Here is a 144,179-nt window from a genome sequence, read left to right as displayed (position 1 = left end):
TTAGAAAACATAAGAAAATAATCAGAAAGCCACTTCTAGAAGTAGTTCTTTTTTAATTTTTTAATTATTATGGATACATAATAGATGCATATATTTATGGGGTACATGTAATATTTTGATATAAGTATACAATGTGTGATGATCAATCATGGTAAGTGGAGTATCCCTCACCTCAAGAATTTATTATTACTTTGTGTTAGGAGCATTCTAATTCCACTCTTTCAGTTATTTTGAGATGTACAATAAATTAGCCTCAATATCTGGGTCGGCCCTTAGCAGCTCTGACAGCACACATCCCTCCTGGCTGTCACTTTGTGGCAAAGGCAATTTCAATCCTCACCGCTCAGCCTGAACTGGAGATCTCCATCCTAGAAAAATGAAACTCTATATGCCTTTTGCCTCAGAAGATAGAATTTCCTTCTCAACCCAAATCCTGTTAACACTAACAAATTCCACCTGTCTGAATTTTTTTTTTTTGTAGAATAACTTCAAATGGGATTAATCTCATCTTCAGGAAGATCCCACATTATTATGTCCTTGCAGAATTTCCTGGACTGGAGGAAGTTAAAAGGTATCAGAATACAATATAATACTTTGTTGTTAGTATGTCCTGAGCTAGTCATTCTAAAATAGCCCTATGTTTAGGTCAGTATTCAAAATAATATACTTTAAAAAAATCTTTAGCATGAAGTAATTTTTTTTCTTGCTTTCTTTACTTGCTTTTAGTACTGAATTTCAAACTTGTGATTCATATAAACATAGTTTCATCAGTACAATCAGGTGCTCAAGAAATAGCACTAATTTAATTATGCATGCTTCAAATTGCTGAAAGTTTTACGCCAGACTTGCATAGGTCAGGAGAAATATAGTTCCATTATTTGCTGATGCAGGAACATGTGTTTCAGTGGGATTTTAAGTCAGGTAACTTTAGGAATAATTTTCTACCAGAAGCTAGATAAATTTTTTATTAGATATTATTTCAAGGGCCTGAGGAATGGACTGATACTGGTCAGAACATAAAATGCATACACTACAAGCAGAAATTTTCATATCTGAATGAGATTTTACAAGAATTAACATTCTATAGGGATTATGCTTGGGATTGGAATTTACGCATCCCATGAAAGATTCAGAGTCCAAATCACTGAATGTCAAGGTAAGCAGTAACTTGTACTGTATTGACATGTATTGATGTCATCATATCTAAGCAATACTTGTATTATATTGACATGTATTGATATCATTACATCTAAGCAAGAGAAAGGGGGAAAATATGCTACTATTTGCACAACAGATAAACTACTCTTCTCCTGGGAGTGGTAGAACACGGCCTAGAAAATCAGAAATAACTAATTCCATACAGTAGTGACACAAAGTCAATGCTGATTTATAATCGGTATTGTTTGTTAAGAAGTGGTTGACTTGGCCGGGCACAGTGGCTCTCGCTTGTATTCCCAGCACTTTTGGAGGCTGAGGCAGGTGGACCACGAGGTCAGGAGATTGAGGCCATCTTGGCCAATATGGTGAAACCCCATCTCTACTAAAATACAAAAAATTATACAGGTGTTGTGGCGTGTGCCTGTAATCCCAGCTCCTTGGGAGGCTGAGTCAGGGGAATTGCTTGAACCCGGGAGGCAGAAGTTGCAGTGAGCCGAGATTGCACCACTGCACTCCAGCCTGGTGACAGAGCAAGACTCCACCTCAAAAAAAAAAAAAAAAAAAAAAAAGAAGTAGTTGACTTAACTACAACTCAGAAAAAGGCTTGTGGATGTTATAATGTTGATCAAGCAGACTATGTATTAGTCTGTTTTCACGCTGCTGATAAAAGACATACCTGAGACTGGGCAATTTATAAAATTTATTTATTAGACTTACAGTTCCATGTGGTTGAGAAGGCCTCACCATCATGGCAGAAGGTGAAAGGCATGTCTCACATGGTGGCAGACAAGAGAAGAGAGTTGTGCAGGGAAACTTCCCTTTTTAAAACCGTCAGACCTCATGAAACTTATTCACGACCATGAGAACAGCATGGGAAAAACCTGCCCCTATGATTCAATTACCTCTCACTGGATCACTCTCGGAACACATGGGAATTCAAGATGAGATCTGGTTGGGGACGCAGCCAAACAATATTATTCTGCCCCTGGCCCCTCCAAAATCTCATGTCCTCACATTTCAAAACCAATCATGCCTTCCCAACAGTCCCCTAAAGTCTTCACTAGCTTCAGCATTGACTCAAAAGTCCAAAATCCTAAGTCTCATCTGAGACAAGGCAAGTCCCTTCTGCCTATGAGCCTGTAAAATCAAAAGCAAGTTAGTTTTTTCCTAGATACAATGGGGTTACAGGCATCAGGTAAATATAGCCACTTCAAATGGAAGACATGAGCTAAAATGAAGGGACTACAGGCCCAATGCAAGTCCAAAATCCGGCAGGGCAGTCAAATCTTAAAGCTCCAAAATGCTCTCCTTGGACTTAATGTCTCACATCCAGGTCACACTGATGCAAGAGGTGCCTTCCTGAGGCCTTGGACAGCTCTTTCCCTGTGGCTTTGCAGGGTAAAGCTGCCCTCCTGGCAGCTTTCATGGGGTGGCATTGAGTAACTGTGGTTTTTCCAGGCACACAGTGCAAGCTGTTGGTGGATCTACCATTCTTGGGTGTGGAGGATAGTGGCCCTCTTCTTACAGCTCCACTAGGCAGTGTCCCAGTAGGGACTCTGTGTAGGGGCTCGAACCCTACATTTCCCTTTTGTACTGCCCTAGCAGAGGTTCTCTATGAGGGCCCACCCCTGCAGCAAACTTCTGCCTGGCCATTCAGGCATTTCCATACATCCTCTGAAATCTACATGGAGGTTCCAAATCTCAATATTTGACTTCTGTGCATCTGCAGGCTAAGGCTAAACACCACATGAGAGCTGCCAAGGCTTGGGACTTCCACCCTCTGAAGCAACAGTCTGAGCTGTACTTTGGCCCCTTTTAGCCATGACTGGAGTGGCTGGCACATAGAATAACCAGTCCCTAGGCAGCACAGAGCAGGCAGGCCCTGTGCCCAGCTCATGAAACCATCTTTTCCTACTAAGCTTCTGGGCGTGTGATGGGCAGGGCTACTATGAAGACCTCTGACATGCCCTGGAGACATTTTCCCCAATGTCTTGGGGATTAACATTTGGCTCCTCATTATTCATGCAAATTTTTGCAGCTGACTTGAATTTCTTATCAGAAAATGGAATTTTCTTTTCTATTGCATTGTCAGGCTGCAAATTTTCCAAACTTTTATGCTCTGTTTCCCTTTTATAACTGAATACCTTTATGGCACCCAAGTCACCTGTTGAATGCTTTGCTGTTTAGAAATGTTTTCCACCAGATACTCTAAATCATCTCTGTCAAGTTCAAAGTTTGCAAATCTCTATGGCAGGGGCAAAATGCCACCAGTCTCTTCGCTAAAACATAACAAATGTCACCTTTGCCCCAGTTCCCAAGAAGTTCTTCATCTCCATCTGAGACCACCTCTGCCCGGACCTTATTGTTCATATCACTGTCAGCATTTTTGTCAAAGCCATTCCATAAGTCTCTAGGAAGTTCCAAACTTTCCCACATTTTCCTGTTGTCTTCTGAGCCCTCCAAAACCTCTTCCTGTTACCCAGTTCCAAAGTCACTTCCAATTTTTCACATATCTTTTCAGCAAAGCACTACTTCTGGTGCCAATTTACTGTATTAGTATGTTTGCACACTGCTGAAAAAGACATACCTGAGACTGGGCAATTTACAAAAGAAGAGGTTTACTATACTTACAGTTCCATATGGCTGGGAAGGCCTCAAAATCATGGCAGAAGGTAAAAGGCACATCTTACATGGAGGCAGACAACAGAAGAGAGCTTGTGCTGGGAAACTCCCCTTTTAAAAACCATCAGATCTTATGAGACTCATTTGCTATTATGAGAACAGCATGGGAAAGACCTGTCCCCATGATTCAATTACCTCCCACCGGGTCCCTCCCACAACACATGGGAATTCAATATGAGATTTAGGTGTGGAAACAGCCAAACCATATTAGACTACTATGGCAGTTCACTAAAAATCAGATCAATTAATGAAATGCCAGATCTGAAAGACTAATCGTGTTCATATGCTAAAAATAAGAAATTCAGTTGTTGCATAGTAATAACCAGCTTCTTCATTTCTTGACAAATATTTCTAAAACAAATGCTCTTTTTCAGTTTGGTAGTTGTAATTGTTCCTTAATTTCAAGTGTGTTAAAATTGATTACCAATATTATCCAAATATTATCTGCAATATTTTGGCTACATATCCCAAAGTATTATTTTAAACCTAGGAAATTAAAAAGAATCTCACACTTTTTAAAGTTAAGATAGTGAGAAATATCTTGTAGCCAATTAGCATAGCACCAAAAATAAAGCAAAAACTAAAATATTGAGAAGGAAGGACTTGTCGTAGTTCTTACATTACCAAAGAAACTTAGTCTAATGTTGGATACCAACTTTTACCTCTCCTCAATGGCTCAAGATGGGATGAAATGCCTTTTTCAGACTGTAAGTATCCTAAAAGGGAATGAGGCTGGAAAATTCTCCATCATCTGCTGAGGAAATACTGCATTTTCTCTACTATACTTATAAGCAGTGTGTGGGGGTGGAAGAGGTGCTATGTACATTTTTAACAGTACTAAAATATATCAAAAGTATGTGTTCATGTGTAAGAGCTCCAAGCCTTCTTCACTAGGTTTGTTGTTAATACATATTTGTGCTTGAAAACCAGATAAATTGGTGTAATAAAATAAAAAAATATATTTTTCAGGATCTTCTCTGTTGGAATCCAGATAATAGAATAAGAATAGAAAAAAATGAAAAGAAAATCAACGAGTATAGTAAACTGACTTGTATGATGAGTGTAAAGGTAAAGAGACTAGGAAGAGTGAAGAAAATGCCTGTTCTTTCATAAGCAAAGACTCGAATGGGCAGGTGTTATTAACTGGACTCCCTATAACATTCATTGCTCCACAAGCAAACACACTTGATGATGAGGAAATTATTGGCCCAGTTTAAGGATAAAGGCAAGTTCTGTATGTACTTAAGCATTTCTAGTGAATCATGTGAATGTTCTGAACTGGGAAACTTCAAAAGCAATTTGCCTTAAAAATATTAGGTAATAAATTATAGTCTATATTATAATAAAGGTCCATTTTTGTCAGGTCTATATTAGAATTCTCTAGTGTCTATATGGTAATTTGTCCAATATAGTCCTTTTTAACAACATTTGAGCTTAAAAAGCTTACCATCGTCTTCATTGGAATATAATTATTAATTTTATGACTATGTTGTAAGTTAAATGCTTAGCATGGGAAATTTCCCATGTTTCAGACTCATTTCTTTATGAGAGCTATGAATTTTTATGTTGTCAGAAAGCAGTAACTTTCTTGCAGTACGCCATATTAAATTGCTGACAATAACAGATTCATTTCTCAAAACAAATGCAAGTGTGAATTTTTTTGTCATAATTAGACATTAAAATGTGTTTTCAATGACTTTTGAATGATGGACTTACTTTCAAAATGTCTTTTTGCAAAAATTGGTACACATGATACCATGAATTTTATTAGTTATGTAATAATTGAGCATATATTTAAAATCTGCACCTCCAGAGTGGGGAAGGACTAAATGGTGCTGATACAATTGATCGAATATGAGAGTCTCAATAGCAAGGGTAATGTGGGAGAAAAAAATCATATATAACTACAAGTCATAGATAACAGAAAATACTCAAATCTAAATTAAAATTGATTTTATATAAATGTTTTGATTTAAAATACATCATACCCTAGGAGCATATGTACCATTCTAGACATGTCATACAGAAACATAGAGATAAAACAACAGTTGAAATAACATAAAGTCATGAAAAGTGTACTACTTCCATGATGACCAGGCAAGCTTCTGGTCATTGAAATGATAGAGCTGTGGCATGACCAGCATTAATGACAGTCTCTTTCAGGGTATTGTACATGTACATGGTACATGTGAATTTGAAATAATGGTAATTTACATGATGTAAACTACCTTACATGTATATATAGAAATATATATGATAAATAAGATTAGTTTTCTAGATTTTTGTTGCTTATATAAGTTATCTGTACACATTTTTCTATTTTTCTGCTACATATGTCTACATTGAGAAAAATACTTTTTAGTAATCTTAGTGGTTTTGACAATATATGAATTTTTCTTTGCATGGAAGACTATATGGAGCGAGGGCACTTTATGAAGTGGGCCCTATTTCTCTTGTCCTTTCATACTAAGATAAATGTTATATAGATAGAAACTGACCTGGATTACTCAGGTCTGAACTCAGATCACATAGAACTTTAACCGTTAAACAAACGAACCCTTAATAGCGGCTACACCATTAGGATGTCCTCATCCAACATCGAGGTTGTAAACCCTATTGTCAATACTTTTATCCGTAGGGTAATTTATTCCGTTGATCGAATTATTTGGTCAATGTGTACTAACTCGCTTAGACTACTGCAGTCTTAGTTTAGGTTGTTCGGAGGTTGAACTATGCTCCGAGGTCACCCCAACCAAAATTTTTAATGCAGGGATAGTAGGCCAGGGCCTCTAGGCATGTTTGGGTTTTTATTTGCATTAATGAATTAAAGCTCCATAGGGTCTTCTAGTCTCATTTGTTTATATCCGCCTCTTCACAGATAGGTCAATTTCACTGATTAAAAGTAAGAGACAGCTGAACCCTTGTGTGTCCATTCATACAAGTCCCTATTTAGGGAACAAGTGATTATGCTACCTTTGCACGGTCAGGATACCATGGCCGTTGAACATATGTCACTGGGCAGGCAGTGACTCTAATACTGGTAATGCTAGAGGTGATGTTTTTGGTAAACAGGTGGGGTAAGATTTGTCATGTTCCTCTTACTTTTTGCAATCTTTCCTTAGAGCATACCTTAGTTGGGTTAACAGTGTAAATAATAGGGTGCTTATTATATCATTTATTAATATTAGGTTGTTAACTGTCAGTGGGTTATTCCAGTCTGATGTAAACTTATGCAATGGAGAATGTTTATATTAACATTATTGGTTCTATTAAGTAATTGATTAGTCCAGTATGATGTTAGGAGTTCAGTAGAGTGATTAGAATTGAAGATAGTTAGATGTTGAGCTTTAAATGCTTTCTTAATTGGTGGCTGCTTTTGGGCCAACTATGGTGGTAGTATTTTTTACTCTCTGTAGGAACGTCGTTTCGTAGGGTCTACAGAGCTGTCCCTCTTAGACTAACAGCTAAATTTACAGGGAGAGTAAATAATTCTGTGGGTAAGTTTAAAGTTGAACTAAGATTCCACGTTGGACAACCAACTATCACCAGGCTTGGTAGGCTTGTCACCGCTAGTCATGAATCTCCCAACTATTTTGCCACATAGATGGGTGTACTCTTCAGTTGTTCTTGGGTAGCTCATCTGGTTTTGGGGGACTTGGCTATAATCCTCTGTGTAAAGTTACTTCTAGTTAATACATTATGCGGAAGGTATAAGAGCTTGTCTTTGCTTTTTAGTGCTTTATATAGTTCTTTCACCTTTCTTTTACGGTACTATTACACCACGGTAAAAATTTCTATCACCTATACTTTTGTTTAATGTAAATGGTTTGATTAAGATAGTTTGATAATATTTTTAGTGAGGTTTGGGGCTAGCGTTGGCTCAAAGTGAACAGATCATGATGAAATCTTCCAGGTGTAAGCCGGATGCTTTGGGTTAAGCTACACTTTGGTTTGTCCAAGCGCACTTTCCAGTACACTTACCATGTTACAACTTATCTCCTCTATATGTGCATAGAAAGTTTTTAGTAATAGTGATTTCTAGAGTAATATTTGAGGAGGGTGATGAGCGGTGTGTGCATGCTTCATGGCCTTATTCAACCAAGCACTCTGCTCTTGGTTTACTACTAAATCCTCCCTGAGCCCTTAGATTTCATAAAGGTTGTTGTGAGATTTTCCGGATATAGAAAATGTAGCCCATTTCTTGCCACCTCATAGGCTATACCTTGACCTAATGTTTTTATGTGTGTACTTGTGCTTACTCTGTAACTTTTTTAGGGTTTGCTGAAGATGGCAGTATATAGGCTGCGGGCAAGAGGTGGCAAGGTGGTTGTATCGGAGTTTATCAATTATAGAACAGGCTCCTCTAGAGGGATATAAAGCACCGCCAAGTCCTTTGAGTTTTAAGCTGTTGCTTGTAGTACTCTGGCGAATGGTTTTCTCAATGTAACTATTAGAGTTTAGGGCTAAGCATAGTGGGGTATCTAATCCCAGTTTGGGTTTTAGCTATTGTGTCTTCAGGGTATTAAAGCCACTTTCGTAGTATATTTTATTTCAGCTGTAGTTTTTTACAACTCAATTGGAGTTTAGCTTTATTGAGGGTAGACCTTAAACACTCTTTACGCTGAGTTCTGTCAGCTCGGGTTAATCATATGGTCGCAGTGGCTGGCACGAAATTGACCTACCCTAAATATTAGTATAGCTTAGTTAAACTTTCGTTTATTACTAAAGATTTATCACTGCCGTTTCCCATGGGGGTGTGGTTGAGCGAAGTTGTTTTGAGCTGTATTCATGCTTGCTTGATACCTGCTCCTTTTGATCTGGGTGACCTAGAGGGCATTTTCACTGGGGCAGGGATGCTTACATGTGTAATCTTACTGAGAGCTAGTAAAAAGGCCAGGACCAAACCTGTCTGTTTATAGGGTTGTGCGGATCCATCTAGACATTTTCAGTGTCTTGCTTTGAATAATTAAGCTACATTAACTGCATAAATTCTTAAGTGTAAATATTAAAATATGAGAAATAAATAAATAAATAAAAATAGTCGTTTACAGTTCTGGAAATTCAGGGTCTTTAAAGTTGAATTGGCAGAGGTTTGGCTGAGAAGATCACTCATAATCAGAATATGATTGATTTAGGAGATGATATATGGGGCAACGCTTTCGGGGGATATGCTCAAGGTATTATATTAGTATTAGGGCAGAAATTTAGTTATTATATTTATTATACAAAGTGGAGGATTAATTTAGTAGGAGGGTGTTAAGATTTTTCAGAAAAATTACATCAATCGAGGGGTAGCTGTTGAGGCGTTCACAGTTAAAATATGATTTCTGGGCTCTGACTGGGCTGCATTTTAGTCTTTTGTTTTTGGGGTTTGGCAAGGATACATTTACCTAGGTTGATAGTAAAGTCAGAGATGCGGGGAGGGGGTATTGCAGATTTAATCGGAAATAGTCCTTGAAATTCAGAGTGCATGCGTGAGCGTCGGTACGGGCGTGAGCGTCGGTACGGGCGTGAGCGTCGGTACGGGCGTGAGCGTCGGTACGGGCGTGAGCGTCGGTACGGGCGTGAGCGTCGGTACGGGCGTGAGCGTCGGTACGGGCGTGAGCGTCGGTACGGGCGTGAGCGTCGGTACGGGCGTGAGCGTCGGTACGGGCGTGAGCGTCGGTACGGGCGTGAGCGTCGGTAGGGGCTTGCGTGTCTATTAATTGTTATGTCCTTCAAGCATGAATTAAGTAACACCTTCTGGTTATAATGTCAGCCCGGAATATGAATATAAGGTTAGCTTCTACAATTGATTTGGCAGGAATCAAATCCGAGTTCCTCTACTGCGGATTCGGCAGGGACCAGGCCTTCAGCGATGGTGAGTGATAGCATCCCCCAAAGTTAAAAGTACCAAATGCATGACATGACAGTGCTCCTGTGACTGGTTAATAGGGTGGTAGTCATTAGTCCATGGAAATGTCTTATTTAAGGGGAACGTGTGGGCGATCTTAATTCTATGGCCCTGAAGTAAGAACCAGATGCCAGGTATAGTTTCAGTATAGTCACCCGCAAGTGTCATGGGCCTGGAACCAGGAGGGTGCCACTCCTGAGAGGGATGATGATTTCTCAGAGGTTGGTAGATTAAGAGAGCAAAATTTGGTAGGGCATATACATGTTGACGAGGGATTTCTTGACTGAAATGTGCTATGTCCGATGAACGAATGTATGCACTGTGATTTACAGTATGGGTCAATATCCATGTGGGTTAGATTTTATTGTACAGTCAGTAGTAGATGTGTGATAGTTGATTAAGAGGTTATTAATATGTGCTTCTATGCATGTGGACTATGCATGTGGAAGATCATAATTTAGGAGGTGTTAATATTAAAAAAAACCCTAAGAATTATGTAAATATCAGTAGATAGAGGAAACAACATACACAGGAATAAACGTAACATGATGTGCAATGAAATTGTCTTCTCACTGTAGAAGAAATTAGCATTTTAAACATCAGTATACATAATAGGAAAAGATAGGTTTATATATTTTATGATTTTACTTAGTTTAGTTCGCATAGTAAAATACAGTATATCTGAATTCTCATTAAACTTTTCCAGTTAACTATTAAAAATAGACGCTAGTACATTACCAAGTGTATGTTTTTTCAAGTTGTCCAAATTCATTAAAAAGAAACCTCCAAGACTGGACTGTGTTTATACTGTAATGACTATTCTCCAAAATTCTTTCCTGATTTTGTTTCATATAAGTGTTCCTATTCCTAAACCTTTATTTTTCATCTCCCTATGCCTTTGATACTCTGAGAGTGAAATAATCCATTAATTACAGCATCACCTAAAAGCTGTATCATTAGGTCCAATCATTTCTAGAGCTTCATTTCCATTTTATATATACTTATAAAATATTAGACTGCTTAATATGTACTGTCTCAAATCTGAAGTTATCATTCTCTTTCAAAATTGCCAAGGAATATGAATTTCCTGTTATTATGACTAGCATGATAGTTTATAAATGGTTTCAGACAAGACAAATAATCTAAGGCCTTCTGCTCTAGTAGAAAGCACAATAAACTTTCAGCAAAACATTTCATGTTTCATTTATGGATCTTCTGCTAGTAGGATATGTACTGTACAATTATGTGCTTAAACAGTATAAACTTGAGTCTCCATATCTCTGTAATATTAATGATAGCACCTATAGATTATGTTATGTGATAATAAAACACTATGTATTACAGTAAACTCCTCCAAAAAATGTTAAGAGCTATGAAGATGTTTATTATTAGTAGTAAAGTTTCTATAATACAAATCAATGTAAGTTGCCAGAAACTACTGTACTAATGCATGCTATTATGATTTGAGATAATATAGCACACTTAAAGGAAAAAAAAGTATGATTTGTATTGACCAGACTCAATCAGAACTTTTAAAAGTCATCTATACCAATTCTGTGTACTTCCTCCACTTCTCCCCAAGCATAAATGAAGTATTTGATTTTATAAAGTGCTAATATGTAAGGAGATTATTTGGAGATTTTGCAAGTTATGTTATAATCAGATCAGATCAATTTTCATCTTTCTCCTGGAAAGTCATGAATCAATAATAAGCTCACTTCTATGGAAAACAAAAAATCATCGTTTAAAGGCTACTTATTCACACAGCCCATGAATTATAAAGCATCATAATAAAAGCAGTAAAAATGATAGCATTAAACCATTTTTTATAAAATTATTACACAATGTAGTTAAAAAACAGGTATGGGCTTTGTGAGGTATGCTCTGGAAACTTAACTCAGGGAATGTAAAACTAGTAATTTCAAGCTTAAGAAACATTACATGCTGCCCATCACATCCCTGTAAGCTCCTACTGAATAGAATTTGAAAGCTGCACAACCAAGCTAGAGGCACCAGGACTGCCTCAGAATTGATGATAGCAAGTTGGAAAAGTAATCAATGGACTTCGTTACATAATACTTGACATGCATGTGTTTGAAAACCAAAAAAAAAAAAAATTGAAAATAGAAGATATACTAAAATTGATAACAGATAGAATAAGGGAAGAAAAATACAGTAAGAGATAAGAAAATCAAAATAGACAAGAGAAATATTGAATGAGAAGTTTTATGTGATGATAATCAAACTATCAGAAATTTCCAAGGAAGGAAGAGAGAAAATCTGTGTAATAAAATGATAGCGCAGGAAATTGGAGAGGTAGTTATTACAATGTTCTCAGCAAAAGAACTAAACTTCAGGAATGTTACTGGAGATAGAAAGGGGCCATGTTAACTAGTGCAACTGTGTGTAGTTAAGTAGGCTGTAGGCTGTAGTCTTCACAGGGTCACCTTGTTGGTGTGCCATGTCAAGCAATGAGCCGTGACATGAGGCTACATCAGTCCTGAGGAAGGGGCTTCATTTTCTAATTAGTCCTCCCCAAAGAGGAGCTTTTTATTATTATTATTTTTTCATCATCAATCCACCTAAAAAATAATGCTTTCTCCTGCTCCTGTTCCTCCTCCTGCTCTTCCTTTTCCTCTTCCTCTTTCTTCACACAAAGTTACAGTATAAACTCGGTGCAGTCTTTCCCCCCACAAAATGGAACAAGGTTACAGAGGAGAGTGAAAAAATGTTTAAAGCCGGAAAGTGATCAGAACTTTGAGAAAATGCATTTTGTGGTATGGGTCACAGGTGGGTAGATGATTTAAATTTTCCAGTGGATAATAATTAAGCCAGGATAGAAATTGATAGAAAATACAAGGAACATGTTGCACATATCATTCAAGCTGGATTTGGTAATTACTTTTATGTGGAGATTATAGAAAAGAGGAGTCATTTAAAAATAAGGCTCCTAGCCAGGAAGATATAGTACCTAATCAAACAATGGTATAGTATAAAAATAAGTACAAATGTTAAATATAAGTATAAAAGTATAAAATATTATTTTAGTATAAAAATAAGAGGAGAGAATAATTTTGTAGGAAATGTCATGTGAATTAAGTCTCTTATTAGACTTAATAAGGACACATGAAAACACTCCATAAAAATTAAAGGATGTATTTTGAAGCCAACTGTATAAATTTGGGGGTAAACCACCTAACATAAATCTGATAAAAAATTTGTTAAATACTAAATTGTTTTATTTAATTATTTTATCTCTTCAAACAATTTTGAGGTCTTTTATATGCACATCATCGAACAATGCTCTAGATATTTACAAATAAGCACCCAACAGTGCCATTGGGTAGATATAGATCCATCTTGTCACTCACATAATAAGCTTATGAAGTCCCTAGTTGAGAATCTACCAAGGTTATATAATGTACTGTGCCATTCTAAGATTTCACTCAAAGTGTATTTGACTTTCATCTGCATTCATTAAAAATTGATATGATAAATAATAAGCTTTATTGTTAAATTATGAAAATTTGTAGCTAAATGATCTTAAGAGTATAATGTGTCACGTTCATTAAAAGCTCAAAAAATAATGTGTTTTGAAATGTCCTAGCATCTTCTCAAAATTTTCAACCTAGTTTCTGTGGGTAAATGCAATTTTAAATTTAAAATCATTACTATGAATTACTGTTGAATTTTAACTGACATGTCATAAGTGAGAGACTTTCTACAATGACTTTAGGACATCCAGGAGTATGAAATTTTATTTAAAATAATTGAATAATTACTGTCTACATGAAACCTCCCATATTTCTTCTAATGATAATTTATATTTTGTCTGTTATATTTACACATTGATTTAAAACAAATATCTTGTAAGATATAATTTCATTCAGTTATGGTGAGTACCGAGTGATGGTTTTCCGTCATGCTAACAGAATAGAAACAGGAAAAAAAGAAGACTCATTCAATTGTGCAGAAGTACCTCAATGGTACCACCACCTTTATAGTCGATGACAACATTTTTGCTTTTCTAAATGACCATCGTACTATGCGTTAAAATTACAGATATGAATGAGTGGATAGAGATACTGTCTGGAAATGATTTGATGACCTAGTATCATCTTTTTAATAGCAATTAGCCTCTGGAAATGGCACTGGTGAGACTTCCCTGAGTCAATGGATGATAAACAGTCTTTACTCAGCTTGTAAATGTATTCTAAATCATACACCCCAGGAATGTCTAGAAATTCTTATTAAATATTAGTACTATATTTTTCCATGTGTTTAAAGTGGAACATGTGCATGAGCAATAAATCTGAACTTATGTTTTTTAATGATTAAGGTAAAATAGTCCATCCTTGGGAAAAAATGAATTTATTGACTATTTGGAGTTCCTTCTGCATTTTATGTCTTTGATAATAATAATGACACTCTTAAGTGATTATTATACTGCGTCTTCAAAATCAAACTATATCAAAGAGAGAAGAAAGTAAATGGTCCAAGTCTATTCTTTGAATGTTGTACCAGAATGATATAAAAGTCTATTTGCATTTTATTTGCTGCGCGATTACTTTTTGTTTTAACAAGTTACGTATTATACTGATTCAAAATTCGGGTCTATTTCAATTGAGATATTGTAATTTTGGTTTACAGATCGGTTGGCTTATCTAAATTTTACGTCAATCTCACTGGTACTTTACTTACCTCCTGTAGATTTTAACAACAAAAAATAATTTGAAGTAAGAAAATTATACTTCTTCAAATCATTTGTAAGCACTGACATTTACAAATTTTTCACAAAATGTTAACTGAATCTCATTTTATAACATAAATTCTCCGAACACAATAGGTTTTCTTGGAAATTATTGCACATTGATTTTAAATTGCTAACAATGTGGTTTCATATTAAGAATGCTTGATGGAATTACAAGTAAGATTCAAAATCCAAGGTGTTTTATTTTGCCTATTTAATGGCAGTCAACTAGAAAATTTTACTGTAATGATGGTGAATAGACAAGGACTCAACTATAAATTATAAATAAATATCTTGTATTCTACCCAAAATACAATCCAGTGTTTAGGTTAAAGTTGAGAGTGCCCACTGATGGATAAGATAATGAAATTCTTTTATATAATATAAAACTAATCTGTCAAAATTTAAATAAACTATGTTAAGCCTTTGAGGAGTAAAAATATTGATCAGTGTGTCGTAAAACTGAGTAATAGATATATATCTATTTTAGAAGGAATTTTGTTTTTTTCTGATATTTCATTAATATTTGATTTCTTGCCTATACTACTGCTTAAGACAAAACCTCTAGATAATAAGCAATTCTATTCAAAATACATAAGCATAAAATATTCTATATTGTGTTCACTTTTAAAATTTACCCATTACTGTTATTTTCAAAACTAGATGTTAAATGTATTTCTAAATAAGGTGATAAAATGATGGTATTTCTACAATAAATTCATTTTTTCCCAAGGATGGACTATTTTACCTTAATCATTAAAAAACCTAAGTTCAGATTTATTGTTCATGCACATGTTCCACTTTAAACACATGGAAAAAATCAACTGAAAATAAAAATATATATATAATTAAGCCCTATGGCATACATTTCTTTCGAGCCAAATAAGGTTAGATCCTGATGGGGTACATATTTCTACATAATTCTAATCTCCTAGGCAAAATTATGGACACATGATTTTACAACCACTGGTTTCTTACTTGGAATAGCATGTCAGATTGTTGTTTTTTAAGGCATCTCAGAAGTAAATTATACACTGATGTTTAGGAAGAAAGACTAATCAAAAAGAGAAACCAGGCAAATCCTCCATGTTTACAGGGGTAGACTGGATCAATAGTGTATGATTAGGAAAGCAGAAACTACTCAAGATATCTCTCAAAACTATTGGAAGGGCTGGGGAAATAAGGTGATGAGAAGCAAATAAATAAATGAATACATAAATAAATAAAAGTAAAGAAAATCTTCAGTTAACCTTTAGTTGACTAGAATGAAGAATTATTTAAAATAAATATTTTACTGAATTGAGTGTTTATTGCCTTAGAACAATATAAATACCATGATAAGTTCAGTAACTAAGGTTAGCATAATTTCCTCTAATAATACTAATGGTTCAATCACAAGCACAGATCATTAAATTATTAGTTCAATTTACAAAGTAGAGAATACAGAATTTTATGAGCACCAGAGATCTTTTCTAGCTGAGTAAAAATATTCATTCTCGTGATCCTTCTGGTATCTGATTTGAAATAGTGGGTGAGATGTTGGTCCCACCAGATTGCATGAGTGAAATTGGTTCAATGATTGGAAGAGTGTGGCTCCAAGAATATATTATGTGGGAGGATCTGGGTAACTAAGTGCTCCCTGAACCTCCATGCCATCAAGCTTGCTTTGCCAGAAGAAGCAGTAGTGCTTCCCTTGAATGATGAAACTCATATCTTGCTTTAATAACAATTATCTTGCCTAAGGTAAGTTCCCTACAGTGGGGAGCTGATGCTTCCCATGCCCCAAACCCCATTTCCCCTAAGACTATCAGTAGAATTAAATATTAGCCTGTCTCTGTGAGAGGTATAAACACAGGATTAAAAACACAAACCTCAGGAAATTGCTAAATGTATAAATAAACTCTGAGGATAATGAAAACAAAAAAGAGAGAATATTACAATTTTACGCTAGAGTCAGTTTTAAAAAAATGAGTACTTTCCTCCACAATCCGGATTCAGTGGACCAACTGGGACATCAGTATGTGGTTCCAATTATCCCAGTCTTTACTTGCTTCGTTAACAGGAACATGGCCTCAAAGAAGATTGAGGTGAATAGGGTGGCTGAATATACATATTTAATAATCCATAAGTGGAGTCATAATTATAAAAGGAGAAATGTGCACCTGTGCAATTGAGCTTTGTGCCTCTTCATGAGTCGAATGATTTAAAAATGGCAGCGTGAGCATGATCTAAGAGTGGAGTTTTCAACACACTGACATCAAAAGGTGAAGCCAAGGATGCAAAAACCATCTCTGTGCATCCTTTCCAAACTAGTCTGGTGATCATGGTCAGTTTTTAGGAAGAGATGCACTGTAAATCTGGTGAGCTGTCACATCTGCTGTTGGCTTCAGATGACTGGCATAAGGAGTCAAAGGAATGTGCTTTATATTTTTTGTTTTTCAGAGCTGGTTTGTTTACTCCTTAGGAAAGCGCTCTGGTTAAAGATTAATAAAGAGGGGTCATACTGAGGTGTATCCAACCTCCCATTCTGTCATGGCCAGGAACTCAGTTTGTAAAGTTTCTCTGGGTTCCCCTTGGCCAAGATGGAGATTAGGATTCATTCAGTTGATTGGGAGGTTTAAGATTTTATTTTTATGTCTCAAGTGAAAAAAGCCACACCAAAAGAGTAGATATTTTGGGATTTTGTTTATGTAAAATTCCATAAAATGCAAACTAATCTAAACTGACAGAAGCAGGTTACTCATTGCCTGGGGAAGAGGATTAGCAGTGGGGAAGGGGATGTGCAGAGATCTGACAATATGCAGAAGAAAACTTTTGGCTGTGATGGATTTGTCCATTATCTACATGTAATAGTGGTTTTATAGGTGTATACATGTACCAAAACTTATCGAATTGTTTACATATTTTTACTTTATTTTATGACAATTTTATTTCAATAAAGACATTATAAATGTAAAAACAACAAAAAATATATAGTCTTCAGCAAAATTTAAAACTTCCTTTACAAATCCCAATTTTAAAAATGAAAAGTCACCCTATTCACAATAAATTCCGGTCTTATTCTTCCCTCACTCAAAGTGCTTGTTTCCAGATTCTGTCAGAGACTGTGCTTCCTAGCCTGTCCGAATGGCCACTTTGCAGGATGCAACCCTTTAGAAGAAACAAAGTTCTCCTTTGCAAATTTTTTAACCTTGTGATTCTTCAGTCGACATACTTAATATAATTATTTTGAGAGATCCAAACTATAATTATATATATCAATAATTTATTCTTTTTATTGAAGAATAGTATTCCATTATATGGAAATGCAATTTGTTTACTCACTTACATGTTGGTAGACTGCATTGCTTCCAGTTTTTGACTATCGAAAATAAAAATAAAGCCACTACAAGTATTTATGCAGAAGGCTTTGTTTGAAAAAAACACTTTCAGTTTTGAAATACCTAGGAATGCAATATCTGTGTCCTATGGCAGGTGTATTTTTAGCTTTTAGTTAAATGGCGACTGTTTACAAAGGTAGTTGTGCTACTTTATATTCCTATCAGCAATTTCATGAGCATTTCATTTGAATCACATGTTCACCAAAATTTGGTATGGTTGGATTTTTTTTAATTTTAGGCATATATATATATATATATATATATATATAAACAATTATATTATTGTGGGTTTAATTTGGGTTTCCTTAATAACTAATTATATTAGGTATCTGTTTATGTGCCTATTTTCTGTATGTGTATATTATTTGGAAAAATGTCTATTTAGACATTTGTCCATTTGTTTTTTAGTTTCTTTGATTTCTTATTGACCTTTCAGATTTATTTGTATATTCTGAACTCAAATTATTTTTCAAATATGTGATTTGCTGGCCATTTATATTAGCCTGTGACATGTCTTTTTATTCTTTTAAATCATTTATATTAGTAAAAAAAAGAAGATTAAGGTGACAAATTAGAGAAAAATTATTAGAGAAAGCAACAAGAGATTTTGGATATATCCACTCTTGCCCAAACTATATTTGAGGAGACAGCCCAGAGATAATCATCTTGAGAAACATTTAACCAAGGGGGACACTAGTTTCCGTATATATCACTGTATTGATTATTTTCAGTGGGTTGTGATCCTGTTGGGAGATGGTGTTATTAAAATTTACTCCTAGGTTTTTAGTAGAAAGAGATCATCTGGTGCACCAGAGACTACATATTTGTATTACAGTGCCGAAGTAGTGGATCCAAAAAGAGATAAAGCCAGTTAATAACAAGAATTTACATCAGAAGGAATCTTTAATTTTGCTCAAATGTGCACAGCATTCCCGGACCAAAATAAATGGATACTAATGTGGTATGCTACTAATTGGTATGACTATAACTATTTCAGTCATGTTAACAGAAGTCTGACCTGGAATTAGATATTGAAGTCATGGTTTCTTACACAGTTTTCAGAATTAAGTCAGTTCACATACTCAGGATCCACCGAAATAAGTAAATGTTCAATATACTTGAAATTGTATCTTACAATAACATCACCAGTATATTTTTAAAAGTTTTTTCCTACATCCCAGATTTATATGAATAAAGAGTTCACAGTTTGGACACTCATCTAGGAGAAATTATTCCCCCAAACACAGACTACTGTGATAAAGTTAGTTTCAGAGTTCCTCCCTCATTCTCCTGGGCTATCTAATCCAAGTTTAACCTAGGATAGGGAAAGCACCACCTGTAAACTTTATAGGAGTGTCAGAATGCTGTCAAGATTGAAGTGACTAAAATGTGTTTCTGCCTTATTTTGTGGTCTAGTGATAGAATAACAGAGGAGATTTAAAACATTGTGGTGTTTTTTGCAAAGCAAAATGAGAGTCAAGTACAAGTGTTAAGTAGCCTCACTGGAAAAGAAAAATAGCATTAGCAAAAGAAGCTCTTTAATCACATGGTGAACAATTGTCCTTCTTACTGTCAGAGCCAGAGAGGAGTAGAGAAAACCATTTTTGGGAGGCAGGTTCTGAATCTACATAGTATACATAAAGAAAATTATCTTGCCAATAGAGAGCAAGACAGCCAATAGTGATCATAAACTGTGTTGTTTAGATGATGTTTTTCATACTGAGGGTGGTGAATTATTAGTGTGTTATAAAAACAGATTATGTGAGCCATCAAATATTTTTGCATGGAATAACTAGAGTGGATTAAAATTGAATAGAATAAATTGAAATAGAATCAATCTAGTACATATAATATTTTAAATCTTCATTGGGATATTAGAAATATACTATATTAATAATTGTGATTACAAAAAAACACAAGAACTTATTCCCCTAGGCAATGAAAACAATTCATATATTACAAAAGAGTTTTAAATTTTTGAATTTAATATATTGTCTCAAACATGCTAATTTGGTTACAGAATTAAATAGCAATAACTAGCCAATAAAAAATGGATGTTGATATTGTAAGACTTTTTCAGTACTTTACTTGTAGTACCCTTAAAGCGAGCTAGACATTGCATTTAAGGAATCAATATGTTGATTTGGAAATTGTAAGGCTAATACTTTGAACTTTAAATTTGTAGTTTGATGAATAGTTGTTAAATATTTATTCTTTGATGATTTACTCCCTTGATTAGTTTGTAAAACTTATTCTACTTAAAGAGCAATCTGGAAGTATTGATTTCCTTTACATTGGATTATACAAACATTCTTTAATGCTGGGCAAGCAAAAAAAAAGAAAGAAAAAAGAATCATTTGGAAAAAATATATAAGGGAGCTTAATGTTTATTTTATTCTGTCATAAATTTTGAGGTGGTAAAAGATAAAAGGGCAAGAATGAAAAATGCTTGTAGCCTGTGTTTTAAACACTTTTTGTTTGACATTTAACATGTATACCATGCTCTTTGGAATAATGATGAATTTGTAAATATATAACTGTCTCATTCTTTCTTCACTTGGTCAACTTTTATCCTTTTTTACATTGTGTTCTATTAAATATGCAATGATTGCTTTCTTTAAAATACTTGCAATTATAGAAAAAGATTAAAATGAGATATTTCGTGAACTAATATATGTTACACAAGGAAATAATTAGTAAAACATCCCTGAGTCATTCTATTTTAAAATAGCAAAAGCATCATTTCCTGAATTATATAAAACAAAAGGATAACAATGAACAGGTAAAATTTTGTTAGGGAGTAACTGGGAATCTATACTCAATCCCTGAGAAGAGAACAGGTGTATGGCCTAGGTAAATTTTAGTCTTCACCGAATGCTCTTTTGCCTTTGGTCCTTGAGGCAATATGGAAACAGTCTGAAATTTTTAACAAATAAGTTAAATTCTCAGTTTGAGAAAGGATCAAACTGATTTGAAAAGGGAGAAAAACTGTCTGGCATTTCCTACCCAAGTTAACCTGTTAACTGAAGTTTCAGATGGCCCACATTTTTTTTTCATAATGGTATGAAGACTTGATGCACCTAAATTCTTCAAAAAAAAAATCTCAGGATATTGAGAAAGAAGGAAAAATGTTTTCATTTTTTTAACACAAGATTTCCCAAATGAATCTTAAAATGAATCTTTTTTTTGCCTTCTTGTTATTTTGTAAGAAATTCATTTTTTCCTGAAAATTTATCCACATAGAACTTATTTTATATTTCCAATTTTTATTTTTACATTTCAATATTCTCGGTTTAGGCTTCCTAATATAGCTACAATACTGAAAATAATTCTTACACCAGCCACCTGGAGTTAGTTGCAAATCCATAAGTTAAAGACTGCCCACACTTCAGATGACAGCTACAAATTTGGGGTCCCCAGGCCACCTGAACTTCTAATCAACTGGTCACGCATCCAAGGAGTTCTCATGACCCCCTGAAGCTTGATAGTTTCTAGAAAGACACACAAATCAGGAATCTGCTATACTTATGATTACAGTTTTATTATAAAGAATACAAATTAGGAGACATATGAAATGAAGAGACACATGAGGCATGGTCTGGGAGAATTCCCAATGAAGAGCTTCTGTGCCCTCTTCTCATGGAATTGCAATGTATTCTGAATTTAAGACATTAAATATGAGCCGAGATTGAGTATACCTTACCTTTGAGATAAAGATAAACTACTGGTTCTGTGGGAAATTGATTTTAAGGTGGCTGTTCTTGATGAGAAAGGGACTTCATTCTTCAGGATGAAAATTTCCAAATAAAACAAAGAAGTCCTCTGTGAAATTTACTCTATAATCTTTTTTTTGCAGCTACACTTAACATAGTAAACATTTATTTTTCAAATAAATCGAACCAGCACCACAGAGGTATGTTGTTTTGTAAAGCCATTCAGCAACTGAGGGTGATGGAAGATTTGACCTCTTCAGTATGTGGCTTCCAAAGTAACTCAGAGTATTGAAACCAAGCTGGCAAATGGGATTTATGAGATAGAATGAATGATTAAGAGCCTAGAAGTTTTATACATTTTATAACGTATTATATGCCAACTTTTCATTGGATAGAACCAAATAAATTGGCTAAAACAGACATTCCTAATTCCCTTTCCAGAAATGCATTTTAGCTTTTAATTCTGAAATACTACAGAGGGTTTTTAAAAATAAGAAGCTACACAGAGATATTTTTGTTAATATTGTGGAACACAAACATTTGGCTTCAAATAAAAAAGCATAACACTAATAAATCAAGCAACATGTTTATCTTAAATCCCATTCTTTTTGTAGTGACTAACAAAAATAAGTATAATTTGAATCTCCATACCCTACATATATTTGTTTTTAATGTTTCTTGATTATCAATAAATTGTTCCTAAAATTATAGCTCTGAGAAACATACTTTTGATAATGTTAGGAAGATTTAAAGATGACAAGAAGAGACTATATCTATATTTAATATAAAAGACATAACCACGATGTGCTGCTATTGACACAGTACAGAATAAAATCACACTAAATATTAAATGATACCTATGATTCAAAACTCATTGGTAAGCTGACCAGACCTCAGTTAACCAGGTTGTCAATCCCTCTTACTGTTAATAAAGACCAATGTATTTCACCTGAGATCCAAATAAATGAAATACTTTTAAATTCAAGTGATTTGCTTTACTTATTTTTTACATAAAGATGAGTATGTATCTAAAAGGAGACATATTTGTAATTCTGTTTTTGCATTTTCTGAGAGAGATCTCAAATATATTTGTTTGCCACAACTCAAAAAAGTGAACATATTTTAATGAATGCAATAGGCATTCATTAACGTACTTTTCCTGTGACTTCAGCACAACATTGCAAGAAGAAAAGATAAGAAGATCTAGGAGACATGAGGCAACAATCTGATTAGACAGTAAGTTTGGCTGAAAAGAAAGTGTGGGAAAATCTTCTCTTCTGAAAGAACAACTTTGTCTGTAATCCCAGCCAGCACTATAGGAGGCTGAGGCAGGCGGATCACGAGGTCAGGAGTTCAAGACCAGCCTGACCAACATGGTGAAACCCCGTCTCTACTAAAAATACAAAAATTAGTTGGGCATGGTGGTGTCTGCCTGTAATCCCAGCTACTCAGGAGACTGGGGCAGGAAAATCGCTTCAACCCAGGAGGCGGAGGTTGCAGTGAGCTGAGGTCACGCCACTGCACTCCAGCCTAGGCAACAGAGCAAGACTTTGTCAAAACAAACAAACAAACAAACAAAACTATCAAAAAGTACAATGCAGACAATTCTACTTCCAATTATGTGTGTGTTTATAAATTTAATTTTAAAATGCAAAGATGCTATGTAAGCATAATCTCACAACTCTTAAATTTACTCTACCTGTAATTAGGGGCATGCTGGTAAATGCATACCAATTGTTTTTCAACAACAACAACAAAAATAGCTCTGATTTTCAGTTGTAACATTTGCTCATTTCTGGAGTGTAAACATTTTTACTATGGGTGATTTCAGCATAATAACATAAAGTCATTGAATGCAGAATTAGGAGGAAAGGTGAAGTAGCACACCATTATAGAGTAGTTCCAAAAAAAAAAAAAAATGTAAATATCCTCAAGAACATAGAAAATAGTACAGTATAGTAGAGTAATTGTAAGGTGATTCTTTTTAAGTATTTATTAATTTTATTTTAATGTAAATTGCTTAATTGTAATTTTTATAATTTAATTTTCAATAATGGCCATCTTCAACACCTTCAACAATCGATCAGCTTGCAAAGTTTTGCAAAGATTTTCTCCTTATCTTTACTTTCTAGCAGTTTGTCTATGGAGTATGTGGCAGACAGACACTAAGGTTACCCCTCAATAATTTCTGGCCTCCTGATGTTCAAACTGCTGAGTATTATTGTCTCCTTATGTCTGGACAGGATCTGTGGTTTGCTCTCACCAGTAGAATATGGAAAAAGTGATAAAATGATACTGTCCTGATGAGTTTTTATTATATCATGCTATATAGCAAAGGTAATGAGATGTTATGCCTATAGTGTGTTAAGTTAAAAAAGATTCCAGCAGATTAGAGCTAGAGTTTTCTTGCAGGTTCAATGCATTAAGGAACCACATTGAAGAATTTCACAGAAGGATCTGGAGGCCAGTTGCCTCTAGGAGTTGAAGGCAGCTTCCAGCTTACAGTCAGCAAATAACTGGGGACCTTGTTCTTACAACCACAGGAAATGAATTATATCCACAACCTGAATGAGCTTGGAAGCAGGTAATTCCATAGATAATCCTTTGGAAGAGGAGGCAGTATGGCTGACACCTTAACTGTAGCTTTGTGAGATCTGTAACAGAAGACTCAGTAGCTATGCCTGGATTCTTGATCTGCAGGTACTCTGGATATATGTGTGAACATCTTTATCCAGAACTGAATTAGTGCTTTATTTTGATTATGATCTACTTTGCTGATACTTGAAGAAGAAACAGGACCCAAAGCTAACCACACAATCCCTAAATACACTTAGAACTCATATAGTTAATATATTATGTTTTATTTCTCCTATTCCCATTTTGTTCATTATATACCCTCCTGAAGCCACATGGCAGAGAATACACTTTAATTGAAATACACATTTATATATGCTTGTGTCCATCCTTTTACTATGATAAGTAGAATTAATTATGTTGTGAACGTTGCTAAAGTCATAAAAAAAAAGCAATATGTTTGGTTTTTCCTAGATCACATACAGAAGCAGATGAAGAACATACATGTATGATAATACACATATATTGGGCTTCTGGTATTCTGAACTTTCTTGAATTTGCACAAAAGCTCCATTTCATTATTTTAAAAAATTCAAAAGTAAAATAATTTTGCAACTGTATGAGAAGCTGATGAGTTGTTTTAAGTAATTTGAATTCCTAAGCCTCATTTTCTAAATGTTCAAGAGTAATACATACATGCAGAAAAATGAAATTATGTTTTGTGCCATGTCAAAAGTTTCCTATTTCATCTATATCTATCCACACATTATATTTTGTTAGTTGCTTCTCAAATTTCTCACCTTTCAGAAAATGACTGGACATTCATGCCTTTGCTGAAAAAAATAACTATGTTGAAATAGAGAATCATCCAATTTCAAGAAAGACAGCATCATTACTGCAGTTCTTATAAATATGTAGTTCAGGCCGGGCACAGTGGCTCACGCTTGTAATCCTAGCATTTTGGGAGGCCGAGGCGGGCATATCACGAGGTCAGGGGATCAAGACCATCCTGGCTAACACGGTGAAACCCCGTCTCTACTAACAATACAAAAAAATTAGCCGGGCGTGGTGGCAGGAGCCTGTAGTCCCAGCAACTCGGGAGGCCGAGACAGGAATGGTGTGAACCTACGAGGTGGAGCTTGCAGTGAGCTGAGATCACGCCACTGCACTCCAGCCTGGGCAACAGAACGAGACTCCGTCTCAGAAATAAAATAAAATAAATGTAGTTCATTACTTCAGAAAACAATAGATGTACTGTCTATTTTAGTAATCTTCTATAATAAACTTCAGTGAGTTATGCCAAGTATACTATTTCCCATTACCACATATGGTGTAATAAAGGATTAAATATTGGAAACTCCATTTTTTTTTGTTTTGTTTTCTGACCCCAGTGTAAAAAGGGACACTAAAAGGAGCTAAACATCCTACTGCAATTACATTTTTGCTTAAATGAATCTTTAAAAAATGTAGCTTCAATGTCACATAGGATAAATATCAATATGAGCAAAATTCTCCTACTTTACTACATTGCCACACTAAAAATTATTACAAAGAGACTAAGACTTATCTTTCATAAGTTATCATTTTATGGACACTTGACATTAAAGGCAGTTAATATAATAAGCTATTTCACAGTTAACAGTATTCATAGCAGAAATTTTGAGTAAGCACTAAGCCCTTTGTTTCATTTGTTTGTTGCTTTAGATTCAGAGGTACATGTGTCTTTGTTTACATAGGTAAACTTGTGTCACAGGAGTTTGATGTATAGATTATTTTGTCACCCAGGTACTAAGCTTAGTATCCAATAGTAATGTTTTCTGAGCCTCTCCCTAATTTCACCCTCTGATAGGCCCCACTGTTTGTCGTTCCCCTCTCTGTGTCCATACATCATTTATCTCCCACTTACATGTGAGAATATTTGGTATTTGGTTTTCTTTTCCTGCATTAGTTTGCTAAAGATAATGGCCTCCAGCTGCACTCATGTTCCTACAAAGGACATGATCTCATTCTTTTTTATGGCTGCATTGTATTCCATGATGTATATGTACCATATTTTCTTTATCCAGTCTATCATTGATGGGCATTTAGGTTGATTCCATAACTTTTCTGTTGTGAATAATGCTACAATGAACATGCACATGCATGTGTCTTTCTGATACAATGGTTTATAATCCTTTGGTCATATGCCCAATAAGGGGATTGTTGTGTTGAATGGTAGTTATGTTTTAAACTATTTGAGGAATTGTCAAACTGCTTTCCACAATCATTGAATTAATTTACACTCCCACCAACAGTGTGTAAGTGTCCTTTTTCTCTGCCACCTTGACAGCATCTGTTATTTTTCTGACTTTTTAATAGTAACCATTCTGACTGGTGTGAGGTGATATTTCATTGTGGTTTTGATTTGCATTTCTCTAATGATCAGTGATATTGAGCTTTTTTCATTTGCTTTTTTGGCCACATGTATGTCTTCTGAAAGTGTTCATATCTTTTGCCCACTTTTTAATGAAGTTCTTCAGTATTTCTTGTACATTTGCTTAAGTTCCTTGTAGTTGCTGGATATTAGACCTTTGTCAGATGCAAAATTTGCAGAACTTTTCTCCCATTAGGTAGTTTGTCTGCTTACTTTGTTGATAGTTTCCTTTTCTTTGCAGAAGTTCTTTAGGTTAATTAGATCCCATTTGTCTACTTTGCTTTTGTTGCAGTTGATTTTGGTGTATTCATCATGACATCTTTGCCCATGTCTATGTCAAGAATGCTATTACCTAGGTTGTCTTCCAGGGTTTTTATAGTTGTGGATTTTACATTTCAGTCTCCATCTTGAGTTGATTTTAGCATATGGTGTAAGGAAGGGGTCCAGTTTCAATCTTCCGCATAGGGCTAGCCAGTCATCCCAGCATCATTTATTGAATAGAGAATATTTCCCAATTGCTTGTTTTTGTCAACTTTATTAAAAATAAGATGGTTGCAGGCATGAACCTTTATTTCTGGACTGTCCATTCTGTTCTATTGGTCTATGTGTCTGTTTTTGTACCAGTAGCATGCTATTTTGTTTACTGTAGCCCTGTAATATAGTTTGAAGTTGGGAAGCATGATGCCTCCAGCTTTGTTGTTTTTGCTTAGAATTGCTTTGGCTATTTGGGCTGCTTTTTGGTTCCATATAAATAGTTTTTTCTAGTTCTGTGAAGAATGTTGTTGGTAGTTTTGTAGGGATAGCGTTGAATCTGTAAATTGCTGTGTGCAGTATGGCTATTTTAATGATATTGATTCCTCTGATCAATGAACATGGAATGTTTTTTCCAATTGTTTGTGTCATCTCTGATTTCTCTCAGTAGTGTTTCATAATTCTCTTTGTAGAGATCTTTCACCTCCATTGTTAGCTATATTCCTAGGTATTTTATTCTTTTTGTGGCAGTTGTGAATAAGATTGCATTTCTAATTTGGCTCTTGGCTTGGCTGTTGTTGATGTATAAGAATGCTGGTGATTTCTGTACGTTGATTTTGTATCCTAAATTTGCTGAAGTTGTCTATCAGCTTAAGGAGTTTTAAGGCCAAGACTCTGGGGCTTTCTAGATATAGAATCATGCTATCTGGAAACAGGGATAGTTTGACTTCCTCTCTTCCTATTTGGATGCCCTTCACTTTTTCCTTTTGCCTGACTGCTCTGGCCAGGACTTCCAATACTATGTTGAATAAAAGTGATGATAAAAGGCGTTCTTGTCTTGTATAAATTTTCAAGGGGAATGCTTTGATCCATTCCATATGATGTTGGCAGGGAGTTTCTCATAGATGGCTCTTATTACTTTGAGGTATATTTCTTCACTACCTAGTTTGTTAAGAGTTTTCAACATGAAGGAATGTTGAATTTTATCAAAGGCCTTTTCTGTATCTATTGCGATGATCATGTGGTTTTTGTCTTTTCTTCTGTTTACATGATGAGTCACATTTATTGATTTGCCTATGTTAAACTAACCTTGCATCCCAGAAATAAAGCCTACCTGATTGTGGGGATTAGCTTTTTGATGTGCTGCTGGATTTCATTTGCTACTATTTTGTTAAGGATTTTTGTATCAATGTTCATCAAGGATATTGGCCTAAAGTTTCTGTTGTTGTTGTGTCTCTACCAGGTTTTGGTATCAGGATGATGTTGGGCTCATAGAATGCGATGGCAAGGATTCCTTCCTCCTCAATTTTTTTAGAGTAGTTTCAGTAGGAATGTTACCAGCTCATCTTTATATATATGGTAGAATTTGGCTGTGATTCCATCTGCTCCAGGGCTTTTTTGGTTGGTAGGCTGTTTATTACTGATTCAGTTTTCGAATTCATTATTGGTCTGTTTGGGGATTCACATTTCATCCTGGTTCCATCTTGGGAAGGTGTATGTATCCAGGAATTTATTAATCTTTTCTAGATTTTCTAGTTTGTGTGCATAGAGGTGTTCATAAGTGTCTCTGGTCATTATTGGTGTTTCTGTGGGGTCAGTGGTAGTGTCTTCTTTGTTGTTTCTGATTGTGTTTATTTGGGTCTTTTTTTCTTCTGTGTTAGTCTAGCTAGCAGTTTATCTATCCATATTTTTTTTTTCAAAGAAACCAGCTCCTGGATTTGTTGATCTTTTGAATGGATTTTTGTGTATCTCCTTCAGTTCAGTTGTGATTTTGGTTCTTACTTTCTGCTAGCTCTGGGATTGGTTTGATTTTGCTTCCTTAGTTCTTTTAGTTGTGATGTTAGGTTGTTAAACATCTTTTTAACTTTTTGATGTGGGTGTGTAGTGCTAAAAATTTCCCTGTTAATACTGCCTTAGCTATGACCCAAAGATTCTGGCAGGTTTTATCTTTGTTTTCAGTAGTTTCAGTCCTTTTGATTTATGCCTTAATTTCATTATTTATCCAAAAGTCATTCAGAAGCAGGTTGTTTAATTTCTATGTAATTGCATGGTTTTGAGTGATATTCTTAGTCTTGAATTCTATTTTTATTGTGCTGTCGTCTGAGAGAGTGGTTGGTATGATTTTTGTTCTTTTGCATTTGCTGAGGATTGTCTCATGTCCCACTGTGTGGTCAGTTTTAGAATGTGTGCTATATGCAGATGAGAAGGATGTATATACTGCTGTTTTGGGTGAACAGTTCTGTAGATGTCTGTCAGATTCATTTGGTCCAGTGTTGAATTCAGGTCCTGAATATCTTTGTTAATTTTCTTCCTTGATGATCTGGCTAGTAATGTTAATGGGGTGTTAAAGTTTCCCACTATTATTGTGTGGGAGTCTAAGTCTCTTTCAGGTCTCTAGGAACCTGCTTCATAAATCTGAGTGCTCCTGTGTTGGGTGAACATATATTTAGGATATTTAGGTTTTCTTGCTGAATTGAACCCTTTACCAGTATGCAATGCCCTTCTTTGTCTTTTTTGATCTTTTTTGGTTTAACGTCTCTTTTGTATGAAATTAGGATTGCAACCTGTGCTTTTTTTCAGTTTTCCATTTTCTTGGTGGTGTTTTCTTCATCCCTTTGTTTTGAGCCTATGGGTGTCATTGCATGGGAGATGGGTCTCTTGAAGACAGCATACCATTGGGCCTTGCTTCTTTATCCAGCTTTTCACTCTGTGCCTTTTAATTGGGAGCATTTAGCCTATTTACATTCAAGTTTAGTGTTGATATGTGTGAATTTTATCCTGTCATTATGTTGTTAGCTGTTTATTATAATGACATATTTATGTGGTTGCTTTATAGTCTCACTGGTCTGAGTATTTAATTATGTTTTTGTAGTGGCTGATAATAGTCTTTCCATTTTTAGTGCTTCTTTCAGGAGTTCTTGTTAGGTTGGTCTGGTGGTAACAGACTCCATCAGCATTTGCTTGACTGAAAATAATTTTATTTCTCCTTTGCTTATGAAGCTTGCTTTGGCCAGATAGAGAATTTTTAGGTGGAATTGCTTTTTTTAAGAATGTTGAATGTTTATTTCTTCTGGTTTGTATGGTTTCTGCTGAGAAGTCCACTGTTAGTCTAATGGACTTCCCTTTGTAGATGACTGGTCCTTTCTCTAGTTGCTTTAACATTTTTCTTTCATTTTGCCCTTGGAGAATCTGATGATTTTTTGTCTTGGGTATGATCTTGTGGAGTATTTTGTGGGGGTTCTCAACATTTCCTGAATTTGAACGTTGGCCTCTCTAGCTAGGTTGGGAAATTTCTCATGGATGATATATTGAAATATATTTTGCAACTTGCTTCCATTTTCTCCATCTCTTTTAGGGACACCAATGAGTCATAGATTTGGTATTTTTATATAATCCTGTATTTCTTGGAGGCTTCATTTGTCCTTTTTATTTTTTTTATTTGACTGTCTTATTTCAGAAAGCCAGTCTTCAGGCTCTGAGATTATTTCCTCAACTTCTTCTATTCTGCTGTTAATACTTGTGATTGCATTATGAAATTCTTGTAGAGTGTTTTTCAGTTCTATCAGGTCAGTTACATTCTTTTCTATATTGCCTATATTGTCTGCCAGCTTCTGTGTCATTTTATTGTTATTCTTAGCTTTCTTTGGATTGGGTTTCAATATTTTCTTGAATCACGATGATGTTTCCTATCCATATTCTGAATTATATTTCTGTCATCACAGCCATCTCAGTCCAGTTCATCTCATCTCTCCTTGCTGGATAAGTAGCACAGTAATTTGGGGGAAAGAAGACACTTTGGCTTTTTGAGTTGTCATAGTTCTTGTGCTTGTCCTTTTTTTGTCTTTGTGTGCTGTTATTCCTTCAATCTTTGAACTTTCTGTCCTTTGGATTTTTTTTATCCTATTTGATTATCTTGGGGGTTTGATTGAGGTATAAGGTGGGTTCATGCAACTGTCTTCATTACTGGATGATTTTAGGGGGGCAGCGTTCAGCTTAGGACTCCTGTACTGTGTGGTCTAATTCTGGCGGAGTGATATCAGGCCTTGGCTTTGATCTCTGGCTCCTACAGTTTAGGAACCTGCTATGCTGGAGAGGTCAAGTTTCTCCTGGGCTGCTGATCACAACATTCCAATGAGTGTTGCCAGCCAAAGCACTTCCTGGGGCAGTGGCAAAGGGATCCATCTTGGTTTGCATGTGCCAGCAGCAGCAGAAGCAGCAGCACTGTGGCAGGCTTCACATTTGTTAGCTGTGGTGGGGTGCTAGCCTGTAGGCATGCATTCAGAGCAGTGGTGGTGGCAGTATGGCTCGAGGGAGGGGGCCCATGCCGACAACTGTGCATGGGTTCACACCCAAGGTGGTGTTAGCTTGGGGGTGGGGCACTGGTGGGAATGGGGCACTGTGGCCAGTGGGGCTGGTAGACTTTGTGCCTCCTAATATTCAGAGGGAAACAGTGGTGTGGTGCTGAGGGTAGAGTGCACTCCGGCTGGCAGCAGTGGCTGGGAAGGGAAGGATGGTCTGCCCATGCAAATGCACTGGCAGAGCAGTATGGGGGGTGGCTGTGGGTGAATGCTTGCAGACAAAGTGGCATGGGGGAGACTCTGGGTAAGGGGAGGGCATGAAGAAGCTGGTGCATGTCTTTGTGGTGCTCTGTTGGAGCACTCTGCTGGTCAGACATGGTCCAGCAGTGCAGGAGCTATGGTGCAGACTCCCAGGAGGTACCTGGGAGCTGCACTGCTGACAGGCACAACCAGGCTGGGGCTCAGGAGGGGCCAGCAGACCAAGAAGTGCTCAGGTTGGACTGGCCGCATGTCATGGGCAAGACTGCCATGCAAAGTTCAGGTCCAACAGTTCCCTAGGACTAAAGTCTTTTCTGGGAGCAAGTTGAGCCTAGGGGTTGGACATCCCTGGCTATGCTCCACTACAGACACTCCTGTACCAAACCTTCTGGGTTCTGCCCAGGCTGGAATTCTGCCTCTACCTCTTCTCTAAGCAGCTTTCCTTACCAACTCAAGTATCTGTGGTAGTCGAGGGGTCTCTTCCTGCCAGGAATCCAAAGGCCTATGATGACAACAGGTTGCTCCTTGCCTGTTCGATTCACCACCTCCGCAGTAGTAATTGGGTGCTAGGAACAAATCCCAGTGTATGGTAGCCCCATGTCAGGTTCCCAACTTTCTCCCTCTTCAGCCAAGCCTCTGTGTCTTTCCTCTGTGTGCTCTCAGTGCCATGCCTCTGAAGATCTGCTAGAATTGCACCAGTCTGCACAATGTTTCTGTCCCTCAGTGTGAGATGTGCCACTTGGCTGTGGCTAGTCAGCAATCTTGGAGAAGAAGGAGTTTTGTTTTTTAAATTTAGTTTTGCCGTTAGAAAGATGTATAGAAAATAAAATATTTAGTCATAAAAGTTGGCATTTATTTATATTTTCAAGACTGTCATTTCATATGTAAAATTTAAGACTAATACAAAGTATTTTTACGTCAGTTACTTAAGAATGAATAACTTCAGCAAACTGAAAAAGTTTAAAGTAACAAATAAGAAATGTTTTGTTATGTTTGTCTCTGGATCCAACTGTATTACTCCTAAAATCTCAGTGCTATTTTAACAGTCTGCAAATACAATAACTAGGACTAAAAACTAGAATTAGTAAAGCTTTTACGTAAATGATGCATGGATAATATGGAGGGCTGAAAACCAGTGGATTTTTCATAGTCTACTATTTTGAAAGTAAGTTATAAATGAATATGAGCAGACTGGGGTGAGGTATGATACCAAATATTTGATTCTTGAATATCATGATGCGATATACAATTTTCTATAAAACTGTAAGACATAAAATTGCAAGTGAGAGTTAAAGCAAACATTTATATACTCTACTCGTATACGTTTTTCACAATGTAAAAGGAGAGATATGCAAATTTATACTTAAATTACATATAATAAGAAACAATTTTATTGAAGTCTATAAAACACTTTTAAAAAGTATTACCTGAGAATAGGGCTTTTTTTTTTTTTTTTTTTTTTTTTTTTTGTGCTAGACCAGTGAAGTTACTCAGGGCTCTTGCTTAGAAGGTCCCATTAATATGCATTATACACAGTCATGTATACAACTGCTGCTTCTGTTTAACATTTTTTGTTTCTTAGAGGTAATCTTTCTATAATACTTTAAATATCCAACTTTTATACATTTAAAAAACTGAAAAGAATAATTCATATCAGTAAAACAATGTTATTCTCAATTTCAAACAATGGGACTAGTTGGCATATTACCCTTGCTATAATAAAACATATAGTTTTAAACTGCACACACTAAACAAAATATTAATAGCAATAAATATAGCTGGAGGCCGCAAATTTAGTTGCTATTAAAGTTTTCAGGTAGTGACATACATAATGTTTAGCTAGAGTTAACTCTACGTACAAATCTCTTGATTGCATTCCTAAGACCTTACCTCCCAAACCTAGCTACAAAATGCTATAAAATAGCAAATAAAAAGATTAAATGAGTTATTAAAAGGAATATTAAACTATTTTATGAGACAGGGTCTTCCTCTGTCACCTAGGCTGGAGTTCAGTTGTGCAATCTCAGCTCACTGCAACCTTGACCTCCCAGTAGCTTGGACCTCAGTCTCCCAAGGAGTTTAAACTACAGGTACACACTATCACACCTGGCTAATTTTTTTTTGTATTTTTATAGAGATGGGGTTTTGTCATGTTGCCCAGGTTGGTCTCAAACTCCTGGGCTCCAGTGATTCACCTCAGTCTCCCAAAGAGCTAGGATTGCAGGCATGAGCCACAATGCTTGGACTAAACATGTTTTATAGCATGTTTGTTAGTATAATAGTTAACACATTTATATTTTTCAAAAGATACAAATTCCAAGTGTCTAAACACTTTTTCATATCTCTTTCTTCTGAAAAATTTATTCTTATATTAGTCATCTTTATGTTAAAAATAAAATTCCAGTTTGAAACATTACTCATGTATACAGAGTAGCACACTTCTATGAAGTATGAGTCAAAGAGCCACTAGTGAAAGACTAATCAAAATCAGTTACAAATTCCTAGACACATACAATCTACCAGAATTGAATCAAGAAAAAAAAAAGAAAGAAAATCTGGACTGACCAATAATGAGTTACCAAATTGAAGAAATAATAGAAAGTCTCCCGTAAAAAAAGTCCAGGACTGTTAGTTTAACTGCTGAATTCTACAGAACATTTAAGAAAAAATGAATATCAATTCTTCAAAAAATATTCTGATAAATTGAAAATAGGAGAATCCTTCAAAATTCATTGTGTAAGGCCAGTATTACCCTCATGCCAAAGCCAGACAAGGGCACAACAACAACAAAAGAAAATTATAGGTCAAAAAAAAAAAGAAAATTATAGGCCAAAAAAGAAAATTATAGGCCAATATTCCCAACGAACATACATGCAATGCATCAATAATACCCCAAACAATCTACAGATTCAATGCAATCTCTATCAACTTTCCAATGTTGTTCTTCACAGAAATAGAAAAAAGCAATTTTAAAATTTGTATGGAACCACAAAAGACTGAATAGCCAAAGCAATCTTAAACAAAAAGAACAAAGTTGAAGTCATTACACTATCAAATTTTAATCTAAACTATAAGTCTGTAGTAACCAAACAATATAGTATTGACATACGAACAGACAGGTAGACCAATGGAACAAAACAGAGAGCCCAGAAATGAATTTGCATATATAAAGGCAATATTTTTTAAGCTAACAGCCAACTCTATTTGACAAAGATGCCAAGAATACAAAATGAATAAAGAACTGTCTCTTGAGTAAAGAGTTATGGAAAAACTTGATACCTACATGCAAAAGAAAACAAAACAAAACTGGACCCTTATCACCCTCCACATAAAAAGTCAACTCAAAATGTATTATAGGCTTAAATGTAAGATCTGAAATTGTGAAACTATTAGAAGGAAACACAGGGGACATGCTAAATGATATAAATTGGAGCAAGGATTTTTTAGACAAGACTTCAAAAGCATGAGCAACAAAAGCAAAAATAAACAAATGGGAATACAGTAAACCAAAAAGCTTGTGTATAGCAAAAGAAACAGTCAATGAAGTGAAAAGACAGAATGGGAAAAAGTATTTGCAAGCTGTACATCTGACAAGGGGTTAATATCGAGAATTTAAAATAAACAACTCAATAGCAAAAATATAAATAACCTAATTAAAAAATGGGCAAGTAACCTAAATAGACATCTCTTCTAAGAAGACCTACAAATATCCAGTAGATACAGGAAAAAAATGCTCAACATCACTAATCATCAGGGAAATGCAAATTGAAACCATAATGAGTTATCACCTCACACTTGTTAGGATGGCTTTTATCAAAAAGACACAACATAACACATGCTCCTGAGGATGTGGAGAAGGTTGAACTCTTATATACTCTTGGTGGGAATGTAAATTAATATATCCATTATGAACACAGAATGGAGGTTCCCAGAAAAAGTAAAAATAAATGCCTGTACACATTATGAAATAATCAAATCATGATTAAAAAAAAAGACTACGTGATCCGGCAATTTCTCACCACTGGATATATAGCCAAAGGAAATGACTATGTTAAAAAGACATCTGCAATAGCCAAGATATGGAATCAACCTAAGTGCCCATCAAGGGATGAACGGATAAAGAAAATGCTATATACGTGGGGAATGCAATGGAATACTGTTCAACCATACAAAGGATGAAATCTTATCACTTGTGACAAAATGGGTAAGTCTGGAGGATATTATGTTAAGTGAAATAAGCCAGACACATAAAGACAAATACTGCATAATCTCACTTATATGTGGAAAAAAAATTAGACGAATGGATAACTAGAATAACCAATGCAGAGAAGTCCTTAAAGGACCTGATGGAGCTGAAAACCAAGGCACGAGAACTACGTGACGAATGCACAAGCCTCAGTAGCCGATTCGATCAAGTGGAAGAAAGGGTATCAGTGATGGAAGATCAAATGAATGAAATGAAGTGAGAAGAGAAGATTGGAGAAAAAAGAATAAAAAGAAACAAACAAAGCCTCCAAGAAATATGGGACTATGTGAAAAGACCAAATCTACATCTGATTGGTGTACCAGAAAGTGATGGGGAGAATGGAACCAAGTTGGAAAACCCTCTGCAGGATATTATCCAGGAGAACTTCCCCAATCTAGCAAGGCAGGCCAACATTCAAATTCAGGAAATACAGAGAATGCCACAAAGATATTCCTTGAGAAGAGCAACTCCAAGACACATAATTGTCAGATTCACCAAAATTGAAATGAAGGAAAAAATGTTAAGGGCAGCCAGAGAGAAAGGTCGGGTTACCCACAAAGGGAAGCCCATCAGACTAACAGCTGATCTCTCAGCAGAAACTCTACAAGCCAGAAGAGAGTGGGGGCCAATATTCAACATACTTAAAGGATTTTCAACCCAGAATTTCATATCAAGCCAAACTAAGCTTCATAAGTGAAGGAGAAATAAAATACTTTACAGACAAGCAAATCCTGAGAGATTTTGTCACCACCAGGCGTGCTCTACAAGAGCTCCTGAAAGAAGCACTAAACATGGAAAGGAACAACTGGTACCAGCCACTACAAAAACATGCCAAATTGTAAAGACCATCAAGTCTAGGAAGAAACTGCATCAACTAACGAGCAAAATAACCAGCTAACATCATAATGACAGTATCAAATTTACACATAACAATATTAACCTTAAATGTAAATGGGCCAAATGCTCCAATTAAAAGACACAGACTGAGAAATTGGATAAAGAGTCAAGACCCATCAGTGTGGTGTATTCAGGAAACGCATCTCACATGCAGAGACACACATAGGTTCAAAATAAAGGGATGAAGGAAGATCTACCAAGCAAATGGAAAACAAAAAAGGCAGGGGTTGCAATCCTAGTCTCGGATAAAACAGACTTTAAACCAACACAAATCAACAGAGACTAAGAAGGCCATTACATAATGGTAAAGGGATCAATTCAACAAGAAGAGCTAACTATCCTAAATATATATGCACCCAATACAGGAGCACCCAGATTCATAAAGCAAGTCCTTAGAGACCTACAAAGAGACTTAGACTCCCACACAATAATATTGGGAGACTTTAACACCCCGCTGTCAACATTAGACAGATCAACGAGACAGAAAGTTAACAAAGATATCCAGGAATTGAACTCAGCTCTGCACCAAGTGGACCTAATAGACATCTACAGAACTCTCCACCCCAAATCAACAGAATATACATTCTTTTCAGCACCACACCACACCTATTCCAAAATTGACCACATACTTGGAAGTAAAGCACTCCTCAGCAAATGTAAAGGAACAGAAATGATAACAAACTGTCTCTCAGACCACAGTGTAATCAAACTAGAACTCAGGATTAAGAAACTCACTCAAAAGCACTCAACTACATGGAAACTGAACAACCTGTTCCTGAATGACTACTGGGTACATAACGAAATGAAGGCAGAAATAAAGATGTTCTTTGAAAGAAATGAGAACAAAGACACAACATACCAGAATCTCTGGGACACTTTCAAAGCAGTGTGTAGAGGGAAATTTATAGCACTAAACGCCCACAAGAGAAAGCAGGAAAGATCTAAAATTGACACCCTAACATCACAATTAAAAGAACTAGAAAAGCAAGAGCAAACACATTCAAAAGCTAGCAGAAGGCAAGAAATAACTAAGAAGATCAGAGCAGAACTGAAGGAAACAGAGACACAAAAAACCCTTCAAAAAATCAATGAATCCAGGAGCTGGTTTTTTGAGAAGATCAACAAAATTGATAGACCACTAGCAAGACTAATAAAGAAGAAAAGAGAGAAGAATCAAATCGATGCAATAGAAAACGATAAAGGAGATATCATCACCAATCCCACAGAAATACAAACTACCATCAGAGAATACTATAAACACCTCTATGCAAATAAACTAGAAAATCTAGAAGAAATGGATAAATTCCTGGACACATACACCCTTCCAAGGCTAAACCAGGAAGAAGCTGAATCTCTGAATAGACCAATAACAGGAGCTGAAATTGAGGCAATAATTAATAGCTTACCAACCAAAAAAGTCCAGGACTAGATGGATTCACAGCCGAATTCTACCAGAGGTACCAGGAGGAGCCGGTACCATTCCTTCTGAAACTATTCCAATCAACAGAAAAAGAGGGAATCCTCCCTAACTCATTTTGTGAGGCCGGCATCATCCTGATACCAAAGCCAGGCAGAGACAGAAAAAAAAAAAGAGAATTTTAGACCAATATCCATGATGAACATCGATGCAAAACTCCTCAATAAAATACTGGCAAACTGAATACAGCAGCACATCAAAAAGCTTATCCACCATGATCAAGTGGGCTTCATCCCTGGAATACAAGGCTGGTTCAACATACACAAATCAGTAAATGTAATCCAGCATATAAACAGAACCAACAACAAAAACCATACGATTATCTCAATAGATGCAGAAAAGGCCTTTGACAAAATTTAGCAACCCTTCATGCTAAAAACTCACAATAAATTAGGTATTGATGAGACGTATCTCAAAATAATAAGGGCTATCTATGACAAACCCACAGCCAATATCATACTGAATGGGCAAAAACTGGAAGCATTCCCTTTGAAAACTGGCACAAGACAGGGATGCCCTCTCTCACCATTCCTATTCAACATAGTGTTGGAAGTTCTGGCCAGGGCAATCAGGCAGGAGAAGGAAATAAAGGGTATTCAATCAGGAAAAGAGGAAGTCAAGTTGTCCCTGTTTGCAGATGGCATGATTGTATATCTAGAAAACCCCATTGTCTCAGCCCAAAATCTCCTTAAGCTGATAAGCAACTTCAGCAAAGTCTCAGGATACAAAATCAATGTGCAAAAATCACAAGCATTCTTATACACCAATAAAAGACAAACAGAGAGCCAAATCATGAGTGAACTCCCATTCACAATTGCTTCAAAGAGAATAAAATACCTAGGAATCCAACTTACAAGGGACGCAAAGGACCTCTTCAAGGAGAACTACAAACCACTGCTCAATGAAATAAAAGAGGATACAAACAAATGGAAGAACATTCCATGCTCATGGGTAGGAAGAATCAATATCGTGAAAATGGCCGTACTGCCCAAGGTAATTTGTAGATTCAATGCCATCCCCATCAAGCTACCAATGACTTTCTTCACAGAATTGGAAAAAACTACTTTAAAGTTCATATGGAACCAAAAAAGAGCCTGCATTGCCAAGTCAATCCTAAGCCAAAAGAACAAAGCTGGAGACATCATGCTACCTGACTTCAAACAATATTACAAGGCTACAGTAACCAAAACAGCATGGTACTGGTACCAAAACAGAGATATAGACCAATGGAACAGAACAGAGCCCTCAGAAATAATGTTGCATACCTACAACCATCTGATCTTTGACAAACTTGACAAAAACAAGAAATGGAGAAAGGATTCCTTATTTAATAAATGGTGCTGGGAAAACTGGCTAGCCATGTGTAGAAAGCTGAAGCTGGATCCCTTCCTTACACCTTATACAAAAATTAATTCAAGATGGATTAAAGACTTACATGTCAGACCTAAAACCATAAAAACCCTAGAAGAAAACCTAGGCAATACCATTCAGGACATAGGGGTGGGCAAGGACTTCATGTCTAAAACACCAAAAGCAATGGCAACAAAAGCCAAAATTGACAAATGGGATCTAATTAAACTAAAGAGCTTCTGCACAGCAAAAGAAACTACCATCAGAGTGAACAGGCAACCTACAGAATGGGAGAAAATTTTTGCAATCTACTCATCTGACAAATGGCTAATATCCAGAATCAACAATGAACTCAAACAAATTTACAAGAAAAAAACAAACAACCCCATCGAAAAGTGGGCGAGGGATATGAACAGACACTTCTCAAAAGAAGACATTTATGCAGCCAACAGACACATGAAAAAATGCTTATCATCACTGGCCATCAGAGAAATGCAAATCAAAACCACAATGAGATACCATCTCACACCAGTTAGAATGTCGATCATTAAAAAGTCAGGAAACAACAGGTGCTGGAGAGGATGTGGAGAAATAGGAACACTTTTACATTGTTGGGGGGACTGTAAACTAGTTCAACCATTGTGCAAGTCAGTGTGGCAATTCCTCAGGGATCTAGAACTAGAAATACCATTTGACCCAGCAATCCTGTTACTGGGTATATACCCAAAGGATTATAAATCATGCTGCTATAAAGACACATGCACACATATGTTTATTGTGGCACTATTCACAATAGCAAAGACTTGGAACCAACCCAAATGTCCAACAAGGATAGACTGGATTAAGAAAATGTGGCATATATGCACCATGGAATACTATGCAGCCATAAAAAATGATGAGTTCATGTCCTTTGTAGGAACATGGATGAAGGTGGAAACCATCATTCTCAGCAAACTATCGCTAGGACAAAAAACCAAACACCACATATTCTCACTCATAGGTGGGAATTGAACAATGAGAACACATGGACACAGGAAGGGGAACAACACACAACGGGGCCTGTTGTGGGGTGGGGGGAGGGGGGAGGGATAGCATTAGGAGATATACCTAATGTTAAATGACGAGTTAACGGGTGCAGCACACCAACATGGCACATGTATACATATGTAACTAACCTACACGTTGTGCACATGTACCCTAAAAGTTAAAGTATAATTAAAAAAACGTTAAAATTTAAGTATATTAAATCCTAATATGTTTTAGTAATAATACTTGGATGAATTAAGAATCTTTCTTCCTAAAATACAATTTATAACAGATTATATTGAAGATTATTTAATTTAATATGGTGAAATATTTTGGAGACAAAACACTGGAAACATTAAAATGCACTAAATACATTTAAGAATTATATCTGTATTAAATGATTTATTCTGATTTAAAATTTTTACTTGCTTTACATGCTTGTTTTTTCATTTTGTTTATGTGTATCGTATACCTGAAATTAACCTTAAGAAAATAATGCTGTAAATCAATTGATTTTATCATCAGTATAAGTTCTTTAGAAATAATTTTCTAATTTTTTCATGTGCTGTTGTTCTCCTGGGAAGCAAAAGGTGAAAATTAATATTCTCACATTGTCAGAGAATTATATAATGTTTAAGCTGCAATGATTTCTAGAAATAATTTGGCCCTATCCCTAACTCTTGAGATTAAAAATAGTCAGACACAAAAATCACTTCAATTATTTATCAATATCATTAGCATTATTCACTAAATCGTCAGATAAATTTAATAATTAAATTCCAAAGTCAAATGAAGAACAGTAAAAATGAGAGTTTGTGAATTCCTTGATTATCCTAATATCTTAACTTTAAAGATTAGAACCAAACCTTCACCAAGAAGTTAATTAAAATGATTTCTAATTTCATCCGAGTTCTGCCTAACTGTATTTTTACCTACCAATCATGAGCTGGAAGGTGACGGAAGTTGAGCAATTTTATTATGTCAGGTTTACTTTCTAGGCAATCTTCTTGATAGGTTTTCTCTGGTCATTGCTAATCAGATAATCCATTATTTAAATGAGAATCTGAATAGTTTGTATGTAATATATTTCAAGGTTTTTTCCATGCTGAAATCCATTAACTCATTTCATTAGAAGTAAGAGGCATTGATTTTGTAACAACAATTTACATTAAAAGCAGTGTGGCTTTTAATCAGGGATTTTTTACTAATCAAGGATACTAAGTTACTGTGATGGCTGGCTAATTATTCAAGTACTGTAAAGGAGCAGAAAATGGGATAATAATTATCACTTTAAATAACATTTTTTCTAGATTCATACTGAATATAAAAGATTACATTTTAATAAAACAGTGACAACTCTATTTTGAAATATTTAATGTGCAATAGTATAATTTTAAAAATTTATAAAATTCATTTATAAGTACGTGTAATTGTACCTCTTACTATAGATTATTATTATTATTTTTCAAAAGAAAGTCTAATGTCACAAGCCTAAATTTTCATATATGCTTTCTGTATTTTCCCAGAAATATGTTAAACTGAACACCTTTCTTATCTAACTAGGCTTCAGAGTTACATTATATATTATAGTATTCAAGAGTAGTCATAAAACAAATACGTCTAGTTAATGATGACAACTTTACAGAGTTAGGCATAATACTTCAACTTGATTGGAAAATTTTACTAGCTTGATTTTTTATACCTTGGTTTTTACAGCACATTCTTGAAGTATTTGTAGATACAGCTTCTAGGAATGCTACTCTTGAGTCCAATAGTGTATATTTAATAACTTGAAAATGCATGTCTTCTTCCATAAATTAAAAAAAAAATTCTGACTAAAAAACTATATAAAGTATATATACACCATGGAATACTATGTAGCCATGAAAATACATGACGTCAAGTCCTTTTGAGCAATGCAGAGGAAGCTGGAGGCTTTTATCCTAAGTGAGCTAACTCAGAAGCAGAAAATCAAATATTGCGTGTTTTCATTTATCAGTGGGATCTAAACAAATGAACATAAAGATGGAAATAATAGTAGACCCTAGGGATTTCAAAACAGGGGAGGGAGAAAGGAAAAGAGGGGAGTAAGGTTTGAAAGATTAGCTATTGTACACAGTGTTCAATATTTGGGTGGCAGGTATACTAGAAACCCAATCCTTATCATTTTGCAATATACCCATGCAGCAAACACACACATGTACTCTCTGAATCTGAATTTTAATTAAAAAAAAACACATAAGAAAAATAATTGTGATGAAAATATCTTTGATTTCTATATCCCCCTTTTGAAAATATCTGGCTGGTTTTTGTTATGCACTGTGTACACTGTTCCACCAGGACAACGTTATGCTACCATCCAAGCATGGAGCTTCTTTGTCACTGCAAGGTGGGATGGCACAGTCAACACACAAGCAACTTGATATTTGCCCAATAGCCACTGGTAAGTGTCCATATTCTTGCCTACCATTTTCCAAAAATTTAAATATTTAGTTTATTCAAAAACAACAACTATGTTCTTTGTTTTATAAAAAGCAAATCAGAAATATTCCATTTTTAACAGTCCCTCTCAATGGCTATTTGGTTGATATATTATCAAGTGGTTCTTCTTATGAAGAATATTTTGTCTACTAAAAAAACTTTCAAGAATATTGACTGATACCGCTTGTCTTTTATTTATTAGTTATTTAATACTTAAATGATTAAGTGTAACTTTAGGTCAAATAAATATTCAATATTGGATAATAACAGATAATGTTCTATGCCATTCAAATCAGTGTAAAATATTTTATATTCTTAAACAATATGTTTTCCTTCTGCAACAGTCATAATTTTGTATTTGTTTGCATGAATATTCTGTCAGTAATCTCTGCTCCTCAGTACTGTAAGTTTATAGTTGTGGAAACTTCATTTACTATTTGATCATTTATCACTTCTCTGTCACCTAACATAGTGACTGGCACATGGTAAGGCCATATCAAAAAATATATGAGTTGTAGATATCTGAATGGCCCAAATCTCTCAATTCTAATAGAAATTTCAAGAGGGCAAATTTGTTGGTGTTTCTATAAGAACTTGCAGGGCTATATAAGTCACTTATTCATTAAAAATGACTTTTTATTTTGTTTAGGATACCAAAGTTGCATTTAGTTAAGTGAACAGGGTCATCTTTTCATCATGCCACCTTTACTGTAAATAGACTAGATCAAGGTTGTGCATTGTACTGCTATGTTTACACTTAAATTTGTTAAGGTAGATCAAACCTCTCATGGTAAGAACATGAGAGAAAAAAAAGAAAAGTAAAGAAAAAAAATAATCGGCTTTAAGAGTCATTCGCTTATCTAATTTCATTGGTTCTGCTACAAATGAAAAATAAAGATGAATGGAAAGATTCAGTATAAAGAGATGAAACAGTGCTGAAATTAAGAATCAAATAAGCTGAAACTAAATGATAAACTATCAAAACTACTAAGATTTAATAAATGTAGCTATACTGAAAACATATAGAAAAAGACTAAAATGCCTTTGCAACAATAAGGAAATATAAAAAATTAATATACTGTTCATGATAGCAATAAAAATTTTAGTCTAAAAATCAATTATTTCTAACAAATATATCCATTGCATCTTAAATGAAAAAAATAAATAACAAAATGCTTATCTAAATAAACATTCTAAGGTCTTGAATAGGATGACAAAATTCTATTAAGGCACTTCCCCACAAATTAATTTATGAGTAATTTCAATCCATAAATATTTGACTTCAACTTTTTTAAAAATTTCATTTATTTCTTTTAAATTGACAGCTAAAATTGTATGTAGTTATTGTGTACAGCATATTTTGAAGTATAAATGCATTTTGTAAATGAGCTAATTTGCACATATATTACCTCACATAGTTATCATTTTTGTGGCAAGAACACTTAACATCAATTCTCTTAGCATTTTTCAAGAAAACAATGTATTATCACTAACTATAATCACCATATACTGTACAAGATATTTGTTGAACTTTTGAGGAACTTGAATAGGTTATGATAAAATTTATATGGAGAAGAGATGTCATCTCTTCTTGAGCCAAGTAAACTTTAAGAAAAGTTACAGAGGGTCTTCCCTACCATGTATTAAGATATACGACAAAGCCACATTCATAAACAATGTGGTATTGGATTAAAAATAGAGGAAGAGACCATTGGAAGAGGGTAGTGAGGGTAGGACCAGATTGCATATACTATGCTAATTAGAAGCGGCAGGGCTTTTATTATGCTTCAAAGCTGAATTTGAATCAAAGGCTGTTAATGCATCTGTTATGACCTTATTTTTATTTCATTCACTTAAATGAAAAATGATATTCATAGATTTTTTTCTAATGTTGCAATATGATTGTAATTTTGAGACATAGTCATGCTGATTATGGTATATTTTTATATTTTGTGAATATTTTGTTGAGAAATTTACATTTCTGTTTGCAAGTGGGATTCATCTTTTCTTGTTCTATCTTTGTCTGAATTTATTTTCTAGATTATACTAGCTTCATAGATTCAATTGGCTAAATTTTTCCCCAGTTCTTTCTCTGGAAGAGTTTCTATAAGATTTGAATCATCGATTACTATTTGAAAGAATTCCAGTTTCAATATCATTTTAGTGAGAAGATTGTTGCTAGTAAATAAATATTGTTAGAATGTATCAGGATTTTGTTATGCTATATTCAGTAGCGGTAAATTTGATATTTTGTTTTAAGTATTTTTATATCTCTATTTTACATCACAAACAATGATTTTCACTCTGGTAAGTGTGTTTCTTTTTTGTCTAAAGTTATCCATTAATTTTCAGTAATTATTGTTTTCAAATGCATTCTTTAGATTTACCAGATAAATTTTAAGATGATTGCATTGTCTTCTTGTTTTATTTCGATATATTTTACATAACAATTTATTTACATTATCCCCAAATATACAGAGTATATGGAACATCTTTTTTACATATAATTGTTTTTCCTCATTTGCACTCCTCCCTGTAGCATAGAGAAAAGAATAAAACATACAACAAATACATTTGAACAATCAAATTAGACAAACATACTATTATTCTGAAGTGTGAATATAAGCAACGCCTCTTATCCTCTGCAATCTTATCTTTCTTACTAAAAAATAAACAAAATAAATCTCTTTTCAGGCTTCTATCTCTAGAGAGATGATCAGAACATACAAGTTTTACTCTTGGTTTCTTATTTTTCTGCCTTCTTTCCCAATAATATACAGAAACTAGCTGTAGATTCTCATTATTTCTACATAATTTTCCTATAGGAAATATCCTAAAACTAAAATGACAAATGGCATCAAAAAGGTAGCATAAATCAATGGACATTGAAAATGTATTAGCCTTTTAACACCTTGTGAGCAGAGTCATATTCTCTAATTTCGTTGACATAGTAAAGCATTTGTAGTCTAAGTACTTTCTCTTAAGGGAGATAAAAATAAGTTTTCTTTTTAACTTGCTCGTTTTCCTTTTTATTGTCTTAATTTTTTATTTAAGCCTATTTTTATTTGATGGAAACTCATTTAGGATATCTGTTTTACTCCAAAATATTGGCATCATTTTTATTTTATTATTTTCCACGTTTACAAAACTATTTTTATCCTTTTTTCAAATCATTTCAGTGAGCACTGGTGTTGTTATTTTCCTGTTGTTAAAAAATACTTTATACTCTCTTATCCTAGTGAGAAGGACTGGTGGGCAGAAGCAGTTAGTACATCTGTGTTTCTCTTCATTCTTTGTAGGCTCTGTAATACCTCTGTATTATTTTCCTTTTCATCCAGGGCATGGCTAAAGTCATAGAATGCTCCTTTAGATTTTGGATTAGTCTCCATGAGAGAGTAAACTGGCAGAAGAGACTCCATTGTGTAACCTAGAATTTGTATTATTTTCTTCCCCATTTCCTTATATGTAAGCTTTTATTCCATTTATTCTACTACAACAATCTTTACTCCCTTTTTTTCTCCTTTTGGGGAAGAAAAAGTCCTAATTCTAAAAATTTACGTGAGCATTAAATTATATTCATCTGCCCAAAAGCTGTACTCTACTAGGGTACCTAGTTTATATCCTAAAACCTTGACCCCTTAACTTTCTTACTAAAATGGGTTGGTGATAGAGAATTATGTATGAATTCCAGAGTTTAATTTGATTTGAAATAAACAATTTGGATTTTGCATAATACTTCTCATTTTTTAGTTTGAAGTTATCTTTCATTAATTTCAGAAATGCTACCATACTGTTCGCTTTATCAAATGATTATTTTTAGTAAAGATTTGGAAAAATAAGTTCTACAAGATTGTGTGTGTTTAGTGAAATGTAAGATTGGACATTCCAAGTTGTTTGGCAGAAAGTGTTAATCCAGAATAGTCCAACTCCAGCTACAAACATAATAAATGATGGAAGTAATTAAACCCCAATTATTTTCAAGTGTATGTGCTATCAGAAGAAAGAAAAATAATAAAATATGCATATACAAAAAAGCACCTAAAGGTATTACCAAAATCTTGTGTGAGAAGCAGTAGTGGTGAATGTGGTGACTTACAAGGTGTTGGATTAGGTAATTGGTTGACGTTTTTGTATCCATAAGGTTAAGTTAGCCTAAGGCAAGAAGCAGAAACTGAGTTCACAGGATAGGGTCAGGAATTCCAAAGGAATCTTATCCATTATTTTTTAAAATGAACCAGAAAAACCTGAACCCACCCAAGAAAGGGTAATGAGATATGACATTTATCTGGAGTCTAGAGTGGAGTGAGAAAGTTATGCAGAGCATCTCATTCATACCCTGATATGCATGGGAAGGGGAACTCAAACCTCATTTATGTGGTGAATTGAGGAAATCTGAGACAAGAAGTGAGTTCCAGTGAAATAAAATCCCAAGGACCCCAGCAGAAGCAAATGGAAAAATCTCACAACCCACAGGACAAGGGATTCCAAAAGGGAAAAACTCATGGTGGAGAAAACACAATGGAATAAAATCTAATGTAGAAGAATCAGCCTATTCAATAAAAAACAGAGACGGTAACCAAAGAAGACGACATAATAGAGCCATGTAAAGGAGATCAGAAAAAATGTATTTAAAATCATTAAAGAGAACAAAGAAAGAATAGAAACCAACACGGTCATAATGAAAAATCATTGCATTCGTCCATTCTCACACTGCTAATAAAGACATACCTGAGACTGGGTAGTTTATCAAAGAAGGAGGTTTAATTGACTCACAGTTCAGCATGGCTAGGGAGGCCTCAAGAAACTTACAATCATTGTGGAAGGGGAAGCAACATGTCCTTCAACACATGGTGGCAGCCAAGAGAAGTACCCAGAAAAGGAAGAAAAGCCCCTTATAAAACCATCAGATCTTGTGAGAACTCACTCACTATCATGAGAACAGCAGCATGGGGGTAACTACCCCATGTGTGTGGGAACACAGCCCAAATCATATCAATCAAAATAGTACAAAATTAAATATTAAAAACAGAGACAAAATTGAAAGATGAATAGAGAGGTTAAAATACAGATTATTTTGATCAAAGTTAAAATAAATAATAAATGGTTAGTTTTATATTTCTATTTTATCCCCTTATTCTCACTTGTTCACCTAGTTTTTTTTTCTTTTTATCCCACCTAAAAGCAGAAATAAAAGTCCAAAGAATTTCTTCACCCATATGTCAGAAGAAAGTTTAATTGCATTTGTTCTCAGGATAAGGCTTCTCTTCTCTTTGGTACTAGATAACCCTGAATCTGGGAAATAGGATCATAATTGTTCATGATATTAAATATCACATAAGTCATTCTCACTTCACAATTTCATGGAAAATGAAACAAAAGTTTCAATTCAACACTTAAACATTTATTAATCATTTGCCACATTCCTAATTAAGTGATAAAACCAGATTACAGAATGCGAAAGTACAATATTTAGGATGGTGTTCTGGCATCACTCTCCTTATGCCTCCATGATGAATGACCTCTCTGTGTTGAAATATTCCTCAAACTCTAAAATATAGAGGCTGGCCAAATTTTAAGTACGATCACTTCATTCTAGTCAGCCTTCCATGAAATGTCTAATGTGACCCATCTTTGCCAACCTGCAGATCTCAGTAGATATTATTCACATTTGTCCTTTTTTCAAAAGCAAGCATGTTAGACATGAATAATCTCATGACATTTCACATTAGAAACAAGATTATTGCATCTTGCACAACTACTGATTAGCCTTGCTGTCTTTGGCTCTAGGTTTTATATCATGCCTGGATAGAATTTTTGAGTGAAAATATAATGCTGTTAAGGGATCATTCATAAACAAAATCAGCACTTTAAAAAAAGATAAAAATACTGAAACATGATGTTGTAAAGAAAAAGTCAAATTCAGACATACTGAATGGTAGTACTAGGGCTTCCATGTGAGTTATCTAAAAACATACTTTGGTCTTCTAATCTTTAAGCCTGACCAGACACAAATATCTGTTGCTGTCCAAGGTTCTGAGACAGGGGAGGCATCTTGGAATATCTAATTCCTCTGACTTATTTTCTTTTATTTTGCTTTCTTCTCCCTTCTTATCGTTTTTTAAGGTTAAACAAGGGAAATTTATGATGTATCCTTAATTATGATAAAATAGTAACATATAATATATAACAGGAAACTATATATGTTACCCTAGGGATGAGGACAGTATCCAAGGAAGAACAAACTTGGAAGGAGTTCAGAAGTCATGGGAGATGTGTTTGGTTTTGCTTGCCAAATAGCATAAGGTCACTGGTTTAGCCAGGCCAGAGCTGTTTTAAGAACTGTGAACACAAATTTTCGTGGCCAATTAAAATGAATGCAGATGTCCACAGTAAGAGCCAGTTCTCAATAAGTTGTACTGAAATTACTCTAATAAAGTTGTTGTTCAAACCTGAACTGACCAGATCAGTACCCTTAAAACCTGGATCCATAATTGCATCAGATATGCAATGCATTTGTCATCATAGACTGGGCACAAAATAAATAACTATATGTTTCTGATGCAGAAGACACCAATGCATTGCACACTTGTGATTCCTGCCAAAATGTGACCTTCTTGGGCCCATGGTAGAAAAAGTCACATTTTATGGGACTTTTATCCTGCCTGTTCTTTGAAGATAGATTGCACTCTTGACATCTGAAACACTCCCAGAACTTTCAATACTAATTTCTGTTGGCATTCTTTTACTTTAAGGTGTTTGTATACCAAAATAATCAGCCAACTTACACCACACAATTGTGACCATTGAACTTAATGTGTGGTATGTTTCTGGCTTTCCAGACCGTCCACAGTCCCACAAGTCTGTGCCTTTTGTTGCAAATGCTGTGCAACAATGGGCCAGTATTCAAGAAATTTTACTGGTAATTTCAAGCCCTCTACCATCTCCAGGTATATGATATTGTTGAGCTATGTTATGAATTCCTAAAAAATCAACTTAAAACATTGCCTGACTCTACCTCCCATACTTTACTTGTTCATACAACTTAGTTAAACAATTTAATTACTAAGTGTTGGTATACCCAGAACAGGTCAGCTTGTTTTGGCTAGGTTTTGGCTAATGATTAGAATACAAAAGTGTTACAGTGGTAAAATTTGAGATTTTGCCATTACCATTGTTGGGCATGATGATTTTCCATATATATGTAGATATAGATATATATACTCTAATGTCATTTGTATATTGGAGTCTAATACTGTGCTTTGCATGTAATGGATGTTTATTAATAATTTATTGAATTACACGTGACCAGATATAATTGAAATTAAATTCAAACAGCAACTTATCAAATACATACCATAATAGAGTAAAAAGCAAAGTTTTTAGGAAAATATATGTAGTACACAGATAATTAATTCATATATGTTTAATAATTTTATTATTTTAATGTCTTATGGTACAATGTAAAATGTGAAATATTTTAAAATAAATTAGTTTTTTTCAAATGGAGTATATAGACTAGTTGAAAAGCAGATAATTAAAGAGTTTATTGCAATATAATATAAAAAATATTTTGTGGAGGCACAAAATAGCAAATAACATTGCATCATTGAAGGAAAAGCTTGACAACTGTCTGACAAGTTTATTTAAATTAGTTCTATGCAATAATTCATGTGTGGTGTCCCCGAAAAACTCAACATATTAGGGGAAGAATAGAGAAAAAGAGGTCAGAAAATCAATTGGGAAGAAGATGATTTCGTAAAAATTGAAAGAGGAGCAATCATACACAGACAGGAGGGGCAGAGCAAGGTGGCCAAATACAAGGCCCCAACAACAGTCCTTTCTGCAGGGACACCAGTTTAACAACTATCTACTCAAAAAAAGCACAGTCATCAGAACCAAAAATCAGGTGAGCACTCACAGTACCTGGTTTTAACTTCATTCTGCAGAAACAGGCACTGAAGAGGGTAGGAGACAGTTTTGAATTCCCAGGGCCACTCTTGCCCCATTCCCTAGCAGTGTCCACATGGTACAGAGATCCGTGCCCTTGGGGAAGAAAGAGTACAGCAATTGCAAGACATTGCATTGAACTCAGGAGTTGCCCTGTCCCAATAGAAAGCAAAACCAGTCTGAACTTGGCTAGTGCCTGCCCATGGAGGGAGAATTTAAACAAGCCCTAGCCACAAGAAAACTACCCATCCCAGTGGTCGAAACTTGAGTTCTGGCAAGCCTCACCACCATTGGCAAAAGTGCTGTGGGTCCCTCAATAAAATGGACGTACATGTGGTGGGTCTTGGGGCAACTAGTCTGCAATTCCTAGGCGAATCCTAGGCAAGTCCTAGTGCTGAACTCGGCTCAGAGCTAGTGAACTGAGGTGACACAGAACCTACTGAGACTCCAATTGTGGAGGCTAAGGGAGTACTTGTGCCACACTTATCCCAGCTCTAGGCTGTACAGCTTGCGGTTCCAAAAGAGATTCCTTCCTTGTGCTTGAGGAGAGAAAAAAGGAGACTAAAGAAGACTTTGCTTTGCATGTTGGATTCCAGATCACACACAGTAGGATAAGGCACTAGTCAGAGTTGTGAGGCCCCATATCCAGGTCCTATCTCCCAGATGAAACTTTTAGACACACGCTGGGCCAGAAGGTAACTCTTCTGCCTTGAAGGGAAGGATCCAGTCCTGGCAGGGCACATCATCTGCTGACTAAAAAGCCCTTGGGACCTGAATAACAAGCAGTGATACCCAGGAAATATACCATGGGCCTTGGGTGAGACTCTGAGACTTGCTGACTTCAGGTGAGACTCACCATACATATTCCATGTTCTGGTGGCTAGGGGAGAGACTCCTCCTACTTGAGAAAAGCAGAGGGAAAAACAAAGGGAACTTTGTTTTGCACTTTTAGTACCAGCTCAACCACGGGGAGCAGAGCACCAAGTGGATTCTTAGGATCCCCAATTCCAGGCCTAGGATCTTGGACAGCATTTTGAGACCTACCCTGAGCCAGAGGCGGAGCCCAATGCCCTAAAGGGTATGTCCCAGGCCAAGCAGCATTCACCACAGCTGACTGAGAAGCCCTTGAACCTTAAGGAAACATCAATGGTAGCCTGTCAGTATTCCTTCATAGGCCTGTGGTGGTGGCCACAATGGGAGCCTCTTTTGTCTGGAAAGGGGAGGAAAGAGAGGAAAAACTACTTCTCGAAGTTTGAATGCCAGCTCAGCCGCAATACAATAGACCACCAGATAGACTTCCGAGGTTTTGGACTCTAGTCCCTTGTTCCAAGAGGACATCTCTGGACCCTCCCAGGGCCTAGGGGAACTCACCTCCCTGAAGGGAAGGACACAAGACTGGCTGGCTTCACCATATGCTGCTGGAGAGCTCCAGGGACTTGAGTACATACAGGCCATACCCAGGTAGTGGTTACAGCAGGCATTGGGTGAGACACAGTCCTTTGCTGGCTCTAGGTCCGACCTAGCACAGTTCCAGTGGTGGTAGCCACAGGGGTGCTTGTGCCACCCCAGCCTAACCCCAGGTTCAGGCAGCTCAGACCAGAGAGCGCGAGAGAGACACTCTGTTTTGGAGAAAGAAAGGGAAAAGAACAAGAATCTGCCTAGTAATCCAGGAAATTCTTATGGATCTTATTCAAGACCATCAAAGCAGTATCTCCATGATGCTGCAAAAACCACAGCATTACTGGGCTTGGAGTGCCCCTAATGCGGATACAGCTTAGATCAAAACACCCAAGTCCTATTGAATACTTAGAAAACCCTCTCAAGAAAGACAATTACAGACAAGCTCAGACTGCAAAGACTACAATAAATACCTACCTCTTCAATGCCTAGACACTGAAGAACATCCAGAAGCATCAAGACCATTGAGGAAAACATGACCTTACCAAATGAATGCAATAAGGCACCAGGGACCAATCCTAGAGAAATAGAGATATGTGACCTTTCAGACACAGTATTCAAAATAGCTGTGTTGAAGAAACTCAAAGAAATTCAAAATAACACAGAGAAGGAACTCAGAATTCTATTGGTAAAATTTAACAAAGAGACTAAAATAATTTGAAAGAATCAAGCAGAAGTTCTGGAGGTGAAAAATGCATCAGAGTCTTAAAATAGCTTAATAGATCAAGCAGAAGAAAGACTTGGTGAGCTTGAAGACAGATTAGCTCACGCCTGTAATCCCAGCACTTTGTGAGTCCGAGGTGGGCGGATCATGAGGTCAGGAGTTCGAGACCAGCCTGACCAACATGGTGAAACTCCATCTCTACTAAAAATACAAAAATTAGCCAGGCGTGGTGGTGCATGCCTGTAATCCCAGCTACTCAGGGGGCTGAGGCAGGAGAATCGCTTAAACCCAGGAAACAGCGGTTGCAGTGAGCCAAAATAACGCCACTGCACTCTAGCCTGGGCGACAGAGTGAGACTCAATCTCAAAAAAAAAAAAAAAAAAAAAAAGAAAATAGACAGTAGGAGGAGAAAAAAGAAAAAAAAAGAATGAAAAACAATGAAACACACCTACAGGATCTAGAAAATAGCCTCAAAAGAGCAAATCTAAGTTTTTGGCCTTAAAGAGGAGGTAGAGAAAGAGACAGACAAAAAGTTTATTCAAAAGAATAATAAAAGAGAACTTCCCAAACTTACAGATCCAAATACGAGAAGGTTATAGAACACCCAGCAGATTTAACCCAAAGAAGACTACCTCCCAAAGGTCAAAGTAATAGTCCTAAAAGCAGCAAGATAAACAAAACAAATAACATACAAAGGAGCTCCAATATGTCTGACTGCAGACCTCATAGGCTAAGAAAGAGTAGCATGATATATTTAAATTGTTGTAGAAAAAAAAAAAAAACCTTTACCTTAAAATAGTATATCCAGCAATAGTATCCTTCAAATATGAGGGAGAAATAAAGACTTTCCCAGACAAACAAAAGCTGAGGGATTTCCTCACCAGGCCTGTCCTACAAGAAATGCTAAAGGGAGTACTTCCATAAGAAAGCAAAGGATGATAATGAACAATAAGAAATCATTTGAAGGTACAAAATTCTCTGGTAGTAGTAAGTACACAGAAAAACACAGAATATTTTAACACAGTAACTGGTGTGTAAACTATTCATCTTTTTAAAAATCTTTTAATTTTAAAAAAGAATGAGATTCTGTCATTTGTAACAACATGGATGGAACTGGAAGTCATTATGTTAAGTGAAATAAGCCAGGCACAGAAAGACAAACTTCACAAGTTCTTACTTATTTTTGGAAACTAAAAATTAAAATAATTGAGCCCATGGAGAAACAGAGAAGAAGGATGGTTACTAGAGGCTATGAATGATGCAGGGGGGTGAGAGAAAGTGGAAGTGATAAATGGGTACAAAAATATTTAGGTAGAATAAATAAGACCTAGTATTTGCTAGCACAACAGGTGACTATAGTTAAAAAAATTTAATTATATATTTTAAAATAACTAATAGAGTGTAATTGGATTATATGTAACACAAAGAATAAATGTTTGAGGTGGTGGATACCCTATTTTACATGATATGATTGTTAAACATATATACCTGGATTAAAATATCTCATATAATCCGTAAATATATAAACCTACTATGCTCCCACAAAAATTAAAAATTAAAATTAAAAATAAAAAAAGTACATATAGAAAGCTGCACAAAGTCTGTTTGTATGTAAGCATCTCAAATATTTTCCTGTAATTTTAATGTATAAAATGGGAGCTTTATAGGAGGAATTTCAGATTCTTCATTAATATGAGTAAAAATATGCATAATCTATGTGGCTGCCTAGAATCCCAGTATGAAAAGTCATGCCCAAATAAACTTAATGTCAGTAATTAGGCTTTGGTGAGTTATATTTTTCTATAATTTTTAATTTTGTATTTACAAGTTATGTAGTTTGTATAATTTCAAAAATAATCTGTCTCAATTTACTTTATTGTATTTTAAATGGAAATAAATAGAAATGTTATTTATATGTGGTTCTCGAAAATGGAGCAATGAACTATATTACAGTTTTCACAGCTTTACTGATTTAATATTCGTTACTGGCAGTGACGAAAGATCTGCTAGATAGATAAGTGAACTCTTATTGCCAGACACTTAGAATAAACTTCTTAGCTCTGTCTGGGTGTACCAGACTGCTCTCATACTTCTACAGCACAGGAATTTTAGCTTTTATTTCCTTTTTAAATTAGTTCTGCTTTACACTTTATAGTTCAGTATTGTTCTTTATGCATACTTGTTTCTTTGTTTCCACTTCCTGTCCCTGAGCTGATCTCTGCGTGTTTTTTCTTATTTGTTTGTTTTTAGTTTTTTTGTATAGATGCATTGTCCTTTGACAATAGAAAATATGGAAGTTGGGATTGAATAGAGAAATCACGCTGCTTTATGGTTTGCACCTGATGGTTTCTAGCCTTTCAACTAATTTTTCAGTTAATAAATAATATGTACTGTGCTATAGAAATAGAGAAGTTAAGGCCTTTAGAAATTTGTAATCCGTTTTTAAAAAAACAGACTTAAAACAACAATAAAAATAATACATAACCATATGAAATACATATGCACATAAGAAGTAACTGGATTGAGGCAGTCTTGGCATCAAGAAGGGACTTCAGATGAAATTTAGCAATGTTTATTCTTGAGGAATATATTTTAGTTATTTCAGAAAAAGTACATACCAGGTGAGGGAATGGAAAACATAGACATAAATGCCAGTATTATATATGTATGAGGAACTACAAATGGTTTAGTGAGGCATAAAGTAAAAATTGGTTAATGGATTACAAACATGACATGAAGATTTAGGTGCAGCCAAAGTGGCATATATACCCTCTAAATATATTTGTACTTTATTCTGCACAAAAAGAGAAATTTAAATAGAAGCAGTGTAGGTCTGTAAACATATTATAGAAAGATATCCTTGCAAGTAATTTAGATGAAGAAATTGGAAACATGACATTATGGAGGACTGAAGACAAATCTAGTAGTAATTTACAAAATATACCTGAGAAATATGGAATTCCTGAATTAAGGTAAGAATCTGTATGAAGAGAGAGAAGTTATTTATTTCAATAGAAGATATTTGGGAAAATGGTTTGATTGGGAAAAAATGTTTGGACTTTGAAATCAGACTGCTTGATTTGAATTCAAATTCACTATTTATACCAGTAGGGTTCTGGGAAGCTGACTAAGCATTTAACTGTCATTTTCTCACGTGTATAATGTGTCTAACAATATTGTAGACACTTATGGTTGTTCCTAATAGTCATTCACATCCTTTCTATTTGTACGTCTTTCTATATTTCTCAATATGAAAAAAACAGTTATGAGAAGAGGTAATTGAAGCATCAATACTAGGCAAATTTGTTTCTATAATTTTTTAAAAAATTAAATCAAATTAATATATATATGCATATACACGCACACATACATACAGCCCAAAAGTGGTTAAACAGAATTTAGAGCATAAGGAAAAATATTTTGCCTACTAAGATAATACTACAGTGTTCTCATACAAAACGGATGTTTTTTTTTTTTTTTTCATTTCTTTCTAGACACCACAGTCTGTAAATTTTCTGCCCATCTTTGTGGTACCTCAGCTGATTTTTTCCTATTCTTCTTCTGGTTTTCCTGGTATAACAAATAATTATTGAATTAATAAAAATGTGGGAGGGCTTTCAGTACTTGATCCTCTTCTCTTCTCTTTCTATACTCAATCCTTAATGGTAGAATTTAGTCTCATGACTTTTATAAAATATCTTAATACCAACTCTGAATTATTATTTTTAAAATTTCTGTATTTATCTCTATCTAACAACTGAGTGAAATATTCTAATGTCTACTCAACATTTCCAACTTGGCTATCTAATCAAGTTTTCAAATGAAACTTCTGGACCTATGAAATGGATCTACGTCTATACATCTATAATTTATCCCATTCCATTTATAATAATAACAACTCTTCTCAGATCTAAAATTTGTATAAATCTTTATTCTGCTTTTCTGTTGTGTTTTATCCAGTAGAAACAGGAAATCCTTCAGAGTCAGAGTATGCTCTCAAAATACATCCAGAAATTGAGCGTATTTCACTGCCTTTGCTGCTATAACCATTGTCTAAGCTATATTTCTTACTGGAATTATGTTGTATTCCTGGACTCCTATCTGGTCTCCTGAATTCATATTTTGTGCACACCCTGCCTTGTTTATTATCAATAGGATTGTGAGAGCACTCCGGCATTCATTCAAGGAATATTCACAGGAAGTCTACTTCTATTAATAGACATTTTAAAGACTTGCGTTAGACCATATAATCCATCTGCTCAAAACTCTGCAATTACTCTTCTTTCCTCAATGTAAATTGTAAAATTCTCATTATGGTATATAAGTGGGTGATTATACATTATAGTTTGCTTTGGGGAATCACTGTTTATACCTGATTCTCTGCATAATTATTAGTAACTCAGTTCTTAAAACATGTACTATTTGACATTCTATGTTCTACCTCCATAGCCCTGGCCCACTTTGCTCCAGATTTTGTTGTTATTGTAACACATCTGGTATTCTTCCACCTTAGATATTTTGTTCTGGCTATTAACTTTTGCCTAGAAACTCGTCCTTCGGATTCACAACCTCTTTATATCTATTAAGTTTTTGTTCAAATATTACCTTTACCTTATAGCCTATCCTGACCACTCTAGTTAAAATGGTAAACCTACACTCCTGAACTCCTTTAACCTGTTTGAACATTTTAACAAGAACACTCAAAATCTTCCACTATACTGCATACTTTCTGTGTTATATTTCTATTTATTTTTGTGTCATTCTTGCTGGAATATAATCTATTGGAGAGTCAATATCTTTAAAAATCTGTTGATGTTATTCTACTATCTAGGAAAGGGTTTAACAAGCAAATAATTATTTTACAAAATGAATACATAATGCCATAATATTACCTACTCAGATTTCAGGATGATGAAGTGTTCATTCATTGGGCATTGCCCTCATCAGTCTATAATAAGATAAAAATGAAAGATTCTTGTACATTAATGTAGAAGTCATTAAAAGGAAAGATGAGGTGAAGGGAATGACTTGCCTGAATAGAGAAAAGCAAAATGAAAATGAAGGTAAGGTTAGAAAGCTGGAAAGACTTCCTGTTTGTTTTCCCTAACATGCAGGAGAGTAATGGAAAGAATATAGATGCTTCATAGCATCATTGAGAAGCTAAGCCCTTTAATGGAACTAAGGCTGATCTGCTATCTGCAGATTCATTGCTGTACTTGTTACTGAAGAATAAGTAATAAAAATGTGTCCCTTACTCAATAGTGATTTGTCAAAGTTTAAATAAAACACATAAATTGCATGGGAAAATGTTTATCACAGAGTGTTAAATAATTGCTAGTTATTTTTATATGAATACAGTAAAAACATGGTTGTTTGTAGGATTGAGGGACTGAAGGGATTCTAAAATGACATGATGGTTTCTGGCTTTTCCATTGGAATTTTATAACTTTTATGTTGTCATGTAGCTATTTTGTTTCTTTATCATACATACATGTTTCAGGGTTTATATCTAAAAGTTAACTATTAAAATCACAAGTCACACATATATGTGCTGCTATATTACATCACTCAAAAAAGTAATTTTTTTAATGGCCAAGCCAAATGGTCTAGGCAAACATTGCCTCAGCATATTGGAAAGGACTATGGATAGCATGCTAAGAATGTGTTGAAGCTCTTATTGCTAGGGAGAAAAAACTCAAATGAATGACTCAAGAATTTAGTGATCACCATTGAGTAATGGAATAGTTGTTGCAAATTAGGTGTTGCAAATAGTTGTAGTCAGAATCAGGAACACCTAATCAAGGCATGCTTCAGCTTTCTTACCTTTTTAAGTCTATCAGAATTAGGTTGGGATATATTAACATGCAAGTAAAAGAAATAAGGGAACCTGACCAGAGGAGCCTTTAGGCAAAGGAAATGAAGTAAGAGTAATTAGCAACACATACCATTAAAATGTCGTTAGCATTTATCTTTAGATTTGCTTGAATTCAGTGTCTTCACTCCTTTCAACATAAGCTGACAAATAATGCAATTTTCTTTACATTCCTACTGACAAAATTTGATAAATAGGGTACTCACTATTGTAAATGTCACACAGAATTACAAAAGTGTCTTCTAAAACATTTCATTAGCAAGATAAATTTAATCAGAAATAACATCTATTTACTTTGAGCCCCTGTTCCATGAGTCTGAGCACCATAGAGTTTGGGTGGATTGTCACAAGTAATATCTAGTAAATTCCACGTCTAGATGGTATCATGACTAAATAAACTTGAAATTAAATGCACTAGCTTCAATCTGTTAACAAAAATCTAGGTTAACATGGGTCATAATAATAGTAAGTTTAACTGAGTTTAACACCAGAAGAATTGGTATTAAAGTACATGGATTCATCATAGAAAAAAAATAGAAGTTTAAGCTGAGTCACACAGCTCTAATTTAGCTCTCTTAGTATTAATAACTGGCTGGAAGATACTAGTGTAAATCCAAGTTGACAGCTTGAAGAATAGAATTGGCATCTAAAACTATCTAGATTAACTAGCACTTTACTGGTTCCAAAGAAATGTAGGCAACATCATCAAAAAATAATTCTTATGTAGTCACTCCTGTAGAAAGTCTTTGAAAACCAATTTAAAGCTTAACTACTACAGTTAAATAATTAAAGACAAAATCCTCAGAAACTCTGCATTAATGACACATTAAAAATATATATTCTTAAGTTTAAATGATCCATAAGTAGATCATCACAAGTAAGAAATCCATTAATATGAGTATCAGTAATAAGGCCACTAACAGAGGTGAAATAATTAAAATTGCACAACTAAAGTGCTCATTAATACACTAAATACTATAGTATTAAAGAGATTGAGAAACATTTTTGAAAGGTATACTTAATTTAAAAAAATATTGTATGAAGAAAACTAGTAACTTCAGGCAATTCTCTAAAAATAGTTAGATAGCAACATTTTTAACCATGAAGTTTAAGTAGCACATTTTTTTCCACACAAAGAATAATTTACACACAACTTCTCATTTGGAGTTAATCTGAGAGAAAATGTGGTAATGTAGACAGAGCAGTGACCTTGAAGTCAGGGATTATAGAGTACAATTTTAAATATCAAAATCTAACTTTATGACCTTGGTCAAAGACTCCAAATTTTCATTGCCTCTTTATCTGTCCATATTGTAATATATTAGGAATAAATTGCAAATAGTACATTGAAGCTTTAAAAGTGATATAAAAATCCATCTTAAATAAAGGCTTGGAGTTTTTTAATAGCAGTAACAAGAATTGTGATTTTACTTTTTACTGAAATTACTAGATGTATCAATCAAAACAATTACTAATATTTAGAAAAAACTGTGGTGTATAAATAATAGATGGCATTTAAATATAAATTGTATTAGGATCCACCAGAGAAATAAAATTAATAGGATCTGGATATTAGTATAAAGAAATTTATTTTAAGGCATTGGCTTACAGAATTATGAAGTCTGACAAGCCCAAAATCTACAGTTCAAGTCCCAGAGCCTTCAGGCTGGATTCCAGGAAAGAGACAATACAGTCTGAAGTCTGAGGTGTGATAATTTAGGGAAGAGACAAGGTTGCAGTTCAAGTCTGAAAGCCATCTGCTGGCAGAATTCTTATCCACAGGAGGTCGGTCCTTTGGTCTATTCAGCCCTTCTGCTGATTGGATAAAGCCGACTCATCATTGTCAGCAAACTATCACAAGGACAAAAAACCAAACACCGCATGTTCTCACTCATAGGTGGGAATTGAACAATGAGAACTACATGGACACAGGAAGGGGAACATGACACACTGGGGCCTGTTGTGGGGTGGAGGGAGGGGGGAGGGATAGCATTAGGAGATATACCTAATGCTAAATGACGAGTTAATGGGTGCAGCACACCAACATGGCACATGTATACATATGTAACAAACCTGCACATTGTGCACATGTACCCTAAAACTTAAAGTATAATAATAATAAAATAAAATTAAAAAAAGATTTAAAAAAACACCTACTCATATTAGGGAAAGTAATCCGCTTTTCTCAAAAAGTCCCTTGATTTAAGTGTTAATCTCGTAAAAAAAATACCCTCACAGAAACATCCAGAATAATGTTTGACCATATATCTAGGCACTGTGGACACGCAAAGTAGAGACATATAGTTAACCATTATATAAACTAAATGTGATTATAAATTATGAATCCAATATATTAATTATTCCTTGTTTAACTTTACAAAATGGTCTTGGAATTTATATAAGGCAAAGTAGTTACCAAATAAATGTCAGAAGAATCCCAAAGTTTCCACAATCCTTTGTCCTTATCAGATGTATATTCCATGTACTTATTCTTTTGCCCTTTAAAGTTCATATAAAGAATTGTACATAGATAAAACATTGTAGCTTCCCCTGAGTTTTCATTTGAAATACTCCCTTGCTTCTTTCTTGCATTTCCCCACATCTTTTGTTTTTCATGTATGAAGAACTTACATCCAAGTCTACTACTGTGGCCTAATAAATATATATATTTAAATTTAATATTTAATATATAATAAATATATAAATAATAAATGTTGAGTTAAATTTCTTCTTTACCAAGTTTATTGAATATTTTTATCATAAAAGAGTATTGAATTTTATCAAATGCTTTTTCTGAATGTATTAAGATGATTATGCTCATCTGATTAGTATACTTTGTTTTTGATAATGTGGTGTATCATATTTGCATATATTGAAATATCCTTGCCGCTCAAAGATAAATCTCACTTGAACATACTGTATGATGTTTTCAATGTTCTGTTGAGTTCAACAGCTATTCAGTTTGCTATTATTCTGTTAATAATTTTGGAACTATGTTTTATCAAGTATATTTCTAGCTTGAAGTTTATTCTTCTTGCAGTACTTTTGCCTAGCTTTGCTGGGCAATGTCGCCATCATAAAATAAGTTTGTAATGCTGACATCATAAAATAAGTTTGTAAATGTGTCCTTCTCTTCAGTTCTTGAGAAGCTTCTCTTCAATTCTTGAGAAGAGAAGGAATGGCATAATTCATTTCAAATATTTGGTAGAATTCACCTGTGGAGCAAATTGGCCCCGGGCTTTTCTTAATTGGGACATTATTGTTTACTTATTCAATCTCCTTACGTGTTGTAGGTCTGTTCAGGTTTTCTGTTTCTTCATAATTCATTCATAGCAGGTGTATGTTTTTAGAAATTTATCTATTCCACCTAGATTATCCATTGTTTTGATGTACCGTTGCTCATATGTTCACAGTAGTTTTTATGTATGCAACATCAGTTATCATATCTCCTTTTAATTTCTGATTTTGTTTGTTGAGTTTTCTGTCTTCTTTCTTATTTTAAGAAAGTTTTGTCGTCTTATAAAACCCCAATACCTAGTTTTGTTGGATTTTCTATTCTCCATTTTGTTTATTTCTGCTTTAGTCCTTCTTCTTCTAATTTTGGGCTTAGTTTGTTCTTTTCCTGGTTTCTCTAGGTATATACGTAAGTTGTTTATTGATGCTCTTTCTTCCTTGTTAATGTAGGCCATTTATTGATATAAAATTCCCTCTTAGTACTGCTTTTGCTTCATTCATTAAGCTTTGGTGTGTTTTGTTTTCATTATCATTTTTTACGAAGTATTTTAGAATTTCTCTTTTCTTTTTTCACCCATTGGTTGTTCAGGTGTGCATTGTTTAATTTCTACATACACCCTGATGTTGAGTGCATATGTTTTGGATTGTTGTAATTCCCTGATGACTTGGATCTTTTATTATTATAGATTAACTTGTCTTTTGGTCTTTTGAGATAATTTTTGATTTAAGTCTATTTTGTTTGATATAATTGTAACCTTGACTCCTTTTTTTTTCTACTGTTTGCATGGAATACCTTTTTTCATCTTTTTATGTTCACCGTTTCTATGTTCTTAAATTTAAGTTGAGTCCTGATATGGTTTGGCTCTGTTTCCTCTCCCAAATCTCATCTCGAATTGTAATCCCCACACATCAAGGAAGGGACCTGTAATCCCACATGTAGAGGGAGGGAGGTGATTCGATCATGATGTTCTCATAGTAGTGAGTGAGTTCTCATGAGATCTGAAGGTTTTATAAGTGTTTGTAAGTTCCTCTTTCACTTCTCTCTTTCCTACTGCCTTGTCAAAAAGGTACTCGCTGCTTCTTCGCCTTTCACCATAATTGTAAATTTTCTTAGGCCTTCCCAGCCATGCAGAACTGTGAGTCAATTAAACCTCTGTCCTCTATAAATTATCCAGTCTTGGGCAGTATCTTTATAACAGTGTGAAAAGAGACTAATACAAGTCCCTTATAGATATTTTCTTTGTGGTTATCATGAAGATCTCATATAAGTTCTTATTCTTATAATAGTCATTTTAAGTTGAAATAATTTATCATAAATTGCAAATATGTAAAGCTACACTTTTACTTCTCCTGCAAACACACTTTATGCCACTGATGTCACAGTTTACATCTTGTATATTGTGTATCCATTAAAATTTTATGTAATTGTAGTTATTCTTAATATTTTTGTCTTTTAACTTATGTACTAAAAATTACAATGTATTTACATGCCCCCATTACTGTATTCTGTATTTGCCTATATGTTTGCTTTGCCAGTGAGTTATACTTTCATATACCTTCATGTTTCTATTTAATGCCCTTTTGTCTCAAACTGGAGGACTTCCTTTAGCATTTATTATAAGAAAGGTTAGTGGTGATAAACTGCCTCAGCTTTTGTTTATATGGGAAAGTTTTTATTTCTTCGTGTTTGAATGGCACTTTTACCAAATACATATTCTTAGTTGGCGGATTTTTTTCTTTCAGCGCTTTGAATCTATCATCCCACTTCTTTCTGCCCTGAAATGTTTCTGTTTAGCAAAGTGCTGATATGGAAGCTCTCTTGCATATGATGAGTCTCGTTTCTCTTGCTGCTTTCAAATTCTCTGTTTGTCTTGATTGTTTGATGATGTGATTGTGATGTGTCTCAGAATAGATTTCTTTGAGTTCCTCTACTTAGAGATCTTTTGGTCTTCAAGATCTGAATATAAATTTTTCTCCTTAGGTTTAGGGAGTTTTCTTTAAATAATATATCTGACCCTCTCTCTATCTCTTCTCCCTCTGTGACTTCCATAAGGCATTCATTGGTCACTTAATGATGTTTTGTATGTTTCTAATTTTTTTGCCTGATTTTTCTTTCTTTTTTTGTTCCTCTGAGTTTACTGATTCTTTTCTCTGCTTGATCAAGTCTGCTTTTGGTACTCTGTATTGATTTCTTTTTGTTTCAGTTGTTGTATCTCTAGCTCTATAATTTCTGTTTGGTTATTTTTATGGCTTCTATATTTTTATTGATATTCTCATTTGTTCATGCATTATTTTCCTGATTCCATTTAGTTGTGTAGTGGGTTCTCTTATAATTTACCAAGCTTCTTTAAGACCTTCATTTTGAATTCCCTGTCAGACAATTCACAGATCTTCATTTCTTGAAGGTCAGTTAGTGGAGATTTATTTTGTTCATTTGTCATGTTTCCATGATTATTCATGTTTCTTGTTGCTTTATGTTAGTATTTGTGCATTGAAAGGAGCAGCCAATTTTTCCAGTTTTTACAAATTAATTTCAATAAAAAAAGACCTATAGCAATAAACCTACTTAGATATTCTGGAAGCCTCTAAAATCTTTTCTGTGACATGTATGCTCTACTACTCTTCCTTCCTCCTTTTGGTGATGTCTCAGTGTTCTGTGCCTTCTCTAGATCTCACATAGCCATATTAGCTGCAATAAGCCAGGTTCTCTCTTTCCCTATAGAAGTGCTCTAAAAGCCTGGGGTGTTGGATACAAGCTTCCCTCTTCTCCTTTCCTCCTGGACCAGAAGTCTTAGGGTTGTCCACCTTGTCCCAATCTCACATAGCTGATCTGACAACAGTAAGCCATCTGCTACTTGTCTTTATTCTTAGATCCCCCGAAGGCAACCAAACTAACTTGTTCCATCCATTATGTTCAAAGGAGAATAATATGTAGTACTTATAAACTTGAAGTTGCAACTGATGTGGCAGTATTAGTACTTACCATTCATCACTGAAGTACATGTTCTATGTAAGTAACCCTGCTTTCTTTTTCTCAATATGAATAAAATTTACATATTTGATATGATCCAATAATATAGTTCAAAAATGTCTTTTAAAAAATTAACTGTCTGGAAACATAAGCTGAAAAATATGTATTTGGGACATATAGGTGCAGAACAATGAATTCCTTAGATATGCAGTCTATTTATACAATTCAAAGAAATAAATTACAGACCCTATAATGCAGAGTCGTAATAATTATACTTTTAGTCATAATGTGGAAATTAAAATACATTAACATCTTTTATTTTGCCTAATTATTTGATGTTAAATGTGTGTGTGTGTGTGTGTGTGTGCATGTGTGTGCATACATGCATGTTTGTACAAATAGCTAATAACATAACCTTAGTCAGACTCTTTCTACTGGTCCTCTTTGATTAACCTGCCATGTTATTTCTTTTTATTCAAACATTAGGAGTAAACCATAAAATGTGAGTGAAATAAACAGATTTTTCAAAAATGACAACAGTTTTACCAAAAGATCCAATCCAATCAGAGTAGACTCTTCCTTAACACACATTCTTAATGTATATTTTTAATTATTTAAAAATATTTCTACAATTTTTTCTTATTATAACTTTATACCCATAAATATTTTGTACTTTAATGCCAGTTTGGCCTTTGGCTATTTGAATATTCAGATGCAGTGACCTATATGCTATTTGCAGTCTTGGCTCTACTCACTAGCTGGAGCTAACTTTCGTGATGGAAGAATAGTGGTATCCTTTGAGATTATAAATCATTGCATCTAGCATATTTTCCAATAAACATGTCTATTGATAGAATAAATTTTAGAGCAGAAGTTTATAGATTTTGTTTAATGTAATTCTCTAACTATGTAAATAACTAAATAGAAGCACAGAGAGTCAAGTGTCTTTTCCATGATAACAAAAGTTTATTTTGAAAAATCTAGGTAACTTCAAGCTTTCTGACTTTTAATTCAATATTTGTTTTTTAAATGTATCATACTACATAAGACTAAATTTTCTCTCACTTAATTTTTTCTCCATCATTTTAACTAGCTTATAGAAATAAAGAAGCAAAAGTAGTAATTCAACACTTTATTATAAAACAGGCTAATGTAAATATTCTGTGCACATTTAAGGTAGGCTAGGGTAAAGTTACAATGCTCAGTAGGTTAGGTATAGTTTTAAATGCATTATCTTTTGCTTTTTTTTTTTGGCCAAAGAAAGCTTTTTTCTGTTTTTATTTCTTTTTGGCCCCCAAAAGCTTTTAATTGGCCTCTCTTATGTTTCTTTCTTTCTTTTTTTTCCAACTTTTATTTCACTGTCATGTGGTACATGTGCAGGTTTGTTACATGGGTAAATTGCATGTCACTTGTTTGGTGTACAAGTGATTTCATCACCCAAGTAGTAAGCATACTACTCAATAGATAGTTTTTCAATCCTCATCCTCCTTTCACCCTCCACCCTCAGGTAAGTTGCAGTGCCTATTGTTCCCCTCTTTGTGTCTATGTGTACTCAGAATTTAGACCCACGTATAAAGGAGAACATGTGGTATTTGTTTTTCTGTTCCTGCATTACTTCACTTAGGATGACAACCTCCAGTTGCATCCATTTTACTTCAAAAGAAAGGGTTTCATTCCTTTTACGGCTGTGCAGTATTCCACTGTGTATATGTACTATATTTTCTTTATCCAGTCAAATATTGATGAGCATCTAGATTGATTTTATGTCCTTGCTATTGTGAAAAGTGGTACAATGCAAATTTGCATGCATGTGTCTTTATGATATAAATACATATATACTCGTTTGGATATATACTCAGTAATGGGATTACTGGGTCAAAAGGTACTTCTGTTTTAAATTTTTTTGAGAAATCTTCAAACTGCTGTTCACAGTGACTGAACTAATTTACATTCCCTTCTGCAGTGTATAAGGGCTCCCTTTTGTCCACAACCTAACCAGCATTTGTTATTTTTTGACGTTTTAATAATAGACATTCTGACTGGTGTGAGATGATAATTCATTGTAGTTTTTATTTGCATTAAATGTATTTTCAACTTGGCAGCATTTTCAATTTAAAGATGGGTTTATTGGGACATAACCCCATCGTAAGCTGAGGAACATTTTATGTTACAAAATGTAAACTTACTCTTTCAAATCAAAAGATTTTACAGTTTTCCTTCTTTTTAAAAAAATATAAAACCTTGTTATAGCAATATCTTTTTTCACATCACACTTAGATTTTGAAAAAATATTATGAGTAGCTCTTTGTCTAACAAATCAAGTTAAAGGAATTATTTGGACCTCAGTATATTCAGTCATTGAATATCAAATTATTTTATATTTCTCAGTCATGTGAACTTCTCAAAGATTATAGAGACCTATAATAAACTTTCTTTTTTGCATCTTATCCCTCTCATAAATATTCACATTTTAGAACCAAACTTTGTGAAAGAGAAATTAAAGCAAAAATACCACTTGATTATTAACATTCTATAATATTGCATATTTGTAAAGAAATGCCAGAGAAAATAATTATACTTGATTTTATAGTAGTAAGTAAAAAGAAAATTTCTCCACTGTCACTGCATATTTTAACTATTTAAAATCTGTATATGACTTCAAAATATTTAAATTTCCCACACCTGCTTGCATATTCACATGCATATATTCATTTGATTTAGAAAACATTTGGAACAAATGGTAAGACTTTAATTTAATCATAGAGAAGCATATCATCTAAGCACTTAGAGCCATGGCTTTAAGTCTAGGTTGATAAAACTCATCAGAAATCCTAGCTTAGTATTTCTGTTACTCTTTCCTAAGTGAAGTCTAATATAAGAATAGACACTTCAAAACATTTGTCAACTAAGAAATAACAATGACTGTAGAATTTTAAAAAGGACTAAATTTGGCCAGGTGTGGTGGCTCATGCCTGTAATCCCAGCACTTTGGGAGGCTGAGGCAGGTGGATCATCTGAAGTCAGGAGTTTGAGACCAGCCTGAACAACATGGTGAAACTCTATCTCTGCCAAAAAATACAAAACTTAGCCAGGCGTGGTGGTGTGTGCCTGTAGTTCCAGGTACTGGGGAGCCTGAAGTGGGAGGATTGCTTGCACCAGGGATGGGGAGGTTTCAGTGAGCCGAGATCACACCACTGCACTCCAGTCTGGGTGACAGTGTGAGAACCTGTCTCAAAAAACAAAAGACCTAAATTTTTATAAATTTATCAAAAAACCTTCAATAAATATTAATAAATGAATACATGGTCTTATGGTATGTTAAAAAAAGAACTCTCAGAAAAATGTAAAAGCATTTTTTCCTATGTGTAAGTATTTTCATGGTCATAGGAGGCTCATTTGGCATAAATTATTGAGTTTGATCCTTCTACTGAACTTAATTCTTTCCTTTCACCTATTTATTCTAATTTTCAAATAAATAGTGATGTTAACAGAATTTAACATTGAACAAGTATATAGTACCTACATAGATTCAACCATTACAGTTGTTTTATCACACATTATTCCTCATTTATTCCTCTATTTATCTTGGATTTTAAAATTTTTTAAGCAAACTTTTTATGGGTATATACCCAAATGACTATAAATCATGCTGCTATAAAGACACATGCACACCTATGTTTATTGCGGCATTATTCACAATAGCAAAGACTTGGAACCAACCCAAATGTCCAACAATGATAGACTGGATTAAGAAAATGTGGCACATATACACCATGGAATACTATGCAGCCATAAAAAATGATGAGTTCATATCCTTTGTAGGGACATGGATGAAATTGGAAACCATCATTCTCAGTAAACTATCGCAAGAACAAAAAACCAAACACCGCATATTCTCACTCATAGGTGGGAATTGAACAATGAGATCACATGGACACAGGAAGGGGAATATCATACTCTGGGGAATGTGGTGGGGAGGGGGGAGGGGGGAGGGGGGAGGGATAGCATTGGGAGATATACCTAATGCTAGATGACGAGTTAGTGGGTGCAGCGCACCAGCATGGCACATGTATACATATGTAACTAACCTGCACAATGTGCACATGTACCCTAAAACTTAAAGTATAATAAAAAAAATAAAAAATAAAAAAAAAATAAATATGTAAATACAAAAAAAAAAAGGAATTGTTTTAAATTTGCAGATAAATTAAAAATATAGTACCGTGCTCCAATTACCCCACAGCCAGTTTTGTTTTGTGTAATTAACATCTTATTACATTATTATGGTATATTTGTCCTATTGATGAATGTAATGATACATTACTATTTACTGAAGTTCATACTTTATTCATATTTTCCTTGTTTTTACACAATGTTCATTGTTCTGTTCCAGAAATCCATCCATGATACCACATTGTACTTACTTGTTATGTCTTTTTAGGTTCCTAATAGACAGTGGATTTTTTCAATACTTTGTTTTGGCTTATGCCAACAGTATTTTTAGAATATCTGTAATATGAATTTGTTTAACACTTTCCCCATGATTATAAGACTGAGGATTTAGGGTTTGGGGAGGAAGACCACAAGGATTAAGTGTCATTCTTTTCATAGCATATCAATATCAATACTAACATGACTTGCCCCTGCTGTGAACCTCTATTGCCTGGCTGAGGAAGTCTGTGACAGGTTTGTCACTGTCAGTTTACTAAAGACATCATTCTAGGCAGCTCACACTTAAGAGATAGGGAATTATGCTCCATTTCCCTGGGGGCAGAGTATCTACATAAATGACTTAAAATTATTTTGCATAGGATATCAATTTTTCTCATTTATTTAGTAATATACTATTTGTAGGGGCTTGATATATATTTTATACTCTGAGCTATAATACTAATTTCTTTATGTTGTTGCTCAAATTGTTCCAGCTTTAGCTGTAGATGTTACTGTAGGTAGCTCGTCAGGCATGAACCGGGCAGGAGAGGGCTTTCCAACACAAACACACCAGGAATTGTCAGATGTCCATAAGGTGATGGGCAGGCAGTCATTAACTGTGTCACTAAAATAATAATTGGTCACAGCTGGTGCCAGGGAAAGGCTGTCTCTTAATAGATAGAAACACGTGATACTGGTGATCGGCAGCTTCAGGATAAGATCTCAGGAGGGGGGTGGTGAGTGGGCTCAGGCATGCGCACTAAGAGGAAAAAATGGAGGCGTTTAACTGGCGTATGACCTTCTTCCAGGAATGCTAGACTAGTAAGGGAAGAACACTTCAAATGAGCAGACATACAACTCCAGTAAACACACGCACATACTCAATTCCCAAGTGCTATCATGCCACTGCACATGCAGACAGCCTACCCCACGGGAAGAATCAGGGGAGAAAATGGCAAGACCACAGAAGTACGCCAACATATAAACCCGAAAGTCAAAAGGTCAAACCACTCACTTGATCTTTCAGGTAGCTGCTTGGCCCTCTTCCATGCATACTGTACTTCCTGTCATTCCTGTCTTAAAGGTTTTTAATAAACTTTCACTTCTGCGTTGGTCTCTCCTTCTGTCTTATGCCCCTCAGTCCAATTCTTTCTTATAGGAAGGAAAGAATTGAGGTTGCTGCAGACCGTATGGATTCGCTGCTGGTAACGTAGGCAGATCTTTCAGTTGGCTCTTATTTCCTTTTGAGATACCCCTATCAGTGTGTGTGTGTGTGTGTGTGTGTGTGTGTGTGTGTGTGTGTGTGTATGTGTTTATGTACCTCCTTACTTTCTGCTACTAAAAGATTCTCCATGTTCTTCCTATGTATTTCTTGTCCCAGTGTAAAAACAGCCACAGTATTAGAAACCATAGCTATGTGCTAGATATGCTCATTGTTACTGAATCCATAGCTTAACTTTTAAAAACAGTGATTCTAAAGGAAAAGCATAGTAAGTGATTTTGCATTATGGACAGTTAAATCGACTTCAGTTTTTAAAACATATAAATGGTTTGTCATGAAACTTGCAAAGAAATCCCGCTGGAAAAACATGTAAAAAGCCTTAAACAGCCAGGCGCGGTGGCTCTCGCCTGTACTCATCTCTTTGGGAGGCCAAGGTGGGTGGATCACCTGAGGTTGGAAGTTGGAGACCAGCCTGACCAACATGGAGAAACCCTGTCTCTACTAAAAATTCAAAATTAGCCAGGCATTGTGGCACGTGCCTGTAATCTCAGCTACTCAGGAGGCTGAAGCAGGAGAATCCCTTGAACCGGTGAGGTGGAGGTTGCAGTGAGCCGAGATCACGCCATTGCACTCCAGCCTGGGCAACAAGAGCAAAACTCCATCTCAAAAAAAAAAAGCCTTAAACAACAGCACAATAGTTACTTTAAAACAATAGCTTGATTTAAATGCCTAAAAAATTGTTTCTTTTAAATATTTTACTTATATTTATACTAAGCAGTTTGCAAACCTTAAGCATACAACTTGATGTACTGTCACAAGCTGAACCCATCTACACAACTACCAGACAAGTGAGTGCCCAGAATTATGGACACCTTTCTTGCTCCCCCAAGCATAATTACACATTTGTCCTAAATCTTGTTTCCTCAGCTACTCTTGTGCCTAGCACTGTATTCCCATTTCCAGCAAAAGCAAGCTGTGGCACTGGTCAAGTACACAACTGCAGGTCGCTCTGTATGTCAACATATAAAGCCCCAAGTCAAAAGATCAAACCATGCACTTCATCTCTCAAGTCACCCACAAGATTAATTCACTTTCTGAGCAACTGACCACACAAAATTTTATTGTTTTTATTGACTGAAATTCATATACCCAATAGCAAGTTCCCCTTTCCTGACACCATTTAAGTGGTATAGTGAGTGGAATAGCGCCCCCCCCCACACCAAAATAAAGACAACCTATGAATATGACCTCATTTGGAAAAAAGATCATTGTAGCTATAATTAAAAATATTGAGATCATCCTGGATTACTCTGGTGGACCCTAACTCCAATGACAATTATGCTTCTAAAAAAGCAGAAAAGGAGAAGACACAAGAAGAGGACAAGGCCATGCAATGAGAGAATCAGAGATTGGAATTACCCAGCCACAAGTCAATGAGTGCCTGAAGCCACTAGAAGCTAGAGAGGCAAGGAGGAAATATTCCTGACAGAGCGACCCTGTTAACACACTGATTTCAGACTTCTCGTCTCCAGAGCTGTGAGAGAATGAATTGCTGCTATTATATGCCATCAGGTTTATGGTAAATTACTATGGCAGGCCTACAACACTAATACATGAGAAAAGACCTGAGGATTTGCACAGATGTTACAATCTGGGCAATAAAGAAAAATGGCTAAAGTAATGTGCAAAAAAAAAAAGGGGAAAATTAATTTTATAATTCTTTCTAGGAAAATGAAGGAAATATAGGAAAACAGAAAAGTAAAGAGGAAGAAGACGACGTATAAGTGTACATAAATGAAGGGCCAATGATGTTTGCCCTGTGGTGAAGCAAAAGGTCTTTATTAGGCACATGTTTAAAAAGAAGTCAGGTGTCTTCCTTAATCTTTATATTTCTTCTGAATTTTAATAAATGTTGGTATATTCAATATAAAGTATGTAAGGTCTTATGCATGTGTGGATTTAGGGTGGATTGTCTCAAAAGAGTTTAAAATGTGGATCAAAAAGATGTGGGGCAGTGATAGACTAATGAAAACAGGCTTCCAGAGTTTTAGGGAAATTTATGGATACGAAATAATAATTCACAGAAATATTAGGGCATTTTTTGGACTTTTCTATGGTTTGTAATTACTTCAACTTAACAATCACAATATTACATTCTCCTCCTAGTGGTTTTTATATTACAGCTTTACGATTGGCTAACCACTCTCCCTAAATTAGATCTGTGGTTATCTGTTTCAGCACTTGTTTACCAACTTATTCTGCTAGAATGATGAAATTTAACAAGGAGAAGACATGGCAAATGGTTTATATCTGTCACCTGCAATAATATTCTATTCAATAGAAAGTAACCAAGAACAGGAAAAAAAAATTCTAGTAATCTTTACACCTGTTTAAATCCGTAACTACCCATGTGGCACTTCTTTTTCTAAGTGAGTAAAACATTTATCTGTTATAGTAAGACTTCAGTAACTAGTATCACAAGGAACCACTTAATATCATTCAAACTGATTACTACTGACAGCAACTCTTTTAATATTACCACACAAAACAAGTTTAGCACTAATGAAAAAAATTAGTGAAGGGCACTTTCTGGAATGTTAAATATATATTTAGATTTAACAACTAAGTGGAAGAGTAACCACACTTTGAAAAATTGTTTTGGCTAATGTATTTTGAAATGATATTTGGAAAACGTTTGTGTGGAGGCTGCTATAACAAGATACCATAAACTGGATGAATTAAACAACAGAAATTTATTTCTCATAAATTTGAAGGTTGGGATGTCCAAGATCAAGGTGCCAGCAGGTTCTGAGTTTGGTGAGGGCCTGTTTTCTGGTTATGTTCTCCTATGCTGGTGAGAGACAGAGGGAGAGAAAGCAAGGTCTATGGTATGTCTCTTGGAAGGGTACTAATCTAATTATGAGTTACACCCTCATGACCTAACTACCTCCCAAACCCCCATGTTACTATCCCACTGGGGGTTAGTGTTTTAACATATGAATTGTGGTACATTCAAGCAATTCATTATGGTCCTACTCAGTTTGGGATGCTATAACAAGGTACCATAAACTGGGTTGCTTATACATAACATCATTTTATTTCTCAGAGTTCTGGTGACTGGAAATCTAAGATCAGGGTGCTAGCCTGCTTGATATTTGGTGACAACCCCCTTCCAGGTTGCAGACTGCCTCCTTCTTGTTGTATCTTCACATACCAGAAAACGGGCAAGAGAGCTCTGTAGGGTTTCTTTTAAAAGGACACTAATCCCATGCATGAGGGCTCCACTCTCATGACTTATTTTTTTCCCAAAAGCTCCACCTTCTAATACTATCATATTAAGAGTTGGGATTTCAACATATGAATTTGGGGGACAGGGAGACAAAAATATTCACTCCATTGCAAGGACAAAGGTATAATAAAAATATTTGAAATGTGAAAATTTTGTGATATACTTTACTCAAATTCAGCAAAGGTAACAAATCAGTGTCAGTGTTATATACTAGATATAAAACATGACCAAAATTCTACAGTAAACATAGTACAACTTAATTTATATCTGAAAGTGCACTTTAAATTTGGAGATAAATGGGGAAAGTTTTAATTGTTAAATAATGATGTAAATTTTTCATTACTCAATGCAAAACCAGGTGTGATGATGAATAATTTAACAATGTAAGCTTAACTTAGACTATTATTTAATAAAAGTATCCCAAAATATGTTGTAAATTGAGATACCTTTTCCAATTATTTATATTAGAGGTTTTTCTTTTCACATTCTTTTAAGTATTAAATATCTCCTTTATTACTTTTAAACTGGGTCGTGCCACACTGGCCAAGAATTAAGAGCTGAACAGTGTTACGTATTAAATACAGAACTGCATTTGCACATATTAAGAGTTAAATGTAAATATTCTGGAGACTTAAGAATAAGTTTTATTGATATAGTTCAGATAATCACTTTATGTGATCATTAAACTAAAATTACAAATTAAGATGCTCAGTATGGTTGCTTTTGAATGGTTGGGAACAATTTTTATAACTATAAGAGTATGCTTTGTGTTTTTCATTTTTGAAAACATGATAATTATTTTATTCATAGAGAAGTTTTATACACTTCAGTATATAATTTATAAATATATTTATTTGCTTATTCTTCACAATTTAAATCAATTTTAATTTATTCTAATTTGTTTTCGTTTCCTACTTAATCTTTTGATCCCTTCTCCTTATCTCTCCTTCAGCTCCTCTGGAGAAAACCAACACTCTGAACACCTTTGGATTGTTTATTGTCCAAATTTTAATATGCAAAATATTTAAATTGCAGCTTCTCATGTGAAATCACAGACATTTTTCTTTCTATCTCAGCTACTCAAATCCATTAACCACCATTTTTTGTCTTTTTTAACTCTCTCAGTCCTTTGAATTCTCAGGTTTCTATTTGTATCTTCTAGTATTTATTTTCCAATTAGATAGAGTCATTGACCATAAGGAAAATCAGTCCTTTGGAAATACTTTAAACTTTGCTCATTTCCTCCGTTTCTTTACCTGGCAACATCTGATGGATAGAAACTGGGGTATAATAATTTCTGCTCCTTGAGCTAACTCTGAGTCATGTCCTGTATTATCTGCCAGAGATCCCTAACAAAACAGATAGCCCGTTTCTCCTAGTGCTAACATGCTCATTAAAATACATTGAATTTCTCTTAATTTCCCTTTTTCATTTCTCCATCCCCTCTCTGGTGATTCTTGTACTTAACTCTCAAATAGATTACTTGCATTTGAATCTTTTGCCTTAGAGTATGTGTTTGGGGAAACCAAGAATAATGCACTTGGTACTTAAAATGCTCCTAAGAAGAGACCCTTAGAATGGGAACAGGCAATGGGTCACTTGCAGGCCAGATGTCAGCAACTTTATTGAGACTATGTGGAGAATATTACTGCCTAGCCTGGCATATTGTAGCACCAAGATTATTAAATGATGGATTGGTATCGGCTAGAGATGGAAGGGGTTATACTGTCTGTCCTAAGTAGTAGCTCATGTGCTTGAAAAATATGAAAGCAATGATGATTTTCATGTTTGTGGATTTAGTTGACTGTTATTAATTGCCAGAGAAGTGCCAAAGTATGAAAATACCAGACTCAATTCAGTTGGCTAAGAATTTAGTATGCGAAGTGAATGCCACAAATATTTTAAAGCAGTATTTAAAATAACTTATCTCATGCAGTGAGAGAGCTGACTCTATTGTAAATTAAATGGACCAAGAAATGATTACGAGTATGACAAAGTTATAATTGAAACCAAGTCCACAGTCCCTACAAGTTTCCTACGCTGAAGTAAAGGAAATAGAAGTAGGTCCTGAAGCAATGCATTGAGACATTTTTCTGTATGTATATGAGAACTTTCATTTCCCAGATGCCCTTGAACCTTTGGGTTGAAAGGAGCTGACCCCTGATAACCTCCAGAAGAGAACATCCTCCCAATATCTAGAGAACATTCAATATTTTACTTGAGAAAGTTACTTTGCAGGATAATAACTTTCTACTGGTTCCCTTCCATTTCCACACTTATTGCCTCTAGAACAATAACTAGCTCAGATTTCAGAATGATTTCAGTGGCCATAATCCAGAAGAAAAAACATGACATTATCCAAAAATTTATAAGATCTAGCTAACATTCCAGGAAGAACCATGAGGACACGCTTGTGAATAAACTTTGAAAATACTACATTACAGAATGTGGACAATAAGCCTGGGTAAGTGAAATTTTGTTGATACCAGGACATTTTTGATTCAGGGAATATGATTTTATATAATTTTTATTTGCCATTATCATGACTGTTTAAAACTTGGAAATAATAATGGCCTTTATTAAAAGAAATGAAGAGAGAACTGTTAGCAGAATGTAACTATCAGAAACAAGGCAAACAGAATTACTGCGAGGATCAGTAAACTGACATTGCAATTAGAGATTCTTGACTCGCAAGGATTTATAGTGATGGCTGATAGACTATGGTGTTCCTAGGGATGAGAGAGATGCACAACCAACTGTTGTTTTGTGTGTGTGTGTGTGTGTGTGTGTCTGTGTGTTTTCACTTATATAGCCATAAAATACCAAGAGTGGGTGAGTCAATGTCTAATATTTATTGCTACAATGGAAAAATCATAATATCTAACTCAGTCTCCTCACCTGAGCCAAATCTCAGATCCAGAGTCAGTTGATTGAATAAAAGACTTATCCACATATCTTTTTGAACAAAGACCCTGAAATTCTGCAGAGTGTATTTGGTGGCTATTCCCCCAAAAGAGTAATGTATATTGAGGACAGCAGATGAAACAGAAACGTTTATGAGCAGCCAAGCTGAATGTAATACCAGGTGAACCAAAATGAAATCAGTGTCTCCCATTAGAATAGGAGTATATGGATACAAGGTGGTAAATGCACACCAGGCCCAGGTCTATCTCAAATGTCCAAAGATTCTGGAAACCCATCTTGCAGTTATTTCTCCAGTTTCTATGTGAATAATTGGCATGGATTTACTTAACAGATGGTCGATTATTGCATTGGTTCTCTTTCATGTGCAGCAATGAAAGATTATGTTAGGAGAAGTCAAGTGGAAGCCTTTGAAACTTATTTTACAGCCAACATTGTAAATCAGAAACAGTGCCGCATCCCAAGTAGAATGGCATAGATTAATGCCACACCTAAAGGCTTAAGGAATGCAGAGAACCACACTTAATTCAATGGCTTTCATCATATAAATGAGAGGAGATCATGAGAGATGATTGTATAGTCACTACTGCAGCTGCTTCTCATTTTTCTACTTATCTCCACTACAGGATCTTGCAAGTTGGGGATTTCTATTTGCTTTTTCAACTTTGCTGATAATCCCAGAATTCTGCCTGCCTTATTTCTGGTGGATAGGTGTTGCCAACAGTTCTTTCTTCTTTTATTGCAGGCCATCATTGTTTTACGGTTTCAAGCATATAATGTAGAATCTTTTATACATATTCTGACACTGTATTCTTTGATCTAGTCAATATGTTTCTTTTGATTTTCATCAAAATTGAAGACAAAGTAGTTTGCAGTCACCCAAGGCCTTTCCCCAGGACAAAGTAAACTCTTTTGTTCTCTATCAACATAAAAGAAAGGGGATTTAACCATCTTGACATAATAATGAAAAATGCACTGGTCTATTATAATGATGGAATTTGGTTAATTTGGCTTGAGAGTAAGAAGTAAATACTTTGGATGTCCTCTCCTGATAAGATGTATGTAAACAAGACAGTGAGAGATCATCTGTACAGATTTTCATAGATCTGCCACATCAAAAGTTTTAAGGGATCAATTTTTCTTGCATATGCTTGGGCATGTCTGTCCTCCAGTTTGAATTAAAAGTTAATACACGCTGTACTTCTTATCAAAACAAAGGAGCATAGAACTTGATAGGCTGCTTTAGAATGTGGAAACAGCAAATGTCACATTTAAAGTACTGCCTGGATTTTGGAAGGCTGGCAGTTTTAAGTGGAACCTATAGAAAGAGAGGATAATGCTCTAGGTTTAGCCTGAAGTTCAGTTAGCTCTAACTTGTGGGTCATGTGACCTGGTCAAAGCCATATAGTGTTATCTGTGTCACAAGGATGATGCATGGAGTCTCTGACAATCCTCAATAAAGAAATCATAGCATAAAACCCTAGGTTATGCTATCTTCAAAAGAAAACTTTTTATAATTTAAAAAGCAGCTTCCAGAATACTGCTGATACCTCATGGAGATTGAATGCCTGACTGTAGGATGTCAGGTGACTATGATTCTGTTGAAGCTGCTTGACATGAGTTGAGTGTTGTCAGATCCATCAAACCCAAATGTTGGATGAGGATAGTTCAAATACTTTACGTGATGGAGATGGCATATTCAGGATTGGTTCTGAGCAGGCCCAGAAAGAGCAGGTAAAAGAAGTAGCAGGAAATGGTGGTGTGGAAATGGCACCCCTAGTGTCAAGAGGAACAGTCAGTATTGTTGAGTTAATTGTCATTTACCTTCCTTGCTTCAGTTCCTCTCTTCCTGTTTGTATCAGTAGAATCTGAGTGATTTTCTATGAAGAACTGATAGTGAAGGATGTGCTAGGTATATTGGTGCCTGTGATGATTAATATTTTGTCAACTTGACAATACAGTAGTGCCCAGATATCTCATCAAACATTATTCTGATGCTTCTATGAAGATGTTTTCTGAATGAGATTAACACTTAAATTGGTGGACTTTGAGTAAAGTTGATCATCCTCTATAATGAGGGTGAGCCCCATCTGATCAGTTGAAAGTCTTAATAGAACAGGCTGACCTCCCCTGAGAAAGAGAAGATGCTGCCAGAAGATTATTTTCAGACTTTGAACTGCAACTCTTCCCACGATCTCCAGTCTGCCAGCCTACCTTGAAAATTTTGGATTTACCAAGCCTCCACAATCGTGTTACTAGTTTCTGAAATAATAATCTCTCTCTCTCTTTCTCTCTTTCTCCTTTCTCCCTCTCTCTCTGTTCTATTGCTCTGGAGAACTCTGATCAATATAGTACCTTGCTACAGCTCCTCTTAGGGTAGTTCTAAAAGGCATTGATGAAGAGATATATTACCAGGAACTGAACTCCATAAATTTAGATATAGGAAGAGTTTTTTCTCATAGTAGCACATAATTTGGACTGATGATAAGGGGTCTGGAAAATGTGAGACTGGAAAACTGGAAACAAAAAAAATCTGGAGGAAAGGCAGGTAGATGGACTCTGAGGAACACTATTCATTCCCAGCTCACGCTCTCTCTATTTTTTGTTGTTGTTGTTGTTGTTAAGACAGAGTCTTGCTCTGTCACCCAGGCTGGAGTGCAGTGGCGTGATCTCGGCTCACTGTAACCTCTGCCTCCCAGGCACAAGCGATTCTCTTGCTTCAGCCACCTAGTAGCTGGGATTACAGGTGCCTGCCACCACGTGGGCTAATTGTTGTATTTTTAGTAGAGATGGAGTTTCACCATTTTGGCCGGCAAACTCTGCCTCCTTGAGTCAAGAAATTCTACTGACTCAGCCTCCCAAGTAGCTGGGATTACAGGTGCGCACCACAATGCCAAGCACATTTTTGTATTTTTAGTAGAGACGGGGTTTCACCATGTCTGCCAGGCTGGTCTTGAACTCCTGACCTCAAGTGATCTGCCTCGGCCTCCCAACGTGGTGAGAATACAGGCATGAGCCACCAGGCCCACAGCTTTATTTCTTACATCACTGCCCACCGAGCAGCATCTGTTGCAGAGGAAGCACTGAACCAATAATCACGGACAGAGCCTGGCCGAGTAATCAGTTGTTTAAACATCTTAATTGTATACATGTAGCTTGAGACACCAGACAAGCAAACTTGATGATCAGAAATCCTGGCCAAATGTAAAGCCAATCTAGAATGATTGTTGAGGAGGGTGATGATAAATACCAATTTTGGTTTAGAGGTGAGCTATGGCAGTGAGAACTGTAGCTTATCTAACTACTCTTCATTTTTTTTCCTTTTATAAGGTTATTTTAGAAATTATAACCAGCCATCACCTGAAAGAATCAGTGTCCTTAATGTCAACATGAAGTATCACCAGTAGATCTTAGTGGTTCAAGGGGTAGATTGTAGCAGACACTATCAGTGCCTTATCTACACTACTTTGTACCTCTTTTTTTCAACCATATTATGGGCTTCTTATTGCAAACACCAGTGACTATTAGCTGGTGGGCTTTGCTCAGCCCATGCATGAGATAGGTCTGGAGTATCAGAGTATTAATATCCTCAGAAGAAGTCCTCAATGGTGAACCCCAGCCTCTTCATGCTTAAGGTGGGGAAACTCCTTAAGGAGTTTGTCTAATCAGTCCCAGATGTCCTTGGCATGAGTAAGCCTTACTTGACATAATGATAACTTGCTTTTCCATGCAACCTGTCTTAGCGTTCTTCGCTGCCCTGCCTCACTTCTAGACTCTACTTTTAGATCTTTCAAATATCACTTTCAAAGTAAATTACTTTTATTTAAATTTTATTTTAGGGCATGTTTCTGGGAGATCTCCTCTCATAATGGAAATTTTTGATCATATCTATCTGAGAGAATGGGGTAAATTTTGAAAGATAGCTTACATTTTCAGTACTCCATATGTTAATATAAAATTTAAATTTTAAAATTTATCTGTATTTAAATAACAAAATTTCCATGGATTACATTGCAATCAGTACAGATCCTTTATACAATTAATTATATTCAGTGTAAGAAAATGCACTTTGAAAAATATAACCAGCAGATTCATGTCATTTTCTGTCTAAAGATTATAATTTTTTTTCCAATTTAGTTGGAATCCCACTACCTGGTATTTTCTTATAAATCTACAACATTTTCTGTGTATTCTATAGGGTATGCATCACCATCTCAATTGTAGCTATGAATATCATAAAAAATCATAAGTAAAACATAATACTAAAAGTATAACTGTTGATCAATGAAATTGATAAGCCTCGAGCCCTGCTAATGAAGAAAAAGAGTAAAGACCCAAATTATTAATATCAGAATTGAAGAAAGGGCTAACGAAACTGATCCTCACAGACATTAAAAGGATAATAAAGAAATATTATGAGCAACTCTCTGCCTTACAATTTGATAGCTTAGATGAAATAAATTTTTGAAAGACAAAATCTACCAAAACTCACACGATGACATAGAGATCCTCTGAATAAATGAACCTATATATATTTTAAAGAAACTGAATCATTAATTAATAACCTTTTCAAACAGAAAGTACCAGTCCCAGAATTGTTCACTTGGGAATTCTATCAATCATTAATGAAAGAAATGATAATAATTTTCTACAATCTTCTCCATAGAATAGAAGCAGAGACAACACTTCGTAATTATTTCTGTAAGGCCAGTATTACTATAATTCCAAACCCAGACAAAGACATTACAAGAATAGAAAACTACAGACCATATTTCTCATGAACATAAGTGCAAAAATCTTCAAAAATTTATTAGCAAATCAAAGTTATCAGTGCATTAAAGATTATACACTAAGACCAAATGAGATTTGTTCCAGAGATGCAAAACTTGTTCAACATTTGAAAATCAATTAATGTGTAATCCATCATATCAACAGGCTAAGGGGAAAAATCATATGATTGTACCAATAGATGCAGAAAAATTATTTCACTCATCCATGATAAATGCTGTCAGTAAATTAGGACTAGAGGAAGTATCCCTCAAATCGATAAATAATATCATCTACCAAAAAAGTAGAGCTAACAGCATACATCTATTCAACATTGTACTGAAGTTCTGCCTAATGCAATAAGAAAAGAGTAAATAAAAGTTAAGTATTATATACAGTTTAGGAAAGAAAAATACAGCTGGCTTTGCTTGCAGATGACATGACAGTCTATATAAAAAATCCTGAAGAATGCACAACAACAAAACTGCTTGAACTAATAAGAAATTATAGCAAGGTTGTAGGATGCAATGTTAGTATACAAAGTCAATTGCTTTCTTACATTTTAGTAATGAGCAATTAAAATTTTCTTAAGACATTTTTTTCCAAGTGGTGTTAGACTCGCAGAAAAAAAAATCAGAAGGAAATACAGAGATTTCCCATATAGCCCTGTCCCCACACATGCATAGCTTACTCTATTGTCATTATCCCCACTAGGATGGTACATCTTCTACAATTGATATACCTACATTAACACATCACAATCACCCCATGTCCATAGTTGAATTTAGAGTTTACTCTTGGTTTTATACATTCTATAGGTGTGGATACCAGCATTTGGTGGTGTTAGTGTTCTAGGTTTTGGTACCTACCATTCTAATGGATGTGTAGTGTTATCTCAAAGTGGTTTAAATTTTCATTTTCTGATGACATAGGGTATAAAGCATGTTTTTATGAGCTTACTAATCATCTGTATGTCTTTTTGAGTCAGGTGTCTCTTAAGATCTTTGGCCCAGTTTTAATCAGGTAGCTTGTTTTCTTATTTTGAGTTAAGAGTTCATCGTATATGAATATCTTATCAGATGTGTGTTTTGCAAATGCTTTCTTCCAGTCTGTAGCTTGTCTTCTTATTCTCATGACATGGTCATTCACAGAGCATAAATTTCAGATGTTTATAATAAAGTGCAGTTTATCAATTTTTTTTCATAGATTGTGCTTCTGGTGTTGTAGCTAGAAAATTACCACCATGCCAAGGGTCATCTAAGTTTTCTCTTATGTTAGCTTCTAGGAGTTTTATAGTTTTGCATTTTACATTTAGTTTGTAATCCATTTTGAGTTAGTTTTATAATGAGTGTAATGTCTATGTCTAGATTAATTTTGTTTAGCATATGGATATCCAGTTGCTCCAGCATTACTTGTTGAAAATACTATATTTTTATTGTACTGCCTTTGCTCTTTTGTTAAAGATCAGTTGGTCTATTTCTGTGCTTTCTATTCTGTTTTGAGATCTATTTATCTATTAATTTGTCAATATCACACTATCTTCATGACTGCAGATTTATAATAAGTTTAACGTTGAGTAATGTCAATCCTCCAACTTTGTTCTTCTCCTTCAATGTTGTGTTGGCTATTCTGGGTATTTTGCCTTTCAATAAACTTCAGAATTAATTTATTGACATCCACAAAATAACTCTTTGGGGTTTTGATTGAGATTACATTTAATCTGTAGATCAAGATGGGAAGAACTGATGTCTTGACAATTTGAGTCTTTTTGTCCAAGAACATATAATATATTTTTAAATATTTAGTTTGTCTTTGATTACACTCATCAGAGTTAACGGTTATCTTCATATGTGTGTTATACATATTTTGTTAGATTTATACCTAAGTATTTTATTTTGGGGGCTGCTAATTTTAAATAGTATTGGGTGTGTAATTCAAATTCCACTTACATATTGCCAGTATATATAAAAGTGGTTGACTTTTTAATGTTAACCTTTTATCCTGAAATCTTATTATAATTATTATTATTTCTAGGAGAATTTTTTGTTGATTCTTTAGGATTTTCTACATAGACAAATATGTTAACTGTGGACAAAGATGTTTTATTCATCCTTTCTATTCTGTATACCTTATGTTTTTCTTTTCTTGTCTTATTGTATTAGTTTTAAATTTCAATGATCTTTTAAAAAAGTGACCGGGGGGGACGTTTTTTTTTCGTACCTGATCTTAATGAGAAATCATTTAGTTTCTTACTATCTTGGTCCATTCAGGCTTCTAGAACAAAATGCCATAAAATTCTATAGCAAAATGCCAAAGCACATAGCTAATGAACAACAGAAATTTATTTCCCACACTTCTGGAAGTGGTAAGCCTAAGATGAAAACATCAGCAGATTTTGTGTTTGGTGATGGGCCACTTTCTGATTCATAGATGGTACCTTCTCACTGTGTTCTCACATGGTAGAAGGGGTGAGAGGACTCCCTTGGGCTTCTTTTATAAAAGAACTAATCCTATTTATGAAGACTCAGCCCTCATGACCTAATAACTTTCCAAAGGCCCTGCCTCCCAATATCGTTACTTCAGGAATTAGGATTTCAACGTACAAATTTTTGGAGGTCATGAGTATTTGGTCCATTGTACTCAGCTTTAAGTATGATGTTAGCTGTAGAATTATTTTTGGAGATACTCTTTGTCAAGTTTTCAAACTTCCCCTCCATTTCTAGTTTCCTGAGTGTTTTCACCATAAACGATTGTCAGATTTTGTGAAATACTTTTTCTGCATCTATTGACATGATCAGAATAATGAAAATTTGAAATTTAAACATAACACCATTTACATTAGCACCAACAAATAATATAATAGGTATAAGTCTAACAAAATGTGTACCAGTTTTCAATGAGGAAAACTACAAAACTCTGATGAAAGAATCACAGAATACATAAATTAATAAAAAGATATTGCATGCACATAGATAGTAAGATTCAATATTGTTAATAAGTTAGTTATTTCCATCCTGACCCACGAATTCCAGGAATCCCTACTCATAATTCCAGCACATTAGTTTGTAGACATTGATAAACTGATCCTACAATTTATATGGAAGCAAAAGTCTAAAAATAGCCAAGATGATAGTGAAGAAGAGCAAAGTTTGAGGACTAAAGCTACTGTACTTCAGTTTTGTTATAAAACTATTGTAATTAAGACTGTGTTGCATTGGCAAAAAAAATAAATAAATAAGTAAACAAATACATCAATGGAATAGAACAGATAGCCACAAAATAAACTCAAATAAATATAGTCAACCAATCTTTGACAAAGAAGCAAAGGTGATCAATAACGAAAAACTAATCTTTTTATCAAGTGATGCTGAAACAACTGGACATCCACATGCAAAAGAAAAAAAAAAGAATCTAAACATGGACCTTAAAACTTTCATTACAATTAACTCAAAGTAGCCTGGGCACGGTGGCTCACACCTGTAATCCCAGCACTTTGGGAGGCCGAGGTGGGAGGATCGCCTGAGGTCAGGAGTTCGAGACCAGCCTGGCCAACATGGTGAAACCCCGTCTCTACTAAAAATACAAAAATTTGCTGGGCATTGTGGTGCACACCTGTAATCCCAGCTACTCGGGAGGCTGAGGCAGTAGAATTGCTTGAATCCGAGAGGCAGAGGTTGCAGTGAACTGAGATTGTGACATTGCACTCCAGCCTGAGCGACAAGAGCAAAACTCCATCTCACATAATAATAATAATAAAAGTAATGTATCTAATTTGGCTCAATAATTGTAACAAATACACAACACTAAAACTTCTCAAAAATAGTATATTAATTTTAAAATGTGACAAAAAAACTTTTGGGACTGATGACTATGCCAATTTTCATGATTGTGTTAATGGCTTCGCAGGTGTATACCTCTATCAAAATTTAGTGACAAAAAGAAATGAGCCATCAAGCCACAAAAATACACAAAGTAAGCTTAAATTCATATTAATAAGTGAAAGAAGCCAATCTGAGAAGTACTTAGTGTACCATTCCAAGGCTACATAATGTATGACATTCTGGGAAAGGTGAAGTTATAGACAATAAAAATATCCATAGTTGCCAGGGGTTGAGAGGTTGAGAGAGAGGGATGAATAGATTAAGTCAGGGAGTTTTAAGAGCAATAACACTCTATGTACTGTGTATAACCCTGTAATAAAAATTTGAATTTTTAATGATACTGTTATGGCGGCTATGTGATATTATGTATTTGGCAAAACCCATAGATGTGTTACAACACAAAGAGTGAACCGTAATAGAAGCTATAGATATTAGTTATAACATCTATAGTGTCAGTACTTTTTTTTTTTTTTTTGCCAGAGTCTTGCTCTGTCGCCCAGGCTGGAGTGCAGTGACATGATCTTGGCTCACTGCAACTTCCGCCTCCCAGTTCAAGCAATTCTCCTGCCTCAGCCTCCCAAGTAGTTGGGACTACAGGTCTGCACCACCACACCTGGCTAATTTTTGTATTTTTAGTAGAGACAGGGTTTCACCATGTTGATCAGTCTGGTCTCGAACTCCTGACCTCAGGTGATCCGCCCACCTCGGCTTCCCAAAGTGCTGAGATTACAGGCGTGAGCTACCGGGCCTGCCCGTCCACTATTGTTTCAATTGTAACAAATGTGTCACACCAATGCAAGGTATCAATGATAGGGAAAACTAAGGGCAGTAGGACAGAAAGTATACGGAACTCTTTCTACTTTCTGCCCAATTTTTCTTTAACCCTGAAACTGATCTGAAAAAAAAAAGTTTATTGATTTTTTAAAGAAAAGTAGATATGAAAGAGTAATCAAAACTAATCTTAGTTTTGTTTTTTTTTTCTTGTTGTTCTTTTTTGAAGGAGTCAAAAACAGGCATTTTGTTTTTTCATTATAAACCACAAAATTTATTATTTCCATAACTTATTTTGTCAAGTTAGTCATAGAACACTTCATTTCAAACATTGCAGAAAATAATAAACTTTGTTCATGAATACTGTTTATTATTTCATTTTTAAGTTAGTAAAATGAAATAATATGTTAGGCTGTGCTCTTGGCAAATTACTGCAATGGACAGATGGTTTTTTATTATCTATTACACAGAACTAGGACAGTGACAGTGTGTTTGGTAGGGATGCTTATTCATCTGTGATAGAGTAATTTTTGAGCTGCTTGGCCAGAGCACATCCTAAATCTTCCTCTCTTCCCTTGCCTCTGCAAAAACATCTGCCTAAAACAACGTGTGTGTGTGTGTGTGTGTGTGTGTGTGTGTGTGTGTGTGTGTGTATTTAGGAAGATACTTTCCATCTTGTGTCTTCCCAAAGGCAAAATCGTATGAGTGTAAAGTGGGCTATTTAAAATAACTTTGAGGGTTATTTTTAAAGTGTATTCCTCTTTTTGCTTAAAATGTAAAATCTTATTTGGCACTTATTTTGCTTTGCTAGCATATGTTTCTAATGACTAACTTAGAAAAAGTAATTTCTCTTTGAAACAGCTTGTAATGGTAACAGTTGGTATACTAGCATGGTTATTTATCTAAATAGTGTATTTTATAGACAGAAAAAACCTTCAGTAAATAATACAATTTCATACTATATACTTTAAAAAGATAAACTTATCTTGTGCTTAAAGTAAAACATAATTTTTTATGTTTAATAAATGCTGTTTTCAAGAAATATTAATTTGCACAAATTTAACAACTCAGTAAATTAATTTCATTTAAAAATATACTGAGAATCTTATTTTGTTATGCAAAAGTGTGCTCCTTTAAGTTGAATATTATTTGTACCTTCAATTTGTTCTGTTTGACTTTTCTTTCTGCATTAATCTTTCTTAAGTAGTAATTACTGAAGCAGTAGACGTATACATATAATCTAGTATTTGGAATACATATAGTAGCTTGATAAGTGATAACTACAAGAGTTATTTACAGTGTTTTTTCTCTTTTCCTCATGAATCTAAGTTTATTTTTCTTTTATCTGGTGCTTTCCCTGACAGATTTTCAAGGTTACAAAATTGGCTGCTTGAAGTCAGATGTATAGCAAAGGCCATTTGTCATGTTCACTTTCACATTAATAGGCCTTATCAAAGAAGAAAATCTGCTCAAACCTCTTAGAAAATTTCAAATGAATTCATTATGTAAGAATTGCCGGAAATCAGATTAAGCATGGGAAATTACCCTACAAAAAGTGCTGACTCAAGTTGTTTAAATTGTTTTTCTAATCTTCTAACTTGCCTACCTCTGTTTTTTGCATATAATCTGATCATATCCAAATAATGTAATTACGTGAACATCAAAGAGAGCCAAACATGCTAGCAGAATGATGTTTTAATTAACTTTTTATCAGAGAAGAGTCAAGTGCTTTCCAACAGTGGCATCCTTAGGTTATCAGATAATTTCCCAAATTCATTTCCATGAAATTAATGACAATAGATAAGTTTAATGCTCTCCAACTATCTAAACATGCCCAGATGATAATTTTAAAAATATTGGAAGTTAATTTCACCAAAATATTATATTTTTAAGTCATCAAAAAGAGTAACCTATAGCATCTAGGCATGTTTGTCTTGGATCAAGGAAAACCAGGGGAAATCAGGAGTTGATTCAAACAGTTAGGACCAGATGTAGGAAACCTCTCCTGGTAATGAATATCAAGGCAAATTTTAATTCATATTTAAAGTTAGTACTTAAGATAGTTTGCATCTTGAGCCATAATGAAATTAATTTAATTTTCTAGAACTTAGCATAAGAATGGTGGAGAGTGACAGAAAATAAAAATCCAAAGAGTGAGAAAAAATATTCTCTGTTAATCACATATAATCAGATTATATCGTCAGATAATATATTATGATATATTATCTGTATGAAGTTTCTTTTACTTCTCTCTATTAAAATGCAAATCTGGATTAATAGGGAAATGACTTCTTACAAATTTTGGTGTCCTTATTAAATCTGATAGATATTGATAACAAGTCAAATCCCAAGATTTTTGTTTCACTTTTACGTCAGTAGTATCAATTTTTGTATTAATGCAAGAATATGTATCCTTAAAAGGCAGATACTTGTGTCTTAATAGGATTGCACTGAGCATGAGTTTCTGTGGCTAATGCACATTTACTTAAAACTTTAAAAATTAGGGTTTTGTCATCATTTTGAACTAGTAAAATTCAAATCTTGAATTTTCCACTAAATCTTTTCTTCTACTTTATTTCTTATCTCTGTTGCACCATTATCCTCCATTCTGTATACAGCCATAACATTTCAAGTTATCATTGACTTTCTTTGCTATATAGTCAATTACAAAGTCCCATACATTTAAGTTTTTCTATCTTTCAAGCTCATTTTTTATTTCCAAGCCAATATTTATCTTCCTTCAACTGTCCAAAATCCCTTGTCAAATGTTGTGAAAACTTAGAGAAACTTTTGATATTGAACTATGTGCTTAAAATGTTAATATTCAAGATAAATATCTTAAATAATACTAAGTAAATACTATGTAATAAAGAAAATGTTGGTATTTTCCTTAAGTTTTGCTGTATTTCATGTGGATAAAATAAAAATGCACACATTGATGCTAAATATGTACTATTTTCATACAGTGATCCAAATGCTTTCTACAAATTAGTTTAACTTACATGAAATCCCATAAAATTTAAATGATTATTTTATAGATAAAGAACTTGAAATATAAATAAACATAATATTACATTTCTAGATCCTATATAAAATATTCTGTATTTTCATAAACAAATATATTGCTGTAGTTAACATTGTTTCTATTACTCATAGCCACACATCATCAAGTGAAGTTTTCAGTCTGTAGCAGCATGTAATAGCTTTCATATTTTGCTGTGATGAACAACATATTTTCTCATAGATACAATTATAGCATATAGCCACCAATGTGGCTGAATAAGTTTATGATCAGTATATATGTATGTGTGTATAAAAAAATAGTGAAATGAACAGAATATATGTAACTTTAGTAAAGTCTATAAATATATTTGAGGTTATACTAAAATCTCTAAAGTCTAAGTGCATATTCTTTTGCGATATAAATTGCTGAATATTACATTGATAGATTAAAAATTTCAGGCACAACCGAATTAACTGAATCTCATTATTAAATATTTCAGGAAGAATTATATTGAACTTTGCTTTTCTTTGAAATAAGGTAAATAATTCCTCATAACATATATAAAGCATTTGGACCATCACGTGGAAACAGTAAATATTAAAGGTATAACAGTTCCCATTTATTCACTCATTCTTTTCTCAGAAAGATTGACCTTCCTTTCTTTTGTCGTGTGATACAGCCTTCTCCAGTGGGAAGAGTATGCCTCCTTCCAGAATTAGTGCTGGGCTTCACCATGTAACTTGATTTAGCCAATGGCATGTGAGCAGAAGTGATAACTACGACAGCTTTTAGAGCCATAGCTGGTTTTTGCCTGCTCTCTTGCTTTTTCATCTTGTTACACTTGTAACCACTGATCTTTCAGTTAGGGCCTAAGAGAGAAGAAGACATATAGATAAGCTAAATAGATGCAGAAGCAAAGAACTGCAGCTTACTCTTAGCTGCCAAAAGGTGACATAAGTGAAAAATATCATTATTATTGTAAAGCCACTGAGAAATTTTGGAAGTTTTGTTATTCACCCTTGCCTGGGGAAGATTACAAATGCTCTTAGCTATTTTATGTGTTGTCTCAAAATTGTTGGGGCATTTCTCATGTGGCAGCATGCTGTAATCTCTTAAGAGTGAAATAATCCTGTAAATTTGATTACTTAAATAATCAAACTAAAATCATAGTAATACGCAATCTGGAAAAGAGGCCGTGCTGTAAGGAAACTTTGGCCAAGGGCCAAAGGTATGGCTGCTTAGAAAGGGGTAACATAGAAAGCCTGAGGTTGCTGTCCTTATAAAGACCTGCTGGCGAAGTTGCCTTTTGTCTGGCATGTGGGAACCTGGATTTTGGGATAGTTCCTACTATTCTCAGAACTGAAAAGAGTGGCTCACCCTGCCTAAAATACTTGTAAAAACTATATGGCTTATACTGAACATCTAATTTCTTTCTGCAAGTCTGATATTTCATATATGCTAGGAATAGGGTTTTACATGACTAGACCCTAATAAAACTGTGGACATTGAGTCTCTACAACACATGGTGTCACAACATTTGTTGGAGGAATTGAGCATGCATTGTGTAACTCCAGTAGGTGAATACTCTTTGTAAGCTGCACCTGTTCTCCTCCAGACTCTATCCTGCATCTATTCATGTTGCTGATGTTGCTTTGTATCTTTTCACCGTAATTAGTAATAGCCATGAGTATGACTATATTCTAAGTCCTATGAATCCTCTTTGTGAATTATCAAACCTGGGTGTGGTCTTAACAGTCCCCACCACAACAATCATATTAATTATATTGAAATACATTAATTAAATATAACAATTAAAGAGCTGAGATACTGGACAAATTTTAAAAAAACAAAATACATGCTTCCTACATAAGATATACTTAACATTTAACAACAAATTAAGAGCTAATTAATTTTATTAAGACGGAGTGATACTCCATCTTAATAAAAATGTATGTTAAAAATTGTTTAAGAAAATAATTAAAAACCAAGTAAATAAAATAAGCATGTAACTCAGAAAATAGGAGAGTTTTCAAAAATAAAGAGGTTTTTATTTATGTAAAAGAGGCATAACTTACCTAAAAGAAAGGTATTACTTACACTAAAGATACTAATAAATTAAGACAGATAAAAATGAATGCTTTGAGAAATAAATGCTACAGTATGTTCTTTGGAAATAAAAGAAAGTCTAAATTGTTCATCTATTATTGAACAAGAAAACAATATATAATTCATCAAATACAAATTGAAAGTATAAAGCACACAATTAAACATGTCATATACACTTTACAAAATGCAACATATTTCACATTTTATGTGTGTTTCTTAAGAGAGCTATTTTATTTTTCCATATATATCATTTATTCAATTATTACACGATTAATAGATATGAAGGTCATAATAGCAAAATAAACTATTATATACACTTTATATATAAACTTATATATTATATATATAGTTTACTTTGCTATTATTTTAAAAATTATGTGCAAATATGTCTACCAAATCTGTTCCTGGAAGTGAGATTGCTGAGTCATAGGCTGTGAACATCTAAAGAACTGGTTGCTGGTGACTAGCTAACCCATTATCATCTATGGGTATATGGGTATATCCCCAAGTAAAATGTATGGAGCACCTACTTATGTCATCTTTCTTTTCATCACTTTCTATGTCTTTTCCTCTCTCACTGGGAAAATGTGTTACTTCATTAAATATTTACTTTGCAATAATTCAAATATCCTTTTTTACTTATTCTTTCTTAATTGGTGAGGTAATCTTCCATTCTACACTGTAATAATTCACTAAGCTGCATACTTATGACTTGTGTACATTTCCATATGAACATTTGTGAAATTTATCGATGTTGTGAAAATAGCTATAGTTTATTTATTCCATTGCCCCCTGGCATTACACAATCTACTTCTCCATTCTGCTATTTAATAACAGTTTTAATCTTCACTAAAATGCATTACTATGGGCGTATTCTTTCTTCTCATATTTCTTCTTAAATATTTCAAAAAGTGCAATTAAATTTCTAAATAAAAAATTATGTTAACTGCAGTGGCCTGAACAATTGTGTCACCTTGGAATTTATATATTGAAATCCAAATCCCCAATGTGATCGTTTAAAAGATGAAGTCTTTGGAAAGAAATTACTTGGTATGGTGGTGCCCTCATGAATGGCACTGGTGTCCCTATTAAAAAAAAATAAAGAGAATTCTCGAGCCTTCTTTCTGCCACAAGAGGATACAATAAATATACAATGAGAATTCTGCAATCTATAGTCCAGAAGAGGACCCTCAGCAGAACCTGACCATGCTAGTGCCCTGATCTCAGACTTCTAGCCTCTAGAACTCAGAAATAAATTCCTATTGTTTATAAGCCATGTAGTCTACGATGCTTTGTTATGGCAGCCAAAATTAAATAAGACAAAAACAGTTATTAGAATAACACACTTTTATTTATTACATGTTTATTCTCTCAATTATTGACACAATTGAGTATCTCTTTTTTATATTGGGGGTTTGCCATGATCACTATGCTAATATTTTATGGGTGTGGAATAGGAGAAACTGTAGCGGCCAGTGGATAAATAGTCTTCTCCTAGTTTTTACAAAGGTGACTAACTTCAGGCTACACAGGAATGACAACAGAAGAACTTTTCCTGACTCCAAATGGAAGATTTCAACAAACATTCTGTAGACATGGAATAATAATTATGATAAATAAGAATAATAGCACAATTTTGGTTATAGCTTCAGGATAATGCTTCCCTGAGTACTATTAGATGATGGATATATATTCTGTCACTCAGTCAACTACAAAACAGGCAGGTGAGTTGGTGAGACAGATTTCCTCCCTATTTCGAAGAGATTGACAGGATATATATTACTTCTCATCCAAGAAAAATAAAAATGTCATCAGATCATCCACATCCTGTCTTATTAATTTGCACTATTCCACAGTGTACCCTGGTACACTAGTATGAGCACATGTGTGCACTCGTGTGTGTGTGTGTATACAGACACACATATATAGTTATCAATAAATGTTTCACTTCCAAAATTATTTAAAACATTTAGCTACTGTTTGCATTCATCTGTTTTTCAAGATTACTTACTCTAATATTCTCACTCCAGATACTATTGCAACACTTTGCATCATCTAATTTACTGACACTAACAGTTTTTAAACTTCACCACACCTATCATTTTCTTCCTTTCTTCTTTACCCAACATAAAGACAGGGCTTCATCATTTTCTTTCCCTGCTCTACATTTCTTATACTTGCTGGGAAAATCTCTCATCTCTAATTTTAATGATTAAAACCAATTAATTTCCTCTTCAGCAATTGTATGCAAGAAGAAGTATACAATTGGGAAAAATTGAAACAGCTGTGCTCACTCTTTTCATTTTATGTGAATGGAGATACTTAATCTCACACAATTTATAATTTCTACTAAGCAGTCCTCCTATTTTCCCCTTAGGTTATGAACTCTCAAATACTTCCAATATGAACGTTTTCTCTCATCAAACCTCTAACATCTCCTTGCCTCTTGCATCAAGCTGATACTCTGCCATCTATTTTACAGAAAAGGGAGTAACAGAAGAAAAAACTCACCTTTCTTCAAGAAATATTCCAACTGCTCTGCATCTGTGAACATGCTCTGCCTTCACTCCTGTCACTGAAGATCCTTCACTGCACAGCTCTTTACCTCTACTCAACGTGAGTCTTAATGTCTCTTTAGTTAATTGTATAATGGCCATAATCCTCCCAGAAATTTATGTTGATACTTCGTCACACTGTTAAAATAAATCATGGGTCTTGGTCATAACTTCAAGATAGTACTTGCCCAAGTTACTTATTAATTAGAAATGGAAAGATAGTAATATCAAAGAGCAGAAGTCACACACTACCTGAACTCAGCAAAACAAGTTAACCTCATCAGTAATGGGACAAATAGAAATCATGTGCTTCCTATCATTATGCTCAGAGAAGGATGAAATATTTCATCTGGTAACCCTGCCAAAAATGTTTAACTTGAATTTAATCATAAAGAAACATCATACAAATATGTAAATAGATGAACATCCCACAAATATCAAGGACATCAAAGACAACAAAAATCCAAGGAATTGTTCCAGATTACAGGAGATTAAAGAAATATAACAACTCAATGCAAGTTAAAATCTTGCCTTGGATCCAGGACCAGATTTTTGTCACTTATAGCAATGGAACAATAGGAAAAAATTAAGTAAGGTCATTAAATAAGATACTAGTACTGTATCAATGCTGATACTACAGTTTTTATACTTGCACTATAGTTAAATATAATCTTCATCTTTTTTCTTAAGAAAAAATATTGAACATAACAGTATAGATTTAAAACACTGTAAGATGGTAACAGAAAATTCAACAGGTTTTTGACTTGTTTGCTACAGTATGTGGAGGTACTGACCTGAAAAATACAGAAATTCACCATTCTGAATTATCTTGTATTTTATTTCAAATCCATTTAATTAACCTTTCAAACATACGGTTTTAAATATCCATGTCTTATATAGAAAACTGCTTGAAATATTTCTGTGTTACTTGAATAACCATTATGTGTATATGCATAAACCAGGAAAGGTCTAATTGCTATTTGCATGGATTCTTTACAGCTAAGTGGCCCATGAAAAAAATGAGAGTCCATAAAAATGCTATTGTGTGCTAAAACCAATCTGTCTTGCTCATTTTAATTGTGAATGAGAATATCAGTTTATAGATTTTAGAAGCATAGGCTTATAAATGTTTCTCACAAACAAGAACAAAGGTTCTAGAAGCAATCTGTCAACTAAATGCTTTAATAAACCTTCATACAGAATGCTTTATTTCCCCCAGAAAACTGGGTTTTCTGTTTCCAAAAGGCGGATCACTAAGATGCTTCTTTTATTCTGTGTAACTAACTTATTATCATTTTAACTAATAAAGTTGTAGTATGTATGTATGTATGTATTTATGTATGTGTGTATGTATGCATGTACTGAGACAGAGTCTTGCTCTGTCGCCCAGGCTGCAGTTCGGTGGCATGATTTCAGCTGACTGCAACTTCTGCCACCTGCGTTTAAATGATTCTCCTGCCTCAGCCTCATGAGTAGCTGGGACTGCAGGAGCGCGCCACCACGCCTGGCTAATTTTTGTATTTTTAGTGGAGACAGGGATTCCCGATGTTTAACAGACTGATCTGGAACACCTGACGTCAGGTGATCCGCCCGCCTCGGCCTCCCAAAGTGCTGATATTACAGGCCTGAGCCACCATGCCTGGCCCGTTGTAGCATTTCAACAGATCTAACGTGGTGACCGCCATGGAGTTGATTTGTTGTTGTTGTTGTTTTCAGTCATTTGTATGGCATATATATTCAGGGCATTTAAAAATAGAAGTTTCTAGGTTGGTGAGCACATGAAGGTTCTGGAAGGGTGGCATGCCCTGAGAGGGCATGAAAGCTCTATGCCCCTTCCCACATACCTTGCCCTGTGCATCTCTCCCATTTGACTGTTCCTGAGTTGTGTCCTTTATAACAAGTCATGACAAATCAAGTGTCTTAACTCCTTTTCATAATGCTTTGGAACTTGCAATACGTCTGAGAGAAATTCAGCATGTCTGTCTGTATGAAATCGGTTGGTGCCAAATGATAAAGCTGAATTGCAAGGATAAATTTGATTCCTTAGAGAGGCTGAAAAAAAATAAAGGGTTCAGACAGTCCCAGTGCTATCTGCCTGTTTAACTGCAGTTTGTCAGGAATCCACTGGTGATGTGGGAGGCACAGTTTGTCTTTAAAGAAGTTCACAAACTCTTCAAAAGGAAAAACAACGAAATTGAACAGTTCTCTGTGAAAAAGTCAGAGGGAGCTTGGAAACAAACCTTAACCAAACTGCCCTGTGTGCTGGCATCTACTGAAGTGTTATACTTATAGAAAGCCCTTCCAAACTGTTCTTTTCCCAACCTATAGAGGAATTAGTCAAATTTCACCAGTGAGTGGATAATTCATCTGTTGGATTAAAGTATTTGCTTCTTGGTGCCATACATAAATCTCTAGGAAACTCAGAAGATGTTGTTATTTCAGTAAGCAATTAAAGATGAGTTGTGTCATCAGTATAACTTACATGTTCAACTGTATGCCTGCTGTGAACTTGGCTATTTTCTATTAGTGAAAGCAGAGACTAGAGAGAAGCAGAACTCTACTTCTTAAGAAAAATACGATTGCTCTGGCTCCATCTTTGAAAACGGATTGCATTTTTACATCGATTCCAGTCTTTCTCAGAAAATTGGTTTCTCAGTGACAGATCTGATATTTCTGCTCTGTCACTCTCCACCCAGGTTCTGTTTTTTAAGATCAAAGCAGAGGACAAAGCTCTTGTAAAGATGAGCTTTTGTTCTGAAAATCACCTATGCCAAAGACACATTTTTCCAGTTAGGCTGACATATTAAATATCTCCTCTTTTAAACATATAACTAAAACGTAATAATAATAATAATAATAATAACTACCTGGGAAGACAGTTAAATGAACTTGTTCATTTTAATTTTGTGATTTATTAATTTTAAAACAAAATTAAACTAAGTATTCAAAAATAAAATACAGAAGCGACTAATCTCAGTCATTATTGATCTCAGCATATTCACACTTAAAGAGAACGGGGGGCAAGATAGCTATACATTCTTCGTTTTTATTTTTGTGTTTGTTCGTTTCAATGATAAAAACAGATGAGTCTATTCTTCTAGATACCAGAAATTGTCATAGCACCATAAACTGTAAGTTACTAAAGTTCTTAATTAATTGAACAGCTTTTACCTGTAACACACTCTAGATGAATCTCATTTTAATTTTCTTTATACTACCTGTCGTTTGAAATAGAAAGTAAATAATGTTCTCTTGGCAACTGTTTTCCCTTATTAACTAATTATGATTATATTTATCCAATATTTATTGGACTTTTACCACATATAAAGTACTGTGGTAGACTCTGACAATATAATAGTAAATGAGTGTGGTAGGCTCTGACAGTACAATAGGAAATGAGATATGTTCCCATCTCCATAAATGAATATATGGATTTCTAGAAATGGTAACTAAGTAAGCAGGATATCAGAATAAGAGACAAACAGGATAAAGTGAAAATATAATTCTGAGGATACTTTTGAACTCTGCATTGTAGTTTTGTCCTTGTTTCATACAATATCCAGATATCCATGTTTATTTACTATTAAATGATGAAAAGAATCAAAAATATGTGACTCATGTGAAGACAGATGCCAAGGGCAAAAAACCAACCAAACCAAACAAACCTAGACTTTTTATTTTATTATTTTTTTTAAATTGCTGCTTTCACTGATTTTTTAAATATAATTACAACAAAGGTAATCTTTGCTTATACAGAGAAGAATATTTAAGAGAAAAAAGATGATAAATTTGAAATCAAGAGCCAACTTATTAGAAAGTTCAGTGCATCTGTCTTGACATTCAATTAAATGTCCAATTTGAATATTAGATTTTTTTAAAAAGCATGCCCATTATTGAAAGCTCAATCGAAATTAGCCAAATTCTTTAGAATCTTTAGAGATGCTTAACATAATATAATATTCCTGTACTCAATGAGAATATTTCATAATTTTTGGCTTAAAAATTGAGCATAATCTATAGCCTAAAAATGTAATGAAATGAAAGTAGGTAGAAGCTACCCACAATTGCAGTCTTGGCTGTGTCCTAGGCTCCTCTTGATGGGCATTGCTCATATCTGTAGCATACAAATACTTTTACAATAGGTAGATCTGCTTCAGTAAGAATGTTATAATTTACATAGTTTTTTTCTTCTCTGAGAAGATTAATTTAAGGTTTTTTTATTTGCAGAGGTCCAACCTCATGTAGTAAATTTTTCTTTTCACAATATTTCTCCAGCTATCCTCTTTTTCTTCATTATCATCAGATACATAGCTTTTCACCTAATCTAATTCAGAAATTGCAGTGTGTGGTCATTTCATATTTTCTGTCTTTCTTCTCTAATCCATGAAAACCAGCATCCAATTTAAATTCTTAAAACTTAAACCCGACACAAACACTTTCCTTATTTGAAATTACATAAAAGCAAACAAAAATCTCAAATTACCCCATTCCTTCCATAATTAAATGCATTTTTCTCACACTGACAGTTCATGCTTCACCCACCAATTCTTATTCTGCATTCACTATCTGCTCCCAATACCTTTTCTGATAACCAAATGTTTCACTGAACACCCATAGTATTATTTAGCTTCAATATGGTATCAATAATGGCTAACATTGTCTCCTGGAGCTTTATATATACCAGGCATCGTCCACAGTATAAAGTAAAATAAGGGTAACTTTCATAATATTAAAGTTCTGCAAATAATAAGAGACAGTGCCTGGCTTTGAATCATTCTTCTCCATTACTATATCTTACCTTATTTTATAATTATTTATTCAGGTGAATTAATTTTCCTGTTCCTACTCCCCCATCTGATTGTTAGTTGTAACAAGTAGAGATTGGCTAACCATCTTCAAATCCCATGCCATCAATATTTGAATATTTATCGACTCAATAAGACTAACACAGCTGTATAAATATATAGAACACAGGTGAAATAAAACCACATGTGTAAATGTTTACACCAATACTAATAATTAGAATTAATTATGTTAATTAAATACTTCTTTGTGATGCAAAAAAGTAATTCTACCAGTGTCACTTAGTTATCTTGATATTATTCTTTACAGTAAATTAACAAAATCTGAATTTCCTAAATGTGTTTATTTATAATACAACAGATATGAATTAGTCTAATCAACCATAATTATAGTGAAAATTTGAGCATGTCAAAGAATATATGCAATAGTATATTGAATGATTATTACAATAATAAGCAAACTAATTAAAGTCTATTCAACCAATTTTAAAAATCACATTAGAACCTTAACAAATAATGCTTCTCTTGTTGACAATTATGAGGAATAATGCTTTCATTTATTTAAACTAGTCATTTTTGAGGAAAGTATTAAAAATAGCTATTACCTATGGACTTATAATGTTTATAGTGTACAATTCTGAGTCCAAGAAGTCAGACTAACGTATTATATTTTCTTAGAAGTTGTGAATTAAATAAATTGTGTGAAAGAGCTCAGAGAGTGATGAGGTTATAACACTGGGGCTAATACCAAAAAGTATCCCAGACAATTTTTAAAAAATTATTATTATTATTGTTTTAAGTTCTGGGTTACATGTGCAGGATGTGCAGATTTGTTACATAGGTAAACCTGTGCCATGGTGGTTTGCTGCACCTGTCAACCCATCACCTAGCTATTAACCCCAGCATGCATAAGCTATTTTCCCTAATGCTCCCCCCACCATCACCTGCCATCCCTCGACAGGCCCCAGTGTGTTGTTACCCTCCCTGTGTCCATGCGTTCTCATTGTTCAGCTCCCACTTATAAGTGAGAACATGCAGTGTTTGGTTTTCTGTTCCTGCTTTAGTTTGCTGAGGATAATGGCTTCCAGCTTCACCCATGTCCTTGCAACATTCTAAGAAAAAATGTGAGGTAATCTTTTACATTTTCTTTTCAAACTCTCTAAGAATTCCAGTACAAAGGATCCAAACCTGAAGATACTTCAAGAAGTCTTTCATCTTACTATCAGTTACAAAACCCGATTTTCCAAGATTTTTTTTTTCAAATTTATCTTGACAAAAACACCATCCCTGGCATTCAACAAGGATGGTAGATGGTTAAATATACATTCAGTATTTTATTGGAACAACATAAATACCTTATTGCCTGTAGTTCTTTACTATTGTTCATTTTGATCTCTTACACTACCTGAGCTCTACCCTGCTCATTTTATCACTCTTTTTTTATGCATTTAAAATGAGATTTCTCCAATTACTAGGGATTTCTAATCTTTTTACATTATAAAATAATGTCTATTGACTTCAATAGGAAATACAAAGTTTGTCAATCTTAGTGACTCTACCTCACCAATAAAACAGTTTTGGGGAATCGTTATATATATCAATTTCCTTTTGGAAAATTAAGTCACCATGTTACACATGATGGTAACTTATACAGTAAGCAAAGTATTTACTTTTGAATAAACCAATATTTAAGGCATTTGACTATGCAACAACTTTTTTCTTGCAGTATATATAATAACATCTTATAAACCACTGCTTTATTAAATAAAATATGGGAGAGGCAGAGACAGAAGGTTATTCCCAAGGAACTATTCTCTACTTGTTTTAAAAAATTAGCATTTTCTTTTTGTCCGTACTTCTCAGCATGAAATAAATTTTTTAAAAAAGGGTATAATTCCAAGCTTCAATTACGTGTGAGTGTGGCTATGATCTAATATCTCTCTGCTGCTGGTAAAAAAGAAGTGGCTAAAATTGACTTGTATATGTGTGTGATTAGCTTATAATAAGACAAATTTGCTAAATTATTACAAATATTAACAAAATCTTAAAAGACATAATGGTATGTATAATTCTTTGTTCTTTACAAAATATTTTTGGAAATTTGATTCTACTCATATCTAATATTTATTATCATTGTAAAGTTTTCAATTTGTAGGGAATATTTGCATCATTTATGGAAGTAAGTATTGTGTTTTTCTGCATTTTAACCATTAAGTATCATAGGTAAATTTTTATTTTTTGATATGAAAATTTTTTTCCAGTGACATCTTTTATTAAACTTCAAACATTTTTCCTCAAATTTTAATTTTGAAATGCCTACTGGCCTTATTTCCCAGAGTGCTAATAATCTGAATAGTGAGCCCTTATTATTTGAAAAAATTGTGGCCTTTCAACCTCTAACTTTATCTTTATTTTATTTTATTTTATTTATTTTTAAACTTTTATTTTAGGTTCAAGGGTACATATGCTGGATTTTATATAGGTAAAATTGTGTCATGGGAGTCTGTTGTACAGATCATTTAATTACCCAGATACCAAGCCTAGTACTCAATAGCTATTCTTTCTGCTTCTCTCCCACTCCCACCCTCCAACCTGGTAGGCCCCAGTGTTTGTTGTTGCCCTCTATGTGTCGATGTGTTTCATCTTTGAGCTCCTACTTACAAATGAGAATATGCAGTATTTGGTTTCCTGTTCCCGTGTTACTTTGCTAAGGATAATGTCCTCTAGCTCCATGCATGTTCTTGCAAAAGACATGATCTTGTTTGTTATTATGGATTCATAGTATTCAATGGTGTATATGTACCACATTTTCTTTGATCAGTCTGCCATTTATGGGCATTTATGTTGATTCCATGTCTTTGCTATTGTGAACAGTGATGCAGTGAGCACACACATGCATGTTTCTCTATGATAGAATAATTGATATTCTATGAGAGGGTAATTGATATTCCTTACTGGGTATTACCCAGTAATTGGATAGCTGGCTTGAATGGTAGTTCTGTTTTTAGCTCTTTGAGGAATCACCACATTGCCTTCCACAATGGTTGAGCTAATTTATACTCCCACCAATATTGTATAAATGTTACCTTTCTCTGCAGTCTCACTAACATCTGTTTGTTTGTTTGTTTTGACTTTTCAGTAATAACCATTCTAAATGGTGTGAGATGGCATCTTACTGTGGTTTAGATTTGCATTCCTCTAACAATTATTAATATTGAGCGTTTTTTCATATGCCTGTTGGCCACATGTATGTCTTCTTTTGAAAAGTGTCTGTTGCTTTCATTTGCCCACTTTTTAATGTTTTTTTTTCTTGTAAATTGGTTTAAATTCCTTATGGATGCTGCATATTGAACCTTTGTAAAATCTATAGTTTGGAAATATATTCTCCCATCCTGTATGTTGCGTGTTTACTTCATTGATAGTTTCTTTTGCTCTGCAGAAAGGCTTTAGTGTAATTAGATACCATTTGTCAATTTTTGTTTTGTTCAGTCTTCTTCCAGTCTTTTCCCTCTATATTTTCTTGAAATAAAATCATACTAATTATATTTCATATGTTGTTTATTATGCTTATTTTGCATTTTATTTTATTATATAGGCAATATCAGAACTGTAAAAAAAGTGTGTAGTCTTTTTTTCCTTACAAACCAAATACTCACAAAGCCAATACCCAGATCAAGAAAAAGAATATTCACAGAATTCCAGATATCCCTTTGTTTCCCTCCTTCTAGACACTAATCCCCTACAAAAGTAAACACTAGCCAAACTCACTGTGCCGTAAATTAGATTTTCCTCTTTCTGACATTTATATAAACTGAATCACAAATTTTAATTTTGTTTAGTGGTTTCATCCATTCAACATTATGTTTGTGCAGTTTAACGTGGTGGTTGAAAGTAACCATGATGCATTTGTTTTCACTGCAATTTATCCATTCTGTTTTTCACAGACCTTCAGGTTCTTTCCCCTTCTGGGTTATTATGACTAATACTGCTATTGATGGCTTATGTAGGGATTGTCATTGTATAGATACATAGAAATAGAAGAGCAGAGTCTGCAGGTTGTAGTGAAATGTATCCAGTAAACATTTAATAGTATTCAATTCTATCATTAAAAATAACTAGAACATATATATGAAACAAAAAAGAAACAAAACATAAGACAGTTGGATGAATCTAACTATACAGACAAGTAGCTTGTGAGAAAAGTTACACATAAATTATGAAATAAATTTTAGTTGTCAACATAAAAAAGAAGGATGGAAGGACTAAGAAGTCATAGGGATATTCATTAAGTATATGAGGAACTTTGATACCCCAAATTATGCACATAAAACATTAAATATTCATGATACAGTAAATATGCAAGCCACATGAGTCATTCAATATTCACGGAGTTTTTAACCAGCCACCCATTAGTGATGCCCATCTTCATTCGTTTGTCCTCTGCCATATAGTACCCGTAACTGTTTATCTGGCCAATTCGTAAGGCTCAGCTACAGGCATGCACCTTCCTGAATGTCTTCAAAAGAACAAGAGTGTTATGGTTACAGGCCCCTCTATCTGCTGACTTCCTTTTTTTATACCTTAACTCTGGTTCTTGTATCCCTGCCGTCAGTAGGAAAACCTGATGAAGCAGAAAGAGATAGGATATATGTACATTGCATAAAACAAGACTCAGGTAGCTTGGTCATTCTACTCTGCTTGCACGCTATCCTAAGTGTGTAACCCTACCTTCTTCTCTTTCCCCTTGATTCTTACGGTGTGTTTGAAATAAATTCGATAAACCATGAGATTCATTTATTTCAATTTTCTCAGTGAGTCTGTTCTGTGACTTTAGCAATACACTTGTATCAATTTTTCACACTTCCACAAGGATAGAATGCAATTATATAGGCATTCCAATTAAATTAATAAGAGGATGAATTTGTGCTCTAAAAAATATTCTCTAAAATGAAAGCAATATCCAAGATGAAGAAATCTAATTTAGAAGGACTATCAAACAACACACCCACAGTTTATATTAAGAAGTTAAATATTCAGACCCAAACTCAATTTAGATTTAATAAGCCTCCCAAAAAAGGTCTTGAAATCTAAAAGAAAAAGCCCAAGTCTAAAGAAGATAACTTTGATATTGTTGGAAACTTTAACAAATGACAAATGACAGAATATAACAGAAAAAAGATAAAATATCAAATGCCCAAGTATGAGGAAATGACCCCAGAAATTATTTTCAATAGAAAGAAACTCAAAGCCAAGGCAGATAGCTTAGACATTATATAATGATGTCTCATCAAAGAATAGGGCCCAAAATTAAGATACAACAGCCCAGCTCTGGAAAACAGAATACATAAATTTGTATTTGCTTCTCCCTTCTCAGTCTCTACCCAGAGGATAACAAAGTGAACATTATGATCTGCTGATGTTTCTTTACAAATCCTAAGAAAGTGCTGGTGACCATTGAACTTTAAATTCAGGAACTAGGAACTACATCAGGTCAAAATTTCTATAAATGAATTAGAGTGTGTAACTAAAACTAGGAAAAAGTAATGAATGGATAAAGCTAATTAGAAAACACTCTATTCAGAGCCACTCTTCTACAGGCTGCAGGCAGTAAACGTTGGTGGCAACTGCACCATGCCATCTCCACTAGTGCACAGAGTGCAGAGCTGTGGGTGCATGGCTGCCTCCACTTAGATTTCAAAAAATGTCCCAGACAGCCTCAGGGCCCAGGCAGAGAGCTGCCACAGGGGCAGGGCCACTTTAGAGAACTCCCACTAGGGAAATGTCTAGTGGAGGTTTGGGAACAGGTCTACCCTCAAGACCCCCACCTGTGTTAAACTCCAGCCAAGGAGAGCCATAGACTTCGTGTCACCGCTGTGCCTGGGACCACTGGAACCACACGTGGGACAGTTGAATATTGGTGTGCCAGAAAGCAGGGAGCAGAGATTTGTGGTGGTACAGGAAAGGGAGGAGAGTGTGGAGGCCAGTAGGAGCCTCAGGTCTCTCATGATATTTTTCTGTCCCCCAGGCCTTGGAATTCTAGACCTATGATAGAAGTGACAGACCTGATGCTCTCCAAAATGAGTTTGAGGTCATTCCTCCATTGTCTTGATGAATAGCACCTAGCTGTCTTCATCCATAGGAAGGACTGCTTGTCCATGCCCTTGGTGTAATCTTGTAAACAGCCTTTCTCATTCTTTGCAACATGGGGAGACTGTGGTTTTTCCAAATCCTTCAATTCTGCTTCCTTTTTATCAATTTCATGTTTACATTTTTTTCTCTCGTCTGGTATTTTATTATAAGTAGTCAAGTGAAGCCAAGCTGCACCTTCAACATTTTGCTTAGAAATTCTGTTGTCAAATATCCCATTTCATCTCTCACAAGTTTCACCTTCCACAAAACACTAGGACACGAACACAATTCAGCCTAGTTCTTTGCCACTTTATAACAAGGATTACCTTTCCTCCAGTTTTCAATAACTTGCTCCTTCCTTTTTATCTGAGCTTCATCAGAATGGAAATACTGTCCATATTTCTATCAACATTGTATTCACGCTATCTTAGAAAACATCTAAGAAGACTGAGGCTTTCTCTCTAACTTCTCTTCTTCTGAGCCCTCACCAGAATTACTCCTAATGCTCCCCCATTTATGGCAATGTGGGCTTTTTCCTAGCATGTACTTCCAAAGTCTATCCATTACCCAGTTTCAAAGTCCCTTCCATATTTTTAGGTATTTGTTCCAGCATCAGCCTCACTTCTGGTAGCAATTTCTTTCTTAGATTATTCAGGCTGCTTTAACAAAATACCTTGGATTGGATAATTTATAAACTGCAGAGATTAATTGTTCACAGTTCTGGAGGCTGGAAAGGCAAAGGTCAAGGTGCCAGCAGATTCAATGTCTGGTGAAGGCTCACTCTCTTCCTCACAGATGGTACCTTCTTGCTGTATCTTCACATGGTAGAAGGGGCAAACAAGTTCCCTTGGGTGGGCCTCTTTTATAAGGCACTTATCCCACCTACCTCATGACCTGATCACCTCCCAAAGGCCTCACCTCTTAACACTATTCCACTGAGGATTAGATATCAAATATGAATTTTGGGAGAACCAAAACATTCAGAGCACAGCAAATAGTGTATCAAATTAGTATTCCAAAACCTGAATCAAATATTACATAAAAGAGGTAGCAGTGAAATAGGTACTTTAATAAAATATGGTTATACATTTAAAATATATAACCCTAATATCCTTTCCATAATATATAAATAATTTTAATCACTCTAATTTCACAATGCATGCAATCTCAAGAGCTAATTCCTTTAAAAATCAAGTGAATTATTTTAGATTAATGCATAAATAAAGCTTAGATCCACGTATCTGTTGGCAAATAAATAAAACATCTTAAGAGATTTTAATATGTCAATTACCAGGCTTTACAGTACTGCATATCTACTCTCAAGTAGCATTTAAGCTACAATTTTTTTTCTGGTTTTGGTTAATATTTGTCATCTACATTTCTCTAACTTTTACAATACATATTTTAAAAAGTTAAGCAGAGTGAAAAATAATGTCAATAATAATAATTATAGTGTCTAGTACTTTTCATAACTTGGCTATAAAAGCATTTTCATATGCATCATCTCATTGGATTATCACCAAAAATGAATATTATTATCATAGATATACAAAGAAGTGAGGCAAATATAATTTTATGATTACATGAAAGTAATCAAGCCATTAAATTACAGAGCTGGAATTTTCTTCAAGATATTTTAACTTCAGTTGAAAAGCTATTTTCCACAGTTCACCTACTTCATAGGGAAAAATGAGAATCCCACTCATAGTAATATTTGTCACTGTAATGATATAAAATTTGTTACAGAATCAAAAGTTGTTAGAACTTTTATATTATTTATACTTTCTGAAATATTTTCATTCATATGCCCTGTGAACTTGTTCCTTCTAAGTTACAATAGTTTATAATCCTTTTCAAAATCACTTTTTATTTATAGAATTCCGTTTCTTCAAGTACATTATCTTTTCAGAACTAAATCATGTAACATATTATAATAACTAATCCATACAGTAAATTATTAATGTTATTATTTTTGTTAATTTATACTTATGCTTCATTCCTTGTAGGCTTTCTTCCTTCATTTTTTGATTGTATGTAGTGAAAAATTTCTGCTTATTGTCCCAATAATTTAATTCTCCTTCCTTCCTTCCTTCCTGATTTCCTTCCTTCCTTCCTGCCTGCCTTCCTTCTTTCCTACCTTCCTTCCTTCCTTTTATAACTTATTTCTCTAACAGATGCATACCTGACTGGTATTTTTTTCATTCTCTATTCCTTATAAATCATTCTCCAGTTTCTTACTTACTAAAATTCTAAAGCCCTCACTTCATCTTATAACTTGGGTAACTACTTGTTAAAACTTTCCCTAGATTGACATTCAGAATCTGTAAAACTCTGAACGAGCCTTTACTATTTAATCTTATCTGCACGCCATAATACTTCTGCTTAAGTCTTAAGGCACCATATGTTCACTTAACCCTACATGTGTTATGCTTAAGCTCCACAGTAGGTGTTTATACATTACTGTCCTCTTAACTAAGCACATCACATCCATATTTCGGATAAACTTGGTGAAACTTGCAATAATGGTCCCAGCCATCTTTTATTTTGCCTACTCTCAACCCCTGAAACAATTATTTTGAAATGTAAATCACCTAATCCCTTCATGGTTACCTAGCTTCTGTGTGTGGATTTTATATAATTCAGAATTGCATTAGGACAACAGTAATATGTCTTATGAGTCTTGTTTACCTGAGATGTGTCATTTAATTTAAAAAGAGGTCATCTGCATCAGTCAACTAGGATTTGTTTTAAAAATAAGTATGCCTAGCTTTTTCCTACTTTCAATCTACTGATTTAGAGTTTTTGGGTTATCTTGACTAGAAATCTACATTTTTAACATGTGTACTCAGGTGATTTTTACATACATTGAGTTGTGAGGACTACTGGTATTATGGAGAATGATGTTGGAATTAACAGCTGTGAAGACTTTACTTCTCTGTAAGCTTGAGTTTTTCTGCTGTGTAAAACATATATAATAGCTATTGCACTGGTTGGGTGTGATAAATGTGTGTAGGCTAACATAAAGCTCCTACACATAACAAGTTCTCAAAAGGTATTTTTTGTTGTTGTTGTTTTTGAGATGGAGTCTCACTCTGTCGCCAGGCTGCAGTGCAGTGGCGCAATCTCGGCTCACTGCAACCTCCACCTGCTGGGTTCAAGTGATTCTCATGCCTCAGCCTCCCGAGTAGCTGGGATTACAGGCACGCGCCACCACACCTAGCTAAGTTTTGTATTTTTAGTATAGATGGGGTTTCACCATGTTGGGCAGGATGGTCTCGTTCTCCTGACCTTGTGATCTGCCCACCTCGGCCTCCCAAAGTGCTGGGATTACAGGCTTGAGCCACCGTGCCCAGTCGGCATTTGGTCGTTTGTATATTTAACTAGGAGAATACTGCCAAAATTCATCCACTACTTATATAAACTTTTCATACAAAAAGATCAATAATTTTATTTGAAAAGTCTTGATGTAAATACATAATTTTTATTACATTTATATCCAAGTGTTATAGATTGTTCTATGCCCTGCAAAATGATACATTGAAGTCAGGACTCACAGTAACCCAGAACATGACCTTGATTAAAAATTGTGTCATTATAGGTATAGCTAGTTAAGATGAAGTCATACTGAGCTAGGTTAGACCTTTAAATTAGTATATCTGATGTCCTTATAAGAGAGGAGAAAGTCCAGTGAAAAGCCAGATACAAGAGAGATATGAGGGCACACAGGGAGAAAATAGTTATATAACAATTGTGGCAGAGGTTGGAGCATTGCTGCCATAGCCAAGGAATGCCTGGGGCTCGCAGAAGCTGGATAAGCTAAAAAGAATCTTCCTTTACAGGTTTCTGAGGGAAAATGGAAAACTTGGTTCTTCTAGAATCAAGACTTTTAACCTCTAGAACTATAGAGAACTAATCTCTGTAGTTTTAGTCCACCCAGTTTATAGTACTTTGTTATGGAAGCCCAAGGAAAATAATACACTAGGAATAGGGAGATAGGTTTTATTCAAGTGATTTTTTCATTCTTTCTTATTTTTTGTATTTAATTTTTTAAAATTTGTGTCAATATATTAGTTAACATTTTAAATTTTAATTTTTATTACTGTACATTATTTTCATAATAATCATTCTAATTTTATACTTCAAAATTTTATCAATGAGGTATATTTGGACCATATCTTAGAACATATTATCATTCATCTATGACACAACAGAATATGAAGTCAAGAGAAAATTTGGTGTTACAATTGAAAAAAAATTCGTCATTTTCCAGTTTGAAATTCAATAGAAAAATTATGTTTCTATTATAAAAGATTCTCCAATTTACTCTCTTAAAAACTTTATTTTCCCCTTTTAAGCTGTGTCCTGCAATTTGCCTTTGAATCATCATGAAGCACATAGTGTAATATTGTTTTGTTCTTTGTCACTTTAAAAAAATGTGTTTGAGTTAAATGAGTTTTATTGGCAGTGATAGATGGGAGGATTTTGATCAGTAAAACATCACTGAGAAAGCAAAATTTTCTGAACCATATTTTATTTTTTGTAGAAAACATTAAACACTGGCCTAATTCAATATATTTTGAATGAAAACATGTAACAATTAATTAATTAACAGATTAATTAACTGATTGGTTAACATGTGAAGGGGAATAGGAAGGGAAATGCGTCAAGGACAAGGTTGGTTTAGGAGTTTAGAACGATAGGAAGGAGGATGCATATTGTGAAAGCCGTGAGGAGACCATTTTAATTATAGAGACTATATTGAGGGTAAGAATGATTACACAAATTCAAGTATTAAGAGAAAGTTAGCATCTGGACATGAATAAAAAATGATTTAAAACTATAAGCAGCATGTTTAATTTATTAAGCCTTACTGGGTGCAAATGTTATATTGCATTTCTATTGGCCTTACAAAAACAATTGTAAGATAATGCCTCCAAATTAGTTACAATTTCCAGAATAACATAGCCAACTGAAAAAATAAGCAAATGAAGGAAGTAATATAACCCCTGCAATACTGCACAGTGAAATAGAAAAGGTGAACTGTCTGCCAGAGTCAAATGGGGAGCTAAAATAACAGAGGAATGTTCTACAGAAAAGGCACAGGATTTGGTAAAAGATTGCTTAAGGACTGTTTTAAGCCATGGGCTATCTGTCTCCAGAATCCTGGTAACAGAAAATACTTGACTATAGAATGTAAACAGTTTACTGTTTGGAGTGTGAGAAGAGCAAATGACTGTAACTCTTTGGGAGGAGGAAGACAGGAAAAGCAAGCAATAATATCTATTCATATTTCTAGGCAGTCTTGCTGTTTCTGAAATACTGAGAAAAATGTAGAAGGGGTACAATATGTTCATAAAATATATCTTTATTAATTATACCACCACAAAAGAGAAAGTAGTGATGCATCTTTTACCCCAATCATGAAAAAACAAAACAAAAAACAAGAATATCTGTTGCAAGGGCACCATCTGCTGGAAGATCAGTAAACAAACATAAACCAGCTCAGAGGAGAGTGATCTGTTCACAAAATTATAATGCCAATGTCCTCCATCTAATCGAAACTGCAGGCTATTAAAATATATATGTAAATGTTTAATGATCCTCTGAGGAAGAAATAATAACAAGACAGCTCATTGCATAATGAGAAAGTATAATAAAATCTATGAAGTAATTAGATTGAGTCTCTTGTTAGATACTTTAGTTGCAATTTGCTTTCCGAAGAATGATATTTTTACACAAAATAAACATACATACTAATACAACTGACTATAATATTGTATCTAATTGTATCTCAACAAATATGTTTGACAGTCTATACAAACTTTGGTAATTAAATTTCTATTTTGTGGTACAAAATGGGCTGTATACTCTTTCATAACAGATTTTACACATATTTTCTTTGATTATATACATACATATAGAGATAGAGAGAAAAGCAATTTAAAAAAATGTAATCAGACACAGGATTATATTTCTAGATTTTCATAATTTTATCTCATAAGGTTTTGCAAGCTCTCATTTTTTATTCCTTTCACAGCCTTGCTGACACCCATACATCTAAATTTTGTTTCCTCCTTATATCCAGAATTGAACTATTCAAGGATAATTTTTCCCATAATATTGGCTTTCTAGTGTTTAGATATGCTTCTCCCACCTGTAGTTAAAATAATGATTCCACTTCCTGTTTTCAACCCTCTGAAATCTTCACTTTTTATTTCCACATCTGGGTAGTCTTTCCTCCCATGCAAGCCCCTATGTGTCCCTCCTATCACACTCTCTTTCATCTACCACACACTTTACATTCTGACCTATAAAAAAGGAAGGAAATCATTCATCAGAATTTCCCTTGAGTATAGAAATATTGTATTTATTTATTTGTTTAATTTATTTTTTTTTTGAGACAGGATTTTGCTCTTCTTGCCCAGGCTGTGCAATCCAGGTTGTGCAGTGGCATGATCACAGCTCATTGCAGCCTCAGCACAGCTCATTGCAGCCTCGGCCTCATGGGATCAAACGATCCTCCACTACAGCCTCCCAAGTGGCTGGGACCAAATGCATGTGCCACATGCTTAGATATGGTTTTTTTTCTTTCTTTCTTTCTTTCTTTCTTTCTTTTTTTTTAGAGACAAAGTCTCCCTATGTTGCACAGGCTACTTTTGAACTGCTGAGCTCAAGGAATCCTCCTGCCTCAGCTTCCTAAATTGCTGGGATTACAGGTGTGAGCCAGCACACCTAGCCATTTTGTGTTTAGAACAAATATTCAATAAGTTCAGTATTTTGGAGGTGAAGACACAGAGAATACGCACCACTAAACATTATTAAAAATGTGCTTTCTAAAACATGTGGACACTGTTGTTTATATGATTATTTGGTTTTGCTGACCAACAATATGAGCCTTTGGATATGCATTATAAGAAACAAGAGCAGAGTTAAACTTATTTTTAAAAATTATTTCTTTTTAGAGATAGGATCTCACTCTGTTGCCCAGGCTGGAGTGCGGTGGCATAATCACAGCTCACTGCAGCTTCAAACTGCCTGGGCTCAAGCAGTCCTCCCACCTCAGCCTCCCAAGTGGCTGTGACTACAGGCATGTGCCACAATGCCCAGTTGAGTTCAACTTATTTTTAAGGTACAGCAGAGCAAAGCCTGTCCTAGACGCTGTATGACCATGAAGGGATTTTGGAAAAGATAAATAACTACTACTAATTTTGGAATTTATCTGCTGTAGAGAGGGCTATATTAAAACAAACAAACAAACAAAAAACACCTCCTTTGTCTTTGCTATGTAATCTCTTTCTTTCTTTCTTTCTTTTTTTTTTTTTTTTGAGACGGAGTCCGCTCTGTTGCCCAGGCTTGAGTGCAGTGGCGTGATTTCAGCTCACTGTAAGCTCCACCTCCCAGGTTACGCCATTCTCCTGCCTCAGCCTCCTGAGTAGCTGGGACTACAGGCGCCCGCCACCTCGCCTGGCTAATTATTTTTTGTATTTTTAGTAGCGACGGGGTTTCACCGTGTTAGCCAGGATGGTCTCGATCTCCTGACCTCGTGAACTGCCCACCTCGGCGTCCCAAAGTGCTGGGATTACAGTCGTTTGCTATGTAATCTTATGATGAAAAATCTAAATTGCTTAGTAAACATTTTATATGATGATATTATATGGAAGACTCAAAAAAGTGCTATTTCTGCACTAAGGTTAGTATAGGTCATAAAGACAGAAAATAATATGCTCTAATAGGCCTTGTCCTGATTGCTAAAGAGCAAACACTTGGCGAGTTCACAATATAAAGTGAGAGTCTCAAAGACACATTCCCTAACCTACGTCAAATGGTTTAATTTTATTTAATCCTCTTTTCTGAATACAGCCTTTTCTGAAGTTAATGAATTGGTTTTACTTCATGAAAATAGAATTGTGTAACCAACACAACGTTGAAAATGTAAAAATCTACTTATCATCCACACACACATACAAAAACACACATTTTATGCTTAATTATTGATTTTCATTACTTTAAAAAATGTTCAGTTTTTGTTCCACTAAAGACTGACATGCCTCACCCATTGGTAGAATTCAATCATTCATTCATTTAAAAAATACTGAGCATTGCCAGCTCAGTAGACACTGAGTTGACTTGATTATACTGGATGAGCATTAATACATAGACAAGTTCTAAAATATTTGCTGATAAATATAATTAATGCCAGAAAGGAAAACAATAAAAGATTCTCTGAGAGTAGGAAGTCACACAAAACTTATGGATGGGATGAGTAGGTTCTTCCTAAACTTCATCTTAAAGAAGAGAAACTTGAAGGGAGGCTAAAAGATTGATGTGGAAGATCTTTTGCAAAAAAAGCTGCAATGACTCCTCTAATCCCTTTGTATACATCTTTTTGTGCTGTGACTTTGCCACTACTTCCCCTATTGATGAGTGGGGTTGATTTCCGCATCTTCCAAGTCTGGATTGGCATATGACTTGCTTTTGCCAGTGGGGCAATAACAAAAATGGCCACAAGCAGAGATTTGAAAAGTGCTTATAGGAGAAGTGCCAGACGCTAATAAAACCATTTCATGAAAACTCACTCACTATCATGAGAACAGCATGTGGAAAACCACTCCCAGGATCCAGTCACCTCCCTCCCTTGACATGTGGAGATTACAATTCGAAATGAGATTTGGATGGGGTCACAGAGCCAAACTGTATCACCCAGATATGTAAGTGAGTTAGTGGGAGATCATTCAGGCCCAGCTAAGACAATGCAAAACAAAACAACCTCTTAGCCCTTCCACAGAATCACAGAAACATGAGAAACAATAATTTGTAGTTTTGTACTACTGTGTTTGGGGCCATTTATTTAATAGTAACAGCTAACTGAAAAAATTGTGCAGAAGCAAGAAAAACAGCACTAAATATTCTGAGCTCAAGGACTAGCATGCAGCAACTCTAAAGTCTAACTGGGGGTTTTCAATAATATAAAAAGTGCTGCATATAGCAATGGGGAAAGGATTCCCTATTTGATAAATGGTGCTCGGAGAATTGGCTAGCCATAGATTCCCTATTTGATAAATGGTGCTCGGAGAATTGGCTAGCCATATGCAGGAAATTGAAATTGGATCTCTGCCTTACACTTCATATAAAAATTAGGTCAAGATCAATTAAAGACTTAAATGTAAAACCCAAAACTATAAAAACCCTCGAAGAAAATCTAGGCAATACCATTCAGGACATAGGCACAGGCAAAGATTTCATGACGAAACAAGGACCAATAAGGTTTGAGAGTTAAACAGAATTCTAGGTAATATTACTCCCAACTAGCCATTTATAAAAAAAGTTAAGTTTATAGAAACTGGAATGAGAAATTTTTGCAATCTTAAATTGGGATGTGATAAGATTTGTCAGTTTTGCAGAATCAATTGACATGGAGAGGTCAAGATTAAAATGAAGGACAAAGGATGCTCTTGTTTCAATATAGGTGAAGCATAATTGCAGTTTGAAGGATGATAGCAGTGGCATGAGTGTATATACACTTTAAACCTCTTTCTTTCCCTTTGCTGAAGATATGAATATTTTTAAATAATATTCAAAGTTGAAGAACATAACTAATCTGTTGTCACTGAAATACTATGGTATTTTCCATTGAACTAATGGTGTTAAATTTTAGAATGATAGCATTCTGCCTTATTCCAGTAGTTACAGAGTTGTTTGCAAGTAACCTGACAGTTTTCAATTATTTTACTTTAATGTACCTATTTGTCAAAACTCTCCCCTATAATAGATCTGGTTCCCTCTGCACAAGGTGTGAAATGGTCTGGAGATCAGAATGTACAACCAAGTAAAAAGCCTGCTGACAAAAGAGCATAGTGCTGGGGAATGAGATAAACTTTTTGAGATCTCTGCACTCTTAGTCTCACAGAAAAAGAGTGAACCTACTCATACACCCAATACATTGCTGCTACAATCAGCATTTGAGAAATCTATTGCACAAAAGCCATCTATAATCAAGGAACTCATACAGACCCAAGGCCCCCTGAAAGGATCTGGAATCAAAGCCAAGCAATAATACACAACATACATTACAGTCACACCATGAAAAGGAAAAAACATAGTCCTACTGAAATGAGAGTAAAATCAAAAATAAGAAGTGACAGCTTCTCCAGATGAGAAGGAATCAGCACAAGAACTATATCAGCACTCACACACGCACACAAAACAGTGTTTTGACATCCTACAGGATCACACTAGCTCCTTAGCAATGGATCCTAACCAAAGTGAAAATTGTGAAATGACAGATAAATAATTCAAAATACAGATTGTAAGGAAGTTCAACGAGATCCAAGAGAAAGTTGAAAACAAACACACACACAAAACAAAACAAAAAAACCTCATAATATGAATACAGTATTTACTAAATAGATAGATTTTTTTTAAAAAACAACAACTTCTGGGAAAGAAAAATTCATTGAGTAAATTAACAAAAAATAGTTGCAAACTTTAACGATACCAAGGAGAAGAAAGAATATCAGAGCTTGAAGACCGATCCTTTGAATTAACCCAGTCAGATTACATATATATATGTATATATATATGAATTAAGAAATGAACACAAACTTCAAGAAGTATAGAATTGTGTAAAGTGACCAAACCTAAAAGTTATAATCACTTCTAATGGAGAAAAAGAAAAATTAAAAAACTTTGAAAATGTATTTGATGGAACAATTCAGGAAAATATCCCAGGTCTAGATAGAGAATTAGACAGAGAGAGAAAAGCAGCACAGAGAATGCCTGACAGATACTCTGAAGAGAAAACTCAGCAAGGCGTATAGTCAGACTATCCAAAGTAAACATAAAGGAAAAAAATCTTTAAGCAGCAAAAGAGAACCATGTAACTACTTATAAAGGAAATCTCCTCAGACTAAAAGTGGACTTCTCAGCAGAAACCTTACAAACCATTAGAAAATGAGGGCCTATTTTCAGTCTACTTAAAGGAAAAAATAAATGCCAACTGAGAATTTCATATCTTGCCAAACTAAGCCTAATAAATAAAGGAGGAATAAAGTATCTCCCAGACAAGCCAAAACTAAGGGAATTCACCAACAAGAAATGATCAAAGGAGTTCTAAACATGAAAATGAAATGAAGATACTTGCCATCATAAAAGCACATGAAAGTACAAAGCTCCTATAAATAAATTACACAATTAAGACTACAAAGCAACAGGTAACAATTAACATTATGACAGAAACAAAACTTCACATATCAATATTAACCTTGAAGATAAATAGTCTAAGTAGTGCACTTAAATGATATAAATTGCCAAATTGGATTTACAACACAAGATCCAACCATTTGTGGCCTACAAGAAACTTTACTAATCAGTAAAGATTCTTAAGATAAAGAGGTAGAAAAAGATATACCACACACATTATTTTAAAAAAGCAGGATTAGCTATACATATATCAGATAAATCATACTTTAAATCATCAGTGAAAAAAGACAAGGTCGCTGGAAAATAATAAAGGATTCAATTCAAGAAGATACAATAACCATAAGTATATATGTAACCAACACTAGCACACAAAGATTCATAAAATAATACTACTAGACCTAATAAAAGAGACAGAAAACAGTAAAATAATATTGGGGAACTTCAACACCCCACTGACAGCACTAGAAAGATCATCATCACTGAAAATCAACAAAGAAACCTTGGAATTAAATTGGACTCTAAGACAAATGCACCTAAGAGGCATTTACATCATATAATGTATACTCTGTGATTGTTTTTCTACCCAACAATCATACAATATACATTTTTCTCATCTGTGCATGGAACATTCTTTGAAATAGACCATATTCTTGGAGATAAAGCATGCCTCATTATATTTAAAACAATTGAAATTATACCAAGCATCTTCTTTAACCACAGTGGAATAAAATTAGAAATTAATACCCAGAGGAACTCTCAAACAAATATATGGAAATCAAACAACTTACTCTTGAATGATCTTTGGGTAAACAATAAGATTAAGGCAGTAATAATTTAAAAAAAGAATCAAATGAGAATAGAGACACAACATATAAAAAAAAAACCTCTAGGATACAAAAAAAGTAATGTTAATAGAAAAGTTTGTAATATTAAATGCCTGTATCAGAAAGCTAGAAAAATCTATAATTAAAAACCAAATGTTGCACCACAAGGAACTGGAAAAACAAGAATAAACCAAACCATTAAAAACAAAAACTTATGATCAAAGCAATAGATGCAGAAAAAACATTTAAAAAGTCCATCATACTTTCATTATCAAAACCCTCAACAAATTAAGCATCAAGGTACATCCCTCAAAATAATAACAGCCATATAAAACAAACCCACAGCCAACATTATCCTGAATGAGGAAAAGTTGAAAGCATTTCTCATAAGAACTTGAACAAGCCAAGAATACCCACTCTCACCCTTCCTATGCAACACAGTACTGGAAGTCCTAGCCAGAGTAATCAAACAGAAGAAAGAATTAAAAGGCATCCAAATTGGAAAAGAGGCAGTCAAACTATATTTGCTCACTGATGGTGCGATCTTATACCTAGAAAACCCTAAAGACTCTTCCGAAAGACTCTTAGACTTGATAACTTACTTAAGTAAAGTTTCAGGTTATAAAATCAGTGTAAAAAAGTTAATAGCATTTCTCTATACCAATAATGTTCAAGCTGAAAACCAAATCAAGAACTCAATCCTATTTACACTAGCCACAAAAAAAAATACTTATGAATACATTTAACCAAGAATGTGAAAAATCTCTACAAGGATAACTATAAAACACTGATTAAAGAAATCATAGATGATACAAACAAATCATAGATGGGTACACTAGAAAAACATTCCATGCTCTTGAATTGGAAAAATCAATATTAAAATGGCAATACTACCCAAAGCAATATAGAAATTTAGCACAATTCCTTTAAAATTATTGTCATTTTTCACAGAATTAGAAATAAGAAACCTAAAATTTATATTAAAATTTTTAAAAAGCCCCTATAGCGAAAGTAATCTTAGGCAAAAGGCACAAAGTTAGAGGCATTACATTACCTGACTTCAAATTATACTACAAGGCAATGGTAACCAAAACAGCATGGTACTGTTACAAAAATAGACAGATTAATCAAAGGAACAGAATACAAAACCCAGATATAAAGCCATATACCTATAAGCAACTGATCTGTGACAAAGTCAACAAAAATCTACAATGGAGAAATGATATTTTATTCAGTAAAGGTGTTGAGAAAATTGGATAGCCACACACAAAAAAATGAGTCTGAACCCATATCTTCCACATCTATAAAATTTAACCGAAGGTACATATATAAAAATTACGTATATAAAAATTAACCGAAGGTACATTAGAGACTTCAATGTAAGACCTGAAACTACAAAAATACTAGAAGAAAGGCTAGGAAAAACTCATCTGGACATTCGCCTCAGAAAGAATTTATGACTAAAATCTCAAAACCAAATGCAACAAAAGCAAAAATAGACAAATAGGACTTAATTAAACTAAAAAACTTTTGCACAACAAAAGAAATAATCAATAGACTAAACTGACAATTTGCGGAAGGAGAGAAAATACTTGCAAACTATTCATCTGATAAAGGACTAATATCTGAAATGTACAAGGAACTCTAGTTAATGACAACTTAAGGACCCCAAATGAACCTATTAAAAAGTGGGCAGCCAAACATGGTGGCTTATGCCTGTAATCCCAGCACTTTGGGAGGCTGAGGTGGGTGGATCACCTGAGGTCAGGAGTTTGAGACTAGCCTGGTCAACATGATGAAACCTCATCTCTACTTAAAATACAAAAATCAGCCTTGCGTGGTGTCAGGTGCCTATAATCCCAGCTACTAGGGAGGCTGAGGCAGGAGAATCTCTTGAACCTGGGAGGCTGAGGTTGTGGAGAGCCAAGATCGCACCATTACACTCCAGCCTGGGCAACAGAGTGAGACTCCATTAAAAAAAAAAGTGGGCAAAAGACAAAAAATGATATTTCTCAAAAGAAGACATACATATGGACAATAATCATGAGAGAAAATTGTCAACATCACTAATAATTAGGGAAATGCAAATTACAACCTAAAGTAGATAACATCTCACATCAATCAGAATGGCTACTATTAAAAAAACAAAAAATAATAGATGTTGGGGGAGGCTGTAGAGAAGAGAGAATACTTATACACTCTTAGTGGAAATGTAAATTAGAACAACCCTTATGAAAAAAAGTATGGAGATTTCTCAAAGAACTTAAAATAGAACTACTATTTGATCTGACAGTCCCACTACTGTGTATGTATCCAAAGGAAAATAAATCATTATATCAAAAAGACATCTGCACTGGTATGTTTATTGCAGTAGTATTCATAAGAGCAGAGTCATGCAATCAACCTACGTGTACACCAACAGCTGATCTGATAAAGAAAATGTGGTATATATATGCCACAGAATACTATGCAGCCATAAAAAATAATGAAATAGTCTTTTTTGCAGCAACATGAATGAGGCTGGAGGCCATTATCCTAAGTAAAATGACTCATAAAAAAGGGAAAATCAAATGCTGCATGTTCTAACTTATATGTAAGAGTTAAACAATGGGTACACACCAACATACAGAGGGGAGTAATAGACACTGGGGACACCAAACGTGTGAGGGTATAAGAGTGTGAGGGTTGAAAAATTACCTGTTGGGCACAATGTTTACTATTCAGGAAACAGGTACACTAGAAGCCCAAATCTCACCACTACAAAATATGTCCATTTAACAAACATGCACATGTATCCCCTGACTCTCTAAACATATTAATAAATAATAAATTAATAAGTAAGTTTATTGCCTATCAAAGATTTCACCCCATTTGTCAACCTCTAAAATAAGAAAAAAGTAGCCATTAAAAACTTATTGGATACTTTTGTTTCTGTTCCAATACATAAAAAGCTTGAAAGTTATCATTTTTGATCCCAAAACAAAACAGCAACAACTAAACCTAAATAAACTAAAAATCATTGACTTTTCATAGGTCCATCAGAAAGTTGAGGTCACAGAGAAAAGTCCACTCTGAAAAGTGGGTAGACAGGCAAATACATATAATCACAGCTGAGATCAGTTTATCCTGAGCAGAAGTCACTGGAGCCAGTACCTGGTAGAAACACTGAAATTTAAACTGTACTGACGAGTTGCTGGAGACTGTGGACTGCTTTAGAATTAAAAGCTTCTGGGGTCCCAGTCTTAAGGGAATCCCCCCTACATTTTCATGAGTTTTACCTTCAGGAGCTTCACAAGATTCTTGCGGTTGGATGGATAAAAATTCCCTTGTGATTCAAGCAGGGGAAGCACGAAAGTAAGTCATCATTTAAAAATATGACAAGATCTTTCTCCATTAAAATCCTGCCCCTAAGAGAAGCTACCTTACCAGAGCCTTATTTGCAGCTACAGCAAATATTAAATGTAGTCCCATTCCTAGACAGATCAGAATAAAACTTCAAATAAAACTACAGCTATAATTACTTCAGTTTCTATTACCAGATAAATTAGTTTAGGTGTTTTTTTTTTTTCAACAATTTCAACTTTTATTTTAGATTCAAAGAGAACATGTGCAGGTGTGTAATATGGATGTGATGCTGAGATTTGTGATATCAGTGATCCTGTCACCCAGGTAGTGAGCTAGGACCCAACAGTTTCTAGGTATGTTAAAAAACAAGAAAAAAGTTTGGAGAAACAAAGCATACATCAGAGCTGATTCAGATACAACACCAATTTGAAATTACTAGATAAGGGCTTTCAAATGAAAATTATTATTATGCTAAGGTCTCTAATAGGAGAAGTAAACAACATATAAGAATATATGGGTAATGTGAGCAGATAGATGGAAAATCTAAGATAAATTAAAATAAAACACTAGAAATAAAAAACACTGACAGAAATAAAGAACACCTTTGGCGGGATCTTCAGGTGACCAGACATAGTTGAGGAAGGAGTCAGTGAGCCTGACGGTATAGCAATTGTCATTTTCAAACAAAGAAGAAAAAAATAATAATTGAAAAAAATGAAAGAGAATGGCCAAAAACTATAGGACAATCACCAAAGGCGTGACATATGCATAACAGAAATAACCATAGGAGAAGAAAGAGAAAGGAACAGAAGAAATACATGAAGTAATAATGCCAGAAGATTTTCCAAAATTAAAATTAATGACAGACACCAAACCACAGACCCAGGAAGCCCAGAAAACCCCAAGCAGGATAAATAACAACAAAAAAAGTAACAAAAATCTACATCTGTCCGTGTCATACTCACACTATAAAAACAAACTCAAAGAGAAAATATTGGCAGAAGCTTAGGATGGGAAGGTGGGGGAGCACAAACAGACCTTACTTATGGAGGAGCAAGGAAGAACTTATATTGCCTTTCTGTTCCAAAACCAGGAAAGCAAGAAGAGAGTCAGTGAAATATTTAAAGTGTTGACTGAAAACAAAACAAAACAAAACAAAAAAAATGACCAATCTAAAATTCCATTTCCAGTGAAATTCTCTTCAAACGTGGAAACTATTAAGGCTTACTTAGACAAATTAAAAAATAATATTTTTCCAAACATATTCTTTGTGAGAAAAGTTAAATGATATAGGTCAGAAACTCTAGCATACATGCAGAAAATGGCATACGAGAAGGAATAAATGAAGGTGATATGGTTTGGCTGTGTATCCTCACCCCAATTTCATGTGGAATTTTAATTGCCCCATGTCAAAGGTAGGACCTGGTGGGAGGTGACTGTATTATAAGGGTAGATTTCTCCCATGCTGTTCTCTGTGACAGTGTGTGAGTTCTCACAAGATCTGATGGTTTAAAAGTGTGGCACTTCCTCCTTCACTGTCTCTTGCTGCTATGAGAAGAAATGCCTTGCCTCTCCTTTGCCTTCTGCCATGATTTTAAATTTCCTGAGACCCGCAAGTCATGCTTTCTGTTAAGTCTGCAGAACTGTGAGCCAATGAAACCTCTTTTCTTCATAAATTACCCAGTCTCAGGTAGTTATTTTTAGCAGTGTGAGAATGGACTCATACAGAAGGTAAAATAAAATCATGCATTATTTTTAATCTTCATTGAACTACTAAGTGGTTCTGTGTTCAAAAAAAACCCAGCAATAATGTATTTGGTGATTGTAGCTTATAGATAAGTGAAGTGAGTGACAGCATTATTATGAGGGCTAAGAGGAAATAATTGGGACTATTCTATTTTAAAGTACCTGTGTTATCTATGAAGTGGTATAATGTTATTTGAAAGTAAAATTACAGCATTTTTAATTGTATGCTGCAAACTCTAGGGTAACTACTAATATGTATTTTAAGATATGTATAATAAGTCTTCACTTAATATCATCAATAAGTTCTTAGAAATAGTGACTTTAAGTAAATCGAATACAACAGTTTCTGGAATAGTATCATCTTGTTCAGGTTTTTTTCTTATAACATTGATGAGAAAAAATTTGCTTCAATTAAAATCAGTGTTTCTAAGAGCCTATCAGTGACATTAAGTGAGGACTTAATATGCTAAGAGGGAGAAACTATGAAATTGTATAAAATACTGAATTAAAACCAGAGAAGGCAGAAAAAGAGGCATGTTTAAAAAAAGAAAAAAAGGAACAAGTATTATGACTAGAAAAGTTAAGAACACTTAGATATTAATACAGCTATACCAGTAATCACTTTACATGTGAATGATCAAGATATACTAATTAAAACAGATTTTCAGAGAATTTTTTTAAACCCAACTGTTTATTGTTTTAGAAACCTACTTTAAATATCAAGATACAGGTTAAAAGTAAAGCAATGGTAAAGGTTATATCATGCTAACACAAATCAAAAGAAAGCTAGCATAGGTGTATTAATTTCAGACAAAGCTGACTTAAGAACAAGGAAAATTATCAGGAATGAAAGAGGGCATTACATAATTATTAAGAAATCAATTCTCCACAAAGATATAACAATGATTAATGTATAGGTATCTAAGAATGAAGCGTCAAAACATTTGAAGCAAAAGTGATTGAAAGGCAAGAAGAGACAGGCAAATGCATGATCACAGCTGAAGCCTTTAACACCCTCATGTTAGTAATTAATAGATCCATTAAACAGAAATTATCAAAAGTATAGTTGAACTGAACAACATCATCAATCAATTGTATGTAATTGACATTTATAGGATACCCCTTCCCAAAACAGCAGAATTCACATTCTTCTTAAGCTCACATGGAACATTGCCCAAAATAGAATACATTCTGGGTCATAAAATAAACTTTAACTAGTTTAAAGGAATAGAGCTTACATAGGGATTCGGGCCAAGGTGGCTGAACTAGAAGCAGCTATGGTGTGTGGCTCTCACAGAGAGGAATGAAAGGGGCAAGTAAATACATCACCTTCAACTGAAACATCAAGGTAGTCGCACTGGGACTAATCAAGGAAACAACTCTACCCATGAAGAACAAAGAAAAGCAAGACAGGATAAAAGCTCACCCAGGAGCAACACAGAGCCAGATGAACATCCCCCGCCCAGGGAAGCAGTAAGTGAATGTGCAACTCAGAGAAACCAAGCCTCTCCCACAGATGTTTTCAACCCTCTGGTAAGGAGATTCCATCATGAACCGACTCCATCAGGGCCTTCAGTCTGACACACACAGCTGCCTGGAGTCTTGGCAGAGTAGCCACTCAGGCACACGCAGAGACTCAGGAGCTTAACATACTCCAGCGCCTGGCTTCCAGGCAAAACTGACTGCAACTCTGGCAAGGTGGAAGGTTGGAACTTTGTACATACCACTAGGAAGGGGGCTGAATCCAATGGGCTGGTCAGCGACAGTCTGGAGCCCCACTTCCACAGTGCCTCATAGGATTAGACCCACTGGTGTGAAATTCCAGCCAAACACCAGCAACAGTGTCACTCCTACCTGGGACAGAGTTCCTATGGGGAGGGACAGGCCACCATCTTTGTTATGTGACGACATTCCAACCTGTGGACTTTGGAGAGTCCAAACTGAAATGGGGCAGAAGGGATCCCCTACCACAGTTCTACAAAAATGTGGTCAGACTGCTTCCTTAAGCAGGTCCCTGATCCATTTCTCCTCACTGGGTGGGACCTCCCAACTGGAACCTCTAGAGTTTTGAAAATTTCCTGGAATAGAGCTCCCAGAGGGAGGGGAATAGGCTCAAAATAAAGGGATGGGGGGAAAAAAGGAATCCCCAAATAGACCAAAAACAAGTTTTGAAATTGAGGCAGTAATACATAGCCTACCAACCAAACAAAGTCCAAGACCAGACAGATTCACACCTGAATTCTACCAGATGTACAAAGAACTGGTACTATTCCTGCTGAACTATTCCAAAAAATTGAAAAGGAGGCACTCCTCCCTAACTCATTCGATGAGGCCAGCATCATCCTGATACCAAAACCTGGCAGAGACGCAACAAAAAAAGAAAACTTCAGGCCAATATCCTTGATGAACATCAATGCAAAAGTCCTCAACAAATTACTGGCAAACTGAATCCAGCAGCACATCAAAAAGCTTAGTCACCATGATCAAGTAAGCATCATCCCCAGGATACAAGGTTGGTTCAACATCTGCAAATCAATCAATGTGATTCATCACATAAACAGAACTAGAGGCAAAAACCACATGAATATTTCAATAGTTGCAGAAAATGCTTTCGATAAAATTCAACATCCATTCATGTTAAAAACTCTCAATAAACTAGATATTGAAGGAACATACCTCAGAATAATAAAAGCCATTTATGACAAACCCACAGCCAACATCATACTGAAGAGGCAAAAGCTGGAAACATTCCCTTTGAAAATCAGCACAAGGCAAAAAGGCCCTCTCTCACCACTCCTATTTAACATAGGACTGGAAGTCCTGGCCAAGACATTCAGGCAATAGAGAAATAAAGGGCATTTAAATTGGGAGAGAGAAATCAAACTGTTGCTGTTTGCAGACAACATGATCCTATATCTAAAAACCCCACTGTCTCAGCCCCAAAGCTTCTTAAGCTGATAGACAACTTCAGCAAACACTCAGGATACAAAATTAATGTGCAAAAATTCTAGCATTCCTATACACAAACAGCAGTCAAGCTAGAGGCAAATCATGAACAACCTCCAATTCACAATTGCCACAAAAATAATAAAATACCTGGGAATACAGCTAACTAATAAGGTAAAATATCTATAAGGAGAATTACAAACCACTGCTCACAGAAATCAGAGATGACACAAACAAATGGAAAAACATTGTGTGACCATGGATAGGAAGAATCAATATCATTCAAGTGGCCATACTGCTCAAAGCAATTTATAAATTCAATGTTATTCTCATTAAACTACCATCGACATTCTTCACAGAGCTAGAAAAACACTATTTTAAAATTCATGTGGAACCAAAAACGAGTCCAAATAGTCAAGGCAACCCTAAGCAAAAAGAACAAAGCTGGAGGCAGCATGCTACCTAACTTCAAGCTACAGGGTTACATTAACCAAAACAGCCTAGTATTGGTACAAGAGCAGACACGTAAACCAGTGGAACAAAATAGAGAACCCGCACACCTACAACCATCTGATCTTTGATAAACCTGACAAAAACAAGCAATGGGGAAAGCATTTTTCTCTAATAACGGCACTGGAATAACTGTCTCTTCTATAAATGGTGCTGGAATAACTGGCTAGATATATGCAGAACATTGAAACTGCCCCTCTTCCTTACACCTTATACAAAAATTAACTCCAGATCAATTAAAGACTTAAAAGTAAAACCCTAAACTACCAAAACCCTGGAAGACAACCTAGGCAATACAATTCAGGACATGGGCACAAGAAAAGGTTTCATGACAAACACACCAAAAACAATTGCAACAAAAGTAAAAATTGATAAATGAGATCTGATTAAACAAGAGCTTCCGCATATCAAAAGAAACTATTAACAAAGTAAACAGACAGCCTACAGAATGGGAGAAAATTTTTGCAAACTATGCATCTGACAAAAATCTAGTATCCAGCATCTATGAGGAAATTAAACTAAAGTACAAGAAGAAAGCAAAAAAAAATTTACAGTAGGCAAAAGACATGAACAGACACTTCTTAAAAGACGACATACATGTGGCCAACAGGCATATGAAAAAAAGAACTCAACATCACTGATTTTTAGAGAAATGCAAATAAAAACCACAATTACATATCATCGCACACCAGTCAGACTGACTGTTATTAAAAACTCAAAAAATAACAGATGCTGGTAAGGTTGTGGAGAAAAAAAATGCTAATACACTGTTGGTGGGGGTGTAAATTAGTTCAGCCATTGTAGAAGACAGTGTGGTAATTCCTCAAAGACATAAAGACAGAAATACCATTCGAGCCAGCAATCCCATTACTGGCTATTTCCCCAAAGAAATATAAATTGTTCTATTATTAAGATGCATGCACATGTATGTACATTGCAGCACTATTCACAATAGCAAAGACATGGAATTAACCTACATGTTCATTAATGATAGACTGAATAGAGGAAAATGTGGTTCATATATACTGTGGAATTCTATGCAGTCATAAAAAGGAATAAGATCCTTTGAAGGAACATGGGTAGAGCTAGAGGCCATTATCTTTAGCAAACTAATGCAGGAACAGAAAACCAAATACTGGAAGTTCTCACTTATAAGTGGTAGCTAAATGATGAGAACACATGGACACATTGGGGAACAACACCCATTGGGGCATATCGGAGGGTGGAGAGTAGAAGGAGAGAGAAGATTAGGAAGAATAACTAATGGGTACTAAGCTTAACGCCTGGGTGATAAAATAATCTGCACAATAAACCTCCATGACATATGTTTACCTGTTTTAACAAACCTGAACATATACCCATGAACTTAAGTTTTTAAAAAATGAACTTACATAATATATGCCCTCAGACTACAATGCAATTAAACTGGAACTCAGTAACAGAAAGATTGCTGGGAAATACTAAATATTTGGAGATGAAATGACAGTTTTCTAAATGACACATTGGACAAACAAGTCTCGAGAGAAATTGTAAATATTTTGAACTGAATTAAAATGAATATACAACTGATCAAATTTCTGGGATGCAGAAAAACCAGTAATTAAAGGCGTATGTATATAATATTGCATGCATGTATAAAAAACACTTAAAATCAATAATGTTAAGAAAAAGGAAAGAGCAAGTTCAATGCAAATAAAATAGAAGAAAATATGAATATTAAAGCAAAATTAGTGAAATTGAAAAAAATAATTATAAAGAAATTCAACAAAACCAAAGCTGATTCTTTGAAAATATCAATAAATGTAGTGGACCTCTGGCCATGCAAACCAATAAAAAAGGAGAAGCAGCACATTTTTTAATACTAGAAGCAAAAAGGAGACTTCACTATTGATCTCATGCATATTAAAAAGATAATGAAGGAATGCTAAAGAGGAAAAATCATAGGAAAATATCAACATACACAGAGAAAAGTGTTTGATAAAATCCAATACCCATTTATGATCAGAGCTTTCAGCAAACTGAGAAATAAATGGAAATTCCTTAACTCAAAAAAAAATCTCTAAAGACAAAAAGACAGAAAAATACAGCTAACCTCAAATTAATGGTGAGAAACTAGAAGGTTTTTTCTTATGATTTAGAACAAAGAAAGATCCGTACTCACTACTCTTATTCAACATGATACCGGAAGTCCTAGCTGAGGCAATAAGACCAGAAAATAAAATAAAAGGTATATAGAAGGGAGGAAATAAAAGTATTGTCCTTCTCAGATGTGTCTGTAATTCCAGAAAATCAACAAAAATATTCCCTTATTCTCTGAATCTCTTATTATTTCTCCTGGAACTAATAAGGAATTATAACAAACTTGCAAAATATAAGGTTAATACACAAATCAAAATTCCTTTTTTATAATCTAGCAATGAACAATTGGAATTTGAAGTTAAAATGCAATGTCATTTACAAATGAAATATTTAAGTATAGATCTAACAGTATCTTTATGAGGACAACTGCAAAACTCTGATAAAATAAATTGGAGATGATCTAAATAAATGAGATATTCTATGTTCCTGGACAGAAAGACTCCATAGTTTTAAGATGTCATTTTTTTCCCGAATTGGTGAATAGATTCAACTCAATATGATTTGAAATTTCAGGAGATTGTTTTGTGGATAACAACAGACTGATTATGACTTATAAATGAAACAGCAAAAGACACACAATACACACACAAAACTAAATAAGAACAAAGTCAGATGACTGGTATTATCCCACATCAAGACTTACTATGAATATCACAATGGTGTGATGTTGACAAAAGGATAGACAAGTTGATTACTAGCACAGAAAAAAGTGCCTAGAAAGAAGCCCACACAAATGTAGTCCACTGATCTTTGACAAAGGAGCAAAGGTAACTCCATGGAGAAAGGGTAGCCTTCTCAATAAAAGGTGTTTGAACAATTTGACATGTATATGCAAAACAAAAGAATCCAGATATACATCTTATATTTTTCACAAAAAATACTTCAAAATGTATCATCAACCTATATGTAAAATATAAAATTATGACGCTTCTAAAAGATATCATAGAAAAAAATCTAAATAACCTGAGATTTGTTGAGAAGTTGTTAGTAATTAATACCAAAAATGAGATCCATCAAAGAAACAATTGATAAGTTGAACTTTATTAAGATTAAAGACTTCTGTTCTGAGAAATACACTATTGGAAGAAGGAAAATAATACCCATAATGTGGAAGAACATATTTTCAATACATATATCTGATACAAGTATGATGTCTAAAATATACAAATAACTTGTTAATCTCAATTTTCAATAAGAAAACAAACAGTCCAACCAAAAAATGAGCAAAGGATCTGAACAAACAGTTCATCAAAAAAGGTATGCAGGTTACATGCATATGAAATGATGCTTAATATCATATGCTATTATGAAATTGCAATTTAAAAAAATAATGTGATACGAGTATACACACTCTAGAACTGGTAAAATCTAAAACACTGCTAATTCCAGATGCCAAGGAGGATGTGGAGCAACAGAAATTCTCATTCATTGTTGGTAGTAATGCAAAATGTTGTAATCTCTTTGGAAGACAATTTGACAGTGTTTTACAAAGCTAAATATACACTTCTCCTGTTATCCAGCAATCACATTTTTAGGCACTTGCCCAAAAAGTTAAAAATTTATTTTATAAAATTGCCTGCACACAAATGTTTATAGCAGCTTTATTCATAAGTGCTCCAAACTTGAAGCAACCAAATGTCCAATAGGTTGTTTCAACAGGAGAATAGTTAAACAAAGTGTTAGAGTTTTGTTTCAATCTACAATCAAATTATTCAGTGATAAAAAGAAATGAGCTCTCAAGGCATGAAATACACAATACAAAATGCATATTACTAAGAGAAAGAATATCACCTGAAATGACTATATCCTGTATGATTCCAACTATATGACATTCTGGATAAAGCAAAACTATGGAGACAGTAATCTGTGTAGATCTACAGTTTTCCAGGGTTTGGGACAGGGGAATGATAAATGTGTAAAGCATAGAGGATATTTATAGTGGTGAAACCATACTGTGTGATACCATAGTGGCATACAGATGACACTATGCATTTCTCAAAACACACAGTGCGGAACTGTATAACACAAAGAGTTAACTTTTATGTAAACAATGGAATTTCATTAATAATAATTTATCAATAGTGATTCATTAATAGGAACAGATGTAACACGCTAATATAAGATATTAATAACAGGGAAAACTCTGTGGGAGAGTGGGATATGTGGGTAAACTCTACAGTATTTGCTTAATTTCTTTATAAATCTAAAATTTTTTCTAGAAAATTTTTAAATTACAGAATAGCATTAAGCATTAACAAGATTTTCGTTTTTTCTCTATTTAGTTGATAATTTATTTTCCTAGAAGCTAGAAATAATCTGGAAATTATACTCATTATTGTTTAATATTTTACCATTCAGACTAAAACTGAGCAAAAGTTTGACAATTATGTCTACATATAGTTTGTTCTCTCTTGTGCACTTGTGCACGTGTGTGCGCGTGCGCGCGCGCACACACACACACACACACACACACCCCATTGAGAATCTAAGGAGCTATAAGATTCCTTTGGAAGAGTTTTTATTTGCCAGCTCAGAACTCCTGCAAGTGCTCAAATGGTCGTGAAATTTATACTCTATTAGGCCACTTAGTATGTATTTTTTCCCCTTTTATTCTAAATTCTTAAGAAAATTTTTACTTTTTATACTGAAAGAATATAAATAAGTTATTACTGTTGCCTGGGAATATTAGAAAAAAATAACAGAATATACAGCTGTAGAACTAGGATGGCAGTTCATTAATATAGGCCTATTAAATAGTAGAAATATTTACTGGTTGTATTCTAAAAGCTATTAAACATTTTTCAGTTTCTAATAAAGGGGTAATATTAAAATATTCATAAAAATACTTTGATTCTGAGATATGTGTATATACAAATCTCTAATAATATCATTTGTAACAGTTTAGTAGTGATAACTAGCTTTTTCTAATTTAATTTTTATTACATTTATGGGATCCTTATTCAATATAATCAGATGCCTAACACAGTGAGTTGTTCTCTTTATACTGCAGCGATGATGGCCCTGAACTGTTATGACACTCAGTCTGATGTACTGAGTTCAGCCTCACATTGATTTTAGAATTCCCACTGGGCTTTTCAAATTTAGGTTCTTCCAATCTCCAGATACATAGATTTAGTTGGATGCCACCTGTGAATGTTATCCATCTGTTTTTTTATGGTTCTGAGATGTATTGCCATCTGTGATAGAAGGATGATACTTGGTGGTTATATTACACTTGATACTAGCAAAAGTGACCCTAGGGTCATCTGATTGAATGCTCAGCTACAAAATAGAAGCCTTTAGGCTTAAGTGGTTTGGTGAGTATGTACTTCAATAGCAATAGTAGTTCCTCTGTGACATGCAAAAATCTCTGTAGGAGAGGCAGAACTGTAAAATCGATTGGGGAGGTCTTCTTATATATCACCACACTTATAAAAAATTATATAAGTTTCAATCTCTGTATTCACTTGAACAAATTTGTCCAGACTCTAGGAAGAGTAACAACTGACAGGACTCCGTAGGTAACTCAGTAAAGGAACAATTTTTTATGACAACCAAGCAAAATTTCTGATAGCCAAAAAAAAAACACAAAAGAGAAGCTCCAAAAATTAAATATCTTCTAAGATTATACTTAATTATTTTATCATGTAAACAAGAAAAGCTAATGTGACTGAAACATTTCAAAAAATTCCCATCTCAACTTGGTAAATCTGATTGCATGTAAGTAAATAAACATTCAAGAAAAATCAAGTCATTAATTTTACTGTGAAAATAATATTATTAAAAATGCTGTATGCTCTAGTGCATAAACTTTAAGCATTATTTGGGCTTACTATTTAGAATTTTCTCTCAGCATATTAATAGAAAGACATTTTTGCTCAGTGTTCAGAGAATTCACAATCTACCATTTTCTCTTGGTATAAAATATAGTTTTTTGCATATTGAAAACAAATCTGAATATATCTGCTTCTTTAGAGCCCACGATAAAATCATAAGCATGTAAGATCATAAGAGGATATATGGCAGGAATTCACTGCCTGGATCTCCTTTCAAGAAATAACATGTCTTTCAACTTTAAGAGGTGTGTATTTCACAGACAGCTTTCAGCTACGCTGCCCTTTGGATCTGTCTCTGATTTTGAGTTGAGGTCATGCGCTTCCCAGTCATTTGCTCCCAGCAAATTACTGTGCACAGTGGGCTAATTAGGGTCTGGCTATTGTTTTTACTCCAGAACTGCCTGTTGGGTTGTTGGGACATTGTCAGAAGTACATTGCAGGCCGAAGCTCCCTGGTCTCAGTTCTGCTTCCTTTTCCAATTTTTCTTTTTTTTTTTTGAGATGGAGTCTCGCTCTGTTGCCCAGGCTGGAGGGCAGTGGCGTGATTTTGGCTCACCGCAGCCTCCGCCTTCCAGGTCCAAGTAATACTCCCACCTCAGCCTCCCAAGCAGCTGGGATTACAGGCACCCGCCACCATACCTGACTAACTTTTTCTGTATTCTTAGTAGAGACGGGGTTTCACCATGTTGGCCAGGGTGGTCTCAAACTCCTGACCTCAAGTTATCTGCCTGCCTCGGCCTCCCAAAGTGCTGGGATTACAAGTGTGAGCCACCGCACCTGGCCCTTCCATTTTCTTCCACTTATGTCACACTTGCTTCACAATCAGGATTTTTTTCCCACCTTGGCCTGCTTCTTCTGCCCTTTTCATTTCACAGCATTCTCTCCCCAGTAAAATTCTCACACTCAAACTCCATATGAACATCTGCCTCCAGTAAGTCCTGAATTGGCATAGTTGGAAAGTTTGTAAAAGCAGGTGGTTGGTGGAAATTTGGGGACTAAATCACCTCTGTCTCATTGGCAGTAGGACTCCTCCCAGGCAGTAGGTGGGACATTCATTTCTGCACAATGTGAAAGCTCTACTCTTAAAATATTCACTGGGCAATTTGGAATATTGTCCCAGTGGAGGGAATGTTCTGCATTTTGCAATAAATAAGGCTTTGAAAACTGGGAGAGTGCATTCAAGGACAACAGAACTGGCTGGTTGTTATTGAGTTGCATTGATGTCCTCAGAGGTATAATAAAAAACTGAAAGCAGTTAATGAACAATGAAAATTAAGTGTGAAGGGCAAAGGAACATTGTGATTGATAACAAGAGATGGGAGAACACAGAAACTGAAGGCGAAACTCAGGATTTAATAGACTTATCAAGCTCCAAGAAGAATATCTGCTGAGATCTGTCATACCACTGTGATGAAAATATCTGGGTAAATAACTCCAAAAACTGAACTCTCCTAGACTGCCCTCTATGCTTAGAACTTGCAGAAGTGGCCAGTGCCTCCCTATTAAGAGTAAAGAATCTCCAGTGTGAGAAAATGCTAAGGAAGTCTCCTTCCTACAAGGCAAGGAGATCCTTCCTCAGGATCTCTGTCCTCCTTTTCTTTCCTGGATTCCTGGGTCATAACTCTGGTTAAATGGCAAATATCACAGGTGAAGATAATGAAAGAAAGAACTATACCCCATAGGAGGTCCAAGAATTTAGTCACTGTGTACTGGCAGTAGCCAGGGGAATATGCATGGGACTGGATTCTGAGGTTGCTTGGTTAAGGGAAATAGAACGTAATATTTGATACTGAAAAGTTTTTGAATTGGGAGTAACTCTTTCAGGCTGTTATTTAATACACTAACAAAAACCCCAGTTTTTAAGGGTAGATTAATAGAGCCTTAAGTACATGATATATGGCCATGGATTTGTAAGGTCCGAAGTCAATAAGCTCACTGGGGTAGTAGTTCTTAGGAGCGATGGCCCATACTGTCTGAAGTGGAAATGCCTGAACCACTGTGGCAGACGACGGAGAAAAAGATAAAAATATAGTTGGTATACTAGAATGGATATATGGTGCAAAGCCTGAAAATCCTCTAGAGTACTATGTTTCAAGGGAAATCCCAGAAGACACACTATTCATTAAGCACATCAAAAATGCACTGGTGAGTGGGATACCAGAATTGCAAAGTTCTGTGGTAACGTTCCTCTGCAGGTCAGGAGTGATAGTCGAAGACATGGTCACAAAGCTGGGCTTGTTAATATCTTTGGTAATGATAGGAGCTGGAATGGTAGAGGCCAGCTGTTAATACTGTCAGAGGTGTTGGAACCAGAGCAACTCCATCTTGAATAAGAGCTGGGTAAAATAAGGCTGAGACCTACTGGGCTGCATTCCCAAGAAGTCAGGCATTCTAAGTCACAGGATGAGATAGCAGCTGGCCAGAGCAAGGTACGGGTTACAGAGATCTTGCTGATAAAACAGCATGCGATAAAAAAGCTGACCAACACTCACCAAAACCAAGATGGTGACAAAAGTGATGTCTTGTTGTCCTCACTGCTCATTAGATGCTAATTATAATACATTAACATGCTACAAGACACTCCCACAGCTCCATGACAGTCTACAGATGCCATGGCAATTTCTGGAAGGTTACCCCATATGATCCAAAAACAGGAGGAACCCTCAGTTTCATCAATGGCCCACTCCTTTTTTGGAAAACTCATGAATAATCCACCCCTTATATTTAGCATATGATCAAGAAATAACCATAAAAACAGCCAACCAGCAGCCCTCGGGGCTGCTCTGCCTGTGGAATAGCCATTCTTTATTCTTTTACTTTCTTAATAAACTTGCTTTCACTTTCTGGATTCATCTCAAATTCTTTCTTGCTCGAGATCTGAGAACCCTCAACTGGGGTCTGCATCTTCACCCCTTTCCAGTAACAGTACCTAACCACCACCAACAGCCTGCCAGGGGGTTGGAATTATGACACACAATTTGGCTTGACCCACACAAATTTGTAGAGAATGCAGTACTAAAAGCAAAATAGGCAGTGATGGTGACAATGGTGTAAGCGTGTGTGTGTGTGTGTGTAAACTTAGGACATATCAGAATCACTTGGACGGTTTGTTAAAATAAAGAAATAGAAACTGCTAGGCTCCACCCTAGAATTTCTAATGTAGTAGGTCTTGAGTGGAGGCATACACATTGCAGACACACAACATAGACAAAAACAGGTTTACTTGGCATGGTTTCAATAAGCTGAAATCCCAGTTAGTAGAGTTGAGTTAAAGAATCCTGTTTTCTCTACATCAACTTTTAAAACACAGAGTAGCAAGCATCTAAATCATCAGATAAATAGGAGAGCAAAGGTGCAGCACTAAACTGAACATACCAGGGTCAAGTGAAATTTACATAACGGTGGGCACGTTTTTTGTATAAATATATTTAATAATACAATAAGATATAGTGTAATACATTTCCACAAATTAAGGATCACAATCAAAATAATAGTAATAATAATGTATAATATTTTGTAATGTAGTTCTACTAATAAGAAGAATAACATTATTCTGGAGGGAAGGAGTTATGGATTCAATTGCATCCCTCCAAAACTCATGTGTTGAAGTACTAATTCTCAATATCTCCCAACGTTACCTTATTTGAAGATAGGGGATTTACAGAAGAAACTAAGTTAAAATGGGGTCATTAGAAAGGGCCTTAATCCGGTATTGTTGGTGTGTTTATGAAAAGGGAAAACTGAAGACAAACATGCATCAGGGAGAAAGACTTATGGTCATAAGTCATGAAGGGAGGGTCCTCATGCACAAGTGCCTGATAAAGAGAACTATCACAGAAGTCTCTACAAACATCACAGCCTTGCACAAAGATCATCACAACTTCATACGTAAAAATACTTTTGAGAGAACATCTGCCCAGCAGTTGCCTATCCAGCCTCAGACTGGTGCCTCTCTTATTGTTGATCCTCATAGCAAAGAATAATTATCTCAAAACATTTAAGTAATTCTCCTCATTTTTCCTTTAAAAACCTTTATCTTCATTTACCTCCCTAAATATGCATATAGTTTACTATGGCATGTGTGTTTGCATTACAATGCCTATTCCTGAATAAACATCATTTTTTTAGAGAGTCTTCCTCTCTGTTTGTTATTTAGGTTGACACATTAAACAGATTCTTTCTCACAGTTCACAGAAGGAATTAATTCTACAACCCCTTGTTCTCTAACTTCTGTCCTTCAGATCTATGAGATAATAAATCTCTGTTGTTTAAGCCACCCAATTAGAGTTACTTTGTTACAGCAGTCCTGGCAAACTAATACAGGGTGTAACATTTCAGTTAATGAAAATTCAAAGTTAGTGTACCTTCTCATCAGAATAGATTGCAAATATTCATCTGTTAATGATGATCTGTGGCGAGCTTTTTTTTTTATTTCATCTTTGAAAATATCTCTTAACAAAGATAGGTAATGACAAATACTAACATAAATCCATGAATGTAAGATTTTAATTAAGCTTATTTAAATCTTGGAAGGAACTTGTCAAATTCAGATTCTTCTATTGATATTTGCCTTTTAGCATGTTATTATGTTGCAGATTAATCACTTCCAATTTCAGGTAAGGAGGATGTTCTTCAATTGAATAGTTAAATGTATTTTGAAATATGGAAATTTCCTTTGCACTTGCATCAGGGTCTGAAAAAAGCTGTTGGAACTGTAGTTTAAGTTCAGAGAATTTATCTGCTGCAAATTTTTGAGGGAATGATGATCTTACCTTATGTTTTAACTTTTGACAGCATGGTAGTTTGACATTACTGGTGATTTAAATAACATATGTTTTCATCTAAATGACGTTATCGTAGTATACATTTTGCCTGTCAGAACTTTTTTTGGCTTTACAGTTTTAGTTTGAATTCATTTAAAGAACATTATCAAAATCTGCAGCAAAAACTAATTTCCAAAGCCATTCAGTGTTGATAATAGTGGTTGAGAGCTGTTTTTCTCTTTTGTAAAGATTTCAATTTCATTCCTGAGCCCAGAAAGCTGCAAAAAATTTACCACTTCTACTCCATCAAACTTCTCTGCAGTAGGGAAAATCCAGATATTCAGCTTCTATTTCTGACCGAGAGAAAGTAAGCAACTGATGTTGCTTTGAGTCCACAAGATCAAATGAAGTTCCCTCACTGATCCAGCTGGTTCGATTACACATTTTAGATTCAAATAATTTCTGCAGTAACTTACTGATAAATAACACAGTGAACACCATAGGCATTAAATATTTTAAATTCTCACAAGCTTTTAAAATTTGACCAATTAAGTTTTTATATAATTTTGTCTCCATCAGTTATAATTCATCCCAGAAAATTCCATTTGTTTGTACTAAATTGTACTCAACTTCTTTTTTTTTTTTTTTTTTTTGACAGTCTTACTCTGTTGCCCAGGCTAGAGTGCAGTGGCGCGATCTCGGCTCACTGCAACCTCCGCCTCCCGGGTTCAAGCCATTCTCTGTCTCAGCCTCCCAAGTAGCTGGGATTACAAGCACCCACCACCACACCCAGCTAATTTTTGTATTTTTAGTATAGACAGAGTTTCACCATCTTGGCCAGGCTGGTCTTGAACTCCTGACCTCATGATCCACCCGCCTCGGCCTCCCAAAGTGCTGGGATTACAGGCATGAGCCACTGCGCCTGGCATTTGTACTTAACTTCTATGAAAATATTTTCACCTGTAGTTGTTCCATGCAGGCTATTCATAGAAGTTAACTCTTCAATCACTTCAAACTCAGAACTTCTCAAACAAATAAAAAACTGAGTAATAAAATCCTTCTTCTCTTTCTTAATTGACTAATGGTGTTGCTCCTAATGTACACAACTGAAAAAGCCACTGTTATAACTGTAGGTTAATAGTCTTAAACAAATGGATTTTCTGTGAATACATGTCTTTAGCTTCTGCAATCAAATATTATGTAAGTCACCCTAAGTAAGTAGCTTTCACGACTGAACTAACAAGGGAGCCACTTGGCAACTTACTGTAGTTTTAAACTCATTTTGACTTTTAAAAAATCATAAAGAAATTTTGCTGTGATGAAATATTCTGTCTCAAATTGTCTTATTTTTCTGACAATTTGTTTTGTGAGTGGGAAATATTGTGATAAGTTCTTAGTCTTCTTTGTGTCACTGCATGATAACTGAAATGCTTTGCCATGTAATTAGGTAACAAAATAATCCATACACCACTGTGCCTAAAAGCATGTCATTTGAAGTCCATTTTTCCTTATACCAACATGATGAATATGCACTGATGATTAGCATGTGAAAAACTAGTGTTACTATAATATGTAACATATTGGAAATGCTTTCCAGTTGTAACTCCATCACTGTAACTTGTAGTAAGCCCAGCAGCAGTGTGAAGCAATGAGAACAACAAATATGATCTCAGACACAACTACTCAACCAGTAGTACACATTGCAGAGCAAAAGTAGCCATGGACAATGTGTAAAGGAATGAACCTGGCTCGTTTCTCATAAATTTTTGGTTTCTAATGAATTTTTGTTTAGATATTAAACTTTGAATTTTATATAGTGTGTGTCACAAAACACCTTATTTTGATTTTTTTCAACATTGAAAATCTTTCTTAGCTTGTGGTCAGTACAAAAATATATGGTGGTCAGAATGTGTTCCATGACCCTTGGTTTTCTGACCTCTGCACAATTTAAAAAACAAACAAACAAACAAAAACTTTGAGTACCCTTAAGACACTGAGCAAAACAGCTAAGGTTGTAACTTGCGTACAGAACTTTAAAATTATAAAATATTTATCTCTGGAACAGTTCTTTTTGTATCTATCGATGCATTTGGAGGGCTGTTCTGTAATCAGATATCTCTGTTCCCTTTTAGATCTCTTTGTACACACATAATACATAGACATAAATACAGTGCTTCCAGTTACCATTTTATAAAAAAGCAAACGAAAGACATCAAATGTGCAACTCTCTATCACAAAAACCCAAGTAATTAAAAGATCATAAAATAATTAGATAACAAGCATTTAGAGAAAAAAACACACTTAAGAAAATGTTGCAGAAAGTAGAAGAAAATAATAGAAAAAAGCTATGTAAAGAAAGAAATCATTTCAGGAGACACAATTTTCAACCAAAAAAGAGTTCAGGAAGTAAAGAGGAGAAAATTGAGCAAAATGTATCAAATAAATTTTAGTTAAAATTTATTAGAACAGAACAGAAGTTCTAAGGTTTACAATCTGAGTAGACCAACTGTGTGTCTAATATGGTAATAAGAAATATGACATCAGCCGGGCACGGTGGCTCAAGCCTGTAATCCCAGCACTTTGGGAGGCCGAGGCGGGCAGATCACCTGAGGTCAGGAGTTTGAGACCAGCCTGACCTGCATGGAGAAACCCCCGTCTCTACTAAAAATACAGAATTAGCCAGACATGGTGCCACATGCCTGTAATCCCAGCTATTCGGGAGACTGAGGCAGAAAAATCGCTTGAACCTGGGAGGCGAAGGTTGCCATGAGCTGAGATCAGGCCATTGCACTCCAGCCTGGGCAACAAGAGCGAAACTCCATCTCAAAAAAAGAGAAATGCCCAGAAATATGACATCATCCTTAGCAAACTAATGCAGGAATAGAAAACCAAATACCACATGTTCTCACTTATAAGTGGGAAGTAAATGATGAGAACGCGTGGACACATCGAGGGGAACAACACACACTGGGGCCTGTAGGAGAGTGGAGGTGGAAGGAGGAAGAGGATCAGGAAAAATAGCTAATGGGTACTAGGCTTAATACCTGGGGGATAAAATAAACTGTACAACAAACCCCCATGACACAAGTTTACTTATGTAACAGACCTGTACATGTACCCCAAACTTAAAAGTTAAAAATAAAAGAAAAAAAGAGAGGAAAAAATGTAGTATGTACATCATGATACTTACAAACACTAAATATAGAGAGGAGATCTAAGGCTTGAAATGAGAAAAACAGGAAAATTATAACAAAAACAAGAATAGAAACAATATATCTATACACAAATAATTGTGATTTATAATGGCATGCACATTGGCAAGAGCAAAAATGAAAAAATAACAATTAAATATTCTACATTTCTGAGAAAAAATATTTCCAATGAGGAAACCTGTAATAAAATAACTTTACAATATGCAAGGTTTGTAAAAGATATATCTTCTATGATCTCTTTAACAGGAAACCATGGGATGGGATGGTATTTAAAATGAGTAAATAAGCCAACAAAATTAAAGATATATATGAGATCCAGTAAATGAAGGATTCGATATAGGGAAAAGGTGAAGAGAATTTTTCTGAAGATGTGAATGGAAATGTCAAAATGATGACTGTGCAGTAGGTCTAGTGAGTAAAGGCTCAGTTAGAAAAATGACAGGAGAATCTTTGAATCATGTCTGCAAGAAGTCAGGCATATAAAGACAAATTTCACATGTTTTCAATTACTGGTGGGAGCCAAAAATTTAAACAATTGAACTCCTGAAGATAGAGAGTAGAATGATGGTTACCAAAGGCTGGCAAAGGTATTGGGGGAGGAGGAAATGGGGATAGTTGATGGTTGCAATAATATAGTTAGGTATAATCAGTCAGATGTAGTATTTGATAGCACAATAGGGTGACTACAGTCAACAATAATTTGTTTTACCTTTTAGAATAAATAAAGGTGTACAATTGGAATGTTCGTAACACAAAGAAATGATGAATGCTTGATGTGACAACTACCCCCATTTACACTGATGTGATTATTACATATTGTATGCTTGAGAAAAATGTTTAAAAGCTGCCTACCCCTCTAGATGTCACCATAGCAGAGCAAACCTTTGCTGACAGCTAGCAAGAAAGGTGGGTTCTCAGCTTTACAACCAACAGAAAGTAAATTCTTCCAACTTGAATAAGTTTGGAAGCAGATCCTGAGCTTCACATAATATATACACCTACTGTGTAGACATGAAAATTTAAAATAAAAGTGTATAATCAATAAATCAAAAAATAAAGATAGGCAGGTGGCACTCTAAGTGATATTTCAGTTTAAATATGAAGAATTACCTTTTTTCTTTATTTTCAAATGCTATAAAAGGTGACATTAAAGATATTTTCTTACCTCGGTATCCTGACAAAGTCATTCTAAGTCCATTTACCCTTGAAAAGGACGGATAAAATCAGTCTTAAATTAAGTTACCATTATATATTTGAAATCAATGTTACAAGAAGAAAAATAAGCAAAGTTATTGAATTGCATGTCCAGAAAAATTACCTAAATTAATCCAAAATATAAACATTCAAAATTTGATCTAGTTATTTAAACTGTTCACTCTTTGCAACATGATGATTAAAATAAAAATATATAACAATGGCTCTTGTTTTGAAAATTACATACTACTTTGAGAGGGGAAGTTAGATTATAGATTCCTTGGTTCTACCTTCAGAGTTCATGTTTTACTACAGGACGTTGGTGCTGAATTTTAGCACTCCTACAAATCTCTGGTTTGTGATTCTGATGTAGATGGTTCTTACAGCAAAATAGAAAACATCTGTAGAGTATATCCCATAATTCGTATGTTTCTAAACTATCTGCTCATTCTTAAAATTGCTCAACAATTCAACGAATATAACATAGACCCAAACTTGTTGGAAATAGTTTGTCCTCTAATAGAAAGAATATTTTCCCTTTGCACATATTTGATAAGGATAAATCAAATGCAAGTATATATAAATGCAAGAGTACCATACTACTGAGCAACCAGAAATTATTAAGCCTAATATAAATGCTATAACTCTAATGCATTGTATTAACTATCTATTACTACGTAATAAATTATCCCAAAATGTAGTGGATTAAAACAACATAATTTGTTATCTCACAGATTTTGTGCTTCAGACATTCAGATGTGGCTCAGCTGTTTGTTGAAAGAATTTAGTTCTCATCAGACTTTAGACAGTGGCCTCCCTCAGTGCCTTGACATGTGATTTTTTTTTTTTTTTGAGACAGAGTCTCGCTCTGTTGCCAGGCTGGAGTGCATGCAGTGGCACGATCTTGGGTCACTGCAACCTCCGCCTCCCAGGTTCAAGCGATTCTCCTGCCTCGTCCCAGCCTCCCAAGTAGCTGGGACTACAGGTTTCCCGCCACCACGCCCTGCTAATTTTTGTATTTTTAGTAAAGACGGGGTTTCACTATGTTAGCCAGGATGGTCTCGATCTCTTGACCTCATGATCTGCCCACTTCGGCCTCCCAAAGTGCTGGGATTACAGGCGTGAGCCACCGTGCCTGGCCGACACGTGGATCTTTTTAAACAGCATCACTCAACAAAGCAGGTTGCTTCACCAGAAAGAGAGCTAGGAAGGCAGTAAGTCACAATTTTTATAACCCTATCATGGACATGGCATTGTCTCACTTTTGTTATATTGTATTTGTCAGAAGCAAGTCACTAAATTGAGCCCATACTTAAGGGGTGGTGATTGCACAAGGATACACATAACAAGAGGGAGGCACTGTCATTGAGAAAAATGTTTAAAAGCTGCCTACCCCTCTAGATGTCACCAGAGCAGAGCAAACCTTTGCTGACAGCTAGCAAGAAAGGTGGGTTCTCAGCTTTACAACCAACAGAAAGTAAATTCTTCCAACTTGAATAAGTTTGGAAGCAGATCCTGAGCGTCACATAAGAATGCAGACCAACCGATTCCTTGCTTATAGCCTTCTGAGACCTTGAACAGAGACTCCAAATATGTCAGACCTGAAATTCTGACAGAAATTGCTAGATACTCAAAGGATGGGGTTTTTTTTTGTATGTTTTTAAGGGATGGGGGTTTTTGTCACCCAGGCTGTAAGGCAGTGGTGTCATCATGGTTCACTGCAGCCTCAACTCCTGGGCTCACACGGTCCTTCTGCCTCAGCCTTGCAAGTAGCTGGGATCACAAGCATGCATCACTATGCCTGGATATTTTTTTATTTTTATTTTTTTGTAGAGACAGGGGTGGCCTTGCTATGTTGACCATTGAACTCCTGGCCTGAAGCAATCCTCCTGCCTTGGCCTCCCAAAATGCTAGGATTACAGGTGTGAGCCACCACACCCACCACTAAGGATGGTCTTTTAAGGCTTTTAGTTTGCGGTAATTTGTTATATGGCAATAGGAGAAATATACATACTGCTTCCAAGACAATTTCCTCAATCCCAGTAGCAACTACTTTCATAATATTTCAGCTGATTCTTCTTGTATCTTCCTATGCAACTGTGAATAGAATAATTTGTAAGTTTTAGGCGTTTGGTATTAGTTTCCTAGAATATTTTCTAACCCTGTGCATCAAGGTATCTTATTTCTAAAAATTGTTATCACAACTTTTAGAGTAAAAAATACATCATATAATCTTATGTTTTGAGTAGTAAAATTTTGAAATATGTGTTGACTATAGTTATCGGGATAACTATTTAATACAATATTTTCAATCGCACTAAAAGTTAGTATAATTTATTATATAATTTTTATATAAATCCATAAATTGTTAAAAAATGACTGAAAGAGGCCAGGTGTGGTGGCTAATTCCTGTAATCCCAGTGTTTTGGGAGGCCAGGGTGGGGGAATTGCTTGAGGACTGGAGTTCAAGACCAAACTGGGCAATGTAGCAAAACCCTGTGTCTACAAAAAATTTAAAAATTGCCAGGCATAGGGTGCATGCCTGTAGTCCCTCATCAGGAGCCTGAGGCGGGAGAATTGTTTGAGTCCAGGAGTCTGAAGCTGCCATGAGCTATGATAGCGCCACTGAACTGCAGCCTCCGTGACAGACTGACCTTGTCTCAGAAACAAACAAAAAAACAAACAAAGGAAATGATTGGAAGACTGAAATTTTGGAATCTAACAAAATAAAATATAGTTGACCACTATGTTTAAAAGTTAAAATCTTGATTGACAACTTTCTGCTCTAATTATTGTCACATATTAACTAAAATGTTCTAATTGACTTTAAAGTATATTTGTGATTTTACTTTTATTAATACTTGCAAAAGCTATTTAGCTATATTTATTATCTTGCTTTGATATAAATACATAGATTATGTAGTAATAAAATATAAACAAATTAATTATACTTATAAGTAAAGGGCTGCATTCAATCAGAAAATAAAACTATCAATATAATATTTACTTCTCAGGATGAATAAAAATATATGTAAACCATATTTAAATGTATTTGAAGGTGAAATATTTAAGTTTATCACTTATTCATGCTATACCACTGTTTAAATCTGTGTATCTTTCACTTGATAGGCTCTGTGCTAGCTGACTTAACCATAAAATATATAAATATAAAGTGATAGTCACTAGTAAGAAACACTATATCTGCATTAAATTACCATTTAAGTTTTTAAAAAGCCACAGGTACAGAAACCTGCATAGTCAGATACTTAAAGGAAGAAAGATTTATTTAAAAACAAACAAACAAACAAAAAAACAGACAATGCATTTGAAAAGAATAAAAACGCCTAATAACTATTTGGTATTTTGAGAACTCT

At 34.8% G+C, this 144,179-nt stretch overlaps 1 pseudogene; it reads left to right on the top strand.

Moving 5' to 3' along the window:
* The first annotated feature begins 56,028 nt into the window (after positions 1-56,028).
* LOC117974273 (tetratricopeptide repeat protein 39C-like) lies at positions 56,029-96,729 on the top strand (annotated as a pseudogene).
* The last annotated feature ends 47,450 nt before the right edge of the window (positions 96,730-144,179 follow it).

Source organism: Pan paniscus, chromosome 3 (assembly GCF_029289425.2).
Source record: "Pan paniscus chromosome 3, NHGRI_mPanPan1-v2.0_pri, whole genome shotgun sequence".
NCBI lineage: Eukaryota > Metazoa > Chordata > Mammalia > Primates > Hominidae > Pan > Pan paniscus.
This window is presented reverse-complemented; position numbering and strand designations above follow the sequence as displayed.